A 136,301-nucleotide genomic window follows, 5' to 3' on the forward strand; every position below is an offset into this window, starting at 1 on the left:
AGACTACAACTCTCTGGCTTCTGTCCTTCAGCCAGTTTGCAGTCCATCTCACTACCTGATCATCCAGACCACACTTCCTCAGTTTAGCTATGAGGATGCTGTGGGAGACTGTGTCAAATGCTTTGCTGAAGTCAAGGTAGACCACATCCACCGCTCTGCCATCATCCATCCACAATGTTATTTCCTCATAAAAGGCTATGAGGTTGGTCAAGCATGACTTCCCCTTGGTAAAGCCATGTTGACTGCCCCTCATAACCCTCTTATCCTTGACATGCCTTAAGATGGCACCAAGGATAAGGTGTTCCATCACTTTCCCAGGGATGGAGGTGAGGCTGACCGGTCTATAGTTACCCGGGTCCTCCTTCTTGCCCTTTTTGAAGACTGAGTTATAGATAATTACCTAAAAGTCTGCAGCCTTCTGGGTGGCCCAGTGTGGGCAAGACTGAATGTCACTTGTTTGTTCTCCTTCCACACCCACCACTCCTCAAGGCACAGCTCTGCTTCCTTACACAGCTGTAAATCAGTTTTAGTGAGGTTAAAAAACCCAACCCACACTCATTTTTCTTTTGCTTCCTTCTCTTCTAATTCATCTTCCCCTCACTATTTATATAGTCTACCTTTACCGAAGTACCTGGCAAGGTACTGGCCCCACCACCCTGGCCCAGAGCTGCTGCTGCAGGCTATAGCCTGGACAGGCTCATCCCCAGGGCAGGCTTTGAAGGCACCCAGGAGCTATGCTTCTGTCTACATTGATTTCATTTTATTTCTGTGTCTTGTTAATTTTGTTGGCAAGGCAGTTATGGGGAGGGATTTCTTATCAGGAGAGGAATCAGTCAAGAAGCACCACAGAAACGTCTTTTGGCAGGTGGATGCTGCACACCACGAGGCAGAGAAAAGCTTGCCCCAATCTAATTAAGTCCAATGCATTTGTCTGCTTTTAGGAAACCCTTTGTTTATTGCTAAATTGGATCATTCTATTAACAAAGAGATCAGCTATGTCCAGGTCTTTGTGTGTGTTATGGTCTCATGGGCTACATGACTACGCTACACATGGACCGTCAACAAGAGGTCTGTAATGGTTTGACTTTGCCTTAGTTTGTGCTCTGCTAGCACAAGAAGCCACAGCTCCTCAGCTGCTGCTGTTGATCATGGCTGGAGCATTCAAGTACCTGTTCTTTGAAATACAGTTAAACCAAAACCTTGCTCCCTAAACAAACTCCTCTGTGCAGAGCCCCAGAGCCATGGTTTCCTCCCAGGGACTCCATGTAAAGTCAACCGGAGTGAATACGATGTGAGGCTCGGTTAGTAATGTACAAATGAACAGCCAGTGGTCGTCTGTCTTGGTTTAGGGTAACTATTTTATCAGCCGTATCCTGCAGACTCTGTGTTTCTCTCCCACTCTTTCCCATTCTCAGTGAAGAGTAAGGAGCTGCTCATCTGGGCTTGAGAGTGTCTTTTTGCACATCATACGTGTTGCGATGCTGAAATGACAAAGCTATTGCCTGCATCATGAGGGTGGGAAGCTGAGGACAGCGATGCATCTTTGCGATGCAAATTTCCCCTTCCTTCAGCATGATTTTTCATTGTCAGACGCATAAAAGCTAACCAGGGAGCAGGGAACAAACCTGGCATGTTGTGACAGGCACCTGCAAGCAGCAGATAAACTGCGCCGTTTCCAGCTTCAGCCAGGTGTGTCTGACTGCCACTCACGGAAGCTTTGAACATCGGATATTTTAATTATAAACTCTCAGTCAAGTCAATGTATTTCTCAGTGCAGGAGCAGCAACAGGCGGAAAGGATCTTCTCGAAATCCAGCATGCGCAGCGACAGCCCCAGAATTGTAAAGTGGGACAAGCACAGCTTTAAATAATGGTTTAAAACTCATATATGCAAACCAGGAACAACAAAATAGACCTTTGGGGACAATGCAGGTAAGCTTCAGCCCGAGTTTGGAAATGAACATCAGCTTTAGAAGTCTGGAAGGACTCCATGGTACGTGACTAGGTTACACTTTCACACTTTGAGCTAAAACACAGCTGTAGCTGTGCAACCTTTGTGCTACCCAGCACCTTCACGATGGAGGAGAATTTCACCAGGCAGGCAGGCAGGCATCTCTCCCACCGACAGTCTGGATGTGAGGTGTGAGATAGAGATGCTCTGCCCAAGCACAGATATCTGTCATGTTGATACCTAATGTTTATACCAGGGAGCATGGGCTCCCGGTCTCCTATTAAGGAGATCTAGGTCTCCTATTAAGAGAGAAATTGGCACTTTCGGGGGCTGTTCATCTCATCCTAATGTAGTTGTCTAAAATAAATCAGATGACTCACACTGTGGGCACAGCTTTTTTTCTCCTGTCTTGAAAGGGAGCAGCTGAGGTACCAGTTTTCACCGAGTAGTGTCTAAAGGCAGGTGAGATGAATCCTACCATAGACAGGAGGAGGAGTTTCACAAATAAGACAGATATAAAGCCCCTGAGAGACATTGGTTTTGAGAGCAGACAAGAAAATGTAGCTAGAGACTTCAGCTTCCCTCCTGGGATGCAGCGGCATCAGACAACATTGAGCACACATGGTAAATCACCCAAAGGAGGCCCAAGGGGTGAGGTACTCAGAGAGGTCCATGCCAGGGGAGCTATCACCTCCAGCCACCTCCTTAAGGTGCTCCTGGTTGGAAATGGTTCATCTCAGACAAAACCCAGCCCAGAACTTCTGGTCTGGGAGCTGTCAGGGAAACGTGACCACACTACAACATTGGTAACTCAGGAATGAGCCACCCCCTGCCACTGCCTGTGTTCTTGCTGGCTGCTTCCAGCGAATCCTATCTTGGAAATACTCCCAAGCTGTGGACATGGTCCTGGGCAACTGGCTGTGGGTGGCCCTGCTTGAGCAGGGAGTTGGACCAAACAGCCTCCATTGGTCCCTCCTCACCTCAATCCCTCTGTGATTCTGTGAAACCTAAAAATAATGTACAAATGGTACAGAAACAAAGACTCTTCTCAACGAAGCCTTTCTGAAAGGTGACCCTGGGATTTTATGAAACGGCAAATTGCAGAAGTACTTTCATCACTCAGGAGCACTTTCTCTTTGAAGCTTCATCAAAACACCCCACTCTGGTGGAAGCATTCTTGTTGTTCTGCTCACCAAGTGCTTTCCAGCAGAAAGGGAGTGCACACAGAGTCAATCCCCTTCCACCTGGCTGGGCAACACCAACACCATTCACCAGTGAAGCACCACCAGGGCATCCTCGCCCAGAGCAAAGCCCATCTCCCTCCTGGCCTGCCCTTGCTCCCCTGCCCCATGGTGGGGATGTGGCCATGGTGCAGGGCATCCCTCCACAGCCACCCCATGGCAGCCAGCCTCATGTCTCACTGCTTCTGCATGGGTTTGTGTGCATGCTACGTACATACTAGTGAGATACAGGCAGTGAACCTCATTCCCTTCCTCCCCATCCATTGCTCTGCATCTCTGCACCTGCAGGGGAAGAGGCTGCTGATGCTGGTTAGATACGAAAGTAAAAAGAAAGAAAAGGAGAAAAAGGCACCATAATTCTCCACCAATGAGAAGCTCTCCTGTTTGTTCAGATCATTACTGTATCAGCAAACCCACACAAAAGTACCATTAATTTTAATACTTTCCCAAGACTAATTAGGTTTAAATTGGGTAGAAAATATTACACAAATAACTAGCTATGCATAAAACCCTCAGTGAAGTTTAAACAGAAGTGGCAGAAAACAGGGAAAATAGTTTCTATTAATGCATTTACACCATCTTAGAATTTCCCTGAATTGTATTTTACCTTGGCTATAAAAATGAAAACATTTAAATTTCTTTAAAATTACATTTGACTTAATTACAGCCAATCCCTAATACCAGCAAACAAGCCATTTTGCCTACTTTGCAGCATAAATAGCCACCAGCCTCATCATTTCATAAAGAGTTGTTTTTCTACATGATGTTCTCTATGTGCAGAATGTTAATAGCTACCATAGCTGAATATGAATAGGCTTTGTAGCTCCACTTGAAATATAGAAAAATGGCCCAGACATTAAAAAAGATAAAAGGGAAAAGGGCAGTAATGAATTTAGAGGAAAATGAACATTAATGGTACTAGCATTACCTCATGTTCCACATAACAAATTATTGGAAATCTGTCAAGCACACCAAATTATCTACTCATCTGCTGTTGTGGGGCCCTTTGGAGCCATCCAAAACCAGCAAAAGCAAGACAATTTAAGCTAATTTTACTATTTATAACAATAGAACAGACCATTAAGATAAATTAATGTCATTATCAAGTTTCTATGAAAATGACAAATACCGCTATTTCAAGCAGCTTTAGAAGCTGTTGACTATAATGAAATCTGCTGTACAGGTACTAAAAAGAAACACTCCAAGTAATTATTTTCTAGTAGCTTGTTTGTTTCCTTCACATTCATTTACTTTCACCACAATTAGTTCTGTACACAATATATGGTAACTAAACAGTCAACACTACGCAGCATTAGGACTAATTGGGCAATTACGATGCAGTTTTCAGCCTTTTAGGTCCTAAAGAGAGCCAGGAGTAAACATTTTAGAGGAAACAATAGCAGCACCGCATGGATTTGCGGGCTTGGAGTTTGAAGGAATACAAAGCAATGCAGGAAATAAAGCCAGGTAAAATGCTTTACACAAAACAGCCTGAAATGAGATGGTTTATTAAATGATCTAATTGCTGAGGCTCCGAGCGTGAGGCTGGACATGGATGACAGAAGCCACCAAGGTGGGATTTGGAGCAGGGTGAGAGTGATGCCGGGTCAGTGCTGGCAGCCGCCAGCCACGGATGGGTGCATCCATCCAACCAACAGCCTGCGTGACACCAGGCAGGGGTGGAGAAACACTTGTCCTGGGAAGGTTTATGCATGTTCTTCCAGGACTCCTTGGCATTGTAACTCCATCTGTCTCATGTGTACTGTCTCATCCCTTCCAGATCCCAACACTGCTGTGTTACACAACAAATCCTGCAATAAACCAATCTTCTCTTACTGCCAGTCTTAACTTTGTGCTTTGGAGGGTAAAAAAAACAGAAATGTCTGGTTCCTCCCTCTCCCTCCTCTCACCATTTATTAGATGAGGCTGGGAAGAACACATGGGTACTGCAAACACCTGGATGTGGTTCGATATGTGAATAAATTCCAGCCAAAGCTTTGGATGAGGCCTTGGGTGACATGGTTTAGTGTGGGGTGTCCCTGCCCATGGCAGGGGGGTTGGAACTAGATGATCTCAAGGTCCTTTCCAACCCTAACTATTCTATGATTCTATGTTCAGCTGCATTAACTGAGCACAATGGAGGTAGCACAGAAAGCTAGGTGGAGATGTCACACTTTCCGAGGCCAGCCTGGAGGATTTTTTCCCCCCAGAACTTGCTCATGCAAGAGGGCAAGAGGGGGACAAGGGAGCTTAGCATCCCTCTTTGGATTCCTTTTTGCTTTCCCCATTTCTGTTGCTGCCAAGTTTTCATCCGCTCTGTGCCATTTCATGCCAGCACCATAATGATATAATCTGCATATTTGCACATAATTTTCATGCAACCAGCTCCAACTTTAAATCCCCTGTATGGCTGGGGTGTGGGATGCAGGCAGAGCTCACTGCTGTGATGCTGGGCAACCAGCAAAGCAAAGCTCTGCCCGTATCTCTGCCCAGAGCATGCGAGTTGGGTCAAGAGTCTCCTCCTTGAACACAGCTGAGGGGTTGAGTGGGGCTCCGCAGCTTGCCATGGTGGGAGCTAAAATCCTTATGCTCAGTTCCCTGCTGCAAGGGAAATGCTCTGCAGGGCAGAGGGCAGACAGTGCATGAGGACAACCTGGATCAGTGAATTCCCACAGGCCTGGGGCCACAAAGCCGTCTCCAGCCCAGGGACAGGGGAGGAAGGTACCAAACCCAGCCACTGACACCAAGACCCCTCTTTTCTCCTCTTCCTCCTGGCCAGTCCCTGTCCTGCATCTGGCAATGCCACCATGGCACAGCGGTATCTCTGCTGATCAGTTCTGCACTAATGATAATGAAAGGCAATTAGTCTCTAAAAGCATTATCACAACATTCATTGCATTTATGACATTTTATTAGTACTATCACTCAGGGATTTTATGAAGCAGAGGTTTTCTTTTTCCTTAATTAGACATTTATGAGAGAATATAAAATCTGGCAATCCATTTAGGAATTTATTACAGAATAAAGAGACTCCAGCTGAAATTCAGCTTTGGTTTATATGCTTGGGTTTGCATTGAATTCAACAGGAGCTGCATCTACTTGCACCAGTGCAAATTTGGCTCAGTGTCCTTGTAATGAACTATGCACCCATCGATTTAGGAAAGGCTGACCCTGCTTATAGCTGCTTCTGAAGGCTGGAGATGCTTAGGTTGTGGGGGGATCCACAGGCTGGAGGAAAGGTCTCAAGAGCTCTTGCACCAGGATGATTTTTAGTGGGTTTTTACAGTAACTTCCCAAGTGAGTGCTTTGGTGCTCAGAGCTGGGCCTGATGTATAAAATGCTGGAGCAGCTACCGCAGGCAATTAGTCAGGCCCCCAAGACAGATGTCAAACCCAACCAGGGGAGTGTGCCAGGACAGGTTACACCATCCCACCTGGACTGCAGCAGTTTTCTGATCCCACTGCTCATAGAAGGTGAGACATTGTGGTTGGGCTGGGCCTCCATCCCTGCTGGTGCCCATTGCCTCACCGCCACTGCCCAAAAGTGAAGCCAGCACACAGCAGGTGTTTGGTGAGCTCGGTCACTCAATTGTATGCCCAAAACTTTGGTTTCTGCCTCATTACTGCCTTTGGCTCTTGTGCTTTGTCCCACATTTTCCATTATCTGGTCAGACTCTTGCATTGTTCCATCTCTAAAAGGCACTAAAAGGAATTTCTTAGGGATTATGTTTAACATTCCCCCCTAAAAGGAATGAAGATGCTGACCCCTTGGCAAGCAGCCGTCACCAGCACTGAAGCACTCAGCGAGTGCATGCAGGATGGGGTGGTTTCACCAGGAGTCATCAGGGTCTGGTAGTCTCCTTGGTGGCTAGGAGAGCAGCACCTTTCCAGGTGGTCCAGGAGACAGTGGAAGGCACAAGACAGCGCCATAAGCTGGATTTCTCACGTCAAGAGACCTTCCACTAGACCAGGTTGCTCCAAGCTCTATCCAACCTGGCCTTGAACACTGCCAGGGATGGGGCAGCCACAGCTTCTCTGGGCAACCTGTGCCAGCGCCTCAGCACCCTCACAGGGAAGAATGTCCCCCTAATCCTAGTCTAAATCTCCCCTCTGTCAGTTTAAAACCATTCCCCCTTGTCCTGTCACTCTGTGCCCTTGTAAAAAGCCCTTCTTCAGATTTCTTGTAGCCCCTTTAGGCACTGAAAGCTGCTCCAAGGTCTCCCCAGAGCCTTCTCTTCTCCAGGCTGAACAAGCTGAGCCCAGCTCTCTCAGACTGTCTCCTTAGGACAGGTGCTCCAGCCCTCAGATTGTTTCTGTGGCCCTACTCTGAAGTCGCTCCAACAGTTTCATGTCCTACAAAACATGTCCCTTGTGTACCTAAAGGGCTGTTGTGATGCCTGCATATCCAAACAGGGCAGAAAGGGATATTTTAATTGAGCACTTCAATGATCCTTATACTGTATCCACTTCCAGCCTCTGTAGTTTTGGAAAGTGTTCAGTATTCAAGAAGTTACCAAAATGATCCCCACCTTTCAAGACTTGGAGGAAACGCTGCAGTGAGAAACCTGACCAGCTTATAAAGGATATTGAGAGCTGACCTAGCTGCAATTTGTACTAACTTGTTCTGAGACAAAACAGGGGTTGCGAAGGCACTGTATGATTTAGAGGAGAAAGTCATAGCAAGAACTGAGGAATGAAGCTGTAGCCACACAAATTCAGCTTGGCAGTGGAGTGCAGACCTCCACCAGCCAAGGTGCTAAGCATTAACTCTCAGTGCCAAGGGCAACAGCTATCACCAGCTCAAGGCCGGATGCCTGTATTCCCACACAAGTAATTGGGCTCCGGACAGGGGTAAGCAAACGAAATGTGATAGCCTGTGATAGACAGGCAGTCTGCCCAGGCGATTTCAGTTCCCTTCTGCCCTTAAATACTGCGGATTTATAAGAAGGATGCGCAGGGTGAAGAGCTACATCAGCAGGGAGCTCACCTGGGTGCCTAAGATAGATGTCAAAAAGGTCTGTGATGGAGAAAATGCTAAAATAGCACAGCTTTAGTGCATTTGCTGATTTTTGCAAGCTTTTAGCTCTGTAAATAAAATTTACCCTAGAAAATGTCTGAGAAAATGGGATTTTTTGTGAGGCCTTTTGCTTGCACAGGAGTGTGGTGGAGGCAGGAAGGGGGAGATTTATCATGAGAGCCAGTTACATCCTTTAACGCCAAATGTTCTTGTTCCACTGTAAACAGATGAAACTCCACAGATATCCCCACTCATCTTTGTCTCAGGTAAAGACAGCTCGAGGTCATCTCTGGCTCTGGCATTCATGGATGCTGTGTGGAACAGCAGACCCAGCCAGAAAGCGTCAGCCGCTCAATAGGCGACCAGCCCCATGTCTAGCACCTCAGCTGCTCTGCCACCAGCCTGGCTTCTGCCGCTTCCTCAGTGGAGGCTCTTTAGCATTTATTTTATGGAATAGGAATAAAAATTAACACTGGTTTTGCAAGAAGAAACTCAACTAGGGAGAGGAATGTGCTTTTCAAATCCTTCATCCTGGCTCTTGCCAAAAATGCTTTTATCTGTGCCTGTGTTAAGGAGAGACACACACACACACACACAGTGGAAAAGCTGCAGGCATGCTGGCGAGGGTACAGAGAAAGAACACAGCTTCTTCCCTTTTCTTCATGCTTCAGCAGGAGATGCAGGGCAGCAACATGGCCATGGCTGAGTCTTCCCTCCTGCCCCTGCTTCTGCCTGTGCAACCCCCATAAAGCCCCACCTCACCTGGCAGGTCCCTCCAACATGGCATATAGCACAGAAAATGATGGTCAGATTTCCTGTCAATCAAGCTGATGCTTTGCCACAAATCCCAGCCTGAATCATAGACTCACAGACTGGTTTGGGTTGGAAGGGACCCTAAAGCTCATCCAGTTCCAACCCCCTGCTGTAGGCAGAGACACCTTCCATTAGAGTAGGTTACTCCAAGCCCCAGTAACCCAGGAAATCACACGGCCACTGGTTTAAGTTGTTCTGGACTTCCCAGAGCTTGGGTTTAAATTCTCCCTCTACCCCCCAGAAGCACAACCTAAATCATAATGAAGAAATCCCTCTTCCCACCCCCATGAGTATCTTTCCTTCCCCCCTGCTTACAAAGAGCGTGTTAAGACCTGATGTAAGCATGATTAAGATGAGGGCAATGAGACTGCTTCAGAAGCCTGCAAGCAGCCTGGCACAAGCCACTCCGAGGTGTGGGCTAGCACGGTAATTTAAGCAGCAGCAAAACAAAATGCAGTGATCAATGTGCATCTTACTGGAAATGGAATTTTGTGAGCACAGAGACAGTGCATTACTGCACTAGCAAAGCAAACACCACCAAACTGATGCTATTACAGTTGTTGTCAGATTAATTCCATCAAATCTGTCCATTTTAAGAAATGGCTGCTTTTTCAAGGACTTTCCTCTCAAGGACTGCAGACAGCAGAAACCTTGTGCAGAGCTGACAATGAGCTCACTGCAGTGCTCAGCAACCTGCAGGCACTGTACTAATAGCTGCTTATTACATCTTTCTCCAGGCAGGATGAGAAGACACAGCATCTTTCCCAGAAAAACGATCCACAGCACAGGGTGTGCCAAGTTGTACTGATGGAAGAAGAGTTGTCGCCTCCTTAATTCTAAGCATCCCTCCTTCCCCCAGGAGAAATCCACCACCATTCCCTTCTGAGGATGGACAAAAGCGTGTTCACTTCCACAGCAGCAACTAAAAATAACAACTAGCACACACGGTTGCCCCCTAGATGAATGGATTACCTGCCAGCAATTACTGTACCTGCACTGATGGAGCTTTCTAATCCTAGCAATGCTTCCTGCTCTCTGCATAGCTTTCTCCAGAGGAGCTTCCTGAGAAGGCTGCAGAAGGGGCTCCAGAGGCTGCAGTCCACATTTGTTGTCCCAGTGAATAGGGGCAAAGCCTTGGAAAGGCTTTGCCATGAAGCATATTTCCTGCCTGATGGATGACAGTGGGCTGCTTTTTTCCTTTAACCCCATGCACACAGGCAGCAATGGTTGGTGTGAGGCCCTCTCTGGTGCCCTTGGTGGCCAAGCCATGCCCAGGATGTCCCAGCACTTCACTCACATTAGATGCCACTGGGTTCTGCTGCCCTCAGGGCTGGGAACACTTTCTGAAGGATGGTGCTTTGTTCAGCTGAGTGTTCTTTGCCTGATATGGATCTGGGGGAAGACACACTCAACCTGCGTGATTTACAGCCAGTTCAGAATAAACTGCCTTAAACTGAGAAATTACTTAAGAGAGTCTCAGAGCAGTGCTGGTAACATGGGGATATTATGACTTGTTAAGGAAAGGAGCTGGAGCAAGAGGGGTCTAGAGATCTAGATCTCTGATTCACCCGCATGTGGGGAGATGAGCAGCTCCTGCAGTGCCAGAGAGGACCCCGATCCACCTGCTCCAGGGGTGCAGGAAGGACCTGCTGGCCCCTACCCTGCAGAACCCTGGTGGCATGAGCAGAGGGGACAGCCACCTCACCAAGACAGAGGGCTCAGGGGCAGTCACAGTTTATCTGTCACATGTGCCTTGAGCTCACGGAGGGGGCTGGAGCATTGGCTTGTTTTGGCCCACAGGGAGGAGAGGAGCACACACAGTGGAAAATTGACATGGAAACCTGCTAAGCAACATTGACTTCATCTTGTGTCTCGTATCCTGGAAATGGCTTTTAGCTGGAGACCAGAGGGAAAGGTGTCATTATGAACACATCAGTGTGCCACCATGGTATTTGAACTGTGCATTTTAATGCGCAACAGCCATGGGGTCTATGAGGGGCACAACTACATGTGCGTGGGGGGTCTCAGATGTCAGGAGAAGCCACTGACTCTTCTGCCTGTGTGTTTGGACTCTTCCTTTGGCTCCAGGATGGTGATGGGGGCACACTGACACACTAGCAGTATCACAAGTCAAACCATTTGTCATATTGGACCCTCAAGCTATGGCAGTTTCAGCAGCACCTACCCAGGACACGTGTTCCTCTCAGGAGAGAGGCTCTGCTTTGTGCTGCTGCCTCCACCATTAGGTGCTGGGTCAGTCAGGCAACAAAGCAAGCTCTCTGCCCCCATCCACAGCCACCTGAAACACTTCTGCAACACCTTGGTGACACTGCTGTGGTACCAACGCATGGTTCTTGGTACTGCTGGAGTTTGACAGTGTCATCTATCCCACCACTGCAAAGTCATCACCACCACTGAGTGTGTTACCACCAGGCTGATCATGAATACCTGCCCATGCAAGGGCATTACCACAGTGATGGTGAGGAAGTGCTGTGTGAGGGATCCTGGTGTCTGGATGTGGGATATATGTGGTGGGCATGGAAGGCAAAGAGTCTGGTTGTTGGGCTGTATGCATTTCAAATGTATTTGTATGCGTACATTTCTGCACTGCCACTAACAAGACAGTCAATCTGTATTTCCTCCCAACTCCATCTTCAGCAGCTCCTTCTGCTTCTAGTCTGCCCACCAACTGTGCCAGCAGCCACTCGTGCCACACAGGGTGACCAGCACCACAGTACTTACTTGGATGAAAACCAACACAAACAACACCCCTTTCTGCAAAGTCATTTTTCACCTGTTTGGCTCAGCAGCCACAAGCTGCTTGTGTCAGTACAGCACAGGTGGCAGCATGGTGGGTGGGAAGGAAAGGGCAGGAGAAGGAGATGGCAGCCGCACTGGTGGAGAGCTGTCTCCGCATGAGGCTGTGGCTCTGCGGTGAGCAGCAACGCATTCGTGCCCCCTCGCTCCTGTACCACAGTCCTTTGCCCACCGTGTTACGTCTTGGCTGTGGAGCAGCCACGTTGTGAACTGAGTGAGGGCTCTTGGCCTCGCCTCTAGAAAACCTGCCAAACTTTTATTCTCAACCCAGATCGGGATTTCAGTCACAACTCACAGCACAGACATAGCTCCTGCACAGTTCAGTGGGTGGCATGACATAACATGGCTGGAACAAGAGAAATGCAATCTACAGCAGCTGCTGAGGCTGCTTCATACAGTAACACCACTGAGCAGTGTAAGTCAGGACCAAAGTGGGATGTGTATCCATAAAAGACTTCACAACAATAGCCACAACGTTTTTCAACTCCCCCTTTAAGCTTAGCTGGAGCAATCTGTTGAACTGCTGATGATGTAAGACTTCTTAAAAGAGTTGGGGTTTCTTTTAAGATTGGTATGATAACGACAAAGGAACTACGCTACATACATTGTTACACTTTCTTCTGGGATGAGGACTGAGGAGATAAACACGAAATACAAACAGCTTTGTGATGTCAGGGTCCGTGACCTTTATCTCCAAAATTAAGCTCTATAAATAAATAATAAAATGAGCACTGTAAATGAAATTCTGAAAATTATCACTTTAGCTATTTGGGGAACATAAGGAATACTTATATGGATATCTTTAACTCCTGAGACTGCAGGTCTTCGAAGCCTGAGCAACATTTTGAGCTTGGCAGAAAGTGGTGGGCCCCAAGCAGAGCAAGATGGGGGTGAACACAGTGTTCAGTGGCTCGAGCTTGGCTCAGGGTCTTGCACTGAGCCCACGGCAGTTGTTGCCAGGGTAGGTGCACGGAGAGCAGAGAGAATCAGAGAGGAGCCAACACATTACTCGTTGGGCCTCTCTGCTCACACTGCTGTGCCCTTTCAGTTGGGAAACAAATCAGTTTCTCCGTTACCAGGTGTATGGGGGTGATGAACAGAGCCCCAGAGCTCCAGTTCCACTGGGGATCTCATTGCACTCTCCAGACAGAGCAGTTCAGACATCACCTTTGCAGCTGGCCTGAAGGACACAGACAGGTCATGACTAAATCATGAAGTGGCGGCTTGAATTAAACAGTGATTCACTTTTTACAGCCCGTTAATAGCAAGCTGTGTCTAATTACAGTAATTTGTGGTAATAAGTGACAATTAATATCAGATTTGTCTGGGAGAAAGATAATTTGCTATCTAAAATGAGGGACGTGAAATGATTTCGTATGCAGGTGCTGCTCAAAGACATGATTTGGGTTGCACACAGGGACCATCGCAGAACAGTTATAGGAGAGCTTGACAAATAAAGTAGCCAGAGCTGCAACTCCTGTGGATGGAGGTTTAGGACTTTACACTGACTACAGAAAAACACGATTTAAACTGGAGCAGGTTTCTTAGGGCCTTCTACAGTCAAGGTTTGAAGCCCTGTGAGGACTGATTCCTTGGCTGCCTGGGAGAACACCCTTGGCTCAATGGAACATCTTTTCATCCAAAGAGTTGCCTCAGGTATTTCATTTCCCACTTGCTTGTATCTTACCTCCAGGTACAATGAGGAAAGTGGGAGCTTTGTTTCACCCACCTTCATAGGCACTTTTTCCTCTGTACTTTTACCTTTGAGGTGTTACTTTTTTCTTCTCCTTTTTTCCAAAAAGCTCTCACTCGGGTCCCTCATGAAGGCCCTTACAGAAATGGAGCTGTCATGAAAGATCCTCCTTTGAGGATTAATATCTAATCTGAAGTGGTTAAAGGATGTGAAACAGAAGGTGGAGAAGATGAGGCAGTTTTTCACAATGAAGGAGATAACCCCTGGGGAGCTGTGCTGGCCAACATTTTCATAAGTGATTTGGACAAGGGAGGTGACAAAGTTTGCTGAGGTTGCAAAATTGTCAGGGAGTAACAATGGCAACTGGCTATGAAAAGCTGCAGATGGATTTTATTCCGTGGAGTGACTTTGTGCATAAAATGGAAGATGAAACCCAACATTGATAAATCCTAAGTAATGTACATGGGAGAAAACAATCTCAGCTATGTATGCTCAGTGATGGGCTCTAAATTAGCTGTTATCTCCAGGGAAGAGATCTTTGAATAGCTCTCTGAAATACCAGCTCATTACTCAGTAGTGGTCAAGAAGGTAAATATGATGTCAGGAGTTATTAGGAAAAGAACAGAGCATGAAATATAAAACACCATTATGCTATAGCATACATGTACTCAGACCTTGAATACTGTGTACAGTTCTGGTCTCCCTAGCTTAAAAGAATGTGCTAGAAGTGACAAACCATGAGATAAGAATACTAAAAGTATAGAATGACTTTTGTGGGAAGTTACTGCAAATAAGACAGGTCTGAAAAAGGTAAACATGTAAAAAGATACCATATTTCCAAACTGTTGAGAAATGAATAATGCATTGGGAAACAAACATAATCATTATTTCTCTTCTAATCAGTGATGGGTTGACCCTGGCTGGATGCAAGGTGCCCACCAAAGCTGCTCTATCATTGCCCTCCTCAGCTGGACAGGGGAGAGAAAATATAATGAAAGGCACATGGGTTGAGATAAGGGTAGGGATTGATCACCCAGCAATTACTGTCATGGGCAAAATAGACTTGACTTGGGAAAATTAGTTTAATTTATTACCAATCAAATCAGAGTAGGAAAATGAAAATAAAACCAAATCTTATAACACCTTCCCTCCATCCCTCCCTTCTTCCCAGGCTTAACTTTACCATCAAATTCTCTTCTTCCTCCCCCTGAGCAGCACAGAGGTCAGGGAACAGGAGTTGCAGTCAGTTCATCACACATTGTCTCTGCTGCTCCTTCCTCCTCAGGGAAGGACTCCTCACACTTTTCCCTCACTCCAGCCTTGCGTCCCTCCCACAGGACTTAGTTCTCCATGAACTGCTCCAGTGTAGGTCCTCTGTGGGGTCACAAGTCCTGCAGCAAACCTGCTTCAGTGTGGGCTTCCCATGGGGTCACAGCCTCCTTTGGGCATCCTCCTGATCCAGCGTAGGGTCCTCCATGGATGGGAATAGGGTCCTCCATGGATGGGAATCTGCTCCACCATGGACCTCCATATGCTGCAGGGCATAGCTGCCTCACCATGAGCTGCACCACGGGCTACAGGGGAATGAATCTCAGCTCCAATGCCTGGAGCACCTCCTCCTCTCCTTCCTCACTGACCTTGGTGTCTGCAAAGCTGCTGCTCTCACATATAGAATCATAGAATCATAGAATAGTTAGGGTTGGAAAGGACCTTAAGATCATCTCGCTCCAAACCCCCTGCCATGGGCAGGGACACCCCACACTAAACCATGTCACCCAAGGCCTCATCCAACCTGGCCTTGAACACCGCCAGGGATGGAGCATTCACAACCTCCCTGGGCAACCCATTCCAGTGCCTCACCACCCTCTCAGTAAAGAATTTCTTCCTTATATCCAATCTAAACTTCCCCTGTTTAAGTTTGAACCCGTTACCCCTTGTCCTGTCACTACAGTCCCTGATGAATAGTCCCTGCCCAGCATCCTTGTAGGATGCTCACTCTCCTCTCTGTCTGCAACTGTGCAGATGGGTTCAGCCTTGGCCAGTGGTGGGTCTGTCTTGCAGCCAGCAGGTATTGTCTCTATCAGACCTGGGGGAAGCTTCCAGCAGCTGCTCACAGAAGCCACCCCTGTAGCCCCCCTGCTATCAAAACCTTGCCACGCAAACCCAATACAGTATCACGAAGCATACTGCAAATTAACCTCTTTCCCCAGACACTTACTGTATTAAGTAGCCCTAGGCTGAGCCCTGTCAGTGCGGACAGTGCCATCTGCATTTAAAAAATTGCCTATACAGTTATTAAAGTGAAACTCATCCGTTAATTAATCCTGTCAGTGTTTTCCCTGGAAACTCTCATTAGCACATTCAGTTAATTACTACACCTAGCAGCACTAGGAGGTTTGTGTATGTGCAGGGTGAGGAGGAGGGAAGGTTATTCTAACTTAATAACGGGAAGAATACCTCATTCTTACATTTACGTTAAAACCAAATTGCCAAAGTCAGAATAATTTTGGAAGGGCATAAAGCTGCCATTTTCTCTTCCTTCCATACTGGAATCTTTGCCATAGGAAGAAAAATATCACAAAATAAACTGGTTTGGGTTGGAAAGAACCTTAAAGCTCATCCAGTTCCAACGCCCTGCCATGGGAAGGGACACCTTCCACTAGACCAGGTTTTTCCAAGGTCTGTCCAGCCTGACCTTGAACACTGCCAGGGACAGAGCAGCCACAGCTTCTCTGGGAAACCTGTGCCTGGGCCTTTAAAGGTCTTGGAGTAGGAGTCAGATACTAAACCCAGGAATCTGAACTGCTCATTGAGTTGCCAGCATACACAGTTGCCACACTAAGCATCTTCTGATTTTTTCTTTTCTTTCCAAACTCACCATATGCTGCAAATTGATACAAAGGAAAGGGCATTGTTTTAACAACTCTCCTCCTTCATCACACACTTGTAACGTAAGTGCAAATATAGCCATTACTGTCAATACTGCCTACAGCTTTTCTACATGGGCAGTCCTCCACCTGCGAAATGGGAGCAGTTAGGGATGGGAATGGCAATACTCAGGTCATGTACAGCAGAGTGCAGCTGGCAGAAGAGCACATTATCCATCTGACAACCCCAGGACACACCTGGTGTGACTATCACAGCAATACCCACACGTGGCTTTCCAGAGTCACACAAGAAAGAGAATGGGATCTGAAGGCCTGTGCTGAAAGGGAGTATGGGGAATGTTAGGATAAATGTGAGCTGAAACTGAGATCAGACTCCAGGGGCCTGCATCTCCAAGGGAGAGGAATCAACTGCTGGTCATACTGCTCCTGCATATATTATACACGTATCAAAATTGACGGTCCCCTCTGTAAGCGAGAGACTTTACATGAGGTCATTGTAAAAAACCATTCCTCCCTAATTAAACTTGATTTGCTCTTAACAATTTTACTGTAGTACAATTCTTGTAACTATAATTACCTAAAGTTCTAGGAAAAGATAGATACACAGGTGCTTGCCAATGAGGCCATCAGCAGTCCCATTTCCTAAGCACTCTCCTGCATAGATAACTTTTCTCAAGCCTTTAATCCCTTCGAAGTCAGTAGAACAGTCCCTATGTGTAAAGCAGCTCCTATGCACACCTTCAAAACCAGAATTTAAGCAATGCTTTGTAACCCCAAAAGCCTTTTCTGATTAATAAAGAATAGGAAAAAGTGTTTCTTTTTCAAAAAGACAAAAATACATTTAATGAAATTGGGACTGGCCTCAAATACAGACCTGGATTATTTCAACTTGCTGGGGTTTCTACTCAGCCTTTTTATGATATCATTTCTTGCTTTCTAATCTTGATAGACTTCAGCTGTATTCCTCTAGCAACAAATGGATTTTCCTGTGGCTAAAATAATTGTACAAATAGTGAATCTAATGTACTCCCTTCTGCTGATTAGTATCAAGTTGTGGAGACAGTGAGTTCAGCTTGTACTTGTATTATAATTTCTATTAACTTCTGCCCCAACCTCTATGTAAAGACACTCTAGCAGAGAAGTCACATGAAATATGCACAAGGTGCAAAACAGTTTTGGTGCTGAAAAATGAAAAGAAGAAAAATCTGAAGAAGAACTTCATCTGTGTCATTCATGCCAGATGGCTGCTTATTTAAGCAATCAAGTTAAGCAAGATGCATTTAAAACTATCGTGTTTAATTTGATTATTTAAATGAATAAACTGCCTGTAAGGCAGTGGTTTTCTGCACATATAATCAGGTCACATTCAAGTCTAGTTCATATTTGCTGATTTTGATATGGTTAGATACAAAATGAATTAGTTCATCATTTCTCTGTGTAGCTAAACTGTTTTGCTTACATGAGGAATGTTTTGGATCAGATGAGAATTACCCCGATGCACCAACTGATATTATGTTAATGCCACGCAGATTAATGCTCTAGCAAATTTGCATATAATGAACAGGGATCATAACCCTTTGTTGAAGTGCACATCCCTGTGTGCCTGCACCAGATAATGGGCCTTTTCCTACCAACAGGGAACCAACAAGGGAGGACAGGCAGGTTCCATAATTCCTCTTTTATGCATTCAACAAAACTACCGCCATAACCATGGAGGTATCAAGTAGTTACTGGTACAGGAGCGATTATGCTAATGACATTAAGCAATTTGAGGGACTGAACTAAAATCACCCTGAGGCTCGACATTTGTTCAGTATACAGTGGATGTTTCCAGATCCTACAGACTCCAGCAAAGATTAAGTGCTTATATGGTCAATAAACAATGTTGTTCTGCCCTTTTTCCTGGCAGACTTTGGGAGTGGTTATTATTTAGGGCTTGTCCAAAAATTTTCCACTGAAACTGTTTTTAAGGAAAACTTTATTTTAAAACCCAACAGCTTTTCTTTTTTACTGAAAGAATGTCTTCTGTTTATGGAATATTCTGACCCTCCTGTTCCAGTGAGCTGTGTCCCAAACACTGCGCATTTTGATGGGGACACGCCATTCTGAATACTCAGAGGAACTCAAAGTGTAGATCCTTTGGGTTGGGTGGGTTGACCCACCAAGGTATGGTCAAACACAAATGAACAGGTTTCCTAGAGGCCTGGTTGATGCCCCAAACCTGTCAGTGTTTAAGAGGCATTTGAACAATGCCCTTAATAACATGCTTGAACTTTTGGTCGGTCGTGAAGCGGTCAGGCGGTTGGACTGGATGATCATTGTAGGTACCTCCCAACTGAAATTATTCTATCCTATCCTGTCCTGTCCTGTTCCAGGCTCAGCTTAACTGCTGAGGCACTATTTACTAAAACACATAATAGAACACCCAGCGTGGAAAGGCCAATGAAGAGATGAAGCACCTCAAGGCATTTCCATAACAAAGCATTAGGGTCCAAACAAAAGCTAATAATTGAATTTCATTGGAAGTACCCAAATTTGGAAATTTTGTATGCTTTTTCCATTTATCCTGCAGTCAGTTTGCACATGGCTGAGGAGGACTGTTTGGGAAATGTGGAAAACCAGGTTCACATATCTAGCCTGGGGTGAAGTGAACAACTTTGTTAGGAAGCTGATGCGGTGAAAGCTTGAACTGGTCTTTTCTCCCTTTTGAGCCAGGATCCCAGAGCAAAGCCTTTGGCTTCAATGAAATGCTACATTTTTTCCCACAAAAATTAATTTTATTGAAAATATTCCAAAGGATCTACAATTAATTCTTTTAGAATAGCAGAAGCAAAGAGTGGGGTAGCCTTTATATATTTACTCAGACATTTGTTATAGTTACTCTATAAAAATAATTTTGCTTGGCTTATAACTGGTTTTTAGACATAATTAGAAGAAACCATTTACCTTTTAGAGCATCAGTTAATTATATTTCAAGCTCACAAAGTACAGTTGTTTTTCATTACCCACATATGTAACTGTAAAAGCATAGCAAATGTTACTGTTATAACACAGCATTCCTCTCCAAAGTTTACAAAAGCAGGGTGAGCTAATGGAAAAAGAACTACTAAATAAAGCACCAACTGGCCTGGTATCTAGGCTTCCTTTTATTTTTTTCCCTTTTTTGGACATTGAAGAAAGATACTGTGATTTTCCCCCCTTTATTTTTACCCAGATATGAAATACCTAACAATAACACCTATCTTTTCCAGTGGCATGTTGAAACGTGTTGGTCCAGATGAATGAGATTTGAGTGTTAAAAGAAATAATTCCAGCTCTGTTCCTCTATTTCCTTGTAAACAAGCAGACAAACAAGAAACTTCAGTTTCTCTTTGTATGCTAATTTCCTGACTTGTTAGGACCAGATAAAAATTTGATACTAACTTGAACATTGAGAAACACCGCAAAGCTGCAGATTGGGAAATTCAGATTTTGAAAGGATCCCTTTATGGTTAATAATAGTTGTAGAGGTTCCCATTAGCACGTTTTGCAGAATGATTTCCTTTGACAAATTATTTCCTTTGACAAATATTTATTTACAGTATGAATAAATTCTGCTCAGTCCTTCTAGCACCATCTATGTTTGTGAGGGATTTGATCTTAGCTGAATACACGAATAATGCATTTGATTTCTGAGTACAATTCTGTGTTAATGCAGAGCTGGTTTCTGAATTTCTTATCGGAACAATTACCTCCTGCTGCTCTTTATAGAAAAAAAATTACTCATTTCTTGTGGCTCCATCATCCATATTTAATATATGTAAAACAAGTTATGGTCTGATATCATATAAGCCTCACTGGTGTATGAATCCAAATAAATACATATATCACTTGGAATGTAAAGATTTCTAAGCACAGTTAAAGTGGTTTAATAAACCACTTCTTTAAAAATAAACCACTTGATAAAATTATTATCAAATTCTCAACCTTCTACTCAAATACAGATTATTTCCTTACATTTTAAATGGACTGAGCTTGTAGGATTGCAATTGCTTCTCAGAAAATGTGTATCTAAGGGTCCCAATCCTTCATTAGAACATAAGAAGGCAGAATCTGAAAATCTCTTAGGTCCTGCTAATTCCTGAAGTGATTCATGGATAAATAAGAGCTTTTTTTCACCCAAGTTGAGGTCATAATCCAAAATTCTTGGTATGTCATTGGGGTAACTGACCCACTGAGGTCGCTTCCAACCTGAATTATTCTCCGATTCTATGCTTCTGTCATGATGTAGTAAATTGTCTTTGACAATCATTCCTCCTGGAGCCAAAAACTTGTTCCTATAACCCTACAGCATGTGGAGGGAGGGCAAAAGCGAATTAAACATGAGGTAGATAAAAGGCACTGTGGGGTCTGGAAGTCCCCAACGTACAAAGTCTGTGATCAGACAATTTACAAGGGACACTGAAAGCTGGCCTAGCTGTGACAGGTTTGTTGCAGATGCTCTCTGGGAGCACATCTGATATAAAGACAAAAGAAAGGGAAGGGGTGAAATGCAAAACTGTGGGTTATGAGTTTTTCTTATATATCTGCTGGAAGAATCCAGTCCTAATTCTGGTTGGAACAGAAGGAGCTGCAAAGGCAGGTACAGATGGATGTGAATGCTGTTACTGAAGGATGTAGATATTTTTTTCCAAGGGTGTAGTAATTATTTTTTAAAGATGTCATTTGGGACCAGGTAAAGGAGCATTACAGGGAAAGCTGATCTTAGAAAACATACCTGATGTCGTTAAGATCATATTGACAGTAATAAAGCCAGTAATCCTGACAGTGGTTGCCATACTTACATAGACAAAATAGATTTCAGAGGTAGTGCATTATTCATTATGGAGAAGGCTTTGTCCCTAATCTCAGACAGAGGAACTGCACCTACACAAAAGAGCAAAGTTAGGGAAAACCTAACAAAATTAATGAGATCTGTAGCAGTATGCTGGTTTATAATTCAGGTTGACAAGAATTTACCACAGTGAAGTACTGAAGCTACTGCTGAGATTTCAGGAAGAAAAGATATGTTACCAATAATCCAGGAAGCATGGAATACTATAAATCACCATTTTGTGACAACCCAGGGATCATAATTGATGTTTTTTCGTGTTCAAGATGCCACACAAAAAGCAAGCAATTGGGTAGTAGGGAGGAGTGCTCAGCCTTTTGGAGGACTTTTATTTGATTAAGGTGACTGGTGAAGCCTTGAGATAACAGAAGAGTCCTAGCGAAGCACTCAGTGCAGTGTTTCTTTATTGCTCATTCAGATTATCGCAGTGCCTAACTGAGAGCACAGCCCCATTCTGCTAGGTGTGGTCCAGATCTATAAACAGAGAAAGACCCCGAAAGGAAAAAGAGAGAGAGATTGCGTCTAAGGGGCTAAGAGATGAGAGGAGAAGCACAGATTTATCCAAGGTTACAGGGCACATCAGTGGCAGCAGTATGGTCAAAACTCGCATCTCCTGACTCCCAAGCCAAGAATCACAGCCAACACAAACATGAGGCAGAAGATACAGCTGAAATTAGTCTGTATGAATCCAGGGCTTTTTGGGCTGCTGCAATGCTCTTCTCTGCTACTCCATCATTAAAAGCAAGCCATGATCACTGACTTGCAATGAACAAATAACCTTGCTTTGGTGTGTCAGCAGCCATCACCCACACAACTTACTTTGCAATCCTCCTCCCCAAGCTTCCACTCAGCCTGGACTATTTGATGCCTGCTGCCTTTGAGAAGCTTTTGAAATGAATGCTTTAAAGCCTGTAAGAGCAGCTCAGACAGAAGAAGACCCCACCAGTTTTACATTTTTAAAATGATGCTCTTATTCTGCTCACAGCTGAGTTTTGGCAGCAGCTTGTGAGCAGAATAATAAGCAGGAGTATTTGTTGTGGTTTTCCAGGCCAGTTTTGTCTGGACTGTGGAAAGCCATACTTTTCCTCATTTCTTCTTTTGCTGCAGTTAGGCCACAGAAAGTTACCTCCTCAGCAGAGGCTGCCTCTGTGAGTGTTCAACCAAAGAGAGAAGATACACAGCCCTCATCTATTTGAGCCAATCGCGCCATTTCCTCCATCTCTGGGGACAGAGAAGGCCTTGTATTTCTCCAGTTCCCTACTCCCCTTCTCTAGTCTTTTGCCAGTCAAGTGTCTGTATGTATGTGTACACACCATGACAGCACAAATACTTCTATCTGAACAGACTTTCTCTATAGCTGTCCCTTAGGGTAGAAGTTATTCTACACCAACAAAAAAACTTCATACTAACTGATTTCAAACAGAACCCTCCCAGAAGTGTCAAAGTGACGACGTGCATCTCCAAGGATTAATCCAGCCCTCTGGAGAGCAAAATCAGCTCTCAGTCATACAGCTGGGAATCCAGTGCTAGCTTGAGTTAACACAACAGCAAGTGAATTTGAAGTTTGAAGCCTTGGTCACACAGACTGCAATGACACCATGAATCACACGAAATTTCTCCTGTCAGCAAACACAAATTGTCCCATGAGCATTGAAATAACCGATACTTAAACTGTCAAGGTTTGTGTGTCTCTCAGTTCCCACTGTAATCATTCCCGCTGTTGTTCCTATCTTCTGCAACAGACTTACAATATTAAATACCAAAATTAAAGGTATCAGCATCACCTCACCATATCCCCTACACCTCTCCATTTCCCTCAAAACATTCTAGCTCCTTCTCCCATCTCTAAACCCTCACTGCAGCACTCTCTCAGCCTTCTGTATCACCTACACAGCCCCTTGGGCAGAACAGGAGAAGCAAAAGACACCATGGACTGTAGCTGATGCAGTAATACCTGTGTGCTAACTGGGCAACCCACGCACATACACTGTCTTGGTCAATTGGACAAACTCTTTTGTCAGAACAAGACATTAATTTTACTGTTGCTCCACTGTTTAAGCACTGATTTTCACAGAACTTGTTAAGAATACATAAATATTTGTAGTTGTTAAAAAGGTACAATATCTTTGAGGCCCCAATCTCTTTGCCAAACTGGGCTGAAGTGTCCAAGAGATTAAAACTGTGCCAAGACAACTCACAGAAACACAGATGGATAGGAAGACAGGATGATCACGTTCCTTTTCGTTAGGAAAGCATGGTAAAAGAAAAAAGCAAACAATGAACCATTAAAATGTACTTATGAATTCTTATCAGTCTCAGTTAAATTCTGATTTCAGTTCTTTATTTTGTACCAGGTGTCCTGGGTTCAGCAATAGCAGTCATTTTTACTCCTTTTTAGCAGCTGGTGCAGTGCTGTGTTTTTGACTTTCAGCCTGGGAACAACATCAATAACACCGATGTGTTATGATAACACCGACACCAGGATAAAGCAAAAACAAAAAAATAGTAATTGTATTAATTAATTTTTAAGAAAAGACTGATTGGCAGAAGATGAGCTGCTGTAAACGGGAAAAATCCTACTGACCTATAATAATAATAAGAATAGTTTTTATTTTTATTAATTATTGTATAATTATATTTTAATTCATTTATAATTTATAAATTATAAAATTTATCATTTTATTAATTTTTTATTATTATCATTATTATTTCCACTCAATAACTTAACAAAAGATTCAACCTTTCCTCATCTCTGCATTCCAAGAAGCAGAATGGAAGCTTGACACTGGAGTTACCTACTGAGTGCATTTTGCAGTTTTTGCTTCTTCACTGAATTGGGATGAAAACTCCTCAGACAGCTAGCATGTTGCATTATATGCTAAAATTATCTTGAAGGGAGAGGATGAAGATTGTTGTTATGGGCATTTGACTTTGATCATCTTTAGAGGGAGATAAACAAGAAAACAAGATTACCTTGGGAAAAAACGCACACAAACACAGATTGTAAAGCCTCCGATAAAACACCGCTCTTGGCAAGTTACATTGGGGAAAAAGAAAAACCGAGCAGCTCCTCTGTCTGTAATGTGCATTTTTTTTAACATTTACAGTTTATTTTTGACTTAGCCGCACAGGGAGCCTACTTTCAACCCTCAATTTGAAAATCATGGAGGCTTTATAAAGTCTTCCACCTGCATCTCTTCTTTGCATCACAGTTCTTTATCCTCTAAAGGATGAAAACCCAGGCGTATAAAAACTTTGTTAAGCTGTCACCATCAATAGGGTAAAAAAAAATAATGGTTGACAAAGAAGAAACAAATTGCATCTTCGAATAAGTTTCCTTCATGCTCTTGTTAAAAGCTATAACCTCTGATGTTAACTAAATTTAACCCGTTCTGACCTTTGCGGTGGCCCTTAACCTCTTCTTTATTCTGCTTCCTGTGGCTGCTGAAGAAAACTGGCCCCGTCCTTGGAAAAGCACTCTCTGTTGCACACAAAGCCCCAGCCTCACTGCTAGTCTGTCAGGAGGGATAGAATAGACGGGGAGGTCAGCACCTGTGCTGAGAAGCAGGTGACAGGGAACTGCTTGGACCATTCTAGGGCAAGTTGTAATAGTTTCTACCCTTTAAATATCACACTGTAGTTTCGGGTATTCAAGGCAGCGAAGTTCACGTTTCCTTTGTGAATGCAGACTTTAAACAAATTAATCCATTGCTGTTCAACTGACTGTAAAATTAGTAGATTTACTGTTGCAAAAAAAAAAAAAAAAGGGAGGGGGGGAAAAGAGAGAGAGCTTTCACTTCCACTTTAATAAGGTCACGGATGTGTCCTCGGCTGCCAACAAAGGCAGCTTTTAAAATCTTCGCAGCTGAACCCAACAACTTGCAAAGGCTGTAGAACAATGTGGTCGATGTACAGTGGAAACTCCTCTCCCTACAGTCAAGATGTAAAACTAGACAGTTAAAACACTTTCTGCACTGGGAAGTTTTAACTCTAATTGTGTCTCACCCCAGGGCCCCACGGGCTTGCTTTATGATTAACATTTTAATAAATTCAGTCAGCCTTGCTTTTCAGGGAGCGAAACCAGTTCTGTGCCTGGATTCAGCAAATGAGCCCAAGCAATTCAATGGCAGAGCATGCATCTTCAAAAGGTTTGTTTTAATTCCTCTAACACAGCACAGCTCAGAAACCAAACAAAACTTTAGCTGTTTCAACTGCATTTGTATGTTCTGCACAGGGCAACAGTTAGCAGGGATTGTTTACCACGCAACAGAGTTTTCGGGTTTGCTTTGATATTCGTTGTCTCTTGCTAGAATTAAAATAGAGAAGTGTGCGTAGGCAGCAGCTTTCAAAAGCTGGGGATGGAAAAGGAGTAAAGGAGCTGCTTCAGAATCCAGCAATCTGGACCCACTACGTACCCAGAATTTCTGCATCCTTTAACTAGTGTTTACTCTGACATGTTCTCTGCCATAAGGCAATACTCAACTTGGCACAAGGGAGTTTTTCATCTTAGTTATGTGCAAAAGTCTTTTATAAACACTAAGGGAAAAAGGAATAATAAGGAGTGCTTAGGGGAGGCTCAGGCTCCTCTCTGAACCAGGGGACTTCATAACTGTGGTTATAACTAGCAGGAAGGTGGAAGTGAGCCATGGCAGCTGCTGCTAAACAGCAGAGGTAGGGAGGAGAAAGAGACTTTATCCAAGTCTTCCCCCCAAAGCTTCCCTGCTGAAATGCTCTGTGAAGGAAGGAATTACGCAGAAAAAGAGGAAAACGGAGGTGCAGAGGGTAAGTGGCCCTACAGATGCTCAGTACTTTCGCAAGCACAAGTGTGCAGAAGACTAATCACAGACTTTGTAAATAAGACCAAAAGAAACTGCTGTCCCACCTGCTGCTGGTGGTCCATGACCAGGAGCCCCAGGTATTGCATAAACCCAACAGTTTCAGCAATAAATTCTTGATTATCTTGTTTGGCACTTGAAATTTTTTGGAATGGATATTGAGAACTACAGCTCCAGTTTAGAAAGCACAAGGTTTTCACCAGGGACTGAAGTAAGACCTGTCCTCCACCCAGAGCCACCAGGTACGAGCCCCTTGCATGTGTAAGGCACTTCGGCAGCTTGCTTCTTCCTCCCACAAATACATGATAGAGTTTGAATGAAAGTAAACTAGAGCTTTGGGTCTCCAGGTGAGCCCTTTGTCTTCCAGCTACAGGCATTCTTGCTCTCTGTTGGGCATTACAAACAGCTTACTGTACAGAGAAGGCATTTTTATAAGAGCAGGTATTGACAGAAAAAGGGGGAATGGCTTTAAACTGTCAGAGGGTAGCTTAAGATTAGATTATGAGGGTGCTGAGGCGCTGGCACAGGTTGCCCAGAGAAGCTGAGGCTGCCCCATCCCTGGCAGTGTTCAAGGCCAGGTTGCCCAGGGCTTGGAGCAACCTGGCCTAGTGGAAGGTGTCCCTGCCCATGGCAGAGTTTGGAACTGGGTGAGCTTTAAGGTCCCTTCCCATCCAAACCAGTCTGGGATTTTATGAACAGCTTCAGGAGGAGATCGACCCCGAAAATTCGGAAGAACTGGAACCAGTTTCCAGCACCCTCAGGGGACAATCAAACCTCCCACAGACCGGTGAGAATGTGGAGGAAGCATCCCAGCAGCATCTTGAGTCTCACATTAATTAGTAACATTAATAACGATCACACTGGCAGATCACTACACTGCTCATGTATGAGGCAAGAAATCTCTCTATCCACCATCCTTTCTCCTTCTCATATATTTGCATTTTAAATTCTCTGGGGCATGAATTATCTACGGTTTGACATGAGGTCTAGCAGAACAGACCTTCATGTGGCAAAAAATAATAAAGTGAAAACAACAACTTTGCTAACCAGCTTGGGAAACTGAATCTCAAATGAAAAAAAGACCTAAAAGATGCAGATTGAGGAATTATAAAAACAAATAAATATCTGAGAGTATTGTCAGGGGTGGCAGGAGGATGATGCACATCATCAGGCAAAATAGAAGGGAGAAAGTTGTAGTTATTAACTGCATTTATTATGATAGTGTCTTTCAAATAATTAAGACTGCAGTCCCACTGTGACAGGCACATATAAAAACACAGCCCCTGGACAATCACAGTGTAAACAGGCATGAGACAGAGAACAAGGAGAAAGAGTACAATGAACCCCCAGAAACATCAAGTTAATTGAGGACAAACAGCAAGAGAAGGCTGCACTATTTCTTGGCATGCTAAACTTAATTAGAAAGGCACAAAGTAAGGCAAACATCAGGCTTAAACTTAACGGAATTGAACAAAGGGAAGAGAGAAGGAATGCAAGTTGCATGCTCCAAAGCACATAGCTTTCATGCAGGTAGTTTTTATCACAGTGAAGAGGATTATTAGCTTTATTGCTCCTGCTACCATTGCTGAAAATTATTGTTCTCATGGGGATGGTTCTCAGAGAGGCAATAGTAGCTAACTGCAAGCCGGGCTCTGACAAGCTCTCCTCTAATGCATACTGCAGAGCAAAGGATGAAAAAAAAGAAATCTCCCCAGCCTTCAGCTCTGCCAAAACTTCCCTTCACAGCCATTCAAATTCCACACTTCATTTCCAGACCATGAAAAGAGCAATAAAGCCCAGGTTTGCCTTGCCTTACTGTGCAATATTTCACCCTCCACAATGGGGTACTGTAGAATTTCAAAAATTTATATTTCAAAAGCATCAAACTGAGATCTGCTTTTCTTAGGCACTCTCCTGATGGAAGCAATGGCAATCCCTGTTCCCAGAGAGCTTAAACTTGCAAAGGCATAAAGCCTGAGCGAAATCAAGAAATGAACAAAAGAGCTGAATGGAAAAAACAGGCACTATTAGCATAGAATAGGTGAAGCTACAGTTGTCAGCTGGGCTGTTAGCACATCTCACCATCTACTTAGCTAATTCTGTTAATGGCATTTTTCCATACTCATTACTGCAGGCAAGGAGTTTTAATGAGGATAAGGTAATATGAATGAATTTCAGATTGAGAACTGATGTCGCCAAGTTTTCTGGTTTCACACACCATTACCATATGATGTCTTCTGTGAAGATGGAGAGCACAAAGCAGTGACAGACTTTTGCACGTGTGTGCGAAATGGCTGTACCAAAACCACCAGCATATGGAATTAAACCATTCCAAGACCATAGTTAAGAATAGAAAACTCTCAAACCAAAAAGATGAGGCTCGGATTTTCAATGCATTTCTTCTTCCTGGGCAGGAAGGGGGCAGAGGAAAGAGGGGTCACTTAAGTTGTGCCCCAAGGCAAATAAGCTAAAAATCCTGATTTTTTTTCAGCAGAAAGGATTGTAGACAGGGCTTCCCTTCCAGCTGCTTACCATGGCTTCATTTTGAATCAGATTCTGAACGCATTCAGCCTCAGCATCGCCCTCAGCTCCAGCCTGGCTGGTCAAACAGCATCCCTCAACAGACACAAACAGCTCCTGAAAAGGTATTTTCAGCACCCACTACTCCACACATGTTTTGCCCAACCAGAACAGAACAGCAAACTCTCACACTGGTTAGTGTTTTGCTCATAGTGCGTTACTTACAGCTGGGGACCTAGGGTTTGCACACAGATTTCAGCTTCTCTTTCAGAGGCAAGGCTTTCCATCGCCAAGGGGAGGAAGGAGCCTGCAAACCTAAGGCTGATCAGCCTACTAAGGAAGGTAACAAATCCAAACATCCAACAAGCTCTCTGAGTAAGTCGCACAGTGCCACAAAGGCACACGCTGCTGCTGACCCCTGCAGACACAGCTCTACCACACGCCAGGACACTTCGCACACGCACCACAGCACGCACCGCTGACTCCTGACAACCCTGGCACTGACACACGACCACAGCACCGCGTGTTCAGTCACACCAGCACTGCCTTATGGCTGGGAACAGAGGGGGTGATGCATTACAATGCGCAGACAGGTATAGCAGAGGCTCAGGTGTGCAGCCTCCATAAACACCACACAGGCAAAGCACTCAGCATGCACAGCCTCTTACTGTGTTCAGCTCTGTGTTCAGCTCCGGGGAGGGGCACTGATCGGCTTGACTGAGTCTAGAGGAAGCCATGAAGATGATCAGAGGGCACCTCTCCTATGGAAACAGGCTGAGGGAGCTGGCCTTGTTCAATCTGGAGAAGACTCCAGGGAGACCTTGTAACAGTCTCACAACGCCTAAAGGGGCCTACAAGGAATCTGGGAAGGGACTTTTTACAAGGACATACAGGGATGGAGCATGGATAATGGCTTTAAACTGTCAGAGGAAAAATTGAAATTAGATATAAGGAAGAAATTCATTCCTGTGAGGATGGTGAGGCTCTGGCTCAGGTTGCCCAGGGAAGTTTGGCTGCCCCATTCCTGGCAGTGTTCAAGGCCAGGTTGGATGGGGCTTGGAGCAACCTGGTCTACTGGAAAGTGTTCCTGCCCACAGCATGGGTTTGGAACTGGATGAGCTTTAAGGTTCCTTCCAACCCAAGCCATTCTGTGATTCTACGATCCTTCCCACTCACAGCCACAAACCACTGTCCTGGGAAGGCCAAGGGGTACAGCAAGAACCATCGCCTTGCAGTGGTCCTTATACCGATATGCAACAACCCCAGTGTGGCAAATACACACAGAATCAACAAAACTAAACCAAAATAACGGTGGTGGTACACCGAGGAAAACCACCCAACCCAACAACCACACGCAGAATCAGACACACACACCACACATACATCAACACTTAAATGCACAGACACAAGAGGAATACTCAGATACACAGAGAAGTGCACAGTGCAAGGAGACACAAACTCCCCGTATGTACAGACCTCCCCATGCAGAAATCCATCTCCATATACCCACTATAGGTGTGCCCAGCGTGCAGACACGTGTGCAGACAGACGGGTGGGCAGCCCTGCACACACAGCGCACACACATGCACAGACACACGCACCTCCAGTCACACACATACAGCAACCGCACGTACGAGGTCCGCACACGCGTGTGCACGGCCGCGGGAACACCGGCGCTGCGCAGGAGCGCGCCCGGCTACCGCGGACACGCGCACGCACAGGCACACGGGGCGGTGGCAGGAGGCGGAAGAGGAAGGGAGAGCGGTGGCACAGTCTCCCCGCTTCCGGCGGCCCAGGCCGGTCGCTCAGCTCGGTACGACGTGCCGGGGCCGGCGGCTCGGCTCGGCCCGGCCGGCAGGTAAGAGCCGCCCGGCGCGGGAGGTGGGGGGGACGCGGGCCGGGGAGGCCCATTGAGCTCCGGGCCTGCACCGACACACCGCTGGGCCCAAGTGACAGGGTCACACGCACACACTTGGTGACCTCCCCGGCGTGCACTCACGGGCACATCCACGCAGAGCCCCGCACAGATCCACGCGCAAAGTTAAAAGAGCCTCTCCACAGCGCGCGTTTACTCGAGACAGCGCAGGAAAGCCCAGCAGCGGCTCCTGCAAGGTACTTACCTGTAGCAGCTGCACGTAGCACTTGTGTGTGCAGCAAAACACGTCCCGTGAGTACGGAACGGCGGCTCTTCCACAACTGCTGGTATGCGTGCAGCCTGCCTGCGCACTAGAACCCCCGACACAGCTGTACTCACTGACCACAGAACCATGGAATGGTTTGTGTTGGAAGGGACCTTAAAGCTCATCCAGTTCCAACCCCCTGACACGGGCAGGGACACCTTCCATCAGACTATGTTGCTCCAAGCTCCGACCCACCTGGTCTTGAACATTGCCAGGAATGGGACAGCCACAGCTTCTCTGGGCAACCTGTGCCAGTGCCTCACCACCCTCAGCTTTGTATTGACTGCTAAAGGTTAGTCTGCCCGGGCTTCAACCTATCCCCATGCTCAGACTGTTTATTCACAGGTCATTTTACTTGCTCCTGGGACAGGACTCCTTAGAATCATAAGTAGTTCCTCATCCTTGCTGAAGAAAGAGCTTGCAAACCCAAGGCTGAGCAGCCTCCTCCATGTATATATACACACATGAATGTGTGTTTACGGTGTCACGCATGTAGAGTGGAGTCACATTCTTCCCTAGGCAAAAGAGGTCACATTCCTGCCAGTTCCTGTAATATCACGTTTGGTTTCCTGTATCATCTTTGGCTTTCCCTGTACTTGCTGCCTTTTAAACATGGAATACCAAAACTGCAGATACCCCACAATTTGCTCTTTAAAGTTTTCACAGATGTTAAAACCCAGCTGATTTCCTAAGCTTTGAATGAAATGCAAATAATGGTCAGGTGCACCAAAATTGTCATGGGGAATCCATGAACCAGTCAAAAATAGGGGAAAAATATAATGGAAGAAATGCCTCAAAGATTAGTCTTTGGTTTCAAGCACTGGGGTATGTTGAGACTTGTTTTGAATGTTTTGACGGTGCTTTAAGCAGCCTGGTCTAGTGGAAGGTGTCTCTGCCCATGGCAGGGGGGTTGGAACTGGACGAGCTTCCAACCCAAACCAGTCTGTGAGTCTATAGCTGCATGAGCACCATGCCAGGACAGATGCCTGTAACAGTTTATTTAAATTTCAATTTGCATGTGGGGATCTTAGGCCTATGAATCTGTTGCTTATTTTACAGTTCATGTGTTGCAGGCAAGTCTTATCTGTGTCTCTCCTTTTCTCTTTTTCCCCACTAGATTTTTTCATCATTCAAGAAGGGAAGTATCATTATTGATGTTTTTATTGAATGGTCCTAGTGAAATGGCACTTAGGTGCATGCTTTCTGCATGTAAGAAATTCAAATAGTTCTGGTAACTGGAAAAAATCAGCTCACTATAAATAGGAAGATGCCACCCTAAATTTAATGTTTGTGAAAAACTGGTAGAGTCAATTGATACTTTAAATGTCTGATAAAATACATCTAAAATTAAGGCACTGTTTTCACTTTGGAGCATGTCTGAATCAGTAGAACTTGCGCTTACATGACAGTGAAGAAACTTTAAAAATTAAAATAATTAAGGTTACTGACATAATATCAGTGAATCCATTTAAGAGCAATTAGCAGCTGGGCTGCTTCCCCAGTGACACTTGGAAAACAGAGAAATACATCATTCGGGGCCAGTGCTATGAGAAGCAAGTTGCATGCTGGCTATGGAGGAGTTTTCAACCCTGGGAGATAAACCATATTTTCAAGTATAGTAATGGTTAATTTGTGAAGTTATAATGCCAAGGTGAAGACTTTGCATGGCAGTCTTACACTGTATGGTGAAGGCTTTGGAATTCCAAAACCTGCATTGAAGAGTCAGGCTGCAGATGTTGGAATGGCAGCTGAGAGACACTGCACAAATTGCCACTTCATTCACTACATGATTAAGGTGGTTCTGAATTCATGTGGTTTAAATGAAACACTTTCCAAAGATGGTTACTGGAACCAGGAAGAAAGTCCTATTGTTAGATACCTCCTGAAAAAAAAAATCTGGACAGAACATTAGAAGTGTGACATGCCTTTTTATTTGACAGCACGTTCTCCCTCTTAACTATTGGCTTATCTTTCTGTACACAAAAAAACTTGTGTAAGAGTGGATACTTCTGTGAGGAGGAATGAAATACAAGTATGGGATTCTTTAAAGGAGTCCAGGCTCTAATTTTAAATTACTGAAGATAACATCAACGCTTCATAAATTTTGCTGTCAGATTTTCTCTCCAGGTTAAAGCCGTCTGTTACTGTAAAATTACTGTTGGTTGCTCATTCTGTATAGTAACACCACTGCATCTTTTTGAAAGAGTAGTTTTAGGGGCTAGGGTTTACTGAACTGGAGTCAAGTCTTTCTAATGTAACTAGAAGTATCTGGCTGATAGGGGTAACTTGTTTTGTCTTCTTCACTGCCTCCTCAGAATGACTGCCTTTTGTGTAATGAAACTTCTGTGTCAAGCAACCAGAAACGAGCAGAGATATGCGAAAAGATTCTGTGGTACTCTTCTGACACAAACACAACAGAAGAGGGTCTTTTCTCCATTCTGGATGGTGGTGTCTGACCCTAAAAAGTCAACAGTGTTCGGACTTACACAACCATTTTGTACAGCTAAAAAATCTCCCAAGGAGCCAAAAACAGCATTTGGAAGCGTTGGGCGAAGAATTCCCTATCGGATATTGCACGTCATCAACCAGGATGGAGAGAGCTTAGGAAATATGCACCGAGCTGAGGCACTCAAACTTATGGATCAATATGACCTGAAACTAGTTCTTCTGCGTGAGAATGTAGAACCTCCTGTATATAGACTAATGACTGGGCAGCAGATTCATGAAGAACAGCTGAAACGTGCAGAGAAGAAAAAATCAAGTGCAAAATCAGGTATGTGCATTATCGACACTGCAACACTGACCACTTTGGCAAATGCTGCATTAGAAGTGGTTTCAGCAGATGAAATTCTCTTACTTGCATTTGTGTAAATCCAAAGCCATGTCACTGCGGTCCACGCTATTAAGGATTTGCAGTGGTGAAGATAACATTTTGGCTTAGACTAGTTTTCCATAGAGAAGCCTTCTGTTGCCTTCTCAGGATTTACTATTTTGGCACCTTCTGGCTTTTAAAAAAAATATTTATGTTTAAGTGAATATAACTGGACTCTGGTTCCATGAGCCTCACTGAATTCCTGTTCCTTTGAGGCAGAAAGTGACAGGCAGTTTTTACAAACTGAGCACCAGATACAGCTATATAATTACAAAGTTTTGTCACCAGTAGGCACAAAACATTCTTTCCCTAGCTTGCTGTGAGGAAGATAAAGTCTGGAGCCCTTTCTTGTACAGAGGAAGAGAACAACTTTTATATTGAACGCTTCTCAGGTCTCAGCTGTTTTTAAGTCAGCCTGCTTCAGCAGTTTAAAAAACTGAGTTTGGCAAGTAGGTTTTAGAAAGGGCATCTGACCTTATATCCTCTTCTCTTATCCTCAGGCTGACAAAGGTATCAGTGCTGTGGGTAGAGGTCAGCTTTTAGAGGAAAGCACTATTATGGTAGTGACTTTTTTCTGTTCAAGAAGCTACAAAAAGATTATTCACATGGTAACTACTTCAGAGAAATCTTTAAGGAGGACGAGAGCACAAATCAAATGTAATTCAAGGCATCACACTTTCAGTTGAATATTGTGCTTCACCGTTCAAGAAAATGGGTTTCAGATTAGGAGGGCTGTAACTTCAGAGCTTTTACATTCAACTATACTATGTGCAGAATGTAGAGTTTGCACACTAGGTCTTTAAATCCAGATCCAGCACATAGCTGTTTATCTGTTAGGCCTGCATTGTGGGTAGTATGAACAAAACTGTAATTAAAATAAAAAATACTTAAAGCCTTCTGATGCTGAAGAAACTTCCCTATATGCTTCAAACATGCACTCAGCCTCCCAATTACAGCAGTAACCACCTACCAAGGTGGGAGTGATGCCTGCTGAGACAATGAAATGTATATGCTCTGTGTATGAGAAAGCAGCACAGGGCAGGGGAGTTAAGCAGACCAAGCACCATAAGCTGTTGAAAGACAGCAAAGGTTTGTCAGATGTTAAGCCAATACAGTTTTAGTTCTGTTTTAAACAGAGATGGTTCGGAAGGAGTTGTCCTTTTCTTCAGCTATTGCCAAGAACGACTTAGACACCAAGACTAAACAGATAGCCCAGTGGATTGAAAAGAAATACCAAGTTAAAATTACCATCCGGCAAGCGAAAGATAGCAATACAGACATGGTAAGTGCACTTCTGAAAGCTGGACCAACCAGTTTCATTACATAACTGTACTTGTATTAATTTTCCCTATTCAGTACTGTTTTAATACATCATGTACTGCTAAAAATAAGTGAAGGTCTGTGTCCCATTAAAGGAATGGCTGTCCCACCTTCAGCTGCTTCTGTTCACACACTGCAGTTCCAGGAAACTGTGTGAAAAACTACTGCAATGGTGTTCCAAGACTGGCAAAGTAAACATCTATAAATAAGTTGGGGAGCTGGTGGCAACTTAGTCACTAGTATAACTGCAGGGCCTTGAGATTTGTTTCCACTGTCATTTGCACAAGTGGCTTTTTCTGTAAAGCTTCCATGTAAAAATTTGTTTTCTTTTTTCCTTTTAATATGTGCAGTGAATTAGGTTTCCCTGATGATCTTTTCATTAAGAGGAAAGCCCTGTAATAATATGCCCAAATCTAGTGGAAGAGGATGGTGGGGATGAGTCAGATGCAGTCCACTTTCATGGGCATCTTCAAACAGCAAAAACAGGATGAGTCAGGAATTCAGCCTAAGTGTTAGGAAATGGCTTAATTCCTCTGGTAACCTTCCTAAACCTGGTAACCTTCCTAAACCTGCTAACAAGTGAAGAACAGATTAGGAAAGGACAAGCTTAACTGCTCAAACCAGGACTAGCAACTAGCTCATTTCAGCTAACAGCTAAACCACAAGCAGTAGATTGCGTCATTACAGACAGCCTGAAATATTTTTCTACCTGTGTTTGTGCACTTAATCCTGGTTTTCTCCTTCTTTTTAGTTCATGCTTTTTGATCAGATTTTGGAGACTGTGTCTGAGAAAGCCACTTACCTTTCCAAGCCAAAAATTACTACAGAAGGAGTGAGTATCTGTATTTTGAGACACAAGTCTGACAAAGAGCTGAAAGTGTGCCAGAAGACAGAAAAACAGAAAAACAGTACAGAAAAGAAAAATGAAGATCTGAAATCAAATGAGTTGCATCAGTGACTTTATAAAAAGGTATAAACAATCTCTTACTTAAAAACAAACACAACCCTATACATATAATAAAATTATTGTTGAACTTTACATTGATTATTCCATGAAGATTATCCCATGAAGAATGTAATCTCAGTCCACCTTTACTGCAGAGTCAGAATTTCAACAGTTGGTATTTCACTTTCCTTGGGCTTATCCATTGTCTTGCTTTGTGTCACAACAGCATCCTTCCCTGGCTGTGTTTTAGGAGGAATGTAGCCGCTCAGACGAGAGGCTAAGCTCCTCTTAGGACGAGAACGCTTTGTCTGGCAGAAATAAATGCACAATTAGCAACTTGACATATCCGTGGAACAAAGTCTACTAATGTGGTGGGGAAAGAAGAAAATGCCAGCACTGCATCATTTAAAGGAGCTTCAGAATTAAGAATCTCCCAAATTAAGTAGGCAGCTTGGCCTGCTTTCCTGCTTGAAGTCATTCTGAAACCTGTAATATTTATTCTCCTCTGAAGTGACAGGGTATGGTTGAGAGTACTTTTTTCAAGAGTACAACTTACTTTCAAGTTCAGCTTTTTCTTTTCAGGATCATGTACAACTGCGTGCCTTGCTAGGCTCTGCTACAGTTATAAGGAATAGGAAAAAACCGTTAGGTTTATCATTTCAGATTATGTGATTCAGATTAGAACAGTGTAAAAAAAAAAATACATACCTTCATTGCAAATGTTCTTCCACAGCCTGGATGATCACAAGAGAACGGTTTTTGCTCCTCATGAAAAGAGAGGATATGGCTTTGAAGGTTAAATACAGTTGTGTAAGTTCTCCCACATCCTTCTTTTGGACATCTGCAGACCTCCCTCTCGGCAGCATGTACTTTTTGATGCTGCTTAAGGTAATCTTTCCTTTTAAAAGTTTTGTTACACTCACTGCAAATGATTGTGTCTGAGTGGGAGAGAGACAGGCAAAGTATAAATTAATAGCTTCTTACAGAAGCTCAGAATCAAACCTTAGTAGTCCTCTAAACCAATGCTAAAATCCACAAAAATTGCGAGGAGCTCAGATTGGAAGAGAATAATACAGTATGAATTATCCAGATGCAAAATCCTACATTGCTTTTTAATCAAGTTAATGAGAACTTGCACAAAATTAGTACACTGAGCAGCATTCCATCAGTTAAAGGTCTAGCCAGAGCAACAACCATTTTACCAATAAAGCATTAGTATACAAGTTCATCTGGACACAGTGACAAGTTAATGAAATTTCAGCACAAACTCCTCAAATTAGCAGTTTGTTTCCTGTTTGTATCAAAAGTTCAGTTCTGTTGCGTAATCATTTTGAGTTTACCTGCATGACTTTCTTTATTATGTTTCAGAAGCTCTGACCAAGTTTTTCCAGTATATGAGCAGTTTTCTTTCTTGCACGCATAGCCTGTTGGACAGGACAGATGTTTACAATCACAAAAGTTTTGGCAGAGTCCAGTTTTTCAAGGGGGAACTCCACTTCCAGCATTTGAAAATTAAAGGCCAGTATTTCTCCTCCCATACTGCAACCAACACAAATTAACACAAGAACACAGTACAAATCACAGCTTTTTGCATACTCTACCTAGTCCCCTGGGTTTATTGGGGTTTTTTCTAGCACTGGAAAGCAGGTTAGCTGTCAATCGTACTGAAAGAACAGACAGGAGTGTAGCAGGATTAGCTGAAACATACATGACCAGCTCCTGACAATTCCAGTTAAATACCTTTCACATAGTTATATTAATAACTTCAAACAATGCAAGTCTACATGGTTTTGCCAAGGCTCCATAGGAAATCTGTTGCGGAACTGGCAACTGATCCTAACCTCTGGAAGTCTAGGCTAGCGTCTTTAACCATCAGCCCATCTCCAGAAGATGGATTACTGACAAGGAGGAACATTAGGAAAATAAATTACTGAAGGCATCCCAAGCCCTGTTCAGCCTGACACAAGTAATTGAACACTGCAACACCTTGCAACTGTATCCCACCTGACTACTCAAAACCAGTGTTCTTGTTTTGTCTGACTGGATCACTAGGCCCAGAACACTTTCATGCCTGTTGTACATCCCTGCCTATTCTCTGTACTGAAGAAGTCCTTTTTCCTTTGCTAAAACGTAACTGAAGCAAGAAGAAAAACTCTATTACCTTCATGTATCTTTTCGTGCCGCTTTAGATGACTTGGGGTAGAAAAGCACTTTCCACATCCTTCATTATTACATCTAGGTATAAAATAACACTGGTTTAATTTCTTTCACTGCATCCAGTATTTTTTGCTCTTTAAGTCAAGAACAATTAAAGTGGACAAATTAAAACAAGTTTCCCTTTGCCTAAAGATCTATTCTCTGTGTCCTCCCCTGCCTTGTAAAAGTAAATTCCATAATAAAGGACTCTGATGCCCTCAAGACTGAAATTATAGTACAGTTTCCATATATACAGCAAGTTAAGCTGTATATGTGGAAGTAGGCTCTTCAAAGATAAAAGAGAAATAGAAAGTGGAGAGTTTAAGTGGTTTGTACTGATCTAGCAGAGCAGCAGCAGAGCACCGACAGTATTTCTGTGCCTGTCACACAGCCAAACTAGTGAACGTCACTTAAGTGGAACACTCCTGTTCAGTGTGTTTCACCTAAAAGAAACACAAGACTAAACTTTGGTTTCATCAGATCTATACCGATGTGTCCTGTAAAGAATGAAATCATAGACTCACAGCTTCTCAGATTGTGTCCAAGCCTTTCACCTTTTTTAAGCTACTACTCACTTCATGTTAGCCACATCACTTCTTTTTACTGAAAAATAGTAGTGGCTGCATTTTTCATTACTCTGCAAGCTCTTATGCTTGTGTGAACTAGAAGCTGGGGGTCTTTTTGTTTATTTTTCCTGTGAACCTGTAGTAAGCCCATAGAAAATATCTGGAATGCTAAGTTACAGAGCACCAAGAAACAAAAAACAGACTACTGAGCAAAGCACTTGCACAAGAAATGTACTTGCAGCCATGCCTACAAATCCATTTCAGTTTTGGTTTTGCTGCTTTTTTAAATGCTACATTAATGAAATGGTAGAGGAAAGGCTCCTGTTTTCATCTACAGTGTTTATGGAATTGTTAAAGTTCATTATTAAAATTATCCACCTACTTGAAGGGAGGGTCATTGGTGTGGTAACACTGATGAACTTTAAGTTGTTGATGCTTCCTGAAAGACTCGTTACAGCCCTCAAAGTCGCACTATTTAGGAAATTAAGTTGTCATTAGAGACCAAATAATGAAAGCCCAGTCCACATGTGTTTGCTGAAATCCCAGTCACAGTATCTGAACTCATACAAGTACTGCATAATAACAAGTTGAAGTATTTCACTAGATACACGACAAGGAGCTTGTTTAGCCTCCACTTTGCAGTATTAAAGGTAATTACTCACCACATATTGCCTTTTCTGATTCTGGTGCTTGCGCTCAATGTGCTTCTTTAAGTTTGACTTTGTTCTGAATCTCTCATTGCAGCCATCAGCTGTGCACCTACAAATGAACTACATTATCATCACTCCCAAACACTGATTTGTTTCATAGGCAGATACAGAAATTGCTGGACAAGAAGAATACACAAAGAATAACTGAAACTCAACCCAAACATAAAAATTTGCCTTAACAACACAAAAAGACAGGCTAAGTTACAACCGAAAGCCACAGGAAGATATATCAGAAGAGGTATTTAATAAAGCATGCAAGAATTTCTAGCTCCTAATCCATGACATACAGCTGTTAAAAGCTTAGTAATAAGAAATAACTATCCTTCCTTCTTTTAATTCTACATTCTAAGGAGAGATCTGCCCGTTCCTATTACGGATCACAGCCAGATAGGAGGCTTTAGGTTGCTGTTTCCCACACCTCTCACCCTGTGCGTGCACTGTTACGGCAGCCCTCATGGTACCAAAGCTAGGCGTGCATAGCACCCACACATCAGTTTCAACTCCACTTCCGTAAGGACTAGCGTAATCCGGTTTAAGATGTAAAAAGCGCGGCCTTACTCGAACGGCTTTTCCCCGGTGTGCATAAGAATGTGTCGAGCGCGGTGGAAGTCTCTGGTGAAGCCTTTACCGCAGCCATCGTAAGGGCAGATATACGGCCTCTGAGATGGGACCGGGAGACGAGGGAGGGCCGGTTAGAGGCGGCACACCATTTCTACAGGGACTGGGCTGCTTCCGGGAGGCTCCTTCAGCAGCACACGCCCCGCCCATGGGGTTTCGGGTACCCCAGGCGGTGAACCGGGCTGCCCGGCCCCGACCCGCGCCCGCCCGCCGGGCCCCAGTGCGGCGCCCTTCACCTCACCCGCGCTAACCCTTCCTTTCCCAGTTCACCTCGCCCGTGTGCCGGCAGAGGTGCGCGTCCAACTTCCAGCCCTTGTTAAAGGAAGCGTCGCAGTCCGGGAACGAGCAGATGAAGGGGCGGGCGTGGAGCACACTCCCGCTGCCCTCCAGCGCACTCCCCGCCACCCCCTCTCCGGCCATGCAGCACGGTCCGTGACGGCTCCCGGCCGCGGGGCGGTGCGCGGCGGTGGCGCATGCGCTGCCGGTCGGTCGGGCTCGAAGGCCGTGGCGGTAGTACAGCGAGGCGGTCAGTGGGGTGATGCCGGCGCGGTGCTGCGTGGCTCGGGGCCGCCTCACCCGAGAGCTCGATCCGAGCAGCCTGGAGCCGGAGTGCCCTCTTTTATCTCATGCGCGGGGCACAGCCCCCGCTGCTACCCGGTGTGGGGTCCTCTCACACGCCGGAGTACAGCTCATGGTGCAGGGGTCCTAAAGGCCCGACTCAGGGCCCTTCCACCCGACAGCCGTACAGGGGTTTAGGGATGTACGGCCCTGCTGTCTCCCAGAGAAGCACTGGAGGTGCCAGGTTAGATCCTTGCCAGTTGTGGTTTGAGTCCCTGCTGTGCCAGGGAAGAGGATGAGTTTGCATCATGTTGGTTAGCCCCTGATCCAGACTGGGGGAGTATCATGGAGCCAGGTGTCAGCCTCAGCTGTGCACTCTCTACCATCAGCACCCAAATTCAGGGGTTTGCAGCACAGGCCGTGTCTCAGCTGTCTAGGATCCTGTGGCAGAGGTGGCCTGTCACCCTGGCCTGTGGTCATGCTATATCCCCAAGGTGCCTGAGGTCCTACTGTGAGGACTCGCTGAGCTGAAGGGCCCTGATACCTTGTGCAGCACCTCTGTGGTACCTGACTTGCTGGGCTGGGGTGTCATATCATGTGCTCTGCTTTGCATTGTTTGAGTCTTCACCTGAGCTTCATTTTAGGAGGCATTTCCCTGTCTTCTGCAATTCTTCCCACAGGGTGAGTGTGAGGGACAAGGGGAGAAAGCTGGAATAGGACTGTGACAAGGGAACCATCCCAAGGAAAAAACCTCGTATCCCTCCTTCTCGATTTGTGTCCTGAGTGGTGGGAAAGCCTGAAGAGATGATGATGCTTCAGCAGCCTAGGGAAACAGGGCAGGAAGGCTGGGGAGAATAAGGAGCATGAATCAAGTGTATGGGGAGTGGATGGGAGAAGGGACACATGAAGTGAGGTGGCAGGAGTGCTGACGGATGGGGCACAGTGCGCTGCCTGCAGGGAAGCTGCTGGCACAGTGAGGAGTTCATGCCTGTGGCCCTAGGGGAAGTCTCATCTTGCTCATCCATAGCAGGAGTGAGGGGAGGGCTGAATCAGTCAGTGAGACCCTCACAAAGCAATGGCAACAAGTCACCTTATTTTTGGGAGAGAAGTCAGTCTGAAAGAATATCCACTTTTAACCAAAAAGAAGAAAAAGTTGCTACATTTTTTTGTCTCAGAATTGCAATAAAGAATACCTGAAATTTAAAAAATAAGCTGACAGTCTTTCTTATTGAGACTTTGCCTGTGAAAACATGATATTGCCTCAGGCCTCTCTAACACAAGTGAGGAAATAGCTTGCAAGGGATAAAACTTTGGAAAATGTCACTACTGGCTACACAGAGGACAGATACTCATCACACAGGGTTAGCTCTATGTGATGCCAGTTAGATGTTACAGCAGGGTCCTCTGGGAATTTTAATCTTAGTTTGGAAATACATAAATAGAGGCTGACTCCAGGCCCGAGTGATTCTCACTGGGGTGTGCTGCTGGTGTCTTCTCGGAGGGAGAATTCTGATGAGTCCCCTAGTAGAGCTGGAAAGAGCAGTGGGTTCTCTTCCAGATTTGATCTTACCGATTTCCAGTGTGGAAGGTAAACCTAAGAAGCAAACACATGCAATGGAGAAGAGTTAAGTCTGAAGATGTACATTCCCAACACAAGGCCCTCACTACTACTGACAAATTTTAATAATGTGTAATCTGAAAGGGAGGAAAAAACCCAGAAAGCTGAGGTAGTTCATTCCCTCAAGAAAAAAACCACAGAACTCCCTCACACACACATAAAACCCCCCAGGGTAGTAAATCCCTCAGACTCTGATTAAAACTATTCCTTTAAGCTGGCAGGATCTACCCAGAATTAAATACCAATCCAGCAAAGACTGTACATAATGCCATGAATACTCGTTTTCCTCTGAAGAATTGCCAAGTGAATGGGCCATGTATCTTTTTTGACCAAAAGCTGTTTCATTCTCCCATCCCATTATTCTGCTGTAAAGCAAAGTCATATTTACGTTGCCTCCAAGAAAAGTAGTTTCTCTATATGTAGCACTTTATTGAAGTCCCCAGATCTTACGTTTATGAACATTACACAGACATTGAACACACATGTCTTAAAAAGAAATTAAAGGCTTTCTTCTTTACAGAGTCAATGGAGAAATGGTGTCGAGTAGCTCAATAAAGCTAGCAATAGTTGTCAGGAAACTTCCTGCAGCTTGTGGAGGAGTTCCTTGGTTATGGAGAGTGAACTATCACACAGAAAGTAAGATGGAAGTGGAGTAATGCAAAGAAGTAATTCTAGCATTTCTTATAAAGATGAAACTTGGAGCTTCTTTTAGTAGAAATAGGTGGTGTGTGCTGGAAACCTGTGCTGGTATGGTACATAATAACTCCAGTGATTACTTGACTGTGAAAGCAGTAGTGTAATTTTCCACTTACAGTGAGACAACTCATCTTTCTAGGAAGAGACCTTTTTTTGTATACCACCAGTGTACTAGATCCTCTCTCACTAAGAAAGCAAACATTTAGCTGAAAATGGCTTCTTTCCTTCTTGTCAACAGATACCTCGAAGCACAAAACTGAGAAAGGTTTGGTTTTTTTTTTTTGGTAGTTGTTCATTTTTATACAGTTGAAAATGGGATAGACTGTTGTCTGTTTGCCTGTTTCCAAGACTGTAAGGAAGCTGCAGTAGCAATATTTGAAAAGATAAAAAACAATGTACCGTAGTCAGATGTTTTGACCTTGACAGTGTATTGATGTTTGCAGCCGGTGATGCTAATGTGAACTCGAGGCGTGATTTTGCCTGGAAGTTCATGGTAAATCAGAACAAGTATTTCCTTCCAGATATTTGTTCAGCCCATACAGCATACTGTAGGAAATGGTGTTGCAGATAATGTGTTATTTGGCTATAAAAGCCATGCAAGGTTTCAGGATTGCAGTTGATACTCCATTTTGGTAATATTGAATATGTAGGAATGTTTATGCATGTACCCACAGGATGATTATTTTAATTGCTTTCCGTTGAAAGGATGTCAAGATATTATGCACATATTGGGATTCCTGGAAGACATGTATCCTGGAAGACACTTAGTGTGGATGCCTTCTTGGAACTGCTGTGTCCTTCAAGGCTGACAAATGGGTGCATCTCCTCAGTTTTATGCCAATGCATTATTTTAAGGATAGCTTACACAAAATGTAAGTGTTCTCAGAGTTTTAGACTTGACTGGATACATCTTGTGTCCCCTTGAATTAGAGGACAAATACTGTACGGTAAGTGGTCAGTAAAGCTCACACTTAAGGAGCCTGGTATTGGGAAATTCTCTACATCCTAACTTAAATTATAGTCTCTGAAAATTCTTAAAAATTGTGGAATTAACTACTTTTGTGGGTCCAAAATGCAGCAGGGAAAATAACATATCTTTGGGTAAACAGCTTTGGGGATATTGAAGAAACTTGAGAAACTTATTAAATGTTATGTTAACCTGAGCTCTAAAATTCAGTTATTTTTACTTTTTAATTTTAAAAATTGTTGTAAATTTTAAAAATATTATTTGATTAAAATGCATTACAAGGCATCCAAGTTGCTTAGTACCTTTTGAAATAGTAAATTTTAAGTTGTTCTGAATTATGCATTTGTGTACTGCAGAAATATACCACTCAGGGGGCAAAAATAGGCATGCTACATGATAGGAAATGCGTATTTCCCTAACACAGTCCTTAAAATGACATGTTGCATTTGTTTACTGAGCAGTCATCCCTTCTTCCCACCAAGAAGGCAGTCTCCCTCGTGCTGTCTCACATGCTGGAGACAAAAGTGTTGCATGATACCAGACTTGAAGTCCTAGATCATAGAACAGCCAGGGTTGGATGGCACCTAAAAAGATCATAAGAGTCCAAGCTGCCATGGGAAAGGGAGCCTGGGTAAGATTATCTACCACCATGTTCAGTTGTGTCTTGTAAAATATCAGTGCAGGGGAGAGGATAGAAAAGACTGTTCCTCTTAAGCATTCTCATCCCAGGGGATTACTATAAACAGAAATGACAGAAGACCAAAATGTGAGAAGTAATCGAGAGGAAGCTAGCTGCTTTCCTTGTTACGGTGAATGTGGATGGAAGAGAAGGGCCCTGGTGGTTGTTTTGAGAAGGATCAGCCCCGCTACACTGGAAGTGCTTCCTGCATCTACTGACTGTATTACTGCTCTGTTTTCTACTTTTCCCCAGCTCCAGCCTACTTGCAACTTTTCCTCTTCACACCAGCTTTATGCTTTCCTTCATCAGAGCATGGGCTCTTCCTCTTTTCCTAAATCAGAAGCTTGTCCCACAGCTAAGGGAGACTAAATGAAGCATGTGTGAATTACGCAAACTGGATGCCAGAGGTGAACTGCAGTTAGGATAATGTTTCCTTTATCTCTCTGTTTACAGAATTATAGCTGGCTTGTAATAGTGCCAGTGTCCTCAGGAGCCCTTTCTAGGGATTTCTGGGAACCACATAAACATGTTAGGAAGAGGATGGAGTTAATCAGTTGGGCTTTCCTGCTGCTATATTCAGCCTAGCAAGCCGCCTCCAACAGATGTTTCTGCTTTTAGGCCACAAGGAACATTATTGACTGGCTTTTTGTGTGTTCAAGAAGCCTGTAAAGCTATCAAAGACTTGTTTTCCGTAACAGCATTTTCTTGTCAGGTGATGTTTTTCCATCTTGGGCATAGTGAGTTTTAATGAGTCTCTCAACAGACTGGTCCCCCAAGAGAAGAAAGAGGAAATCTGCATTACCTGATTTTCTCTCGGGTCTGTGGAAGGCACAGGCTGTAAGTGGTGGTAAAATTGCACAACAGAGCTGTGTGGAGCAGCACCCAGAGCCCTCTGCTCCCCATGATCCCTCCCATCAGCTATTCTGACTGCCTGTTTTGAGTAAAATCTCCTTCATGTCATACAAACCAGGTAAGAGCTGAGTCCCAGGTGTTCCTTACACAGTTTAGAGGCCAGTCAGTTAATATCACTGTCGTGGTATTATATCCCTACCTGTCTCCTGTGGCCTGCATAAAAAGAAGGGAAAAACCTGCCTGTGGGCTGGTTCCCATGAGCTCTCTCTGGGTGGGATGGGGGAGAGGAGGGCTTGGGCACAGCCCCTCCATGGGCTGTGGGGTGATGGAGGAGCCTTATTCTGGAAAGCACTTCCTCCCCATCCGGTTCTTGCTCTTGCCTCAGTGCATTCACCCTGGAGGATTTGACAACCCTAGCATCCAGCTCTCCCAGCCGTTAGACAGAATCAGACAAGACCAGGTTAAACCAAAATGCCCCCAATTCTCCATTTCACCATTGTAGTGCCTGAAGTGAGCAAAGTTATTTCTTCACGATTCTGGGAAGGAGCTGCCTGCCTGCAGGATGTTGATGGGATTATAGGTCCTCTGTGGCTCATGGCAATTTTCAGAAGGAGCACAACCAGCATTATGTCTGCCCTGTAAATGATGCCTTTCCTAATCAGTCACAAGTATTTGTGCTCACAGCACTGGCCTCTCAAGGCATCGCATTACATGGGTCAGTAAGGACAGCAGTTACCTATCCATCCAAAATTGCAGGTGCAAAATAATGCCTGCAGCTATCTGGGGCCATAAAACCAAGGCATCCTCCTAAGGTGGGTTGCGACAGAAGCTGCCACACAGTAGTTGTAGGAGTCTTTCCTCTCCCGCGGGGTGCTTCTCCAGCACGTAGTCTGTTCATGTGGAAGGAGGAGAAATGCAATTTCACCCATCCCCTCCCAGCAGCAGTGGCTAGGAGGGATGGTTATTTTAGTGACTGTAACATTACTGTAATAATTGCTGCTTCATCAGACAGAGTTATTAGTCTGTCAGTGATGCATTAGACAGCAACACTTGTCTCAAATGCCTGTTAATTCTCTAAACAAGTAAATTTGCTTCCTTTCCCACCATGGTCACTAGTGTCTTATTCATGCAGCTGAAGCTGTGATCTTGCAAATACCTCTGCAAGTAGTTGTCATTACAAGAGTTGTCACCTGGAAGCACAGAGGCTGATGATGTGAGAAAGAGATGCTGGACTAGTTCCCCAGGGCCTGATTCAAATCCTTTTGAAATCAGTAGAGATGCTCCCAGTCTTTCATGGCTTTGGATTATGTCTTCAGATAGCAACTTTTTTCCAGGCAGGAATTTTGCTTCAAATGTCTCTTGAATATACTTGAGAGATCTGGCAGCTGATAAAATACTCAGCCTTAAGCCAGTACAGCCAGTGGAGCCCCTGAATGTATTGTATTTCTTTTGAACATACAGTTTTTCTCCTGGGGAAAGCAACAATATGCATTCTTGTGCAGAGTCAGACCTGCAGTAGCTTTTTAGTTAGTTGGAGACAACCAAAACCTGAAAATGTGGCTTTCAGTGTAAAGCACTGAGGCTGCAGGCACCCACAGGGCTTCAGTGCATGCCCTCTGCCCACTGCACTGCCAGGGTTTGCCCTACTGTCCACCTCCCCTGCACTCATCCTGTGCTTCCTCAGGTACCAGCATCCTCTCCTTTGAACACCAGTGCTGGCAGAGCCGCGGACTGTTGGTGCACAAGGAATCTGGAAAGCATCGTCCCACCAATCTGAGTCATCTCAGGGGTGTGCTGGAAGCTAGCCCTTCTTTTTCTCCCACCTAATGAAGGTGCAAAGAAAAGGAAGTTCCTGGCTCTCCACCAGCCTGTACCTGAGTTAAATGCTCGGCAGCCTTCCAAATTCCTCTTTTTGGTTCATATCTGCACAGAGGCTGGAATGCAATGGCTGCTGGAGGAGTCTGAGACAAGAAAATCAGAACTTCTCCCCGAGGTCACCATTTCACACCAATCTCAGACCATGAGGTTTCTCACAACACTGTTCATTCTACTAAGGGAAGTTAGCAAGAACATAATGAAAGCCATCATCAAAACCCAGATGAATTTTTCGCCTCCTGAAGATTTAACTTTCTGGCTGCAGATGGTGACCCTACAAGCTGCTGCTCATTTGGGGCCGTAAAAAGAAAGCTGTGAGCATTTAGTGAAAGCAGATAGAGCCATCTAGTGACAAGAGAAATGCGTTCTTTGTTTCATGCTGTGAAAGACCTTCACAAGCCTCCAGAAAGCTGTGCTGACCACCAGGCATGGGCAGCCCCTTTCCCAGTGGTGAGCCTCATGAGGCTCACACCGCCAGAGCTTTGTATGGTCCTTACAAAGCTTTCTGGAGCAGGGATGGCAGCATTGGTGGGTGGTCGTTGACAAGGTCTGGGTTTGGGAAAAGCCCGTGGTGCCTCAAAGGTAGCTCGGGGGGGGCAGGCATTGGCAGACCTTCTTGTGTTTGTTGGGATACTGTTTTCCTCAGGCTGGTTTTGAGCTGCTTTAGCCAAACAGAGAAAAATGCAGGACAAGGGGGATGCTTCACAGAAACAAACAAACGAACAAATAATTTGTTTCAGAATATGCATTAATTTTATATATATATAAAACCCAATTATTAATGGATTCTAGAAACTGTGTCCTTTTAAGTAAGGAAATACTTCTGCATGACAAAAAACCCGTCAAAAACTCCCAAACTTCCATAATTTTATATCACTAGCATGTTGAAAAACATTTAATTTCTTGGCAAATGAAGCATTATTTTCTTCTTCCTTTTCTTTCTCTCTAGCACATTCCTTCTCTCCTCTGAAGAATTCACACAACTCAGCTGTTATCAGTCTAGCTAATTACATTACTGCACTTCCCAGCAAATTAAGATCCAAAGCCTGCCTTTTTACAGTAAACTTGCCAAAGAAAAGGATGATGAGGTTACTTAGCAGGTTTTGTTCCTTGGGTAATTTCCATGCACTCCTTAGCTTATAAAGTGGGAGATAAGGTAGCCACCATAGCTTTTATGTTTGCCTTCCCAAGCATCATCCAGGTTTCCTAGGACTTCTGAGAAAGAAGGGATTCTCCTGCTGGAAGCCCAGAGGTGAACCCATTAGCTCCAGGGTGGAGAGAGACCAAAGGCAGCTCTGGCCCTACCTGTGCTGCAAGCAAAGCCAAGACACAGACCATTTGGGTGTTTTAGATTGTACCCACACTGCTCAGGACGGACACCCAGGGCAAAGTAATAAGTAATTGTGTTCCAACCACAGAGCTCTGAAGCTTAGATCTTGTTCTTGCCATGTGAGGTTTCACCATGGCCCAAAAAGACAGGATTGCCACCCTGTTCCAGGAACTGAAACCACTTCAAAGCACCTGAAATGGGGTTGGGCTGCATGGTAGTCCATTGGTAGCCCTCATAGCACAGGGGTGAAGGTAGCAGTGGGAGTGTGGCATGAGGCTGTCTGAAGATGTAAGGCTAGGACCACCACTTCAGATCTGGAGTGAGCAGGATGGTTGCTGTCAGCATCACCCTGGCTTGGGGCAAGCACAGACAGACTAAACCCTACCAAGCTGTGCTGGGAGTGAGAAGGACTTGAACTGCAGTTCTGTGGCAAAATTCCAGCTGCAAAGTTTGGTTTGACTCAGAATGGAAACAAACCCAACACTGTCTGTACCACAAAACACACAAAAGCATAACAAATCTGTTTGTCTGGATTTGCCTCTAACTTCTGTGTTTCTTGTGGAAATAAAGGCCAAAATTTTCCTTTCGTTGTTCCGACAGGAAGGTTTTCTTTCTCTCAGATGGCATAGCTCTTTAGACATTTTCTACTTGATGATTTGCTCATATCTGCAGTCTCGGCCAGGAACTCAGCATTAGCATCCTGGTTGTTTCGCACATCCCTAATTAAACCAAGGTGAATTGAGTGAATGTAATGAGCTACCAGAGGAAAAGGGCTTGGAAGGAGAACAAGGACAATGCAGTCATCAAAGGAACAAAAATGCTTTTGTGTAGGCTTATAATTTAAACCAAGAATTCCCTGCAACTCTTACCTGATTATGGTCGATCTCTACCACGCTTACCTTTGTTCATTTTGCTATACATTCTTCTTCCCAGATCCTCTCAGCTCCCCTTGGCCATTTGTGGGTGAAAAATTGACCCACATTTTGTGCCTATCCATAAATCTGGATGCTAAGATCTGGGGCAAGAGACTGTGCTACATGCTTGTCCAGCACTTAGCACAGTACAGCTTCCAGTCTTTCACTGGGCTCTTACCCAGTGCAAGTGCCTCAACAGCATATGGTTCTCCCTTACCCTCTCATCTGAAGGTGTTGCTCTGGTCATGGTTAATCAAGTATAAACCTGAGACTGACAAATTAGTTCACTCAAGTCACTTTAATCACTTTCCAGTTGGGTCCAAAGCCTGTAGCTGGCTCACAGTGCTGGCTGTGGCATATAGCCAGGGTCAACCTTTAATTTAATGGCCTAGTTCTGAGTGTATTTAAACAGAAAGCACTCTGTCAAAACCTAGTCCACCAGCCCTTCCAAGTGCTGGAAGCTGGACAAACATATGCTGTGCTTTCTGCAAAGGACTCCAAGCTAAACAGCTTTCTGTTTAATTTGAAAAGCTTCCATCTCTCCAACACAGGAAAGAGAAAAAATGAAGCCCTTCCTCAACGGTGCTTCAGGCTGATGAACCAAACATTTTCCACAGTTCTACCTCAAATCTATTAATAAGTCTGTGACTACAACTAACTTGCATGGTAAGTCATGGGGTTCTCTGCCGCTCCTCTCTGTTCCATCTTTTCTGCTCACTCGCAAGTTGTTGCTCTGTCCCATGGGGAGCAGCAGCCACCCTTGTGATGGGGTCATGCCAACTCTTAAATATACCTTGTCTGCCTCAGAGGATGCTGCTTCAGCCTGCTGTGGCAGATTTTCTATATAGAGATGTATGGGGCGGAGTCATTCAACTCTTCTTTCCTCATTAAGAGAACTAACTGTCTTTATAGCTTTCAATTGTAATTAGCACATCTGGACCACCTCCTTTCTTTCATCTCGCCTTTTGGCCATGCTGCCCCTCATTCTGCCTGCTGCCTTTGCTTGTGCCATCTGAAAATGCACTTCTCTGTGCCAGCTCAGTGCCCATCAGAATGGACCAATGCTCTCTGCAGCTCCAATGGAAAGTGTCAGACACTCATCTAGCTGTGTGCTGTGATCAGATTTGCAGGCATAAGAAGAGATTGCACCAATTAGCTAATGATATGCAGGGGGAGTCAGTTAAATCATTAAGCATTCAGTTAAAGGTACGTTTATGTATCTGCCATACTCTGAAAGCACCGTGCCACTATACGTGTGCACAGAGATGTGTTGGGACTGTTTGCAATCGCCCTTGTCAACCTGCCTGTCAGATGAGTGCATTTGTTCGTTTTCTGGGGTTTGGTAAGTTGGCTGGCCAGCAGCTTGCAGCTCTACCTCACACTTGAAACAGTCCTGTGAAATAGGTGCCTGATCCGTAATTAAGGGTATGAAAGAGCAAGATTTTGGAGCCCAGCACAAACTCCTTTGTTCAGAAACTCTCTTAGCAGAGTCATCTGTTTTCAAGGAATAAGTTATGATTAACTGATTCTTGGGATCTGACTTGCTGACCATCCCACTGAACCCAGCACAAGCCAGCTTAAACAGAAGAGGCTCTATAGGCTGTAACAATGGGCTCTTACGTATACCCCATCCCCCATGCAGCTTCTGAAGCTTGTAGGTGGTTTCACTGAAGTTTTATGACATCAGCAAGGGAAAACAACTTTGGAAACTCGCATTGCCCAGCAAGACACAACCTGCAGCATGTTTTTTATGGCCAAGAACACACACTGCTCCTGGCTTCATTTCCTCACTGCTCACAGCAGTCCCCCTTTATGGCAGGGCTGTGCCCCACAGCGTGCAGCACAGCATCATGGGCTCAGACGTGGTGAAGCAAATGACTGGGGCAGCAGAGAGCTGGGATTTGAAAATCTACATGAATTAAAACAAGGGTAATCTGGGCTAGGTAATAACTGCTGGCTTGCTCTTGCAGCCAGCATCATTGAGGCACATACCCATTGCCTGGGCAGGGCACCATCAGTGTGAGGCTTTAACCATGGGCAAGCACAGAGAAACACCATGGTTTTACAGCCTCCAGTGCTTAAGCTAATGTGCTCAGGGCCAGCTTGGTAATCTCTGCCCAGCGCTGCCCTTTGTGGTCCTCTCCTTGGGGCCATTGCAAAAGTCACAGTCTGCAGAGGCAGGAAAAGCTGCTGTCACTGATATCACTAATGTCAGGGTTCCTGGGCTGCTAGCCAGGGGTTCTCCTTGTTAGCAGGTACTTTCTAATGTAGCACTCCTGCTTGCACCAAAAAGAAGAGAAATACGTTTTCAAAGAAAGGGATTCATTTCTAAAAAGTCAGTGAGATTGGTACAGGACCTAATGGCAGGATCTGGTGTGCAAAGCATGCAGTGAGGACGATTGGTATCAAAACCACAACATTCTGGAGGAGAAGGTAAGACCCTACTGTTCTGGAAATAATGCAAGAGCCTCAGAAACCAGAAACACGTGTCAGAGCTTATGTTCTCCCTAGGTGGTTGAACATTAACAAAGCCTATGTTAGTGGCAGTGCTGTGTTGCTGGCAGGAGCAGGTCTGGTGCTTACTGTAGTGGTCCTTCCCCTTCTTCCAGCCTCCACTGGTGTCTCACTTTAGCTTGCCATGGCAGGTAGGCTGCAAACCTCTGCTCTTGCCCTCACTAATCAGGATGCTTCCATCAGGTAAATCCCAGGCCAGCGCAGATGCCCACCATCCATGTCAGACGAAATCTGTATGGAGCACACCTGATCTCTCCTGAAAGAGGAGATTGCTGTGGCTGAGTTCAGCTTCCCTGAGCAGGGATTTCTGTGAGCTATAATATTTTTTTTGCCTCCAGCCTTTACTGAAATTGGCTGTTTCCCAAGCATTTTAGCCCAGGTTTTTCTAGCAAATGAAGTTTGGTTTTGCAGATATGCTGTCTATCCCATGAGGTTTTTGCCTTGCTTGTTCACAGGCAAAGAAGGAACTGTTTGTTGTATGAGACAAGCAGCAGCTTGTAGTTTCATTATTAATTATTTACCAGAGAAAGAAAACTTCCCCATCTGGGAACATTTTATTTTCTTTGTGGACAGGAGATGCTGGGTAATGAATGGACATGAGAACGCAGGAGCGATGATGGCTGGACAAAGATGCATCCATTGATACAAAATCATCAGAAATCACTTGTCCATGCAGGGAACCTGACCACTACCCTTCCAGCGATCAGAATCACACACTGCAGAGAGAGCCTGGCAGCTACTGATGGCACTGCCCAAGTAATGTCAGTTTAGCTCTTAATTATAACAAGCTTGATTAATCTGGATATTCAATAGTTTTCTATCCACTGCCATCTTGAACTTGCCCTGCCTGGGCTCTAAGTTCATAGGTAACTTGGTAAAAGCTTGAGGTAGTCCCAGTGAAACCCTCCTTAGCTCCATTACACTGCAAAACCCCAGGCACAGAGGGAGGTGCACAAGGTCCTTGGTGATCTCATGCTGCTCATCTCTCCCATTTCTTCTGTGTGTCAAGACAGGAGGACTTTGTCCTCAGTCAACATTAAATTTGGTCCCTTGGTGACAGTGGGAGGATGCTGGGTGCAGCTGGGACCAGCTTCATTTCTCTGCAGGCACCTTAGCACACAGCCACTTTTTGCACAACATTTTTGGCATAGGAACTCTTGGGAAATGGCTTTCCTTCTGTCACAAGAGCACAGAGGGACTGCAGTACGTGGCTTTGGCCAGATCTTCCACTGCTGTAAACGGTCACAAGCTCATTGCACCACCTGAGATACATACTTCGTTCCGCACACTCACCTCAAACTTCTTGTCATATGGTGGGAGCTCACATCAGAGAGTAAAACCAGCCAGCCCCAGGCAGAAGCATCATGTATCCAAGCATCCTCTGGCTCCTGTTAGGATAACACAGCAATTTGCCATCTTCCTTTTCTTCTCTTGCCTGTAATTATGCTTTAGTCAGTGGTCATCTGTTCTCTTCAGACCTATAATCCAGCAACCTTTCCGGTCCTGTCACCTACAAGTACTTATTTGTTTGCACAGTCAGGAAGACTTAAACTTCTTTTTTTGCTCTTCTGGAAGACACAAACTTCAGGCAATTTAGCTGGCCACATAACACTGATAATGTGCCTTGCTTGGAAAAGAATCCATAGGTGCTTTAAGTGTTAACCATCTGGGCATGACAGTAAACATGCACTAACAGCCTCAGGAAATGTTACATGAAAGCAGAGCTGTAGTGGTGAAAGCAGAAAGGCAGCCATGGCTTGGTGCAGGCAGAGATTCCCCTTCATGTTGTATATGTAACAATGCCCATCTCTGACATATTTAACAAGATATAAAGTTGTAGTGTCCTAAATGGTCACTAAATTGTCTTCTGTAAGCAGCTATCTGTATTTGACTTTGGCACCTTTCTAGCAGTGTGGAAAGCATTTGTAAGGAACCATAAAAAGTCATTACATATGCAGAACAATTGAACCTCCTCAGCATCTGTGGTAGGAAACACATCTGTCTTCTGTCCCTTTCTTTCCTAAATGTCTCCCTGAATCAACTTTTATGGGAGGGTCGTAAATATCCCTTTCTATTTGAATCCAGGAGTTAACAATACCCCCTGTGACCATAAACACAAGATGTTTCACTGAGGAAAGAGGTGCACTCAAGTAAGCAGAGATCTTTGTGACAGTTGCTGCCAGTATGGTCCCCATGCACCGCTAATCACATTAGTGGGAGAGCACGGAGGTGGCCAGCAGACAGCAAAAGAAAGAGGGAGAGAAAAGCAAGACTAATCTTGTTAAAAGAGAAGCAAAGATAGACGCTACTTTTACACAGAAGCTTATAACGTCCCCAGTTTCCCAGGACTGGAATCACCTGGATGCTCTGTGAGCAGCATGGCTGTCATGGAAGCAAAAAGCCCCACATCTCACTTGTGTTTACTGAGGGCTGGTGTTTCTTACGTCTCCTTGCTATCCATGTTCTCTTGGTTTCTGCACAGGCAACCCCAAATCTTTCCTGAAGCAGAGGTTTACTTGTCTCCAGATGAGAGCAGGACTGTTTTTAATCCCCTGTGTGATCGTTTTCCAACAGAGGAAGACCCACAGTTTTTAACAGATGACACAAGTGCCAGATCTAAAATATCCCTGTTTCATCACCCTCCCTTGGGGAAGCAATGTCAGATGTTGAAGGTGCCTCCTCCCTGAATTAAGTCTTTTACTCTTCAGCTGCACATGAGGATGATGTGCAGATCTGAGACGTGTGGCTGCAGCATGTTTTTCTTTCTTGGGAAGGCTCAAAACACCCCCAAGGCTGCGAGCTAAGGATCAGCCGAGCAGTCACTGTGCGGCCTCTGACAGTCCCCATGGGAGGGTTTCATCCTCTAGTCAGGGCTCACACTGAGCCATGCTGCAGAGGCATTGCTCCAGGGCTGCGGTCCCCTCTGCACACTCCCTCCTCCCATGCTTGGTGAGATGGGGCAAGGGAAAGGGATGCAGGAGGCAAGGTGCTCCTAACCTGCCACTCACTGAGCCACAGGTCCCACCATGTGCTCTAACCCACTCCCACAGTTCTGTGTGCTGGATGCTGTGATGTAGTGCTGAGGCTCTGCAGCCAGGGGGGCAGGCAGCCCCCAAATCAGTGAGCTTCAGTTCAACAAGACAAGACTTGATTTGGGGTAAAACTTTCCCCTTTTAGGCATCCAGAGCCTGGAGAGGCAGCTCCACGTGCCCAAGCCCAAGCCAGTGCTGGAGAGTTGATAGACACAGCTTTTCTGAGTACTTTTCCAGCACCTTGAAAGTACCCATTGCTGTGGACCTCCCAGAGCTGTGTTAATGGGCCCCCTCCCACAGGGTGTAATGTTGGAAGGGAAAGCAGCATCTTGTTATCTGAAAGGAGCCTTAACCCAGCTTTATACCCAGGACAGTTTGATCAGTATCATACTACAGTGCTGAGCATGAAAAAACAAAATACTTGCATCAGTAGATGGGGTGTCTGCCACGGTGTGTGCTGGTGCATTGTCAATAATCAAATGGGGCAGAGGAGGGAGGACCAGATGTATGAGCAGGAGAAATCCCTGATGGAAAATCTCACTGTTATCACATGGGATGGCAGGCCTCACAGAAAGTGAAGCAGCAGCTGGAAGTCTGGGAGCAAGGACAGCAGTGATCGCTCCATAGGTGAGTCTGTGTCCAACCAGGCGGGGAGAGGATCAGCCACTTGTTGCCTTGATATTTCATCAAGTTCTTAAACATGAAATGCAAAGCCCTCTTGGCATTAAAATGATGATTTCAGTATGGTTTGTTGGTGGCTAAATGAGATGGGAAGTGGCTGTTGTCAGTGTCCTGAGGCACTCATGCTCCCCTTGTCATCAGGAATGGGGCTTTCCAGTGGGAGACAGTAGAGCCAGGCAGGAGCTCCTGAGGAGTAGAGGGACTGGCAGGAGGAGGAGAGACTAAGAAGGAAAAGCTCTAGAGATGCTTTTAGTAATGTTTGGGAAAGGTGTTGGGCTGAGGACACCACACTGGGGAGCAGACCCTGTGTAAGGCAGAGGCACCTGAGATGAAGAGTAGCCCAGATAAACCCAGTGTTTCTGAGCACTGTAGAGCAGAGCTGCTTGCTGCCTGGCTAACCAAGAGGTGAGCCTGAAATTCACCCAAGCAAAGTGCTTTGTTTCCCAGGATTTGACTGATGAGACCAGGACCCTCCAACCCTGCTGCTCTGCTCTTGTTTCTGTCACCTTCTCTCCCTGTAGCGACAGCCCTGCACCCCAAACTGGGTAGCATCAGGGATACCTTCACTGGCCCCTGCAGCCTGTACCACCTCAAATGGTATTGACATTGACCATTCAGTCACAGATGGGTTTAGTGGCTGTTAGGGGAGGGCCTGGGACCCAGTGAGGGCAAGGAGTTGGGAGCTGGGAGGGGAAGGAAAGGCAGCAAAAGGTATAAAGAGGAGGGGCTACAAAGGCTGGGAACAGGCAAAGGGGGACATGAAAGGAGGAGAAAGAAAAGCCAGAAACAGCTGACACACGAGCCTGTTTTCTTACCAATGATGCCTGTGATGAGAAGGAAACAGATGAAGAAATGTGCAATTTGTGTAATGCAGAAGGTCAGTGTTATACCTGTGCAAGCCCTTGAAGGCTGTAGAAGACATCTCTGGTGCACAGGTCCCCATACACATGCTGCATTTCAACTCCAAAGGCAACAGGCAGCCCAAGTCCTCACCTTGCTTACCTCTTCTGTAGGTGCACAGGCTGGATTACTATCATTGCCATCATTATTATTAGTTGTAGCAGTAGTACTGCTATAATATTATTACGATTATGATTAATTCCTGAATTTCCCAAGGGTCTGGACTTTGTCTCATACAAGCAAAAAAATAATCTGTGGTTTCTCTTAAAGAAAGAAAGCACCTTGCTTTTTCTCTTGAGCACGTCTATGTAGCCCTCAGATGCAGTTTGTTCATCTCCTCAGCTAAGCCAACATATTGATTCTTCCCCTGGGCTCTGACCCCTCCATGCCTTCTCTGTTTGCAGAGTTATCTTTAGCATTCCTGCCTCCTCACCACTGCAAACATTTCAGGTAAAATTGATCCGTTGGATACAAGGAAGGACGTCATGAAGACACCCAGGGCACGAGGCCATGTGCAAGTCTCTCTGCCATCACGTAAGCTGGCTGAGGATTGGTTCCGTGTTAACTGGCTCCCAAGGCTGGTTCTCATAGTGAGCAATGCTGAGCACCTCTGAGCATCACTCATTAAGTGCAAACTGGGGTGTTAGTACAATTATCACCATCACTGGTTTTGTGTAATGAATCGGAGAAACTCTGATTCCACCTTTCTGCTTGAACACACTCACTGGTGTTGAAGGCCAGACAAATGATGCGGACAACCCATCCTGACCTGCATGGTACAGCCCAGAGCCTCTTAAATTTAGTTTCAGCTTCAGTCCCATGGTTTTGTACAAGTACATGAATGTCTGACAGGGGAACATGAGTCTTCTCAGTGTTTGTCCAGAGCTCCATCAGGGCTGCCGCCAGCTTTGCAAGGGCTACTGGGAACAAATGACCTCTTCTTGGAGACAAGCTGTATCCTCTCTATTTTTAAGTATAGATAGGGTACACAAAGAATATATTAAAGTACTACGTGCAGGCTCCATCCCTCTTCTTTGTTCTCTGGTCCTACAGACCAGTGAACAGCTGAACCTGCCAGACCACTGTAAACCTGTAAATTGGCAAACACTGAGTAAAAAACCCCACTTCTAAAACTCATGTTCGGGCTAGGTGAGGGCAGCTTCAAGCATCATTAAGTAAGGACTCCATTTCAAGCAGCTGTGGACAGCTATTTCCTCTGCAGGTCTCAATCAGCATTGGCACTTGAGTGGTGCACAGCTACCGCAGGTAGGGCTGACGGCAGAGTTGCTGAGTGGCATGAGGTCCACTTGAGCCACTCAAGGGCTGCTGTTGTCCTGGGCAAGCTCATCTGACTGACCTTCTCTTTTGCAAAGAATAAAATCCACCTGAAGAAGTTGGGTATATAGGAGTCTTTCCTTCATCCTAGTCCTATGTGGCTTATATAGTCTAGGGGGTTGGAACTAGATTATCTTAAGGTCCTTTCCAACCCAAACCATTCTATGATTCTATGCATGTCTCTTCTGATGTACAGTAATGACGGTATTTTCTATAGTGGTTTGTATCAGAGGAAACCTGTTTTCTCAGGTGGTGGTGTGGGTGGGAAAGCCTATGAAAGGCATTTGTGACTTCTCCCAAGGAAAGGCCAGAGCAGTTTGAAAAGTGGCTTTGTGAGGCCTATTGACTTGACATACCCCACAGAAACGTCCAGCTTCTGAGTATTTTTGGAGCCCTGGTAATAAAAAGTAGAGGAGCACTGTTACTGGGGAGATTGGAAAGCAGTAAAGCTGATGCTCTGGCTGATATGGAGACCCATCCAGATCAGTTTGATTGGGGATATAAGTGATTGGGTATTATCTGATCAACATACCAAACTAAAGTACACTGGCTCCAAAGCGTTATGGTCCCTGATAAAGTGATGTCTTTGAGCTACATCACTTAAACCATTTTGCTTGTCCATAACTTCTCAAGTGAGCGTGCCAAGTGCAGCCTGAAACAGGATGCCACCTCTGACCTGACCCATGATGTTCATAGGGCACCGGGGTGCCTGAGGCAACAGGATCTGTGTTGGTGTTCTTCATGACAGGCACTTTGTCCAGCCTGCAATCTACACTCTTTTCCCCAGTTCCTGCTTTTTTAGCACTTCTGGGATTTCTCTCTGCTTATTTGGTGTTTCTGGTTGTATCTGTACACACACATCCATCAAAATAACAACTTCTTCTTTGTGTGTGCAATCAGAGCTAATCAAAACACTCTGTTTACACAGCTGGGTTCCTGAGCAGCTTCTCAATTCATGCATTTTCAGAATTAGCTTCTATTTTTGAGCTCTCTTGCTCTTACACAGCAGCTTAACTCCATCTGCTATGTATTGTGAAGGGAAGGCCACTGTCAAATTGGCCATCTTCAACAAGTCTCCATTTTAGCCTGCCTTACTGGGCAGATCAACATACTCCAACAAGATTTTCCAATGTCCCATTCCAGTCTGAAACACTGCTGGCCTTTGACTTGAATGGCTCTGCAAGGTTTGAGGCTAATATAAAAAACAGTTCAGGAGGGCTGGGTGCTTTTTTGAGGCGACTGTATTTACCCCTATGCTGTTCTAATGTGTTATAGGATAATGATGTGTGTCTGCATGGTCTGCTCCATGGCAGAGAGGGTGGCCTGCAGAGTGCTGCTCAGGTCTCCAGACATCTGCCACTGCAGACGTCTGCTGAATTTAGTGCTGAAGTGTTTCAGTTGCTCCTGGATTGCAAGAAAACAGCTTTATGTTTTGCCTTATAGACAAGAGTGCTGAGAGCTAGGGCAGTTTGGCTGGGCCAAAGGAGGTGATGGGCTGGGCACTGAGGGACACTGGTGATGCCATGCTGTATCCCAGCACAGAGAAAACAGGATATGATGGGTACAGTAAAGGTCTTCAACCACCAGGCTGCTGGGAGACTCATCATAAGTAGAGCTCACATAACTTACCCCTGCAGTCTTAAATGAAGTGTATCTGTATTGTCCATGTGGGTTTGATTCACTCACTGCATTACCCCAGAGTGATGCTGGTGTTTCTCAGCAGATCACTCCTGCAGTGAAAAGGAGCAGTGAATCAGGCAGGACGTGCTTATTTTCTTCTTTAAATGATATAACATGAGCTGCTTTTGGAATTGCTCAAAAATGCTTCTGAGAGGAGGAAAAAGGAAGGATCAATATGTTTCAAGAGACCATTCAACACTGAATCATATGGCATTCCCCAAATGGCCCATGGCACATTAGCTGGTGAGAGGTTTAGACTGTGATCTTCCTGCAGTCTTACAGTAGTTGAAAATGGAAAGTTTAATTCACAATGTGTAATTTATTGCTCTCTTTGAGCCAATATTTACCAAAGTTTATTAGTTGTCTGGAAGCAAATTAATTGCACGAAAGATATGTTACCTTTCAGACCCTAATGTGCCTTAGGCAAGTGACTTATCTTTTTCATGATCCTTCAATGCATCAAGCATCTGACACAGCAAACAGGAAACAAAACTGTTACATATCAGAGGCAAAGCTCACCATGGACCCAGCTCCTTGGGCTGCCATGTGCCTTCACTTCCCAGAGAAGCTGTCTGATGCTCTGTGAAAGACATTGGGACCGTGTCAGGAGGTATGTGAGGGTTTCCGCAATATCTAGAAGAGCCTGATTTCAAACTTAAGTGTAGATCCATGGGCTGTTAATAGATAGTAAACACTTGAAAAAACCTGAGCACATCAGTGCCAGAGCTCAAGTACAGGTGAGAAAACACAGAATAACAAAAATATGAATAAAGAGATATTTGAAATATTTCAAATCACAGGCAAAAGGGTGACAAGGAAAAAGGAATCTTTTGTGTATTTTCAGCTCCAATCAACTCAGAGATCTGTGTGTGTCGTTACATGGAGCGCAAGTGAGACTGTAGCAGTCCTCAGTTCTGGAGGAGAATGTTGTTCTCTCCAGCACCATCTCTGCAGTGTAGTCATGTCTCTGCATTGCCACTGGTTGTCATCTGTACCACATTTTCCACACATTTTTACCACAGGGAAAAGCCATCAGCTGCGGAACTGTTCATGGTGACTTAAGGCACAGACATGTGGATCCATAACTCCTGTCACCCAAGATCCTTCCCTGTGAGTGTGGGGATTACTCCTTGACCTAAAGCTGAGGGTGTCTTGTGTGAAAATCACAGTGTGTGACCTCCTATTCATGCTTTGGAGCAGGCTTTGACTGCCACCTGCCATGCGTCAAAGCTCCCTTTCCCATGCTGCGGGGTTGGTTTTAAATGGGGGATGTCCCGACTGTCAGGACCAAAAGTGGGTTCCCAGCACACTCCATGTGCTGGGACATGTGCACTCCATGTGCTGGGACATGTAAGCATGGAGGGAAGTCATGCTGAGTGTCAGTGGCTGACTGTGCAATGTGACCTGCTCAGCCCTGCTTGCAGCTCATGGCCTGTGTGAAGCAACTCCCAAGACGAATCCTGCTCTGCTCTGTGGAGGACACGGCCAGAGAGAGGGCTTTCCTTACAGCTCCTATGGACAGATAGATTGCCACGAGCCTGGGAATAAGTGCATGGACACTGCTAAATGTCTAGCATATCATCTGAGCTGGATTTTTAGATGGTACAGGAAGGCGCTTTGTTTGATTTCAGGGTGTCTAATGGATCACCCTGAAGGGAAATCAATGCCATTAATAGCGGACCACTGGTCTGTTTTTCCACTGAGCACTGCTCACCCTGTGCTCCCCAGGGCTTGGTACTGGGGCCAGTTCTGTTTAATATTTTTATCAGCAATCTGGACAAGGGGATCAGTTCACCCTCAGTAGATTTGCAGATGACACTAAGCTGGGTGGGAGTGTTGATCTGCTGGAGGGTAGGAAGGCTCTGCAGAGGGATCTGGACAGGCTGGACCGATGGGCTGTGGCCAATGGTTTAACAAGACAAAGTACCGGGTCCTGCACTTGGGTCACAATAACCCCATGCAATGCTCTTCACAACTACCTGAAAGGAGGTTGTAGCGAGGTGAGTGTTGGCCTCTTATCCCAAGTAATAAGTGATAGGAGGAGATGAAACAGCTGTAAGTTGCTGGTTTAAGGGTGGGTTTAGATTGGATATTAGGAAAACTTTCTTCACCAAAGGGTTGTCAAGCACTGGAACAGGCTTTCCAGGGAAGTGATGGAGCCACCATCCCTGGAGGTATTAAAAAGATGTGTAGATATGGCACTTAGAGACATGGTTTAGTGGTGGACTTGGTAGTGCTAGGCTAATGGTTGACTCTGATCTTAAAGGTCTTTTCCAGCCTAAGTAATTCTATGATAATCAGTGGGAGCTGCCACCATCTCATTCACCATCCAGATGGCAATATCCAGCACCTACATTTTTTAAGCTCTTGTTTAAAAGAGAGAAAGCAGGCTCTTCCCAGCCATAAACAGCACATCTATATCTGCTTGGTAGCAATCATACACAAACCCCTTGGTATTCCATCATCTGGCTCCCTCTCTTACAATGCATCTTCCTTAGACTGTCTTCAGAGGATCGCCAAAGAAGTGCTTTATTTCTTCTGTTACACAGGAAAACAAATAGACAGCCCTGTATTTAGAAGGGCTTTTAAACCTATTCTTGCATTCAGATTGGCCTTTTTCTCTTTAAAGCAGCAGATCTGAGAATGGTGCAGTTTGCTCTGTGGAGGTGTCAGATTCTGGAAGGAGCAGTGTGTTAAATGTGAAGTTTCTTGATTTTTAACCTTAGTCCTGAAGACTCAAACCCTTCAGTTGTGTCTTTACCTCATTTTGGTACCAACTGTAATATTTTAGGTGAAGACGACTTTGGAAGCTTGAAAACTCTGTTGGGTGAGATTGGACAAACCTATGTATAGTGTAGCAGCTACAACTCTTCACCTACTGAAAACCCAGGAAAACTGTTCCCACTTTCGGAAAGCCACATAATAAATATGTAACCACACTTGTTTGCTGTTACAGATCAACAGATGAGCTTACGTATTGCCCTTGTGATATTTCTGAAACATCCTTTGATAGCCATTGACTTCAAATGATATTCCTTGAACCAAAGCAAGAAAATAATCATAAATAGTAATATTTCCAATACTTTTTGTCTTTACACTAACATTTTAAAAATTAACTGGTGTTTCTGTAGTCATCAGTCCTTTACGGGGCTTAAAGTGTTCAGTGTTGACATTCACAATGCAGAGCTACCAAACTTCCATTTACTAGAAAAGAAGAAATCTTTCTTTTTCAAAAATGAGCAAAAAGATTGCTTTCCATCATAGAGGTGGGTCCCTTTCCTTTTTAAATTGAAAGCTTGTAGTACACATTTAATTTTTTTCCAGTAATGCTGTAAGTTAACACCAATGTTCTACAGTTTCCATTTATTCTTTTGCATGCTGTCTGCATCCTTGTGAATAATAAGCTTAAAACTTTGCCGGTTGCTATTGTGAAGGATTTATCGCACAAAGACCTCATCTTCCATTGCTTTCATGCTTGTGGTTATTAATAGAAGATTATTGTCAATTGTATTTGTGCTATTAGCCAACTGCTGCTCAGACACATAATAAGAGACATGCCCTGTCCATGTGCATTAGATAACCAAAATTACTCAGTAAATATAATTCTTCTAAAGACTACGCAAACAGTTCATGTTCCAGGTTGCACTTCCCTAGTTCTCCATTCTCCTTTTCTGGATTCACTGGTTCATTTTAACACCTTTCCAGGCTAATGTGACAGTCCCCACGTTCCCCAGCTTTCTTCACCACTGATTATTGTGATGAATTGGGCTGTTGCATCAAAGTAAATCCCAGTCTGACAAGAAGCGATAACATAGTAAGCAGGTTTTGTGCTTCTGTTAGAGATTGCTCAATTCAGCTGATATAGCCTTAAATTACAATTGACTCCATTTCCCTGACATGGTCATTTGGTTAGTGTCTCTCTGGTACTCTGTCAGCTTCACAGGCCTGCATAGTCAGAAGACCGTGTTCCTTGAAAAGGCACCAACATGTGTTGAAAATAAGACTACATCTAATGGAATGTTGCATCTATTGCACAGAAGTGAATTAATTGGAAATGTACCAAGTCAGAGCTTTCCAGCTGAAATAACCTTTCAGTAAAGCAAGAGATGCCATATGACCTTTATGCAGTCTCACTGTGCTGCTTCTAAAGCATCCTTTGTTGACAGATTTAGATATGTGAAACAGAGTAAATCCTTGCTAAAATGCTCCAGCCCTGAGGGGGTCCCAGGGGAGTTAGAGCTCCAAGCTGCAAGCCTCTACGAGTAATCGACCTTTGTTGAGAGCCAGCTGGATTACCTGCAGATGTTAGCCCAAAGGGATCTCAATTGAAGTTATGCAGCTTTTATCAGATAGCAAAAATTACCCCTCTCTATTGATCCAGTTGCTTTGAGCCATGACTGTCCAATGAGAAATGTCTCTGTGTTCCGGCTGCATCAGACCTATCTGGCTCAGCCACTTCATTTAATAGGGTCAAAGTCACCATGGTTTCTTTCTGGCATTGGATGACCAGTGCAAAAAAAAGCCTTTATTATTTTGCCCTCAGCACTCGTACTCTTGAGCTCAGCCAGACCCTTAAGCGCCACAGCCCACAGTCCTCACCTGAGAACTTCCTATATCCAAGTCTGTAATAGACACCACATCCAATTGATGGATCATGGTCAGAGGAGGCCTCTGAGATAACATGGGCCAGTTAAAAGCAACTTGGATTGATAGTCTTGGACCTGGACATGACTGTGGAGTTGGCTGAGGGCATGAATCACTAATGTGACATCTTCGTGCTTGACTGCTGTCAAGGAGATGGGGACGTGTCCCTTGACCACGATAAGCAGGAACAACAGCTCAAGCCACTGGAGGTAAAATACCATTACTGTCTTTCAGTGTGTGGTTGATGTATAACATTCTTTACCCATGCAATGTCTGCTTAAATGCTTGCAGATAGCATCAAGCCAGCTCATAGGGTGCGGTTGCTGCAGGCACTTTCCCGGAAGAGAACCGTGTCTTGCCTTGCCTTCGTCCCCTCTGAAGTTTAAAGGCAGCCGTGGCCAGCCCTCTCCAACTGAAAGGCAGCAGAGATCTCCTGTGACAGGAATCTCAGAGCAAGGAAAATAACGTGTTCTGGGAAGATTCAGTGGTACTGACTGTACAGGATGGCAGACTTCCTGCATCTGCCTGAGAGCTGGACCTGCCCTTGAGCATCTCCCCCAAGCACTCATCTGTCAGGGCATCTGGTTTTGCTCTCTGAGGAACCTGGGGCAACTGAATTAGTTACAACAGGCATGAACCATGAGCACTATAATAAACTGCATTCTTATTTTAGGCAATAACCTGACTTTGATGAAAACTAGGCTTTTAAATACATTTCAAAGAAACACCGCAAGCTGGCCTGAGCACCTGGAAACCCTGGTTCGGGTCAGAAGAGCACAAGGGTGTGTGTTTTTAGGTATACCTGCCCCTGAGAGCAGGAGAAGCAGTAAGTATGGACTTCCTCAGGACTAGGAAAAAGAGAGCCAGGTCCCCAGCTGTGGCCAGATGAGGTAGGCTGACCACAGTCAGCAGCTTCACTTGATCTCACCACATGAGGAAGGTGTTTCTCCTCAATACTGTCCCACCAGGGTCGGTCACCAGCAGCACACTGTGATGGGCTTTCAGGTAAATCACATATTGCTCTTCCCAGGGGGTCATCCCAGCACACACACCTCAGGCCCCTGATCCCTCAGCCCTCACTGCAGTGAAACTGAGCCACGCGACTGTGTTAGTCTTGTTCCAGTCCACACCTCACCTCCTCTCTCAGATGGTTTCATTCACACTGCTCAGACATCAGGCACAGCTATTTGTGAGGAATGATGGTCCTCAAGTGACAGCATAGATGGGGACTTAAGAGATAAGCGTGCCGGTCGCTGGCTCTGCTCCAGATTCTGACACTTTGAGCAGGTCCTTTATAGTGGTGTTTGCTGCTTACTGTCATGTGTGAATGCACGAGCGCTGTGGGTGAGCCTGACCACCTACTCTGCAGAGCTGTGAGACTCCCTGCAGTCAGTATAGGGACAAAGATGTATGAAGACAGGCTGAGGAAGTTGGGGCTGTTCAGCCTGGAGAAGAGAAGGCTGCATGGAGACCTCCTAGCAGCCTTCCACTATCTGAAGGGGGCCTACAAGGATGCTGGGGATGGACTATTCATCAGGGACTGTAGTGACAGGACAAGGGGTAACGGGTTCAAACTGAAACAGGGGAAGTTTAGATTGGATATAAGGAAGAAATTCTTTACTGAGAGGGTGGTGAGGCACTGGAATGGGTTGCCCAGGGAGGTTGTGAATGCTCCATCCCTGGCGGTGTTCAAGGCCAGGTTGGATGAGGCCTTGGGTGACATGGTTTAGTGTGGGGTGTCCCTGCCCATGGCAGGGGGGTTGGAACTAGATGATCTTAAGGTCCTTTCCAACCCTAACTATTCTATGATTCTATGGTTCTATTGGCATCTTTAGTAAGCAGTCTGGAGAAACTTCTTGCCATGGGTGACGATCAATGCCCTGATTAACCCCTCTCAGATCCATCTATTCCCCAGGCTTTGCAAGAAAGAGGTTCCAACAGATGCTCTGAATTTCAGTTTAATAGGATGTCCACAGGAGATGACATGAAGCCCCTTCTGGTATTCTAGCTTTGTCCACCTCTAAATGGAAATATTCTGTGGCAAAACAGAGAGGTGGATTGAGAAATGGGGGAAACCAGTGGGTGGACACTTAACTTGTCAGCAACCTTAGAATGGTTCTTTCCACAGGTGTTGAGAACAGCATTTCTTGAAGTTGAGCTTGAAGGGAGGAGAAGGCCCTTTCTAGGGGCCCCAGTGTGTATTTTGGGGTCATATATGTCACATAGTGAAAGATGGAAGTGAAAAGTCCCTGATGTCTCTGCCCTCTTCACTTTTTTGTATCTTCCTCCCCACACACATGTATTAATGGAATTCTCTTCAGGAGCTGTATCAAGAAGACAATGCCTGTCTGGAGCTAGTGACACCCTTTTGTGACCCATCCCTTCTCTTACTATTGGATCCCAGTGATCGACACGTTCCACAAAGGCTGAATCTCAATCCAAAGTCCTGGCAAACTTGAGTGAGACTGGAAAGAGAGTTTTGGATCCAAGAGAGCAGGTTCCTGTGTGCATAGCAAGAAGTGTGGGAGCAACGAGGACTCCAGCACACACCAACACACCAGCACTTCCATACCTCCCACAGTGACACTAACACCTCCACATGAAAGATCCATACTCAAGGTGCTTTCTGCTGGACATCAGAGCTCTTGTCTCCCCCATAGTCTGAGCTCCATCTCACAGCTTTGCAGCAGACATCCACAAGCCCTGGAAGCCACCAAGTCCCCAGTGTGCCATGGATAGCCCTGGCTCAGCTGCCCCACTGCCTGCAAGACAAGTTGTCAGCATCTCACAGTCACATCTGATGGACATGTGCCCATACGTTGCTGAAATCAGGTGATTTTGCAGGATGCCCTGACTCCTGTGGATTGGTGTTTAAGCCTGGTCACCTCTTTCATTGCAGGGCTTGCAGACAGCCCTTGATCTGCCCTCAGCCCTGCTTGCTGGGTATCAGGGCAACCCCCTGCCTCCACCATCACAGCAGGCACCACTGCTTTGGTGTTTTACAGACTGTGATTCCATCTGAGCTGCAGTAAACACTGTCATGCATGTGGGGAGTCATGGGAGAGATGTTTTGGGTACTGACTTGGGAGCTGGCAACCTTTGTGTTTGTGCTGTGGAGTACGTGGCAAGTGTCAGCACTGTGTGATTGAAGAGCTCTCACTGAAGGAAGAATTAATAACGTCTGCTTCTTTCTTTCACACTTCTGCAAGGGTTGGTCAAACCATGATTGATGGCGAGAGCAGAGCCTTGTTGGCGCCGTCTCGAAGGCAGGTCCCTGTTAATGAATCAAGAAGACAAGGATGAAGGTGTCTTGCAGGGCTCACAACTCTCCTATCAATGCTGGAAAGTCGAAGTGAGTGGCTTGTTCAGGGGGGTGTATTTGCTGACAAAAGTCTGTGCAAACAAGGACCTTGCGAAAACGGACAGGGAACAGCTGCTCTGTATATGGGAAAGGTAAATGTAGTTTGCAGAGCAAACTCACTCTAATTCAGGCAAATACTGTTACAAGCAGTGTAGCTGAAAAGAAAACACGTTTACTGGGAGGTTAACATGGCTTGCATCAAGTGCAGGGAGATGGGGAAAATCCCCGTGTCTGTGAGACTGATGCCTGAAGTGAACCATTCCTGCTAAGAAAACCTTTTTGCAGGAAGCATCTTGCCTTGACCTAGCATCCTTGGTTACTGGGGTAGAAAGGTGCTCAGTGCGTGGCAGGATTTGGCCTCCACAGGCCCCTTCCAAGCATCAGCTCAGTGCTTTTATTCACAGAAATGCTGTGGTTGCCGATTTGAGCTGCCCCTGGGGCTGTGCTGCACAGGCACTTGCAGGGCATCGGTGCCTCTCAGGAGGATGATGCTGAGCAACCCAAATCCCATCAAAATGTCATCCTGTGTTTCTCCCTTCCTCTCTCCAGGACCACTGCCACTGCCCTCAGAGCCCCAGAGGGAGAAGCTGGAGATGCTTTAGGAGAGGAGGAAGATCTGCAAAATTTGGGGACAGAGCCCCACCTCGTGGAAGTGACTTCTGCTTGCCAGAGGCAGGGTAGTTTATTAGCCCCGCATTGTACCTGCTGCCACATTAATTGGTCTAATAAAAGGTTTTATGTCAATGTCAGTCACAGCACAACATCATCCCCGCAGGCACGCAGCACAGGCGTGGAATGGTGCCTGGGTGTTCCTCTTCCACAGCTCGAGATAATCTGTGCAGCACATATGAATGGTAGTAACGTTTGTGTTGCTATTGAAAAGGAAAAGGATTTATTCATTACAGCAGGTTTCTGATTTAAGGACAGTTGGGGAGCTGGTTGAAGGCCAGGACAAGCATCTTTCCTCTGAAACAGAGAGCAATTAGATGGCCTTTTATGTGTCAGACCAGGCAGCAATAGGAAGGCTCCAGGCAGAACAGACCTGAGGACCAAGGGGTTACCCAGAGCTGGGAGCACTGGCTGGGGGGAGCTGCTCAGTAAGCAAGAAGGATTTGTCCCAGGAAAGGCTGCAGCTGCTTGAGCCCAGGTATTTGCTGTTTTTCTCTATCTAGAAATAGCCCTCTCCTCTTTTTCCCACCTGTACTCAGGGAAGATGATTTCTACCCGCTTTGTTCATACAGAAAGTGGGATGATAACAATGGATCATTGTCTTCCTTCTCCTGGAAACCCCTCCAGAAGGCCCTGTGGCACCGAACTGAGCTGGGCAATGCCAGATCAGAAAGGTAAGATGCTTTGAAAATCATTAACCAGTGCCACTCACAGAAATCACCATCAGTCAGGAGCTCCTGTGCCCATGCAAGGAGGTGCAGGACTGAATCTGCTCCATCAGATTAATTTGATTTCTGTTGATACTTTGTTGTTCATGTCAGGAAAACACAGTGATCTTGTCCCCTTCCAAAGCTTCTGGTTAGCGACATGAAGCCTGGGTCTACCATATGGATCAGAAAAGCAATACATATTTTTTTCCAAACCCTGTTATCCTGTCTAGGGAAAACATTTAGCAATCTGTTGCAGCCAGCATGTAACTGTGGTGCTACCTTCAACATATGTGATCAGGGATCCTGGAGGGATTATTTAGCTAGAGTCAGCATGGTAGAAGATCTTCTTTCTATTTGGTTGGCATGAAAAAGTCCTAGAAACATTAGTGATGCCCTTTGATCCATTTGATATAATCAGGCATGATCACATCTCTGCGAGATGGTTGATTTGCTTTCTTAAATACCAATTTTTGCATACAGATTTTTTCTATGTTTCAATCCCTGAATTCCTGTAAACCACAGAGGTGACTCAAAAGCCCATGATTTTGCTCAGAGCTCCACAGAGGCTTTGGGGAGCTCCTGCTTCCGCTTCTGCTCAGCACACGTAACCCAAAGAGACAGCCGAAGCTGCCTGTATTGCCAACCGACATTTCCACTTCTTCAGGTTTGAAGCTCCCAGCGCTCTGCTCAGGAGTCACAATGAGTTGGTAAAAATGAGGGTTGATTAGACAGCCGAGCTCCCCAGCAGCACCAGACTCTGGGGTGAGGTAGGAGGTGCTCAGCCAAAGCAGTGGCCTTCTGCCACACCAGAGCAGCAGCAAAACCCTGGCCAAGCCGAAACAACCTTGTGATAAGCAGAGCAGGGTGAAAGCTTAACTATATCTAAACCTCTTGCACTAAAAACATTGGGGCTGAGCAGTGTGGTTTTGTTTGGGATTAATGAGACTGTTGGGAACTGGGTTTGGGGGAGATCGTGGGGTTTTAGTTTTAAATGTTTTATGGAAAGCCTGAACAAACACCATTAGCCAGCTCGGCACTTATTAATAATTAAGCTGGATAGCACCTAGCAGCTTTCAATTGATTTTTAGAGGGGAAAAGCAAGCTGGAAGGTTCATGTCCATAAGATGTGCATGTAAAGAGCAGCAGCAGGGTCTAGCTCAAGTTAGTCTCAAGCTGTCACATTGAGGAACTCAAGTGCACAGGGCTGCAGAGGCTGACATCCTCAGCCCCGTCTCCACCACCCCATTGGTAGGAGGGACAGAAGACAGGGTGATGGTGGAGCTCCTTGGGGCTGCTCTCCCTGTGCAGAAGCAGCACCCTCTCCTTTTCAGGCTCATCCCTTGCACAGGTGCCAGCAGTGGAGGCAAAAGTTTGGGCACTTTCCCCATGTCCAACATGGGCCACAGGCGTTTTCCCCACTGGGAATGCCCACGGCTCACCCAAGAACTCGGTCAGAGGATGCGCAGGGGCTGCCGGTGCCACCGTGCACGGCCACCACGGGGATTGCCCTCTGAACATCCCTGCACTATCCATGGGCTGCTTTTGAAGTGAACCCTCTCAAGCCTCCCTACCTGCCCTCGGCCTCTACCTGCAGTTTGGGTGGCTATGGGTAAAGGTTGCATGCTTGGTTCCTGGTGCATGGGTGACATCTACCGACCATGTCTGCAGTTTCATTTTATGCTTTTATGACTCAACACCGTGCCAAGAAACTGATACTTGAGTCCGTGCTGTTGTAACTGCTCCTTTAACTGTCCCAGAGTAAAAGGCAATAAATCACATTTATAGTTGCATGAAGGCTCTGTGCCCCATGGCACGGCCCTTCTCTACTATTTGACATGAGGCCAAGACTTGGTTTTCAATGGAGTAGTGCAAAGCTGTGGGAAATCTTTAAACATGAATGGAGGTTATTCCCCTGTAGTTTATTCCATTGAGATTTATTCCCCTGTAATTAAGATTAGATTTTGGATCTCTTTCTTTAATTGAAAATTCACAACCATCCTGGAGCAGAACTAAATGTGAAGTAAAACCAGTGAAGTTTTCTTCATGGAAAAATGCTGCTACTGGTCCTAGGATTTGATTTCAAATGGAAAACTAATGGTAATTTCTCAAATGTTTTTTACTTTTTGAAGAGTAGGAGGCAATATTAATGCAATATTAGTAATATCTGTCCTGTCATAAATGCTTCCAAAAACCATAATAAGAATAATTTTATTATATATATTATATATAAATATATATTTTGTATTTATAATAATTCCTTTTTGCAAAAAGGAAATAACCTGGGTTCTTTTTAACGAAGTAGTTCCTAGCTGGCAGCTTCTGGTGTTATGCAATGTTATAATTAAGCTTTAGGTAACAACACTTGAACTCACCCTCAACAAATTGCCCTGTCTGTATACAACTCATCCTATCGATAGGCACAGCCCAGCCATAAGGCTGTAACTGGAGCAGTATTGCTTCATGTCTTGGTTCTTGCATGAGACTGAAGCTTGCTTTGCTTACTTGCAAACTCATGCAGCCGCAAAGGAAAGGAATTGTAAATATGTTACTTCAAGGCTCAAATTCAAAGGTGAACAGAAAGTAAACTTGTTCTTTCAAATATCATGATTTTAAAGCCTTTTATTACTTTGGCACCTAGCATATAGTTCGTGAGTGTTTAGGCAGGCTGAGGTTGCTGTAGAGACTGTACGAGCAGCACTTGGCATTCACACAGTGTAACAGCACTCTCAGCCACTGCAGTATCTTCCATGTCATAAATGTTCATCCAGCTCATCCTCTTTTCATGTATTACCTCTTTACACATATAGGCAGCTCCTAAAGCACAAGGCAGGATGTGTCCTGCTGGGGACCAGTAAGAATAATGTGCCCAGCTGTAATATGGACTAGTATGTGAGCTGGGAGTGGGATTGCAGGCTCGTGCTGGGAGATGGCAGCTTCAGGATCATCCCTAAACATGAATATGTCTTCTTCACTGTTTCTCGTTCCCTAAAGACGAGCGCTCAATTACTATGAATTTCTTAGCACCTCTTCCCAGGACTGTGACTTCCCATCCAATACAGTTGAGTGCCCTCTCAGTGCTGCTGGTCTAGGCTCCAAGGCCACCAGCTCTTCCCCTCCTATGCACTGACCAAGCATCTCCGGATACCATCCCAGGGGCCTGCTGTTCACCGAGGGAACTCTGTCCAAGACCAGTTTCTGAAAAATGCTGCAGGTTATCTGCTGCTGCCCGAAGCCTGGACTTACACATGTGCCATGCTGGATCACTTTTGCTACAGGCTGTCTAATAATTTCTTCTAGCACATCCCATGAGATGCTTTCCATATACCCACAGAGACTAAATACTGCTTTTCCCCTGTGAAAAAAGGTGGGGGGTTTACCTGTTGTGACCTATCTTCTATAGATCCATGCTCTTTTTTGTTCCTGTTTTATGCCCACTTCCTCGGCTTTCATTATTCAGCCCTTTATGGCCATTCAATCAAATGGGTCCATAGTTTTTTCAGTCTCTCATACTCCTTCTGAGTAATCTCAGCTCAGTCCTCCTTGATTCTCTATCTTCTGCAGATTTATAGGTCTTGACTGCTGCTGCTAAGGCCAGTTAGATTTGTTTTACTACTTCTTTTGTATTTTTTCTAATCCAGATCTCTCCAGATTACCTCCATCTGATCACCAAGCAGAGTGTTAGTTCATCCATTGATCACTGCTCCCCACAGTTAACAGTTGGTGTTAAATTTGGAACACTATAAGCAAGCCCAGTGTATTCTACATGTGACACAGATGAGTAATGTTGTGCTTCATCTTTTGATTATAAAATAAACTCCTTCTGGAGCTACAAGACTGGAAATCATGCAGAAAATCAGTTGTTCACATTGTCAACCATGTGGAAGAAGAGTGTTTTGCAGCTTTAATGTCTGATCTCAAATGCTAGACTGTCTTAAATTTAACACAGCTTTTTTTGTAGTACTTTTTTTGGATCAGCTCCCGTAAGGAAAGCTTCTGCATTTTAAGGTGCTGTACTTTGGGGTTTGTTTTTTTACACCATGGTTTAGCTTAGATGGCATTTGGCAAAGTTCTCACTTTTCCCATCAGGCATTCTGCTCATCTACCCCCAGCTGACATCTTCCAGCCCAGAGACAATTTAATGGTGCCTTATAATTGTTGCTTCTAAAGTCCCTGGGAATTTACAGCTGTATAAATGTCAGTGGCATTCTGTCAAATACCAGTTACGTGAAAATCCTGGAAATCTGGCCAGGTATGATACCACCAGGAATTCGGGTTATAAGTGCAACGTGTCTGGTTTGGATAAGGAAGAGATTAGTACAAGTTTCTTTGATTGATAGTTCCTAATAATGACACTCTGAGGGCTGGAATAGAGTTTGTTCTGGTTTTGCTTTATCCAGTCCTGCAGCGGAAGCAGTTGCTGGGCATTGGCTTCCCGATAAATAGTGTTGTTTGGGATGCCACAAGATGGTGCCAGCAGTCAGGGGAAACCCGGGCAGGACGGACTGACATCGATCGGTGTGATTTGAGGTACGGAGGATTAGTTAAACACGGCTCCCGGGACCTTTTCTCTCTGTTTCTAGTGAAGAACTTCAATCCCAGGCTCTTCCAACAGCTCTTAAAACATTTTTCGCGGTTCTGCACCACACACTTCCATGGCCTATTTTAGGATTCAGCTCAGGATGCTGTAGGGCAATTGGCAGTCCCTCAAACATTTTGTTTTTATAAAACCCCAAATACTTCTGTTGCTTCCCCTCATTCCTAAAAACTATTTAAAATCAAGTGACACGGAAAATCTAGGGATCTCTATGTCCTAATCCTTCATGCATCCTTTCTTTTGGATTAATGTTTGGCTCTGACTGCTTTTGTTACTCAGTCATTGCAGAATCAAACCAAATCCCAGTGTTTCTTTCAAGAAATCAGTTATTCTGCATTATCCTGAAGGGTTTCTTTAGGGAAAATTTTGGGACCTTCCTGACAAGGTGGACCAGAGTCTTTCTGCTAGCAGGTATTGCTCACATCCTAGTAAACTCTGTCCAGATATTTACCATCATTGAGGCTGGATGTAAAATTAAGTCCTGCTTCAATTTAAACATTAAAACTCATCTGCACTTCTGTGGGGCGCGGAGCAGAGCTGTAGCATTGCTCTTGCCAAGGGGTGGAAATGGGGCCAGGGAAATACCCTATAGCCCCATCCCTTCATACAGGCTGGGCAGAAGGATGAGGCACAGCTCAGCTTTTGCTCATACAGACTGAAATAAGGAGCGTTGCAATGGATCGACGGAAGGGATTATCCCCTCTAATCAGTACTCACTAAACCACATCTTCATACTGCATCCAGTTTTGGGTTTCCCAACACAGGAAAAGCATTCAGCCAGACAGGGCAAGTTCAGCAGAGTCCACCAAGACGTATTCCTGGAGGTGATGAGGATGAATTATCCCTGAAGTGCCTTCTCTCTCCATTGATTACAGAGGGAGCCTGAATACCTAAAGTTAGGTGATGCAAATCTGGTATGAGGTGAATTGCTGAAGGTCACAGGGGGATCTGGAAAACCAGGACTGAACGCTTAAGTTTCTTGGGTGTTTAGCAGCTATTCAAACAACTAACTTGGACTTGGTTTTAAGCTTGCCCTCATGAGTGACAAGTTTGCCAGGCCTTTTACGTTGGTTTCCACGCAATGCAGATGTTAAACTTTACCCAAGCTTTCATCATAGGTTACTCACTTGATGGATGTAACAACCCCATGAATCTGCATCACCTTCTTTCAAGTGATCCAGTCATCATTTCAACAGTAACTTTTACACTGACCCTAGAAGAATAAGTTAACATTCTCAGTTGGGTCAGCTTTTGTGGGAAACAGACTCCATAGACCAGTAGCATCCTATAGAGTTATGTGTAGCTCTGAAAAAGAAATGGGTGTAATCAGCAGTTCCTGCTCTCTGATTTGCATTTGAGTGTCTTGCCAATTGATGCTGTGATGCTGAGGTAGCCATGGAAGTCAGTATTTCCTGCTTTCGGTATTCAGCCCCACTAATCTATGCTTGTTTTCAAAGGTGGAAGCTGAAGATGCTTGGTAGTACAGAAAATTAGGCTTCTTGTGCAAGTCTATAAATACAGCTATAGATGCCAAGCTGAAGGAAAGAAGAAAACAGATACAGCTGTCTCTAACATAGCTGCTGTCTCATAGACTCCTGAAAGCACCATTACACACAGCTCTTATTTGCCACGATTTAAACAGCAACAACTGTACAAGAAAAAAGCATCCTAGCAACTTCCTCACTGTACCTGCAAGCCTGGGGAGGGAGAATAAAGATTTTAAATACGACTTTTATCTCATAGACACCAAATATGCACTGGCACTTTAGCTTTACTTTTCCAAGAAGCCAGTATTCCTGGCAGTCCAAATGGGTGGAAAGCTGTTTACATTATGGAGTCATCTCAAGAGGATTCCAAATTTTTAAAATAATGTTAAGAAATTATACTTTTTTATTTTATTCTGCTTAGTTTGCTATGCCTGCAGTAGCTCTGTACCAGCTGTATCAGCTCCTCCCTGAACAGTGACATTTAGGCACAGCTATTTAAGAACTCAGTGTAAGAGGCTCTGCTAAGGGTTATATTTGATAACAGAAGAGATGCCTGGGAGTCTGTGACCTTTAGTGCAATAAAACAGAGGGATAACAAGGATCAAAATTTAAATCCTGAGGACCTGCAACCAGCATGGCTGGTGCTAGGCCCTGGAGGAAAGGCATCTTGGGCTGACTGTCATAGCCTTCTTGATATACCACATTAGCATCTTTTCCAGGCTGACCCCACTGAAATGTCACAACACGTTTCTTTCAGTCCAAGCGCCAGTGCCAATGGCAGTGGCACAAGTTTGCATTAGCTCTGAAAGATTTTGGGTGCACTGGCCTGAAGGCAGAAGATAAATAGGGGTGCTCTCTGCTCCAGCTCAGGCAGTCAGATTGCCCTTTCAGAGAATCATAGTCATAGAATTAACCAGGTTGGAAAAGACCTTTAAGATCATGAAGTCCAACCATTACCCCAGGACTGCCAAGACCACCACTAAGCCGTGTCACTGAGGACCTCATCTAAACAGGTTTTGAACACTTCCAGGGATGGTGACTCTACCACTGCCCTGGGCAGCCTGTTCCAATGCCTGAGCACCCTTTTGGTGCTGATTTTTTTCCTAATATCCAATCTAAACCTTTTCTGGTGCCGCTTGAGGCCATTTCCTCTTGAACTATCACTTGTTATTACCAGGGAGAAGAGACCAGCCACCTCCTCACTTCATCCTCCTTTCAGGTACTCGTAGAGAGCAGTAAGGTCCCCCCTGAGCCTTCTCTTCTCCACAGTCAGCCATTCCTCATCACACTTGTGCTCCAGACCATTCACCAGCTTCACTGTCTTTCTCTGGACCCACTCCAGCACCTCAATATCTCTCTTGTAGTGAGGGACCCAGAACTGAACACAGGATCCAAGGAGCAGTCTCACCAGTGCTGAGTACAGGGGGCACAATCAGTGCCCTGGTCCTGCTGGCCACACTATGTCTGATACAGGTCAGGATGCCATTTGCCTTCTTGGCTGCCTGGGCACAAGCTGGCTCATGTTCAGTGGCTGTCAATCAGCACCACCAAGTCCTTTTCCGCTGAGCAGCTTTCCAGTCACTCTTCCCCAAACCTGTAGCTTTGCATGGGGTTGTTGTGGCCCAAGTGCAGGACCCAGCACTTTGCCTCGTTGAACCTCAAATGCCTCACATGGATTTATTCCAGGTTTTCAACACTATAATGTGAGGGAAGTTTTGCACTTGTGTTGCAGAGTAGCAGGCTCTCCTCCAAGAGGCCTGGCAGCAACGTGTGTCTGAAGCACCCCTGGCTTGTTCCTGCAGGAGAAGGAGCTCCTTCCCTTACAGACAAGGAGAGTGGGAATGCTCATAGCTATGAAGGGAGCTCTGGGAAATACCATCACCTTTTTTATGGGTTGTAGGACCTGTCTCTTAGATCTCGCCTCTAGCATAAACACTTGTGCATGTGCTTGCATGTGTCAGTGTTTATCTGAAACAGGGCTTCCCAACAGTCACCTCCAGAGGAGATGAGAGAAGAGACCGGCTCCAGAAGACAGGTACATGGCTGAACACACTCCTCACTGGTGGTCAATGCTAATTCATGAGCATGGTGTAAGAGCCTACATAGAATAGAGTAAAGCTTTTCCAGATCTTAGATTAACCTACTTTTCTGGTGGAAAAAAGAAAAAAAAGAATAGTAATTTTAAAAAGGATTCTTTAGATGCAGTTAAGATGTGTATAAACAAACAGCCAGATTACCTCTGTAAACCTTGGTCTGCAGTTTTCCATACAGGGCAATAAAACCTCCTGGAAAACAGGAGCTCAGTGTCCTTCAGCAAAGACCAAACCAAACCTCCCTGAGCTATTTTAGAAACGTGAATAGCACTGCATAAATATATTTTCCTCCTCTAAAAGGCAGGGCACAGCAGCCTTAATTATCAGAGGCCAGGATGGAAACAACATAAAAAGAAAAGCTTCCAAAGTTTGCTCTCATTACGACATTTGGCATATTTAAACATAAACACCATCTGTGTTTATCATGGCACACAACGATAACTGCCGTCCCATCTCACGGTGACACTGGTGTTTATGCAGTGTTACAGTCAGGGGCGCAGGCAATGCTTCCTCAGAAACGGACTCCCCTGAAACCGTTTGCTGAGCCACCAGCTGCTTATGCAGACAGGAGGCACTTCTGCCAAGAAAAGGATTATTGTGGAACTAAAACAAAGCCTCCAACCTTGCTCTCAGGGCAGCTTCTTCCAGCAGCCCAGAGGTGGCAAATAGCAGGGAAAATTACTGACAGCAATGAACCAAGCCACAAAACACACTTTGTGCCTTTAACATTTCAACTCCCACCAGGGGAGGAGGAGCATATGCAGAGCTGTAGGGTAACCCTGCTGCTCTGCACCCTCGCTGTTAGAGCAGGGACCTGGGGACACTGGGTGACTGCATGCATGGGCTGGGCTTGTCTCTCTCCTTGCTCCCAGGTAGGACAGCGTGGCCTGTGACTGGACTGGGCACTATGTCCCTGTCACCCAAGTCTTGTGCAAGAACTCCAAGAGATCCATTGGACATCTGTACACAAACAGGAGCCGATGGTGCCAGTGGGAATGGTTCCTCTGTAGCTGCTATGGGAGCACATCGCAAGAAGAGCTGGCTCCTCCAGCCATATGTGCCCATGGGTCTGGGATCTGGGTGATGTTTATTTGGGCTCCCCATGATCCTACAGCACAGGCTACTTCTGTGCAGAAGCAAAAGCAGAATTAAAAGACAAGGATGGGAACATAAGCAGGATATGCCCTACTTAAAGAAGGGATGCAATGCTGCCAAAGGGCGAGGGCTTTATCACAAACCCTTCTAGCCACCATCATCTAGCTTAACACAGGCATTTGGAGTTCTCCCACTGGGACCAAATTGTCCTATAGATGTAGGATCCTGGGGCCTATCAACCAGCAACACATCCTTTGTGAAGGCAAAGCCATCAGCCGTCTGAAACACAAACCCACAGGTGATGGCAGGCCTGACTCCACTGCAGGCTCTCCTCTGATGACACACAAGATCTGGGCAGACCACTCCTGTTAAAGTCACAGTGTATGGTTTGCTTCACCATGCGAAGGAGCTGTATGAATGATTCAGCAAAATATAAATCACTTTTAGATGATGAAAGCAATTAAGTGAAGATGTAACAAGCTCTTTGACACTGGAAGATTTAAAAAGGATGATGTAGACATCCAGAATGTTTCACATCACCTAAACCTGGAACAGCGTCTGATCTCCATTGCTCTAACACCACTTGCACAAAACCAGTGAAGGCAAATAAGAATGATACTGGTGTCATTCGGAGCATAATTTGTGTCATTATCTCCCTTCTTGTAGATGTAGCATTGAGTGGTCTGATGTGTAACAGAATACACTGAACCATGCAAGGACATTTCAATTAAAACTAAAAGAGATGAAAAATCCACAGTATTAATGTTGATTTGTTCAGTTCCAGCCTGATGACTTTCTGAGGAGCAGAAGTTAGCAAAGCTGTTGACAGCAGCTTCACAGTACAAACTCATCAGTAATATGTTCATAGTGTTTAATTTGAATTTTCCTGTTCTTAATTTCCCCTCATTTACCCTAATTACCCTGCCAGTGTGTTTGCCTAAGCAATTTTTCTCTATCAACGGTGTTTACTCTCCTCAGATATCTACAGACTGTTTTCACATCTGCCCACACACTGTGTTATATTTTAGACAAACCCTATTTAGCTTTATGATTTTCCCTTGTCAGTTGATCCCTCTGTCCTCTCCTGACATTGTCCCTTTACTCTGGACTCTCTCATCCCACCAAGACGGTGGTCTCGGGGCCCAGTGTACCTCCCAAAAGCTGTGAAGGCAGCAAGGATGACCCACATGCTAAGCAAGCTGGCCCACAGCCACAGAAGCAATTTTCAACCTGTGCTTAACTTGGAGCACACGAGTAATCCTACTTGCTTTACGGAGATTACATGTGCCTTTAACATAAAACCTTGCTGAGCTGCTGTGCTGCAGTGGGACCAGAGGGTTCTGTCTATTCTGCATCAAGACCATTAAAAAAGGACTTTTCACCCATTTCTCCATGACAAAACACACGTGTGAATAGAGTTCAGGGTTTGTTTTCTTGCAAGTAGCTGCCCACTATCACTTCAGTGTCTCCAGACTTGCTCTTGTATCTGCACTTCTCCCTACAGACGTTTGGGACTTCGGTAGCTTTCCAGAACAAGCTCATGTTCTCCAAGCTAAGTCACATTCTTGTTATCTTCTGTCCAGCTTAAAAAGAGAACTTGGACAAGTGGGAGGATGAAGGTAGCTCTGGCAGTGGGTTTACACTGAGAAAATACGACTTACGGTGGGAATGCAAGTGAAGAGGCTAACAGGCAGTGTAGGACTGCTTTCCTGGAGAATTTCTGCTGGGTCACTGCATTGTTTTATGCCAACTCCAAGACTTCTTCCAGTGGCTGAGGTAGTTCTCATGTGCCTCTCCTGTAGAGCTTCCCTTCTATCTGAGAAGCCATTGGTCCTTGTCTCCTGCATCCCCACAGAGACATCCACAAAGGCTCTTTTTCTTCTGTACATAGACTTTTACTTTTATCAGACTTGTAAAAACTGAGTTGTGGGACACACCAGCTCACATCAATCACAGCTTGATAGTGTGGTAATAAGGAGGAACACTTGCACACATGCTATTCTGCCTAAGCCACAGTATCACAGGAGCTTCACTTCTGTAGCAAACTAGGCTAAAAGGAGACTTGCTTGAAGAAACAAGGAGTTATCCTAGATGAGTTATGAAAAGTTGTACTGTGCTAATCACATTCCCATTCCTTTTCAGTGAACAGCTGACAAAATCAGGGAGATCTGCAACACTGAGTGCCTTTAAAGACTGTTCTGCTTTAGTTAGATTTCCAAGTCTTGGGAAACGGGAGAGGTGCCTGAGGACTGGAGGAAAGCAAATGTCACTCCAGTCTTCAAAAAGGGCAAGAAGGAGGACCCGGGTAACTATAGACCGGTCAGCCTCACCTCCATCCCTGGGAAAGTGATGGAACACCTTATCCTTGGTGCCATCTTAAGGCATGTCAAGGATAAGAGGGTTATGAGGGGCAGTCAACATGGCTTTACCAAGGGGAAGTCATGCTTGACCAACCTCATAGCCTTTTATGAGGAAATAACATTGTGGATGGATGATGGCAGAGCGGTAGATGTGGTCTACCTTGACTTCAGCAAAGCATTTGACACAGTCTCCCACAGCATCCTCATAGCTAAATTGAGGAAGTGTGGTCTGGATGATCAGGTAGTGAGATGGACTGCAAACTGGCTGAAGGACAGAAGCCAGAGAGTTGTAGTCTATGGGGCGGAGTCTAGTTGGAGGCCTGTATCTAGTGGAGTGCCTCAAGGGTCAGTACTGGGACCAGTATCATTTAATATATTCATCAATGATTTAGATGAGGGAATTGAGTGTACTGTCAGAAAGTTTGCTGATGACACCAAGCTGGGAGGAGTAGCTGACACGCCAGAAGGTTGTGCTGCCATCCAGCGAGACCTGGACAGGCTGGAGAGTTGGGCAGGGAGAAACTTGATGAAATATAACAAGGGAAAGTGTAGAGTCCTGCATCTGGGCAGGAACAACCCCAGGTTCCAATATAGGTTGGGGAACGACCTGTTAGAGAGTAGTGTAGGGGAGAGGGACCTGGGGGTCCTAGTGGATGGCAGGATGACCATGAGCCAACACTGTGCCCTTGTGGCCAAGAAGGCCAATGGCATCCTGGGGTGTATTAGGAGGGGGGTGGTCAGTAGGTCGAGGGAGGTCCTCCTCCCCCTCTACTCTGCCCTGGTGAGACCGCATCTGGAATATTGTGTCCAGTTCTGGGCCCCTCAGTTCAAGAAGGACAGGGACCTGCTGGAGAGAGTCCAGCGCAGGGCAACTAAGATGATTAAGGGAGTGGAGCATCTCCCTTATGAGGAAAGGCTGAGGGAGCTGGGTCTCTATAGTTTGGAGAAGAGGAGACTGCGGGGGGACCTTATTAGTGTATATAAATATATAAAGGGGGAGTGTCATGAGGGTGGAGTCAGGCTCTTCTCAGTGGCAAACAATGATAGGACAAGGGGTAATGGGTACAAACTGGAACACAGAAGTTCCACTTAAACTTGAGAAGAAACTTCTTCTCAGTGAGGGTGACAGAACACTGGAACAGGCTGCCCAGGGAGGTTGTGGAGTCTCCTTCTCTGGAGACATTCAAAACCCGCCTGGACACATTCCTATGTAACCTTATCTAGGTGTTCCTGCTCTGGCAGGGGGATTGGACTAGATGATCTTTTGAGGTCCCTTCCAATCTCTAACATACTGTGACACTGTGATACTGTGAAGTATGGACTGAGGAGTGCAGTGCTAGTTTTACAGATGGCTTGGGCCATGATTTCTTATGAAAGGTGGCCTACAAAAAAGAGCTGAGGCTCTTCATATCTGGTTGTACAGCACTGGTAAGGCAGTTGGTGACTCCTTCAAATAGCATGAGCTTGAATATGTGATATGTGTGGTGTGAGGGAAAAGCAGTATCAGTATGTTTGAATTCCAGGAGACCACACAAGCAGCTGCAACACTCACCAAAGGCGTCATCTGCACTATGAAGTCAGATAGTGAAGTGGCCACAACCACAGCTCAGGGAGCAGCAGGATGCCTGGGGGAAGAGTGGAGAACACCCAGCAGTCCCATGGTGAAAATGGTGTGTGCTGAGAGAGCTGCCATCCTGCCCCAGCTGCAGATGTGTCTTGGTTTAAGCCAGTTGGCAAGTCAGCCACACAGTTTCTACTTCCCGCCCCCCCCCCTCCTGGAGGGATGAGGATGAGAATCGAAAGCATGTAACTCCCATGGGTTGAGATAAGAACAGTCCAGTAACTAAGGTATAACACAAATCACTACTGCTACCACCAATAATAATAATAATGATAAGGGAAATAACAAGGGAAGAGAATACAATACCACTCACCGAAAATGAGCCCGACTGAGCAGAGCGTGCCCTTCCGGGAAACTCCCAGTTACATCCCCGGGCATGACGTGCTGTGGTATGGAATACCTCTTTGGCTAGTTTGGGTCAGGTGTCCTGTCCCTGCTTCCTCCCGACTTCCCCTACTCCCTGGCAGAGCATGAGACTCACAAAGTCCTTGGTCAGAGTAAACATTCTGACCAGCAACTGAAAACATCGGTGTTATCAGTGTTATCCCCAGGCCAAAAGTCAAAACCACAGCACTGCACCAGCTACTAAGAAGGAGAAAAACTGACTGCTGCTGCTGAACCCAGGACAGTATCCACCCCTTATTCCATACCATTCACGTCACGCTCAGATCCCACATTTTCAATATACCCTCACTCTCACCTCAGTGCACTGTTATATTAGTGCATGGATCAATCCCTATAAAGCTGCTGAGTCCATCTGGTCCATGATGTTGGGCTCCATCTCTTGTAACAGTCTTTCAGGGCAGGAGAGGCTGTGTGCAGTGTTGGATCATTGCCTGCTGATGCTGATCGTTCCTTTACTATAAAACTCATCTGGTTCTATCAAAGTTAATTCTCTTTTGGGATGATGGTTGGAGGGAAGTCAGGGCCAGTCACTGGTGCCCTGCAGACTTCTAATTGATGAGCTATAAAAGTATTACATAGCAGGCAACAGCATATAATTGAATTCATTGGCTGTTTTCCCCTAAAATCAAATCCCCTTGAGGTGTACATCGGACTTCCCCATCTTCCTGCATTACCCACCAAGTATATCCAGGTCCCTGAGCAAAAGCAATCCCACGAGTGGGTTTGCCTTTACCTGAAGCAGGAATAACCCAGACTGTCTTCCCCAGCAAATTCCTCATGTGCACCACAGGAACTTTGTCCCCCTCTACAATATGTAAAAGTTCTGACTGGGCTGGGCCAGCCCTGTTGGCAGATCCTCTGGTGTTGACCAACCAGGTGGCCTTTGGTAAGTGTGTATCCCAATGCTTGAAAGTTCCCCCACCCATTGCTCTCAATGTAGTTTTTAACAGCCCATTGTACCGTTCGATTTTCCCAGAGGCTGGTGCATGGTAGGGGATGTGATATACCCACTCAATCCCATGCTCTTTGGCCCAAGTGTCTATAAGGTTATTCCGGAAATGAGTCCCATTGTCTGATTCAATTCTTTCTGGGGTGCCATGTCGCCACAAAATCTGGTTCTCAAGGCCCAGGATAGTGTTCCGGGCAGTGGCATGGGGCACAGCGTATGTTTCCAGCCATCCGGTGGTTGCTTCCACCATGGTAAGCACATGGCGCTTGCCTTGGCGGGTTGGTGGGAGTGTGATATAATCAATTTGCCAGGCCTCCCCATATTTATACTTCAGCCATCGTCCTCCATACCAAAGAGGCTTTAACCGTTTGGCTTGTTTAATTGCAGCACATGTTTCACACTCATGAATAACCTGGGCAATGGTGTCCATTGTTAAGTCCACCCCTCGATCACGGGCCCATCTATGTGTTGAATCTCTGCCCTGATGACCTGAAGTGTCATGGGCCCACCGGGCCAAAAATAATTCACCTTTATGTTGCCAATCTAAGTCCATCCGAGCCACTTCAATCTTAGCAGCTTTATCCACCTGTTGGTTGTTCTGGTGTTCCTCAGTGGCCCGACTCTTGGGTACATGGGCGTCTACATGGCGTACCTTCACCACCAGGTTCTGCACCCGGGCAGCGATATCTTGCCACAGTGCAGCAGCCCAGATGGGTTTACCTCTGCGTTGCCAGTTGCTCTGCTTCCGTTGCTGCAACCACCCCCACAGGGCATTTGCCACCATCCATGAGTCAGTATAGAGATAAAGTACTGGCCACTTTTCTCGTTCAGCAATGTCCAGGGCCAGCTGGATGGCTTTCACCTCGGCAAACTGACTCGATTCACCCTCTCCTTCAGCAATTTCTGCAGCTGGTCATTGAGGACTCCATACGGCTGCCTCCCATCTCTGATGCTTCCTCACAATACGGCAGGACCCATCAGTAAACAAGGCATACTGCTTTTCACTTTCTGACAGTTTATTATATGGTGGGGCCTCTTCAGCACGCATCACCTCCTCCTCTGGTGACATTCCAAAATCTTTGCCCTCTGGCCAGTCCATGATGACTTCTAGAATGCCTGGACGACTGGGATTTCCTATTCGAGCTCGTTGTGTAATTAGTGCAGCCCATTTACTCCATGTCGCATCGGTTGCATGATGTGTAGAGGAGACCCTGCCTTTGAACATCCAGCCCAGCACGGGCAACCGGGGTGCCAGGAGGAGCTGTGCTTCAGTGCCAATCACCTCCGAAGCAGCTCGAACCCCTTCATAGGCTGCCAGTATCTCTTTCTCAGTTGGGGTATAGCTGGCCTCAGATCCTTTGTACCCGACTCCAAAAGCCGAGAGGTCGACCTCGAGTCTCCCCTGGAGCTTTCTGCCAGAGGCTCCAGGTAGGACCATTCTCCCCGGCTGCAATGTACAGTACATTTTTTACATCTGGCCCAGTTCGGACTGGTCCAAGGGCCACTGCATGAACTATCTCACGTTTAATTTGCTCAAAGGCTTGTTGTTGCTCAGGGCCCCATTTAAAATCATTCTTCTTCCGGGTTACATGATAGAGAGGGCTTACAATCGAACTGTAATTCGGGATGTGCATTCTCCAGAACCCCACAGCACCCAAGAAAGCTTGTGTTTCTTTCTTATTAGTTGGTGGAGACATTGCTGTTATTTTGTTGATCACCTCTGTGGGGATCTGGCAATGTCCATCTTGCCATTTGATTCCCAAAAATTGGATCTCCTGTGCAGGTCCCTTGACCTTACTCCGTTTTATGGCAAAACCAGCTTTCAGCAGGATTTGGATTATTTTCCTCCCTTTCTCAAAGACTTCTTCCGCTGTATCACCCCACACAATTATGTCATCAATGTATTGCAGGTGTTCTGGAGCTTGCCCCTGTTCCAGTGCATTCTGGATCAGTCCATGGCAAATGGTAGAGCTGTGTTTCCACCCCTGGGGCAGTTGGTTCCAAGTGAACTGGATGCCCCTCCAAGTAAAAGCAAACTGTGGCCTGCACTCTGCTGCCAAAGGAATTGAGAAGACTGCATTGGCAATATCAATCGTGGCATACCACTTGGCTGCCTTTGACTCCAGTTCATACTGAAGTTCTAGCATGTCCGGTACGGCAGAACTCAGTGGTGGTGTGACTTCATTCAGGCCACAATAGTCTACTGTTAGTCTCCACTCTCCATTAGACTTTCGCACTGGCCACATGGGGCTATTAAAGGGTGAGCAGGTCCTGCTGATCACTCCCTGACTCTCCAGTCTACGGATCAGCTTATGGATGGGAATCAGGGAGTCTCAGTTGGTGCGATACTGCCGCCGGTGCACTGTTGTGGTTGCGATTGGCACTTGTTGTTCTTTGACCTTCAGCAACCCCACAACAGAAGGATCCTCTGAGAGACCAGGCAAGGTGGACAGCTGCTCAATTTCCTCAGTCTCCAAAGCAGCAATACCAAAAGCCCATCGGTACCCTTTTGGGTCTTTGAAGTACCCTCTCCTGAGGTAATCTATGCCGAGAATGCATGGAGCCTCTGGACCAGTCACAATGGGGTGCTTTTACCATTTCCTCCCAGTCAGGCTGATCTCAGCCTCCAGTACAGTCAACTCTTGGGATCCTCCTGTCACTCCAGAGATATAGATGGGTTCCACCCCTTGACAGCTTGACGGCATCAGGGTACACTGTGCACCGGTATCTACTAGAGCTTTATACTTCTGTGGGACTGATGTGCCAGGCCATCTGATCAGCACAGTCCAGTAAATCCGATTGTCCCCTACCTCCACCTGGCTGGAGGCAGGGCCCCTCTAACAGTCATCACAACGTTGGACACCTAAGTCATGTTGAAAGGGATTATTCTTCGTTATCACAGGAGCTGGAGTAAAATCAGCTGTTCTGCTCCATCTGGGAACCTGCTCAACTTTGACAGCCAATAAATCAGCATTGTGATGAGTGACTATTAATCCAAAACACTGAATACTTATCACAAATACGATTAGACACACTCCGGTCAGATCTGTCATTATCTCAACCCTTCATGCTCCACGTTGGGTGCCAAAAAGAACTGTCATGGTTTAAGCTAGTTGGCAAGTCAGCCACACAGTTTCTACTCCCCCCTCTCCCCTCCCCGAAGGGATGGGGAGGAGAATCAAAAGAATGTAACTCCCACGGGTTGAGATAAGAACAGTTTAATAACTAAGGTATAACACAAACCACTACTGCTACCACCAATAATAATAATGATAAGAGAAATAACAAGGGAAGAGAATACAATACCACTCGCCGAAAATTAGCCCGACTGAGCAGAGCGTGCCCTTCCGGGAAACTCCCAGTTACATCCCCGGGCATGACGTGCTGTGGTATGGAATACCTCTTTGGCTAGTTTGGGTCAGGTGTCCTGTCCCTGCTTCCTCCCAGCTTCCCCTCCCCCCTGGCAGAGCATGAGACTCACAAAGTCCTTGGTCAGAGTAAACATTCTGACCAGCAACTGAAAACATCGGTGTTATCAGTGTTATCCCCAGGCCAAAAGTCAAAACCACAGCGCTGCACCAGCTACTAAGAAGGAGAAAAACTGACTGCTGCTGCTGAACCCAGGACAAGATGGCACAGGGATTCACTGAACCAGAGCAGCCATAGCTCTGCTCATGGTGAGGAGACACACACTTGCTGCTGGCAGCACTGGTGGAGGCATTTACTGGGATACTTGAAACACCCATACATAGCAGAAGGGCAGCCTCACCTGCAAGGTGATGGTAGATCTGGGCTCTTCCATCTGTCAACTTTATCATGACTTGAGGTCTCACAAGTCTTGTGTTACTAAGCCCAAGAGGCCAAAGAAGTTTTCTTCTGGGATGCCTCATTGCTTCTTTTGACTGCTCTGTACCAGAATGGATTACCTCTGCTTGTCTTAAGAGCAGCCAAGGGTGAGGGGAGTGCAGAAGGATATGAGCCACACTGGCTGCACCTGTATGTGTGAAGTGAATGTGTCCACGGCCTCTTCTCTAGCCTTTGAGGGCAAGTGGCACAGCACAGATTGCATTTGCTTGGCTAACCTGCCTACACCAACAGCAGTACAGATCCATACAGTCCATTGGGTCTACATGTATATTGGGTCTACTGGGAGCTGAACTGTGCCCAGGCATTTGGGGTAGCTGCCAAGACCCAAAACCATGCCAGGGATTGTGCTGCTAAGTATCTCATCAGGACAGCTGCAGGCCGGTGGTGAATGCACATGTCCTGCCCCTTTATAGTTTAGTTGCATAGGCATAGCCACAGACCAAAAGGAGGCCCAGCAAAAGACAGGCTATGCTGGAAACCAGCTGATAAAGAGCAGGGCAAGAACAACCTTTGGCAGAGGGGACAGCATTAGAGCTAAGCCATAGCTGGAGTAACCAAGTCACTTGTCCCATCCATTCCAGTTGAGCTGCCAAGGGAGGTGAGCCCTGCAGAGCGAGCAGGAGGTGTCAGGGCAGAGGGGGAGTGACTGTGCACACCAGGCTGGATGCACCCACATGCACAGGGGGTCTGGATGGACCATTTCTGTAAGAGAAGTCATCCTCTGGCTCTGAGCCCAGGCTCTCGGATCTGCTGTGAAGCCAGCTGCCCTCTTTCAGCACTGCACATACCTTTCATACTTCTTTCCCTCAAGGAAGTGTTTTGCAATGATTAATGAATTATGAAGGGCACCTTTTGGGTCTTCAGCTCTCATTGAACTCCAAAGCAAACGAAATTCAGAAGAGTTCCAGCTACAAGTGTCACAGCAAATGCATCCGGTTTATTTGTGATTATGCTCACAATGGATTTATTAAGTACATTTTTTTAAATAAACAGAGATTGAGACTGTTTGTGAAATGCTGGAGTTTTCTGTCTTAGAACATCTGTTGCCTGTTTCTTAAGGACCATTTAGGTAACACCAGAGCATGTCCAGATATGCATCGATTTCCTGGAAACTGGTTAAACATTCTTCAAAAATGTGGAAATCTGTGCCTTTACCACCCGAGGAACCCTAAAACTAAAACAAATGAGGCTGCTAGCGGAGAGAAATTCAGTAAATCTACCCTGCACATGAACTGTGTTGGTATGTAAGACTGGGAAGCTTGCTGGCAGGAGATAGAGAAGTTGACTGTAAGTCTGTATAACTCAGACTAACAATGCATGATGTTGCATGAAGCAATCCAGATATTCCAGCAGTGTGCTTTTTCTAATGATGTGCCTATTGAATAAACGTCTGGACTCCTATCTTCTTCCACAATTAAGATGCTCTGGAAGGGAATTTCCTTTTGAGATTCTGTCTCATTGGATGCTTAATAATCAATATTGTTGGGAAATCTTTTTCTACATGCCAAGTATGAAGTTATCTGCAGGATAACTTTTCCAGGAGATGTTACCCTTGCCAAATATTTCCATGATGTTTGATTTCTCACTGCCTCTCTGTCAATAAAAGTCCAACTGCACTCTGACATCCAGTGGTCCTATGGCCTTGATGTCCCTCTGAATAATGGCAAACCATGCCTCAGTTTGCTTAAGCCACACTGAACTGACTGGAAGGATGCAGCTGAGATTGTAAGAAGTCCTTCTGAACCTTTCCTAAGCTGCTGTCGTGTGGGATGTAGATATCCCATCCCATTCATTTATAGTGCCTGTTACTGTTCTTTTCTAGAAGGAAACAAAAGCGTAGTGGTCCCAAGTGCATGCTGAAAATAAGGCTAGACTTCGCAAGGACCTGCCTGTAACAGAAAGCATGATAAAACTCATTGTCTGTGTCTGCTTAGCTGATTATATCTCCATTAGATGAACAGAGCCCGAGTCTTGGATTAAAGCTGCCCTCGACTACAATTTCCCTCTTACAGAATTACCACACCTCATTGGAGACTAATCTTGTTTTAGACCTGGGGAAAAGACAAGAAGAAAGAAGCACAGGAGCTCTAATGTAATGTGATGCATCAAATCTGGCTTGCAAGAAATGCTTGAGAAGCACACATAAGGACTTTTTATAAGACCAAGATGGAAAAACCTTTTCTGGTTTTAAATGGTAACCATGTGATCCCAGCAATGAACAACTATTCTGACAAAGATTCTTCAGGACGTGTGACCTTAAACTACCTTCAGACCCACAGATCACCTTCATGGCAGAAGGATGGGTTGGTACCCAGCTGCTCACATCTGTGCCCACCACTCAGCTTGTGAGCTGTCCCAGAGGACTTACTTTCTGGAGCCTTTGCATGGGGTTCTTGACGGTTTTGCAAAGCATGCAATGGCTAAACTGAGAGCCAGATTGTTTTATATTTAGCTGGAGAAATAAAAAACATCAAAACCCCTGAAGTATCATCTTAATTATTTACAAATGCGCAAATTCAAAGCACCTGGAATCTGAACTGTCTTTGTGCTTAATGGGTTTGATCTCAGGTCCATTGCTCCCTTGGCCTTATCCTGCACTGAGCCAATTAACTGAGACACATCAGACTTCTTCCTTGACATGTAAAAGAAGCAGCTGTATGCCAAACTTTCTTATTCCTGCAGATAAAGGATTTGTCACTTGATCAGCCATCTAGCTACAAATGTAAGCTCACACATCTGGCTTTACACTGGTGATTGACAGCACATATATTTCTTACTAACTAGCATTGTCTCCATAGTCATCATATCAGCTGTATCTGCCAAGATGGTGCACACTGCACACCCTCACTGCTTCTGAGCTGCGTCAGAGTGTAGGCACCTTGACCTCTCAGCATCACTCCACTTCAGAACCTGGGAACAGTTGCAGTGACTTGCACCTGCCTCTTGAGAGAGCATCAGTCTGGATCCTGCATTGTCTGGGTTTGCTATCTATGTAAAGGCACTGACCCTATCAAAGTTTCTTTTCTCCAGTTCTTGTATGGTTAACCAGGAAGCTAAATCTGGGCACGACAGCATGCGTGATTCCTAGTATTAGTTATGATGCCTCCAGGCCCTGGAGCTCCTGTGCTATTCAGGAAGGTTATTAAATTCTCCACCAAAACATCTGAAGAGTATTCTTAGTTCTAATAGAAGAAGGGGATCAGCCTCATGCAGAGAAGATTTAGTGATTCCTCTTCCCTTACTACATGGCATGGCAGAAGGAAGGATAAACCTCGCAGGAGCTTTGCCTGCCTTGGCTTGCTGAGAGCAAAAAGAAGTTGTGATCTAGTATATGGAGAGAGTCTTCCTGGTCAGAGCCTCAGGAAGTGAAGCAATGGTCCTTCCTCAGATTAATCTAGTTTTAGCACACATTAGAGAGACCTTAATGCAATTCTCACATAAACTGCAGGCTAGCAGGTAAGAGGGGTTGCTGTGTCATCCAGGAGTCATTAGAAGAAAGAAAACGTCACTGTTTGAGGGACTTCAGCAGCCTCCCGGCTAGGAGACTCGTGTTTTCCTGGCAGCAGCAACTGCCTGCTGGTATGACATCTGTCTCATCTGTGAAAAGAAAGTGTTAGCCCTCTTTTGGTGTATGTTTGTGGTGGAAGTTGTGGTGAAGAACAAAATTGAAGCTGGGATGCCGGAATCTTGGCATTTCTCAGATGCAGAGCATCTTCTGCTGCTGCATATGCCAGCAGTGGGATGGGCAATGGTGCCCTTCTCGGACAGGGATTAGCCCATGGTCTCACTCCCTGGGCTGACATCACCAAAATGGCAGCTCTGAGGCACGCGCTCGTGACAAAGTGCACATAGTGTTGGGGATAGCTGGACAGGTGAGAAAGCAGGCTCGGCACAAACACTGACCCTGCCATGAAACACCCTCAAACAAAACCTCAAATGAAGAGAATGTAATCTCTTCATAATAAAATCTCCCAGGAATTAATCAGTTTCATCTGGATTTATGGGTAGGAAGCATATGCTCTGATTCAGTTAAATAATGATCTGTACCAGCTGCTGTAAACTGGGTGAGTTCACTTCTTTGATTCAGTTATGCCTACGCACTTTGGAGTCAGCATCCTTCTCCTGCACAGAGCTATCTTCAGACAGTTTCTCACTCCCATGGGGCTGGGGGAGCTTGCCTGCTGGCAGCGTGCTGCCCCACAGTCCACCCTTCACACGGGCACTGCCTCACACCCTGCTCACTGTGCATGGATAAAGCACAAATACCCACAGGCAATAGCCATAGCTTGCAGTGAAGTTCCCTTTAAAGCTGCCTTTTTTCTGATGGCTTCAACCTCCTCGCCTGTGTTTGAGGTTGTCCGAGTGTCTCCCTCAACTCTTCACCTTGCCGAGGGATCTGCCATCTCCCACCATGTCCTGGGGCATGGAGCACCTTGAAGGATGGGACTGTGTCTCTGCATCACCAGCAAAACAGGGGCCATGGCTAGAGCTCACTGTGGGTGATTGACTGAGGCTTGTGTAGGCTGAGCTCTTCCTTACACCACCACTGCATTAACCCATTGACTAGGGATCAATCGCTGTCTGCACTGTCAGGGTTGGCAGGGGGGTGGGTGGTTGGTTTTAGCCCCTGTCACTGAAATGTCTCTTTTCAAGATTTCATTCTGTTCTGTTTTTGTAGCCACTTAGCTGTGGTCTCAGTCTTCCTCCGGTCTGCGGGGCTGATGGATAGTCCCCTCCTTCAAGAGTGACACGTACTTTCCTGAGGCATCTTCCACCTTTCGTAACTCTCCTCCTTGTTTCTAGAGAGACCCCTTTAGAGGAAGGTCTATTTTAATAGATATTGCACAGCCCGGATGCAGAGGAGACAGAACAGCCACAGACACAGGTCATTTCAATTTGCTAGGTAGGCTTGACCATCCAGGCAGGGTAATGAAGTTATTGCTGTCAAGACCTGTCAATTTTGGGTCTTTATACTAGGTCCCTGTGACATGTACCACAAGTAAATTTTGCACTTCACAGACATTTCTGCCAAACTCACTGACACTGCAGCAGTTAGAAGGGGCACTGATGATTTGTATGGTGCTTTCTGGTTAGGTCTTAGGGCATCTTTCATAAGCCTTCAAGGAGAAGAAGTGTAGCAGTAAACAGCTTCAGGTTCTGGTTTTCTTTTGTTCTTGATTTTAACAGCTCTTGTCCTAATTATAATTTGCCATGTGATTTTAAGTAATTATGAACTGACTGTAATGTATGCAGAGTACTGATCTCTTTGTCATGCACAAAATTCATTCACTCTGACAGCGATTTCAGACGCGGAACTTGAGCCTGTGACTCACAGCTTTGCGTAAATGATTCCACAGCAAAATCTGGGAAATAGTAAACCTTCAATAAACAGTTTTCCTTAACAGAATCTTCACTGTTACTGTTCCTTATAAGGACTCTTTGCCAGCGGAGAAGAAAACACTCCCACACAAACACGGGCAATTTACACAGAGGCCTTTCATGAGGTAGGTGATTGTTTTATACCTGAGCAGATATTTATGGCGATTACGCTGAATTACAGCACAAAAAGCCTCATGCTGGCAGAGATGCACCAGGGAGGCTAAAGCAAAACCTTGCCATGTTCCTTGTCCAGGAGTCACTGGGTCATCCCCTTAGGTGCTGTGCACAAACTGGTGTAGATCTGGTCATAGTGGCTGGAGGACACAGCCCAGGAGGGGAAGCTATGAAACACACAGCATTCCTCAAAAACTAGAGGCCCATCCAAAACCACATGCTGCTCATGAGCCAGGCCAAGTTGGTTAAAACGATGCAATCAGTAAAGCAGACTGATGAAATAATTGAAAACTTCATGGAAATCCAGGTGTTCGTCCAAAAATGTGGTCAGCTTTACTAGATTATTCAAAACAATTGCAGATAAGACTGCCAGGGTCTCCTCTCAGATCATTCAATATGCCAGCACTGACACAATTGCTCTCCAATGTCAGGGAAGCAGCAGATCCACTATACATCTACAAAGACCATTCACATGGAATTTATGGACATTGAGGAGCCTGGGAAGCCAGACTAGAAACTCAGGAGATCACTGCCCAAAGCAGGATTGATAACTTGGTATAGGAACATCACAGCTGGTGACACCGTCAGGAGGGGAAACCAACCCCAAAACCACCAGCTGCAGTTAAAGTTATTCCGTGCACTTTGGTTGCAGAATTAGACTGGACAATTCCTCTGGCATTGTCATCACCTGCCCAATACTCCGTTCAGCAGGGCTGTGGTGATAAATTTACTACAGTTTCATAATGTATCAGATACAATTGGTTGCTCATGAATCTCATTGTGGCTCACCTGGGCTGGTTTCCAGTAGGGAAAACGTGCTAATGAATATCATCATTTCTGGGAGAGCAACCCACGGCTGGGAACATCAAGATCAGCCCCACTGACCAGAGCGCCCAATACCCAGTGCTGAAGCAATTGTGCTTCTGTCTATCATAGACAATACTTCTGAAAGCTGGATTTGTTCTTTTTGTATTTGCTGATACCAGTCTCATCATCTGAGGCTTATGTCACATGAAAACAAAGTCCTACTGGCTCCAGAGAGGGCCAAGCCAGGCCCGCAATGATGGGAATTCTTTATTTTATGAGGGTAAGTGTGCAGCTGCCTCACAAATGCGGGAGTTGTTAGCAAACAATGGATCAGTTTTATTTTAGCTCCCCATAATGAAGATCTTGCAGCGGCACAGTAAGGGAGAGGAAACATAAGAGCCACTTGGAAGAGAACAGCAGCACTACAAACTGAATGAAGCCTTTATCACACAGCAGTCCAACAAAGACAGGACTCCATGACTGTGGCAGAGGAGCCCCAGGTCGGTAGCATGCAGCCCTACAGCTATACCTTTAGGCAATTACACGAGCTAAGGTGACAGTGGATCCGGTGTGGTTAATTGAAGGGCACCATTGTGGACACAAAGCCTAGGTTGCCTCTTTGTTCCACAGATTTGCAAACACTTCCCAACAGCAAACAAGTCGAAGATGCTGCACTCCCTGTCAGGCAGTGCAAGAGCAAGGGCTCAGCAGGGAACACTGCCAGGCACAGGCCTGCAGTGGAGCTTTGACAGGGACAATGGGAAAGGTCCTGAGCCTAAATACAGTCCTCGAGCAAAGGTGAGGTGATACTCAAGGTCCTCATGCTCACCCCACAGATGTCCCCAGAATAAAGCAGAATCTGTTCTAGCAAAGGTACAATCCTCATGCCTTGTTCATGGAGAGAGGGTGTCTGGAAAAAAGAGGGAGGTGAAACATTGGAAACACTGGATGCATGAGATGATACTGCCACGGACAGCAGTTAATGATTTTACAGAGGCAAATAGAATTTGGTGGGACTTGCCCACAAGACAAAAAGTACTGGAGACTAGATCCAGGCATTACTATATTCATACTGTGTATACGGTGACATCCCTTTCAACCTCAAAGGCAGCTGTGACTAACATGACCATGACTTGACATTATCTTAGCTCTCCCCTTTTTATGCTATGTTTCTGACAGCTCTAGCTCAGTTTTTCTGCTGCTCTATTTTAAAGATTTGCCAAGGACAGAAAGCAGTTTAGGGAACAGAGCAGTTCAGGCAATTAACACATCAGACATTGTCTGTCTACCCGTCTATCCATCTGTCCATCCATCCAGTCTTAAAGGATGAACCTACACCACTGAGTAAAGACAGCCAGGAAGAGAATTCAAGCACTGGATCACCCATGCAGTTGCCCACACTCTGGGCTCACTCCCTGGCTCCAGCTTGGATCTCTTCAACTATCTTTTTTCCAAGAGAAATCTCTTACAGAAGGACTTGTCCTGAGCAGTGTGAACATGCAGAGCAGTGTGGCATTGAGCCTGGGGTCTGTCTCCAGCAGTATTTATCTTGCAGAAATACTAGTCTAGTCACCACTGTATTTAGCCGTGTGACCAAGCCTTGTAGGCTTTGCATATTCACTACCTGGGTAGCAGGTCTATCCTTAAGCCATAAGCATATTCTTAGACTTCCAGACCCAAAAAGGGGTTCATGATCACGTGAAGTAGGATCTAAAGTTGCTTATGATCTTGGAAGTAGTAGAGGTTTGAGAGTCCACAAATTAATCAAGAAGTACAAATTAGAGGTGAAGTTATGTGCATAAAAGTTTGAGAAGCAGTGATTCAGTCCTAATTAGGACTCACCAGGTTTTCTGGGCTGAAAGCAAATATATTGCTTTTTAAGGAGATGTGTGCAGCCTTTCCCATCCCTGACCCCTGAGTGTATTTTTATCAAGTCAAAGGCAATTCGAATTCATCCCTTCTCCACTTAGAACAAAACATGAGATGAGAATTTGTTGATGGCAACTTTTTTCCAACATCACTGAACAGACCTTAAGCAGTCTTCATATAACATTTCCTTCTGTCCAGGAGACAGTCTTCAGCAGCTGGTTGATTTGGTCATGCTCCATTGTTCAAAACGTCAAGCTGGAAATGACAAACCCCAACTCTTCTTTGGTGCCTCAGGCAGTACTTTGAGTGACTTCCCCCCGAAGTGGGAGTTAGAGGATTCTAGAAAGTTCAGCTGCAAGCAGCTGGTAAAACCCAGAGAAGCATCTCTCGTACACGTAAAAGCCTCCTTCTTCTTTGTATCTGCTTAGGTTTTTTTCTCTCATTGTTTTACTATCTCCCCTATAAAGAGGAACATAGCGATGCTTTACCCACATCTGTGGCATCCTTTGGATGACTAAGAAGCACTATGTGTCATTTTATGATTGAAAAGGTAAAGAGGGAGGGGCAAAGTTCTATCACTTGCTGCTGTACTTACAGCTGTAATTGTGTGTGAGTACTTGCAAATATCAAGGCCACCTTTGGCAACAACGATGCGTAATGTCTCTTCTTGCCATATTCTGTTTGTCCAGTAGAATATAATGGCTAAATCAATGTAAAGTGCCATGCCTTTTTTTCCTACTCTCCCTGGGGCTATTCTTTCTAGTTACGTATGTTCAGCTTTGATCTCCAGAAAAATCGATGGAGATTTAGTTGTTCTCAAAAAAAACCCAAGCTAAACATTTTAAGTATTTTTCTACCATCTTGGTGTGGGATATGTAATCCCTCTCCCCCTCAGGTTGCCAGAAAGAGCACCCAACTCATCAAGCTTTTGTGAAATGAGCAGTAGCATAAAAACAGGTTTATACTTAAAGGTTATTTTTCTTGGGTCTCGTTCTTAAACGTAATCAGTGAAATTGTTTTTATTTGTACTCACATAAAAAGAAACTGCCTGAAAAATAAAGGCAGTTTTCATTAAAGAAAAAAAGAAAAAGAAATGACCTATGTATCCGTCCTCTGACATTCTCTTTGTATCAACCCCTGACTTTTCAGTTCACTGCTACACATGGCTGTGAACACAACAGAGATGCTCATGATGCAGTCAGCCAGTGACTGCAGTAAGACACAGCATAGCTATCAAGCTGTATGTGGGAGTAATCTGAAAGGAATAAAAAGTGAGAAAGCACATTAAAAGCAAACTGAAATCTATGTCTATACAAAAATAAATGTTTACAGAATAACTAGGGATATATTTGTAATAAAACCTTCATTCTGGCACTTAGGTCTTCACGGTGGCTGCTGCCTCCAGTACAACCTTCTGTGCTTTCTAAAGGTCAGATACCACAGTCAGTAAACTAATGCCTTACCTCTCAAACCATTTTGAGAAGTGGTGAGATTTCATGCTCTAAGATGTAATTCTGCTCTTACTACGGAGAAAATTTTCGGGAATGATGCCACACCATCAGAATATAGAATCCTAGAACAGTTTGGGTTGGAAGGGACTTTCAAAGGTCCGGCTCCCCTGCAATGAGCAGGGACATTTTCAACTAGAGCAGGTTGCCCAGAACCACATCCAGTCTGGCCTTGAATGTCGCCAGGGTTGTGGCTTCTATCACTTCTAACACTGGCAACCTGTGCCAGTGTTTCAACATCCTCATTGTAAAAAACATTTTCTTCACATCCAGCCTGAATCTCTCTTCTTTTAGTTCAAAACCATCACCCCTCATCCTATCGCAAAAGGCCCTCCTAAAATGTCTCTCCCCATCTTTCTTACAGGCCCCTTTAAAGTTCTGAAAGGATGCAAAAAGGTCTCGCCAGAGTCTTCCCTTCTCCAAGCTGAACAACCCCAATTCTTTCAGCCTTCTCTCTGCTAAGCATAGGAGGTGTCTTAAGGATTAAAGGCGTTGCACCCAGGAAGGTTTGGCATCGCAGCTTATGGTCTGGCTGCTCACAAAGCAGGCAGCGAAGCTGAACAATCTGGAGCAACAGAGGCAGTTCACTACTATTTTGTAAAGTACTTAGCTCTGATTTTAGCAGCTCAAATACCAAAGTTGCTGGATGTCGGGAAGGTAAAACCTCCACTTAGGAGCATCAAAGTCTCTGATGTTGATGTTACCTTCAACATGTAGAAGGTAAAAGCTTTGAAAAGTACCCCCTTGAGGGCCCCTTGACCCATTCCTTTCAATTATTCTTCCTCTGGGTTGTGTGGAGGTTTGAGAGGTTTTGCTTTGCAAACAAGCAGACAGAAGCAGATTTGACAGTCCAGTTCAACCAGTTGCTCATGTATCTTATGAGGAGGAAGGAAAGAAGCCAGATTCTCCTGCAGCCTGTGGGTGTATCGGCATATGCCTTGTGTCATTACCTACATGGCACAGCCATGCCAGCGCTGATCACACCTCAGTGCCACAAGCACCCTTGGCTTCCCTGGCACTGAGCGCAGTGTCGGTGTGGGGTACGCTTGGGTCTGGTGGGTGGAAAACAACAAGTAGCCCTGGTTTTGGAAATAAAAGACAGAAAGTGCTCTGTTTATCTGCAGCTGCTTGGCAAATGAAGTCATCAAGACTCTGCTTCATGGCTGCAAGCGGAAAATGTTTGTGCCAAACATCTTACCCAATGCTTGTGTAAGGACACAGTGCATGGGGTGGAGAGTGCTGGGGACCAACACACACCCCACTACATCTGTGGTCACTGGTGCCATCATCACCACTTGCTCTTGGCAGCAGCTCAGCCACTGGTGCACAGCAGAGGACTGGAGAAGTTTCTCCTAATGCCATCATCAAACATAACATCCTTGCAGGTGGGTTACAGTGGGCAGGTGAGCTAGGAAAGGAGGTTGGAGGATATACGGTGTTTACCCCCTCAAGGAAGCGATGGTGGAGTAGCCCATGGCAGCACTTCCCCTTTGTGTCACTGTCTCCCCCAGCATCAGCAGCCACACTGCAGAAATCTCCGAGCACCTTTCTCAAAAGCCACAAGCCAGCTGTGACTTGACTGGTGTCTTCAGAGCAATCTGTGGGAAATTAAACTGCCAAATTGCACTCTCTCCTCATCTGACCAGCGGAAATGCCTGGAGCAGCCCAGGAGCATGGGCTACCATGTTCTACTGACAGAATGAGGCAAGTATGGGCTCCACGGACATTTAAGACCAGCCCTGCCAAAACCAGGCAGCACCTACACATAAGAGGTGGCTCTGGAGGAGGGTTCAAGCACACAGGAGTTGGAAACCTGGTGTTGGAGATTGTCTGACACAACTGAAGCTTCTGAAGGGAAAAATAAATGTCAGGCAGCACTTTGAGACTGTACTGGAGCTGTGCAGGGGCAGAGCGCAAGGGTCTGAGTAAACCTGGTGCTTTCCAAGACTCTGTGTCCCAACGGAGCAGATGTGGAGGATATCCCCATGGATGTGTGCAAACACTTCTCCCTTCCAGAAGGCTCCCGGAGGCCTTGCCCTTGAGACCTGTTTCCTTAGAAAGAGAGCAAGAGGTGTGACAGCAGAGGATGGCAGCACCTTTTCCCCACCTGGCTGAACCATCCATCACCCATTTATGACACTGCAGCAGAGACAAACCTAATTACTTGCTGACCCATCAGCTCCTCTGTTTGTGTCCTTCTCCAGACAAAATATACCCCCAAACACACCAACATATGCAGCGAGCACCCCACCACCCCGACAGCTCACAGCTGGGAATGATGGAAGGACAAGGCTCCTATCCCTGCCTGGGCTGGAGGAGTGCTGCCCATCCTGTTGGCACAAACAGGAGGCATCACCCCCAGCTAAGGCTTGTGTCCACAAGGTTTCTGCTTCCTGCAGGTTTCCTTTCTCAGCTTGGCTCTCCCAGCAGAACACAACCCTCTGCCTGCTATCAACTGATAGCAACACGGGCCTGGTTCAAATTAGAGCTGTTGCCAGTAACAACTCGCTCAAGCCCCCAGGCACAGCCCCGGGAAGATTAAACAAAGCTGCCCTAGTCCCCAGCGAGCAGCGTTTTCTCTGAACATAACAATGAATCAATGGTTCAGCAATCCAGCAGGAAGAAAAGGGCAGCAGGACAGCAAGGAGATGATGTGCGGTCACCAGAGCTTCCTTTCCCAACGCTCAGCCAGCCCCTGCCCTCTCAAGAGCCGCAGCTCCCAGGTTCCCATGAGCCAATGACTTCTGGCACTGCTTTCCCCAGGTCACTCCCATGGTTTGCGTGGCCATTCCCTGGACATACAGAAAAAGTGGAGAAGGGGGAAAAAATCCCTGTGAGCTGTCCTCCCTCCTCCCTCCTTCCTCCTTCTGTCTTGGCATCAGTAGGTTGACTTAAAAATCATGCAATTTGAAAAATAAGCTTTGGAGCTCAGGATGCCTTCTCATTTTCTGAGCCTTTGGGATGCATTAGATCATAGCCCATCACTTTTCTTTTCATGTGTGAAAGCTAGGAATTTGCCTGGGATGACAGTAGAGATTCATCTCCCGAAGCCAAGGGTTTTAAGTAAAAGTCACACCATGGGACTTGTGCTGTGAATGCAGAAGTATATAACATTAGAAATAACTTAGAAAAATGAATAAAAAAAGAAGTCTGGGTTGCCTTTAATTTCTGGTGAGGAAAGCTGCATTTTCTGGGGAACAGCAGCAATGGCTACGCAAATGTGTCTTTATTCAGGCAGGAGAAACGCTCTCAGTGCTCGTCAGTAACAAATCTTTTCTCAGTCTACCTGCTTGTGGAGAGATCATACAGAATTTATGGTGAGGAACAGAAAGGAAATATAAGATATATAAAAACTATAAGAAATATATATAAGAAATATAAGAACTATAAGAAATATAAGAAACATAAGTCTTCTGAATTTCCATTTCCTTTGGGAAATCTTTCATAAAGGAGTTTGCTGTTCCAAAGTGTCCCTATGACAATAATTGGTATTGACAAGCTGCAAATCTCCTGAAGTTTCCACATTTTAAATTTACTTAAACACTATAAACCATTGCAGCAGTTGTGTTGTAGGGTCCATGATTTCCTTGCTTGAGCACATGCTGTTATACATACAATGCTTGCCCCAAAAATCCTTTGCCTCACTTTTGCCAATGTGCAAAACACAATCCCCAAACTAGATCTTACCTTGATCTCAATTTTGCAGCAAATCCTGAGTGTTCATAGGGAACTAAACCAAAGCAGCGAACACCCATGGGTTAATATTTTTATAAACCATTTTTGAATAGCTGTGAACCTGCAGATTGCACAAACTCACCAAGGAATAGGTTGGTTTCATTAGGAAATGTGGAGATTTGGGGTTGGGTTTGCTTTTACCTGGCCTTAGCTAATGGGGGCAGAGATACTGATTTGTGACTTGGGATGGCTGTGAGTGTCCTCAACTGTGGCTCCTGTGGGGTAACCCTGACCTGCGGGAGGGCTGGGGAAGGGTGAATGTGGTTAGAACACATTAAAGTGAAGATCTTCAGCCCAGCCTTGTCTGAAGCTTTTGGGAAACAGGAGAGTGCTCAGCGCTGGTGGGGGCAGCTCGTCCCCTCACAGGGATAGCAGCCCTTGGAGCCTGCCCTGGGCAACTGAGCTTTCCTGTGCCCCAGGGCTTTCCTCTCCAGCAAGCACAGAGCCCCACATCCCACATCTCATAGTGACTGATGAGGTGGCTCAATGTTTCCATAGCACACTGCTGAAATGGAGATGCAGAAAGTGTCCTGCCCACAGGAGCACAGACCACAGCTCTGTTGCTTTTCAACATGGGGAGAGGAAAGAGGAGTCACTGTACATGGTCTAGTGTGAGGTGTCCCTGCCCATGGTAGGGGAGTTGGAACAAGATGATCATAATGTCCTTTTCAACCCTAACTATTCTATGATTCTATGATTCTCCTGACAGTGGAAATTGTGACAATTATACCAAATTTATGCTGGCATAACCCCACTGCCTTCTTTCTTCTTTTCTATATATACACCTAAACTGTTCTTACAAATCCTGAAGGGTGAGGTTTTATGGGATCGCTGTGCTCCTTTTCCAGAACTAACTGTCCAGACCCTTAGAAATTACTTCCAAATTTCTGGCCTAAATCCCTGTGCTGCAGCTTAAACCCATTATTTGCTGTCTTCTCTACAGCTGGCATGGAGAAGACAAGCCCCGCAAAGAAAGAGCTGACCTGTGGAAATGCCTGAGGGCAGGAGGGCTCCCCAGCACTAACCCTGTGGTTCCCAGAAATTATATGAGACCTGAGCCAGCGTCATGGGCCCAAAGTGCAAACAGTTGGGGAGTGCAGTCTGGAGGTGGGATACCAGGGAGAAATGTTTGTGACCTGCTAACCTAAGATCAACTGAAGGCCTGGGATTCCAGAGGAGAGTAACACCGGCCCAGGGGATCTGAAAATGATAGCTCAGGAGCAAACCATCCCCTTGTGCAGAAAGATCAGGAGTTTGTCTAAGCAAGTATCTTCTCAACTGGCATGCTAAATAAGAGATAACCACAACTGGAAACTTGGGCAAGCAAGCAAATGGAGGATGCAAGCATTGTTCATTCACTCTGGGGTGAAATCAGAAAGGACAAAACCCAGCTGGAGCTTAGTTTTGACTGAGGACAAAGAGAAACATGAAGGATGCTACACTATGTTAGCAGCAAAAGGAAACATAGAGAAATTGTGGGTCCATCAATAAATGGGGGGGGACAACCCGCTGACAGATGGTAAGCAAAAGACCAAAGCATTTAATGCCTTTTTTGCATAGGTTTTCATTGGCAAAGCTTACTTCTGCACCTTCACATGTCCGGCATGATTTGGGAAGCAGGTGAACAACCGATGGGAGGAGCAACAAATGAAGGTCTGCCTAGAGAAGGTGTCAGTATTCAGATCCAGGTGAGCAGATGACAGTGTTGATGTGACTTTATGGCTGCGGTCCATCATCAGAAACTCACAGTGATTGGGGACAGCTCAGACAACTTAAAGTCTCCTTCAACATTTTCATGCAAAACGTGAGTTGCATGAACAAACTGCTGGATGGACTGAAAATTAGCTGACCATTAGGTCAAAGAACAGTAATTGATGTTATGATGGGCCATCTGGCAGCCAGTCATGAACAGAGGGCCACAGGGGATGACATGGAGCTGATATTGTTCAATATTTTCACCAGTCACCAGGCTGATGGCACAGAGGGCACTTTCAGCACATTTATGGATGGTAATAGATTAGAAACAATGACATCCATCTCTGTTTGGCAGAGGTGGTAGAACTTACAGTCCAGAGGGACCTTGAGAAACTTGGACCTGTGTCTATAGAAACTCCACAGAGTTCAACAGGAGTGCAAACCTTGTGCTTTGGTGCAGGCTGGCATCCTACTGCCTACAAAAGGGCCATGCAGGAAAGGACATGGGATTCAGTGAGAATTCAGTGCAAATCAGGCAAACCATGTACTGGGGATGTGTTAGGAGCAATGTGACTGGCAGTGAGAGGGTAGTTACTACTCCCTTTCTGCCCACTGTTGGTAAGATTGCCCCAGAAATGTTGTCCCATGTTGGGACCCCCATTTCAAGAAATCATTGAGAAACTGGAGGAAGTCCATTGGAGGGCTATCAAGATGGTCCATGGCCTAGAGAGCATGATCTGCAAGGAGATGCTGAGGGACATGGGTTTGGGTAGTCTGGCAAGGCAATGTCTTATGAGAGGTTTGTTATAAAACCACCAATTCTGTGGGCTCAAACTCAGCTCTCAAGCAATTTTGGATATTTTGAACTGCAGGGAACAACAGAAAACTAAAAAGGTGAAAAATTGTCATTAGGATGTCTGAATATTCCAGAAGGCCCAGAAGATACCCAGGGCTGAATGCTATTTCATGTAGACCTGGATAATCTAGGGACAATTAGCAGGCAGTAAGAGACCTCATTTCCCACATGAAAATAACTCAGTTCTGCTTCAGATCTTGCTTATATTTTATCAGCTTCGTATGTCAACGTCTCATTAACAAAGACAAATGGATTATAATATCTTCTAAGCAAGCTTCCTCAGAAATCCCTAAAACAACCAAAAGCCAGGAAAAACAATTCATTGCACCTGATGCATCAGTTCTTAGAATTTCAGCTATATTAGGCACTACCTCTTTGTTCACTCAAATTAAACTAATTGCATGCATATTTATCATGCACTGTGTTTTACTAGCTAGGCAGAATCAAAGTAGGCTGTTTCACTACTGAGAGGGCAATTTTGCATAACAAATATGGACAGTTTTACATCAGACTAATAACACTATTCCATTATTCAAAACCAGAGCTAAAATTGGCAGTCACCTCAACAATCAGATGCATATTTGATCATCAAGGTACGAGCCTGAATTAGCACAGAACTCTTGCTCCTATCAATAGCCCTTCATTCTAGGTAGGTTCTCTTCTATGCCAAGATGATTGGCATGAGATAAGCATGTGAGGCTCAGACTACCTCTTACATTTATATCTTCTTATTTAAACACTAAAGGGACTTCAGAAATCACGCTCCATGTGCATCCATTTGCTATGTGCCTGAAAACTACATAAACCTCCAGATACGACATTTTATATACCTTTTTAATAACAAATAACTTGCTGTTGAAAGGAAAATGGAATCAAACCCACCTGCTTGTGCTCACTCCAGAAGCACCAATGCTTTCTTGAGGGTCTCCTTAACATGATACGGCTTCTTTCCCCACTGTGGGTGGCCAGGGGATGGGGAGCCCCTATTACGGAGCAGGTGATGTAGCTCATCTGCACATTGTAAATAACAGACAAAGCCTTGTTGTGCAACAGCCACAAAATGGTCCATTAGGAGGTGTTTTAACAGGCAGCACTTGGACACATGGAAAATTTCCTCTTGACCAATGCTGTGTTTTAAGCACCCTTAATCTGCAGGGACATTGCCACTCAAATGGGATACTGGACACCTTGAAGAATGCAATAAACCCAAACAAAGCTCTCTGTACATTGTCTGAGACATGAAGGGGTGAAAGAAAGCTAAAAAACCCCATAGCTCTGATATAAAATCCTCAAATGTCCCCCCTGCCTGTACTGATGTGAGTGGTTACTTCATGTTGAAAGCCTGGGTCAGCTTTCTCCCAACTCACTTTAGGGGCAGGTAGAGGAGATTTGGCTGCTTGAGGATGGTGATGAATGACAGAATACTGTAAATCTGGGCCATGGATTTGTCCCCTCATTGCTGGGGTGCACAGACTGGGGGGGGGGCTGCCTGAGATGGGGCTTCATGCGGGGTGGTTCTTCCCTGTGGAGGAGCAAAAAGGTTGATGTGCCTCCTGCCCTTCATGTGCTGTAGAGGACGCTTTGCTCAGGGGCTGCTGAGATGTCTCAGTTCTGGTGAGGAGACTGGGCAGGATCCAGGGCTAACCCCTGGAGGCAGCTGCCCTTCCCTGGCACTGGGCATGGTGGGTGACAGCCAGGCTTTTTCCTACCCAGCAGCTCAGTGCAACCCATTTATTTTCACCCAAATCAGCCTAATGGCATCTATATTTATTGGCTGCTGTTGCATTGCAGGCAGGTAACACCTCTTTAGTTGCTTCAGATCCTAAGGGGCTGCCAACACCATGCTGCTGTCACTGTGGTTTCTCCATGACGTCTGCACTCCTCGGGATTCTTCCAGTTCTCTCTCCAAGGATTAAAGGGACCTTTGGACTTCTTAATATCAAAAGAAACTGCAGCAGTGGGAGGCTGGCTTGCTGAGCATGGTTATGTTCTGAAAGGGTCCTGGGAAGGTCAGGCTGTGAGCCCCAGACAACAGGCACACCACTTTGCCTGCACTGGGGTTTGTTTGCAGGACGGAAGGAAGCATCAGCTGCAGGAGCTGAGTATGTGATTCACCTTGCTGCTCCAGCCAGGGGGGGTTCAGTCCCCTCTTCCCAGAGCTGCTCCCAGAAACAACATTTGCTGATATTGGCTTACTGTCCCGAGGGGGGAATTACTACGAAATGTTTACAAGGCCCGTTTGGAACCTGAGGAGAGGATGTTTTTAGTGATGGGGACAGAGCCAAATGCCTTAGAAGAAAAATATCCCAGCTTTAAGAATTAATTACTGCTTCCCAGTAACGCAGGTTGACAAATACACTTGCGCAATTTCCTGCACAGATACGTTTTAATAGCGATGTTGTGCACAGATCAAGAGCAAAATACAGTGTGCTGAACCATGACCCGCGAGCCCGGGCACATGGGCAGATGCCTTTGCCCAAGCACTGATCCAGCAAAGCCCGAAGGACGAAGCATGGGGCAAACGCAGCCCCCTATACACAGCAGTTCACATCATGAGGGCCTCTGAGCAAGGATTTCTCCTGTGGGTGGTTATTTTCAGGCAAGAAAGGAAAACGGATAGCAACAACCAAGTGCATTTTTTAAAATGGCAGCTGTAACATCTATGGAGCTCTATAATCCTTATGCAAACTCTACTACACAGCTTTTCAGTTGTAAATCACACAGTAAATCACAGGCCAGTGAAATGGATGCTCATTTTCTATACCCTAATTTTTCTTTTGGTAGTGTGGGAAGATAGCATATAACTGGTTAGATTCCACAGTATACATAATCAGGCGTAATAAGTCACAATATGTATTTATGCTTCTTTCAGTCAGGAGAATCAGCAATGAACGTAGTAGGAAAACTTCATAAACCAACTATCTCAGAAGCATTTCCAATAAAGAGGCATTGCTTTCTCCTTCTTTTCAGACAGGTGGAAAGAGGGGGGTGGTGAAAGAGCAAGTCTGAGAATCAGTGGAGTTTTGCTGAACGTCTGAATTGTGACTAATTACCCAGCATCCAAGCTGAGATACTGTTTGGTGAGCCACGCTCTAACTCACAATAAGGTTTTCAGGAGCATCACTCTGGAGGTTCCTCAGGAAGACAGCTCTTTGGAGGATCTCATGTGATGCAAAGACAGCATCATCCCTGGAGATACTGTTTCTAGAAGGACAACTGGCTTTGGATCCTGACTTCAGGAGCAACTGAAGAGATCCTGCTGTCTTACCAGTGTGAATGATCAGCGGTCATGCACCAAGTGCAACAGCTGCTGCAGAAGGTCAGCTTTCCCGAAAGGAATTATTCTGAACCTTCCTAAATACACAGCAGCTTCACCAAAAGCTATTCAAGTCTGCCAAGACTAAAACTGTCTTATAGAAGGTCCAGGCATGAGATGAAGATTTGTTTCTAGTTGTCTATCCATCCAAGCCTCCACCACTTTTGCTCCTTGTCTGAAGCTGGAACCAAGCTCTTGCCCATGGTGTGAATGCGGTGCTTCTTGTCCATGGTCTGTCTTACCCAAGGTCCTTCATCCAAACAAACCACACAAATACAGCATGGATCTGCATCACTGACCAACACACGTGCTGATAGCCAAGTCCAGGCCAAGAGGCAGCAAGGAAGCAGCCTAGGTCCAGGCTGCTTGAGCAGGGCAGAAAGCAAGACATCAGAAATGCCTTTTAAAGAAAAATCCCTATCTCTGTCAAGGGATCTGCTGCTCCTGAAGTGAAGAGCAGAATAAGTTGATGGCAGCTGCTACTTTAAAATTCATGAAGTCTTAAAGCACTACTGCATGATCTCAGCAGAGACAGCTAGACAAAATAGCCCAAAAGGGGGGAGATGCTGATGTAGGAGCAGCCACAATAGTGCATGATGCTGCACACGTCCCTGCTTCTGAGAACCCACTCACCCGTCTTGTCAGGGCAAATTGCTGCCATTCTGTTTCACAGCAGAGGTGGTGGGAGGAAGGAGGCAGACACATATTTTCCTCTGATCAAGGAGAAAACCCAGACCGTGCCCTACTTACTTTCCTGAAGCCACCCTTGCCTCTGGGTGAAGGACTTGGAGAGTGGTGGTGGCAAGGGTACAATAGGGAGGGTATGAGAGGCCATGGCCCAAGAGAAACAAGGCTTTGGAGCTCCTCTGCTAGCACTGGAGAGATGCTTTTCCCTTCCTACCTCGGTGTGCTTCTCTTTGTCTGCTCGCCCAGGACCGAAGAAGGTGCTTGGGCAAAAGGAGCTGGGAGCCAGCAGGCTCCTCCTGTTCTTTGCCCATCAGCTCAGGGTTTTATGGGCTGAAAACTTCTGGGCAAGGTAAATCTGTGATACTGGGTCAAATTCTGACAGACAGCTTAGATTTATGTATCTGTGCCCAATGTGTTATCCAGAATGATCCAGCTCAGCTGCTGCCTTAGACTGGAAGCAGGTCAGAGCAACCCTCCCTTCCTGCCATGGGCATCCTTTAGACAGCAAGATTCTTCATTACATCCCCAAGAGGCCTCATCCTGCTCCCACATGTAGCCGAACCAGCCCAACAGCGTGGGAAGTGTGGGAAGGGAATGGGAGGGTTTTTGTGCCTCCACCTAAATGTGGGTGCCTACATAACGAGAGGCATCTCTTTAAGTTCTTCCCATAGCAGAGATGAGGCAAATTACCGTATTTACCCTCTTGCTCCTGCTCAACCTCTTCCCCTCTACCACAGCAGGGCCCTGAGCTCCTGCTTTGCCAGAGGTTGGTGCCTAATGCTGTCTTTCACCTGGCCTTTAAGGACCATGGGGGGATGCAGACAGGTCCAGTGTACCATTACCTGTCTTTTTAGCATATTTTGTGCCCATGTATGCCCTAGATACCTTTAGCAACTTGCTTGGTGAAACTCTGTACTGAATACATGAGTAAGGAATTGAGATTTATTATTTCCAAAGACAAAGGCTACAGTTTAAAAAAGAATCAAAACCCTATCACAGCAGCAATTTCTCTTGTTATCCGTGATTTCAGGACAGTGAAATGCTGCATAAATATCCCACTTGTGATTTTTCAGCTCCCCTTCAGATTTCCTGTGAATTTATGACCAGTGTGGTGAGTTCAAGTTTGTGCTCATTCCCACCAACCCCCTCTCCCTGCCCAGAATCCTGGGCCTGACAGAGCATCTCTCACAGAAAAGAATTATTTAAAATGTGTTTTAAGCAGTCATTTGTTTTGTCCCAGACATCACCATGTTTTGGCGCTTCCATGAATAAAAGTTTTGGTCCCAGTTTCGATTCCTGCAGGTCTGGAACTGCCTCCCATCAGTTTTCCCATTCCCTTTGGTAGGGCAGGACAAGGCTTTCATATAAAGGAGGTACACAGGTATCATGCCTGACTGATGTTAATGCACATGGCCCTGGATGGGGAACAGTCCTGCTAGCATCCCACACCCCTACCCAATACTAACACGGGCCTCTGATGCTTCCTTGCAGAGCATCACCTTTAACCTGCTCGGTCACTCTTCCCTCAGTTATCTCCATCAGGGAGACTTTCATCTGCAGATCAAGAATGGAGCTGTTCCAGAAAGCTTCAAGCTCCAGGGATCAGAAACACCCCTCTAACTGCAAAGCACAGCAGCATCCCTGCAGCACAGGGACTTACACAGCAGCTACCTGCCTTTCCCAGCAAAAGGAAAGAAGAAAATGATCTTTTTTTTTAACCTCATAGCTTAAGACCAAAGTAAAACCTTACTGGAGTTGTGCTTGAATGGGAACAGCGAGGTTCCTCCAGTACAGATTACTCCACTTCCACACCTTTTACCCAGCACGAAGCACAGCTTTATTTTCTTACCAACACTGCACGTACTTCAGAGGCACATTTGAAGTGCAAACCCCACATGCCATGCTCAAACACCCAGCAAACAGTTAACAAAAATCATTCTAGTATGGTTTAGAGCTTCTGTAAAATGAGAGTAAAACATCTGACCTGTTTCTAATGGCTACAAAATTGATCTGGGGAACACAGAGATGCGATTCCTTTTTAAAGTAGCTATTTTCTGCTATTTTCTGTTAAGGGAGCCTACGCATCTGTCCTTCCTACCACACATCTCCAGAGAAAGCAACAGCCATCCCACACCCTCCTCTGCTGCGGATTGCTCAGCACTTTGTCCCGTGGTAATCTGTAGGAGGAACTCAACACTCCTGTTAAACGCTGAGGGCTCAAGAGATTAATTCTGTGGCATTGATTACTCCAAAGCACATCAGAAATCGGAGCTTATTCCCAACAGCTTATTATCATTCAGGCAGTTACGGGTGCAGGCAAAACAGCAGTTTTGAGGGAGGAAAGAGATCCCGTGATAGTCAGAACTCTTACAGACAGTTTTGTTTTCATGTTTAATAGAGCTTTTTTTTCCCTTTCTCCATATCAAGCTTTCCATCAAAGGCTTTCAAACATGCTATAAAGGCAGCTGAGTGTTACATCATTATCACTCCCATTTTGGAAATGGGAAACTGAGGCCCCCCAAAAGTAATTTGAGCAGTGTCAAACAGCAAACCCCAGTCCAAACCAGAAATGGAATCAAACCCTCCTGGCAAAAATCCCCTTCTCCAACTACCTCTATTTACTTGCTATGCAGCTTTTTTTCTTAATGTAAAAATAACCCAACCAGTCAAATAAGAGAGAATGGCAAGGAAATCACAACCTTTGACATACTTACTTCCATACTGCCGGTGTTAGTACAAAAATAAAGATTTTTATTAACTAGATTACAAAAATAAGGTCTATTGGATCACACAGGATCTCACCACAGGGGTTTTATTTGACTTTGGAAGATAAAGCCTGTTTGAAACGTCTCTTTAGATCTTGCATGTTGGGAGATTTGGGCCGAGGGATGATGGATGCCCGCCTCCTGTCCGTGCTGCCGGCATGCTGCAGTTTGCTGAGCTCCTTGCACAGGTACTGGAACACATCGCAGACGCCCTGGGAGTCGTCACTTGTGGAGATCTCTAAGAACAGGCTGCCCAGTTCATTCGCCAGCTGTAGCCCCTCCTTTGCCTGCACTTGCCTGGCATGGAGGAGGTCAGCTTTGTTCCCCACGATAATGATGGGGGTCCTGGCGTCTGGGTGGATCTTGCGTATGTGCTGATAGAGGGGCCGAACCACCTGGTAGCTGCTGTAGTCTGTGATGGAGTAGACCAGGAGGAAGCCCTCTGCCCATTTCACGCACCGGGACAGGGCGTCCAGCACCTGCACACAGTCCTCCTGCACCTGTGGTACAACAGACAGCACAAATTTGGCATCAGGCAGTGAAAGCATAAAGCCTGTATCATAGGTGGCACCGTTAAACAGGCCTAAAGGGAAGCCTGAGCTCTGTCTTATGAGACCAAGCCTGGCCTTGGAGGAAACTAAGGCTCAAAACCTGAGCCTTCAGGTGGCAGAGAAAAGCGGCTCGTACCTGGATGCACCCCGGCGTGTCCTGGATCTGCACGGCAACGTGGTCACCCTCCAGACGGACCAGCCGGGAGTAGAGGCTGCCTGAGGAACACAGAGCGTCAAGACATCACCCGCGGCACCGGGACCCCGCACCCGCCGCCCGCCGCCGCCTCACCTGTGTTGGGCTCGTAGTCCCCGATGAACCGCTTCGTCAGGAACCGCACGATCATCGCTGAAACACAGAGGGGCCGCGTTAGGCGGGACGGATGGGCGGGCACGGGAAGGGAGAGGGGGCACTGACGGGCAGCCCCCGGCACTCACCGCTCTTGCCGACGCCGCGGGCACCCAGTACTGCCAGGCGGACCTGGGGGCCGGGCAGCCCCGGCGCGCATTCGGCGATAGGCGCCAGTAGGAAGGGCTGGGACATACTCGGCAGGCGCATCGGAGGGGCGGCCCGGCGGCTCCGCTCGGCCCCTGTCGGCTCGGCCCGCTTCCACTCGGTCCCTGTCGGCTCAACTCGTCAGGCAGCGCTCGGCACAGGCGGCCCTTAAAGGCTCCGGCGGCAGCGCCGTGCGAGGGGCCGCCCCTCGGCGGTACCGCCCCCCGCCGCACCTCCCACCCCCCGCAGCCCTCCCCAGCTGTAGCCCCGCTCGCTGCCCACGCTGTGGCACCCCGCTGCCCCTTCCTCCCCACATCTCCCCTGTCCCTCAGCGCGGGGACAGCCCGGGCGGGCCGTGCGACCTGCGCCCCGCTTCGGGGCGGGCACCGCAGCACCCCGCCCCGCACCGCCCTCCTGCGGGGCAGGCGGGAGGCAGCACCAGCCTCGCGTGTTGGGGAGGGTGCACCTCCACCACTGCAACAGGCTGCGGCTTCTTGCACCCTCCCTGCAGCGGGGGATGTGAGTCAGGATCGAGAGGAAGTGATTTATTCTTGTACTCCAGATTATTCTGTTGCCCACACCTGGACACATCCCTCCATAGCCAATGTTGAAATCCCAGGCTCTGGATCAAGCAAAAGCCAGTCCTGAAAAAGAGCAGTCCACAGGGCCCTGAGGTCTGCATTAGGCCCTTCAGGTTTTTAAAAGTGGAAGAAAGTTTCAGAGAAGAGAGGTGCTCCACCACCAGCCTCAAACCTGCCAGCAGCAGCATGGATGCTTCCGTCTCTGCAAACTGTTGCCCTGGCTCCTGCAAAACAGCTTCTGCAGCACACTGCTGCTTTGCAAATGTGTGTTTACAAAATAATCCATTCAGGGGCTGCTTTATCAGGCAGATATGTAACACAAGCCAGCAGGAAACAACACGGAGGGTAGCAGACTGGCACTGGAAAGGAGCCGGATGGATGTGAGGCTTCACAGCCTGTAACCACACAGGGATGGAGCCACCATGGGAGCTGCAGGGCTGATGCCCAGGGCAGCACTGGTCCCGGATACCCACGGGCAGCCAAGCTGAACCTCAGCAGAGCTGTGCACTGGGGCCGCACACAGTCACCTTCCCCTCCCCTTCAGCAGAGCTCCTGAAGATCCATGCAGTGACAAGTCATGGTTTTCCTCACTTTTCTCTTGTCCTCCCTCTTACTTTCTCCCTACAACCATGAAAGTCCAGGTACTGACCTGCTGTGTGCTTCTTCAGACACCCTCACTCCAGTGCCTCCAGTGACATGAAAATTCACAACAAGGAACACTGCCAGCTCTGCTCTACCAGTGAAGGTATTCCTGAGAGAAGAATCCTTGATGCCGTTGGGACAAGGATGGGGAGGAGCTGCTCCCTGCAGGTAACATCAAGGCCACTTTTAACCTGAAAAACTGATTGCCTCTAGAATTTCTACTTCCCATCATACCAACAAGCCCTTTTATTTTCGTAAACAAGATTTCTCTTTTATCCCTAAAAGCTTTTGGCTTTCAGAGGTTGGTGCTGTTGCCACCTGCTCCCATTGCCATGGAATCTTGCTTTGGCCTTGCTCACGGTGCCAACAGACTGTTTTTATACATTTCTTTACAAAGGAGCTATTGGAGTACATTTAAAACTTGCCCTTGGAAGAATGCCACCAAAATGAGTCTGTTCCAGGCAGCTGATTCCCAGGTGCCGAGTTGTGAATGCAGCAGTATTAAACCACCAACCCCAAAAGTCAAGGAGCTCCCCACTTCTGGGCATGCTGCCTCGCCTGCTGCTGAGAGCATCCCCAAAGGGCAAACAGTGATGGTCAAGCAGAGAGATGACAGCACAGAAACACAGTCAGGACACCCAGCAAACAAAGTGATTTCCAGGGACCAATGGGCTCTCTGTTTCTCCATCACCACCTAACTCTGGTGCAGCATGAACAGCTCAGTAGGTTGAAGCAACTGGGGCTCAGATTAGCTGTCCTCAAGACTGTTTCCCCGATCTGATACACACAACAGATTACAAAAGCAGTTGTTTGTATATCCTCTTACAGCTTCTTACCTGCCTTCTCCCTCAAGGAATGGGGCTGAAGGCGTCTGAACATCCCCCACCCTGTTCAGGCACGCACACTTCAACTGCTTCCTCCCAGGGTCCTCAGACTGCAGCCCCTCTGCACAGGCACGGTGTCTCCTCCCCAGTCCTTTCTGCCCTCTCGCTGACCTTCCTGGCCAAGCACAGCATTAGCACTAACTGCCTACACAGCCCTCAGGGAGCCTCAGGTCTTGGTGTCAGTGACAGGCTAAAACAGATGAAGCTGACAGTTCAGAAGGCTTCCTTGCTTCTTCTCCAAGAGGCAACAGGAGATACTTGGCAGGGTCTTTGGCAGGGAACCAGCTGCAAAGTCTAAGACAGTAAAACCAGGATAGGAGCCGAAAGCTCAGCCCCCACCTCGTAATTGGTCTCCGAGGAACAGAATCAAAGCACTACACTGAAGCATAACAGTTTGTGCTAATCCATAAGCACTTTATCCTTTCACATGTTGTTTAGGGACAGGCTGTGCACCAGCTCCGGGATAATGAAGTCTCTGTACCAGAAGAGGACTGGAAGACAGACAACATTAATACTGAACTTCAGCAAAACTGACTTTTGAATTGATTCCTGAATCCTCGCAGCTCAAGGTGTGTCCAGTTACATGAGAAACCTACAGCTTTGCACATTTCACAACAGTTCTCCACAATTCAAAGTATCACGGAATGAAACAATTCAACTGTCACAGTGTAAAAACACCTTCCCTGTAGCTGGCAGGCTCACTGCAAGGCTTTGCTTTCCAGGCACAGCCTCAGAACAGGGGTGTAGACAACCGGTTACAGCTAATGGGTTTAAGTGTGTACAACCCCTTCCAGAGCAAGGCAAAGGGGAGAGGAACCCACAACTCCAAACACCCTAAGAAAACATGCTTCCTCCACCCAAGGGAACAGAGGCTGAACTGCCAAAATCACTCACTCCCCTCACAAATCTTCTGCAAGTACTGCACACAATTAAAACTATTCTACCAAGACAGACACTTTTCAATGTAGACACTAGTTTCATGACTGGAAGTGTCCTGACAGGCAGTTCTTCCACAACTTTTCTCAGCTCACGGATCTCTACCTTCTGTCACAACTGTGCTGAACACATGGGAAGCAAACTTCAATAACAGGTACTAAGACTGGTAAATACCTGGGCTGTGCTGCTGCAAACTTGAGACTACCAGGAAAACTAACACTGCACCAAGAGCCTGTTGGTTAACAGGCAGCGTCTATAAACCCAAGACAGGTTAAGCTGTAGCTAACTTGTCCTGCTTTCAAACACTCATCCCCGCTCAAAAGGCTACCCTCTTCCTGTACAAACCAGCTTCATTTTCAGTCATTTCTGGGAATCCTGACCAAGGAAAGCATTCCCTCCTTCTCCTCCCAGCCCACACACAACTTCCAAACACATTTTTGAGTATCTACTGTCGGCATAGTGACTTTAAAAACACTGACAGTAAATGGATTGAGAAGTTTATTACTCCCTACCATTTACAGTTACTGGTAACCATCCCATCAGAATGCTATGGCTAATTCACTGCAATCCTGACAGTTAAGTACAAATCAAACAGGGAACCAGAGTAACTTACACAAGCATGTGAAGAAAATGTAAAAACACCATCACTGAAGACTGTACCCAATGAAGCCTCCCACTTAATTCCTCCTCTCCTAATGGAAAAAGATGCTTATCTTGTGAGCCAAATAGGGATTTTAAATTGCTGTGGAAACTGGCAAGCCAAAGATGATGATAAAGGTCTAAGGCTCAGCATACAGATGTAGCTGCTCCAACAAAACCCCGCCTGGTCATAAAAAGCTAAGTGCATAAACTGTGACAATGGAAGTTAAGATTCAACAACCCTCCTTCTGGAGATGGTGGTGCACCCTATGTCCAATACATATGGTGTCAAAAGACTATTAGCATCACTTATCAGTCTGCTAACAGAGAAGCTTTGTTCCATCTTCTTCAAGGCATTTCCAAAGTCATTCCAACAATATAGCCTGTTCTATCTTCTGAGATGGAAGCTTGGAGAAACTTCAAACATAGCATCGGCTCACTGGTTCTTTGAGCATTCAGTACCTAAAGCCTGTCACCCTTAAATACCAGGCCAAGCCACACAATGAATTCAGCGTCCAAAAGCTGCATTCCATGAGAATGGGAGCACTCACAATTAAGTGGTAGGTAAGAGCAAGCAGCCATTAATCCCTTAATCGATAAACAACCTCTACAGTTTGACACTTATGCTTAAGGTACCTCAGAATTAAGGGCAAAAGCAAACCTCATTCTCTCCCAAACTTACTAGCTGTCCTGCAACTACATATTCAACATTTTTTAACAGTCAATACCTACAAATAGCTTGAGGTCACTAGCTTCTCTAATGTTACTCTACATGTAGACATTACTGGCAGCTAAGCAATGCCGTACACCACACTTAAAAAGGTAAAATATTACTTATCCATATCTTCAACACAGTTAAGATAGAGTTTATGCACTTTCAAAGGACTACCCTCAGCAGTTTCCTTAGCACTCCTCACAGTCCCAAACAACACTCACAAAAATAGCACTGGTTAGTTAGTAGTCAGCTGAAGATTTCTTCCACTTAAACGCTGGGTTTTGTGAAGGAAGTATCAATAGATCAGTGGGATGAGAGGAGTGAGTTAGAACATCCAGGGAAAAGTTTAGATTCAACAGACATGAAATAAACATATAAAAGGCAATGCTCAGCTATGACAGCCAATTAAAATGATAAAAATCAAATCACAAAGGCTGGCAGTTTTGGAATTAAAGCCTTATTTCTAAACCACTATTATTTCATAAGAATGCTTATTGGCCTGAGGTGTTCTAAAAACCCTTTCTTCACAGGTTCCAATGGCAAAACACCAAAATCTGCCTGCAGGCATTTCTTAAGAGGCTGCTTTCAAAAACTGTTTCCACAATTCTTTGGTATTAATCTGAGGCCCCTTGACCAAAAGCTTCTATCAATGGAATCTGAAGTTTGTTATCCCTTTTCCCACAAAAAAAAAAAAAAAAAAAAAAACAACCTTCAAGTGACACTGTACAATTCTTCACACATGTCCTCAGTTTACTGGTGAAATATTCCACATTTTCTCATATTGCCTCATGATCATCACTAAGCTTTAGCAAGTTTCAGTGTTCCCACAATTTATGGTGTCTATGAATGACTAAACTGATAAGCAAAAGCTGCAAATGATGTAAATGACCAAGCACAATGTAAGGCAAGTTGAATAAACAAACGTCAGTAAAACAGAAGGTTTCTAAAGCACGTGTTAAAAAACAAAACAAAAAACCACAAAAACCAGCCCTGAAGGAATCAGCCACAATCACATACACTTGTCCAAAACCAGATCTTTAATTTACTTCTTTTAAACGTGCCTTATGCCATGAATTCATAAGGAATTGGCTCCAGAAGCTCTGGGTCCTTGCCATTAGTTCTCACAAAGTGTGCTTCCCTTGGTGGAGCAGGCTGTAAACAAAGAAAAAAAACTCATGGCACTAAAACTCAAAAGCAACCTTATAGAAAATTAACTTTGACAACCACTTAACACCTTGTTTTATTGACATTACAGCAATTTCACAGTTAATAGTTTCTTGGCACTTTGATTCAAAGAACAGCAGCAAAAAAATTATCTGCTAGGAACTGTGCCTGACTTTGCTGAATGCAAAATCCCTACACTTTACCCTCCGTAATTTACTAATCTAAATTAACACAAACTGATGTACCCTTCAGTTTCAGAAGCAACAACTGTTATCTCACTCTCTGAAGTCTAGCTAATTAATTGTTTTCTTCAGGGTTACAACAGAAATTGTTGTAACAATCCTAGAGATCAGTCAAAGCTGCTGCAGGTCAGCAGCAGAACAGCTGTGAACTTTGTTCACAGCCAAGGCTGCCATCTCCACCCAGGAACACCACAGGTCTGTTCAGGCACTAAACACACTGGACAGCTCAGAGGCAGACACACTGCATGCTGCCACTCTACTCTGAAAGAAAAACCACCAAAAGTAACTTGGGTTCACAGTCCTTCTGCAGGAAGTGAGGGTGGAAGCAACAAACACTTCCACACAATCTGCCATAGACGTGGGGTTTTCAGAATAGGTGGGTTTTTGGGGGAGGGTTTGTCTTTGAAAGACACAAAAAGAGCTCAGAAGCAGTGCAGCATTGTTATTTTGGCAGAACACAACATTTTACTCAACTGGTTTGGTTTTAGCTGTTTGGGGGTGTTTTCTGCGAACTGAATCAACCATGTGTCAACTACAATAAAAATATTACCTGGCGTTTCAGTTGAACCCAAATGCCTTTTTCTTTTGCTTCCTTTTTCTTCCTTTCATTCTCCTTCACACGCTGCAGAAAGCTGTCTCTGCTCTTGGAATGTTTAATATGCTCAATGCGCACATTGATTCTCTTGGCAAGAATCTTGCCCCTAACAAAAGAAATCAGTTTTAATCTACTGCACTTGAAAAAAGGGCCACTTCAAAGCTAGTTTTATGGCCCTTAGAGGAGTAACTCCACAAGCAAAATCACAGATAATTTTTCTTTAAAGAGCAATCACTCAAAATATACTGCTGCAGATGCAAACCATATATAACTTTGGTAACTGAAAGCTTATTAATATATAATAATGTGCTGACAATTTCGGATTAAGATTGTGGAGAACACGCACATCTTAACCTTGTAGCATACAAAGAACTGTGTTACTATTGTATTCCAGTTCCTGGAAAAAAAGACAACCAGTTGTCCTTTTCTGTCCAAGCTGTACAAAAATCCAGTAAACAGAGCTACAAGCTAATACTTAAAAGGGCTTCAGTACCAAAGTGAGATTTGGCTGAAAAACCCCGTTAGGTAATGTCACTTTATGTGCTGCTCAATAAAAACTGTTTCCTCTGACAGGATCCAAGTCAAATGAGCATCATTTGCCTGGGTTATAAAAAGGATATACACTTTACCCACCTTGAATGACCAATCAAGACAATAGCTGTCTAACTGGCAAAGTGAAAGGAGGGTGCAATTACAGATCAACTTGCCTAAACACTAAGTTTCAGGAAGTGGAATTTCAGTACTTACTTGACCTGTTTGTTAACAATAATGCCCACAGCGTGCTGAGTAACATTATACACCCTTCCAGTCTTGCCATGGTAACACTTGTGGGGCATACCTTTTTGAACAGTACCCATACCCTGTTAAGAGGTAAAACAAGAATAAAGTGTAAACTTTAACTTGGGGAAGGGGAAAAAACCAAAAAGTATCACCAATGACTTTTCTTTCAGAAGCTATTTAAAGTACAGATTTCAAGTTACTTGAGATTCATTTAAAAATACTCACATTTTATTTGTACATTAGAATTTATAGCCATGCATTTGTATCTGAAGACTACCAAACTTTGCTGTGACAATTCTGGTTGCTTTCAGTGTCGGTGAAATGACTGATCACTTTGCTTTCAGCAAGCAATCACATGAGACAATCATCATCAAGCTCCAGTGTATTGAGAAGTATTAATTTTGAACAGTGCAGTTCTCAAAAAGTAAAACAAAAAGCATGCAAATTACACACCATCTCCTGTGTGATGGTTAAAAACTCTGTATTTCAAATGAAATGAAAGGATTCAACAAAGTAGGAATCCTTGGTGAATGACTTTCAGATTCACTACAACTTAATTTTGAAAGTACAGTGGATTTTAAAGGACAAGTTATAGAAAATACCAAGTGATGGAAAATGCTGCTTCACTTTTCTCCTGTATTAATATATACAATGTATCCTTACATTTACTTCCTAGCTTCTAGTTTTAATACGGCTTAGCAATGCCGATCCCTGTACATTCTTATTTTAAGTATAGTCCTACAGTGATACAGGGTCACAAGACATAACTATCAGCTACACCACCATAACAGCTCTTCTGACTAGCAGCTACAAGTCAGGCAAGACAGAAAATCTACTGAAATGACAGGGGAGGTTCCTTTCAAAACAGCAGCAGCACCTGCCGTACAGCAATCCCAGTATTAGACATGGCACCTGTCACTCATGTTTTTCAGCTGCACATGGGAGTAACAAAGCACAGCCAAATATTTATATATACATATATACACATATATATATAAAAATAAAACCCTACATAAACCAGTGTGACACTGAAGTGTTACTCCTGGTTCAGGAGCGCTGCTGTGCCAGTATTGCTTCAAAAGTGAGTAGCAAGTAATTTTATATGACCCAAGTAACAACAACAAAAAAGACCACCTCAAGAAATTGGAGACTGAAAAGAATTACACTGCTTTAGCTTTTAACTACATAGCATTATAGAAAGTACCTTGATATCAACTATATCACCCTTCTTGTAGATGCGCATATAGGTAGCCAGAGGGACAACTCCTGTTAAAAGACACAAATTTGGATACTTATGAAGGCCCTGATTTCACACACACACAAAAAGGGGTGGGAGACAATATTTCAAATATAAATTCAATTTCAAAAACCTAACACTGAGAAATCAAACCATTTTTTAAAAGCAGTAATTACCTCTTCACATACTCCTAATTTAAAAAAAAAAAGTCCAACTAACTCAGGAAAAAAAATACAGCTTTCCTCTCACCTCCAATGCAGAAGCTGGAAAGGCACTAAACTATAGACCACTTCGTTGTGAACACAGCTGTTCTCACTGCACATTGCTAAGAAGCAAAAAACTGTACATTTTTTAACTCTTGAAATATTTTCTTCACCTTCAAATTAATTCTCAAGCACTGACACAATCAGTGTTGTTACTGTCAAGCAATCAGAATCCAACGCATAAGCTGCAAAAGCTGACAGTTTACTTGTGTATCATGCAGCAGTTTTTAGCCCAAATTGTCAGAAATCATTTGCCACAAGCCATTGTTTTACAACTGCTACCTAGGGACTGTTAACATCCAACAGGCAGTGTTCTTACTGTAAGGTATACTCACCATGTTTGCGAAACGGCCTTGAGAACATGTAACGTGTCCCCCTCCTCTTTCCTTTTGTGTTCGTCATTTTGGCTTATTACTGTAAAAATGAATGCAAATTATTCAGAACCAGGAGCTGACTAAAAATCCAACTGACAGCATTTTCAAACCCTTCAGAAAAATCAAGACTTCAAGCTTATTCAGAGTGACACCACTTCCAAATTGCTGGGTCTATTCACACAGTGCCATTAGCTTAGAAATCTACAGAAAGAGGTATTTTTTAAAAAAGGATCACATGGTAACTCAGGTTAGAATGCATGTTAGCAAGCTACCTAACTCAACCTTCTACTTAAAACAAGGTCTACTATGACCAGACCAGGCTGTGCAGGGCTTTGTCCAGTCAAGTCTTGGAACTCTTCAAGGATGGAAAGACTACTGCACAACTTCCCCTCTGGGCAGCCTCTTTGGAGGCCCTTCTCATTATTTAAAACTTTCCCCTTATACCCAGTGTGAGCTTCTCATTTTACCTCAAGCCATTTGTCTCATGCTTCTGTTTCATGCCCCTGTTAACCACCATGCCTGTGACACATGTGGCTCCTGCCACATGTCCCTACCTTGCTCACGGGGCTATCAGGTGCCCCCCAAAGAAACTTCTGTTCCTGGTGGACTAAATCTAGTTGCCTTAGCCTCTCCTCACATAGCATCCACAAGGCATGAGTCCTGCCCGTGGCAAGGGAGCTGGAACTGATTTTAAGGTCTTTTTCAACCCAAACCAGCCTAAGATTCTGTGATTTACGGGTCGCTATGTAATCTGGCACAAGGTGCGCACATGCTCAAGCAGACCGGACGCCAACCACAAGGTCCGTCAGCGAAGGCCGAGCCCCGCTGCTCCTCATTTCGAGGCCTACCTTGGGAGGCTGCCACAGCCGCCCAGGCTATGCAAGGCCGGGCTGATCGGGCCTGCCGCCACGTGTGCCGCCGGCCCGGCGGAGCCGCACAGCTGCACCGCCGCTGGCCCCAGCGGCTCCTCCATCCCTCAGCGGCCTCCCGGCCCGGCGCCCCTACCCGCAACCTACAGGCCGCGACCGCCTCACTCCCTCAGGCCCCTACCACAGCAAGGCCTCGCCGCCCCAGCCGGAGCCAGCGGCCACTCGGCCCCGCCACCAGCGCAGCGGGACGGGGCCCAGCCGCCTTCCCAGGCCGCGGAGGCACCTGAGGCCAGCAAGAAGGGCTCAGCGAACCTCACCGTGCGTCCTACAAAATGGCGTCCCAGGACGAAAAGAAAGAGGCGGTGCCGCGGCCGCACTTAACAGCGGGGCCTTGGCGGGGCTGCCCGAGCCGCGCCTGAGAGAAACTCCGGGGAGGCGCCTGCCGCCTGCCTGCGTGCGGTAAACCCGCTGCAGGCAGCTGTGGGGCGTGGATCCTGATGGACAAAGACGGGTCTGTCAAGCTGTGGTTTCACCCGTTTTCTAGAGCAGGGACAGATACCGGTTTTGTCATGGCCGTGAGACGGGGCTGAGGGAGGCTGGCAGCGGGGTGGCAGGGAAGCGTTGTCTGTCAGAGACCCCAAGGAGTGAGTGCTGTGTTGGGGTGGCTGGCCTGCTGTCCACAGGGAATTAAGTTTGGTCGTGTTAACTATAAGAAGCCAACAACATTAAAGAAGCACACATTAAAGAGTCCAGAGTGAAAATGATCAGAGGGCTGGAGCACCTCTCCTGTGCTGACAGGCTGAGAGATTTTGGCTTGTTCAGCCTGGAGAAGAGAAGGCTCTGGGGAGACCTTAGAACAGCTTCCAGCACCTAATGGGGCTGAAAGAAGGCTGGAGAGGGACTTTTTACAAGGGCAGGTAGTGATAGGACAAGGAGGAATAGCTTCAAACTGAAAGGATGTAGACTTAGATTAGGTGTAAGGAAAAAGTTCTCTACTGTGAGGGTGATGAGACATGCCACACTGTCCAGAGGAGTTGTGGATGCCCCATCCCTGGCAGTGCTCAACCCAAAGCTGTCTGTAGGTCTGTGAGAGCCTTTTGCTGCTGTGTGTCTGTTACAGCTGCCTGACTGGAGACCACGTAGTCCTGGACAGGAAAGCATGGTAGGAGAAGCAAGCCAAAAGGCAGAAGCCAAAAGGCTGCTCAGGTTTAGGCTTTCTTATTGTTATGGGGTTTCTTCTTATTATAATGCCATCATCTCCAATTGGTGTGGCAGATGTTCCACAAAGATAAATTAGGCATGGATTCTCAACAAAGAGCCTTTATACAGCCACAGGTTGCATCAGCTGTGTGGTGCCTGAAGATGGAGCAGGCTGATGGGCAGCTTTCAGAGCTGCGGGCGTGATTCACTGTGTTTGTGCATCGTCAATATTGGAGCAGACAGGATCATCATGGGAAGCTGATTGCAGGGAGTGAGTCAAAAGAGGGCCTCCTTCCCCTGAGCTAAACACGCAGGGACAGTTCAAAACTTGTCTCGGCAAGAAGCTACCCTGCTACAGGAATTTCTGTTTTGAGTGAAAGCAGCACTTATTTAATTTAGAGGAGGGATGATTACTTAAAGCTGCATATAAAAACATATTTGATCTTCTGACTAACTTCACAGTTATTTTAATGTTGTCTTGCAAAACTTAAGCCCTTTCTATCGTCATTTTAAAGGTAGTTTAATATTTATGGATTGCAAGAATGGATATGGAGGACTAAATACACTATCAGGTTCTGCCTGCAAAGCTAGCTGGTAGGGCATGTTATGACAGACAGAGGCCCTGTCTCCACATGAGACCTCTTGGAGTAAAGTGTTAAATTTAGAAACACATGTCTGTATTCCAGCTCCGTACCATGAAAATTCTAGATTTTGGAGCACCTGATATCTACACATTGAAAATCTGTATCATTTAATATGCATTCAGCCTAGGAACCATGAAACTTCTCCAAGCGTGAAGATAATTATGAGCCTGAACAGCTCTTAAGCAGGGAAGCATATTGGCAACAGATAGAGAGATGTCAGGGAGGATATCAAGCAAAGTAAAGACAGGAAGCCAAATCCTAAAAGGCATTATTGAATAAAGGGAGATAGGCGTTTTCAGTGAGCTGAACACCTTACTCTTGCCAAGGGTTGACATAGAGGGCATATCTCCACATGGAGCAGGAAGGAGAGGGCAAGAAACTCCACATGTTGAAACTCCTGTCCACGTATACAGCATGTAAGTGCAACTTGTAAGGGAGCAGTAGCTGTGAACTTAACTGAACTCTCCTTTATTTGGGGCTAAGGAAGACATTCAGGATTTGCTACTTTTTTTTTTTCCTGAATAATTGCATGATGGGCATATTCAAAATTTCAGTAATGTTTTTATTCATAAAATTGACCTTGATTAGTACTTTCTGGGATCCTTGTTCGGCTCCACATTTCAAAGAAACAATCATGTTTCAATGTTTATTGGCACTGGGCAAGCTGTCTGGGTCTGATCCAAAAGTCCATCAGTCTGTCCTAGCTACCAACATTTCATACATGCTTTCCCCAAACTGTGGCCTCCTGAGCGCTTAAAGGCTGCAGAGCCTTTGTATGTTGCTCACAAAAGGATTTCTTAATAACAGCTGTCTCCAACAGATAAAGGTGCACAAATTGTGGGGTGAGCTGTTGTCTGGAAACTGGAGCTAGCAGCCAAGCAGACATGGGGGAGACCTGCAGCTCTACATTCCAGACTTCAGGTGCTCCCCTTACTGCCCTGCCTCATTCCCTCAGAAACCCTGGCTAAACTGCTCTTCCTTCATCAAACTGCAGTTGTAAGATCCAGATTCCAATTTTTCTTAGGCTGTAGAGAAAATACCTTTGGTTCTGTTTCAGAAACACATCCTCAAGACTGGGGTGAATGCGACTGGCAACGCCCATCTTAATACGAAGATCTAAAACCCCATGAAGGTCCTAGGTAAGTGCTCCACCCATTAATGTGCTCTGGAAATCTACTACACCATGGTAGACTTCCTCCCATTCTCTCTGGCTTGGAGGTACAGCAAGACAGGGAAAGCAGCTTCAGTGAGAGCCAATTCAAAGTTGCTGGGGAAAGGCGCTTGAAAGGGAGGGCTCATTAGAAGTCAGAGGAGTGGGGACTAGATAAACATCACTTTGTTTTTCAGAGTGGAAAGTACCATGCCAAAAAAATAAATAAACCCCAAACATTTCCTGTCCCCAGGCTCCCACATTCAGGATTCTGGTATCTTTGCTGGAAGAGCCCCATTTTTTTTCTGACACTTCTGTGCAGCATCTGGCCAACAGCTCTCTCTAAAGAATAAACGTGGTATGGTGATTCTGCACATGGGGTTGTCAGGAATCCTTCACTGAAATTTTAATGCACAGTGGGATCTGGCTCGCTCCTGCGCTCAGAGGACCAAGTGATACACAGAGAGATCTGGAGTGTGACATTCCATTTGTGTTAGGTTATGCAGCAGGGGTGTGGAAGGAATTCAGATTAATGAGAGTTTGTAAAGGGCTCTGAGGTGAAAAATGAAAAATATTCTCCTTCAGTAGGGTGTAGGTCTCCTGTGTCTCACATGATGCATTCATTGCACGAAAAAAGATAGCTAATTACGACTGGAGCAAAATTTTAACAGAAATAACTGAGAATAGGTGTTAAATAAAGAGGATTGAAATCTGCAGTTCCTCTTGTGATAACACTGCAAAACAAGGAGTCTAAATTGAAAATCAAGATTGTGAAGTTAATTGGCTACCCCATCCATTTAAGCACTTTTGATCAGAAAGTTACTGACCAAAGTCATCTGTGTCACCTCTTGAGTTGACCGTTTTGTTCTGCTCTTTGCTCTTTCCAAAGGAATGGAGTTATGTGGCATCTTAAAGTCATGCTTCTGCTCCCTTTCATGAACTCTTTAGCTCCCTGATGATTCTATCTCTAACAACATTTTATTTCTGGTTGCCCAACTCCTCATCCACAAAACCCACTCTGTAAATATAAGCCTGAGCCTAGTTTCATGGGAATTAAAATCAATAAAAGTTGAGTCTAAGCAACAATTCACCTTCCAAAAATGGCTGCACAAACTCCTTCAATGGTTCTGCTGTGGAATTGCAGAGGTGCCTCTACAAGTGGCTGTACTGAGCTGCATTGCCAGTGAGGCATTCCATGGACAGAGGAATGGGAAATTCCTTTCTCAAAGACACAGCATGTCTTTGAGAGAAATACAAAGGCAAAAACTGTATAGACCAAGAATTGTGATGGGGCCCACCACATCACACACGGGGGAAAGTTTTTGTTACACCAAGGTTACATATATGTTAATTCAAAACCTTACTAGATGCAGGTAGATTGATACTGAAGCCAAACAAATGGCCTTTTTTTCCATCATCTTGAGTACAGAAAATCTGAAATATGAACAAGTTCTGTCATTCAGCTGCTTATTTGAGTAACATGGCATTCTACTTGTATGTGTACGTCAGTGAATACTGCATTACTGACCACGCAGAAGTCATCAGGATCTTCCAACTACTCTGTTGTGTAACTGACCAGCTTCTCATGGGTACCAAATAATACAATCAATTTATCAAACTTCATTTTAAAAGCAGTTAACGTCCCTTTCCTACCTTACTAATGGAGTGGCTTCTCAGGAAGCCAGTTTCCTCAATGCAGCATTTTCTGAAACTCCTTATGGTACCACGTTTTTGAGGTCACCTGTCCCTGTGGAACTTCCCCTGAGTCCAACCCATCAAGCTAGGTACAAGCAACTCCTCACATTGTCAGCATCAGCTCACTGTTTATTTAGCTGTTTTCACTACATGCAATTAGCCACGTTGGCTGACACAGCTGGTAATTACAGATACCTTTTTCTCCTTTTTCATGGTGGAACTGAGCTGCTGCAAGCAGTAAATCTGCATGAGATGGGGATTTTTGTGGGGCTTTTCTTTTGATAACATATTGAATACAAATATAGAATTAGCATTAAACTATATTTTTGAAAATTTGTTTTTTCACAATCCCCCTTAAGCTCTTTGCTGGCCCTCTTGGGAGCTGTTCACTACAGTTGAAGAAACACCTGGCTTAATGATTAGGAACATACTGCTATTTTCTCTTTATTTGTTCATGTCTGATCTTACATGTACTTCTAGCTGGAAGAACAACGCTTGCCCTTTTTCTGTGATTATTTACACAGAAGAATATCCCCTTTACACCTTCATTGTACTAAACTAAATAATCCAGGCTCTTGGAGCCTCCAGACACATGGCAGGCTCTGTGCATTTGCTCCCATTCCCACACATCTCTCTTGAGTATCAGTGACTAGATTTGTACACAATAGTCCCAGTTAGCTTACTTATTACTGCACTCATTATTTCTGAGATGCTTCCTGTTATTACTGAAATTATCACAATCCACAAAACATAAAGCTCCTGGGGTTGATATTTTATTTGTTTGGTTTTTTTGCTGGCTGTAGATGTTTTAGTGCTTGGTCTTAATCTGCTAGCGGGAACTAGGAGACAACGTTTTAATCTTAAACACTCAGCAATGGCAGGCCTCAGTGATTTTGTTGGCACAAGGTCAGTTCTCACATATTGATGATTTTGCTCAGGTAAAACCTGAAGTGTCTTTGAAGAACTTTTGTCTATAAGGAATAAACAGGACAGAATTGGCCTTTAATCACTTTAAAATAGATTGGCCAAACCAAAACAAATACACTGTAAGAAAAGCTGCAGGCTGGCAAGGGCCAGATTTAGTTGACCTTTTCCTCATCTGATTTCTAGCATGTGACTATTTTATTCACTATAAAGTATAATTTTAACAGAAGCTTTACCTGTGCCAATTAGTCTTTCAAGACAGGCTTAACTTCGGAGGGCAAAGTGATTCAGCTTTAAGTAGATCTCAATATAAGCTTTGCTGCTGAAATGTGATACCTGATCTAAAGTGTCACATGTAAGAACAGTTTATTGTAATGGCACACTGAGTTTGAACTGATGAAATCTCACTGAAACTATATTACAAAACATTTTTTTTTGGTGCTAATTCTCAGGTGAATTTGCAGATGACACCTAATTGTTGGGAGCGGTCAAATCCTTGGAGGGCAGGGCTGCTATTGAGAGGGACTGGGACAGGCTGGAGAAATGCGCTGCAGGAACCTTGAAGTTTGGGACAGGCAAGCACAAAGTCCTACACATGGGTTGGAATAACTCCACACAACAGGACAGGCTGAGAGCTGGCTGTACAGGAGAGGGCTTTGCTGAAAAGGACCTGAGGGTGCTGGTGGATGACAGCAATATGCCATTGCTGCAAAGTCAGCTACATCCAGGACTGCATTAGCAAGAGGTTAGCCAGCAGGGCAAGGGATTCTTCTTCTTCATTTGTCACTTGTGAGACTATACCCAGAGTATAAATCCTGATCTGGGCTCCTCAGGACACAGAAGACATTAATTTACTGAAGCAAGCCCAGTTGAGAGCCATCGATGTGGTCACGGGACTGAAGCACAGGGACATACAAGAAGGTGGAAGAGTTGGATTTGCTCAACTGGCAGAGAAGGAAATCTCTCTTCCACTGTTTCATGGGAGGGTGAGGAGAAGATGGAGGCACACACCTCTTGGGTGCACAGCAGAAGGACAAGAAGCAATGGACAGAAGTTAGAACATGGTAAATTTCTGACTCAAAATAATAAAAATGTTTTTAATGTAGAAGTGGTCAAAACTTCAATTGGGTTGCTCAGAGAGAACGTGGAATTCACATACTTGGAGCTATTTAAAGCTCAACATGGCAGCCTGATCTAGCTGAACCTGCTTTGGGCAGGGGATTGGATTAAAGGCCCCCATATGCACCAGAGATAGTCTTGAGTCTATGATGATTCCAACTTCTCAGCATCAGGTGCTGTAGTTTAGAAAGGCAGTATGCCTGATGGATGCAACAACATAAAGTAAAAATGTGGGTGGAATCATTCTCTACTTTATAAACACTCCATGGCATTGTATTACTGTATAGGCATCTGAGGTAGCCATTTGCATTTCTTATTAATTATTCTAATCAGAGCCATTAACATAATTTTTTTTAATTGCTTATGAAATGGCAAAGAACCTTGCTGAAAGGAAAGGGCTATATAAAATATTGCTAGTTTTATTTCAAGGAATGTTTTCTACTTAGTGTTAGCTGAATTCCAGTAAGCGCAAATTTAAATTTATCTCCAAACTATGCCAAATTGAATTTGTTTTTCTGTATGAATACATAAAGACAAAGTAGAATGTTTATGATTTTAATAGTGCTACAAAATGATCTTTTTAATAATGCATGAAGCAACCAGAGTTATTGCAAACTCAAGTACTGAGCAGATTGTAACAACCTTTCAGTAAACATTATTGTCTTACTCAAGTTCTGCAGATCTTCTGGATGCTAAAAGAAAAATCCTATACTGCCTCCATGGCCTCTTTGTGAAAGAAAAGGAAAGAAGAATCAAATACAGAAACCACAGGAGGAAAAAGCACACTGTTTCCTGCACCAAAGCACTTCACATGTGATTATAATTCAAATTATATATTCTTTCCTTAGGGCTTTAGCAGAGTTTGAGTTTGTGGTCAGAAAATGTCAGCCTTAACCGAGTAATGTGCTTTTTGCAGGCCAGCCAGCTTTCCAAAATGGGAAAGCCTGTAGCTCCTGCAGTCTTACCCATAAGAGTATCTTAAATGATGAACCTGAGGTACAGATGCTTTAAAACAGTTGTATTAAGAAAACAAAACAAAAAACCAAACGTGTGCTTTTATTTTCACCCTGTTTTGAACATTTTCAGTCTTGCCATCATGTTTTTCAGTTTTCTAGCTTATTGAGCCATAAACTTGTTATAATAAGCAAAAGGTGAATTTTTCGAGTAATCCTCATCACCTGAACCATGGAACTGTGGTTGCAAGGGAACTATCAAATGTCACAAGGCTTGCAATGAGAGAGAGTTGGCTACGCTCTGACAACCCCTATCAGTGAGACAACAACAGCTGCTCTGAACAATCACTACAGCCACAAAAGAAAAAATTAATGGTCAGTCAAGGAGAAGCAAAATGGAGAACAAAGGATAAACTTGACCAAGCTATGCCCAACCAAGGGTAAACTAAACCAACTTTCCCATATGTTTAATAGGAATAATAGCACTTATTTATGGAGCAGGGTTCTTTTCAGTTATCAATTCATTAATATTTGTGAAATGCTGTGGAGTCCTTCATGGAATATGCAAAATAATGCAAAATGTGTGCTAATTAGCATATGTGCTGCTCCAAGGCAACTATAGCTTATCCAAGGGAGGGAGGCTGTGTAGGTGAAGGGGCAAAACAGGGAAAAACAAACACAGGGCAAATGGCAATAAGATGTGTCGCAGGGGAAGAAGAGGAAATTAAATCGTAGGGGACATGTAAGGAGGAAATGAGGCCACATGGAACAAAGAGGTGATGCCTGGGTTACTGCAGTATAGAGACACAGGCACAAATCTATATGTAACTGAGCTTTATTACTACTGCTGCTCATGCAGTAACCTGTTGTTTGTTGTCTGTTTTGGGTTTTGTTTGGTCTTTTTGGGTTTTGTTTTGTTTTTAAGAAAAAAATAAGTATAACCAGAGAAAAAGAAGTATAACCAGATGGGAGTATTTGACCATCTGCAAGTACAGAGGGTAACTGTGCATTTTTCAGGGTATAAATCTTCCAAGAGAAGAAATCAAAAGCATTATACTTCTGTATTGCTGACAGAGTGAGCATTGTTTGCGAACTGATTGCAACATGCACTTGAACAATAGCTTTAGATCAGCGGAAGCACAAAATAAGGCTGTGACATGTTTCAATTAAAACAAAAATAATTAACCACCCATAAGTGTCATGAAAAGCAGAGGCTATTAACAGTAAATGCTCTTTAGCAATTGTGTTATCTTTACAAAGCTGTTTCCAGTGTTTTTTCTACCCCTTATTGATAATTTTTTCCACTGTGTAGCTATCTGCCTGCTGTTTTACATATTCCTCCTCAGCTTCCTTTATATCTTGGTACTGTAGGAAACTGATTAGTGGGGGAGACTGTAATGATACAAAGGCTTTTTACCTGGAGGCTGCCTGTTGTCATATTGTGCGTCAGTGTTGTTATTACATGACAGCTAATTTTACTTCTGGAGAACTGCTGCGTAGATCACAGAAATACTGTCTTGCTGACTGCAGTGGGAAGCTTTGATGGTATTCTGGTAGAGAACACAGAGACTGAGTGCCTTGCACTTCTCACCTCTAGTAATGGATTTTCCAAGTCAGTGTTAGAGCACTGTGACTGACTCCTGAGATTTTCATACTAAGGAGAAACTGGAGTTACTGAGATGATGGTTTTGCTTGTGCCTGTGTCAAGGATCAAAGCCGTTAATTTTTAAAGAAAAGTTTCTACTATTGAAAGTATTTATTTCACTATTGAAAAAAACCTTATTTCTAAATGTACCTGTGGCCCTATTTCTCCAAAAGATTCTGTTCAGAACAATGTCAAAAAGCACCCAGTTACTATTCTCATACCTAGCTCATGTCCTTTAATATTGAGATAACTGAGACCCAAACTATACACATTTCTTTTGCAGTATAAAATGGTATCTTTCAAAAGAGTTATTACCTTTTTATAAATGGACTCTTTTTCTAAGAACTGTAACTTTATTTTAAGTTAGAATTCCACCTGCTTTTAGGAGTCTAGAGACTCACACAGTTTAGAATTCTGCTGTTATTTTCAACACAATTCTTATTTAACATAATCCTTAATTCAACACAATTTTTATTCTTTACAGTCTCATTGGACATCTCAGCTGATGTATATATTAAGTGCTGTTGGTAGAAATTTGTATTCAGTTCAGTAGCATTAAATTTTGTATTTTCTCTTTTAACTTTTCAGATGCTGGTAATCCTTTGTGTAATAACAGGTTCGTTGTTTGCTAGCTATATATGTATGGCAAGATGCCTGGTATCAGCTGAGCTGTGAAAATGAAAGTATCAGAATATCCCTGTGTGTGAACTCCGCAAGAAACAAATACTACCCTCTGCTTAAAAAAAAAGGCACAAACCAACAAAACCCAACACCCTTGCTGAAGAAAGCTTTGGTCTGAAATGAGTGTAAGGGAAAAGTCATATGTAAATTCTACCCTGTCAGAGAACTCTCACCCCATTTATTCTGTTTACAGATTTGGTCTAATAATGATTATTTCTCACATCCCTGAGTGTCAGATTTACTGATGAAATGTGCTAGGGAATGAAATAATATTCAACTATTTTACAGTTGAATTCAACTATTGTACAGTTACAGTATCATAATTTTAAGTTTTATAGTTTGATGATAATTTATTAATGTCTTGCTTATGATACAATTAAGACTGAATTTTTTATTTTGAACCCATGAATAAAGCATGCAACTCATTTAACTACTTGCTCAGATCCTCCCGTATCCAGTTAGTCCACCATCACCCCCCTGTCACAGCACCCAGACAGCATGTACGACTCTTCTGAAAATGTATCCTCGGCATAATTTACAAAGATTAATCTACTAATACAGATGTTTATCTGTGAATCGGTACAGATAGTTTGATATAACATGAATTTCCAACTATATTTTCTGTTTGTCTCTTCTGTTGCCCATAAATGTGTTAAGATTCCAGTTCTGGATAGTCTGATGCAGCTTCAGGTTTCCTTGGAATTATGAAATACAAGTTCAGGAAAATTTCTTTTATGTCTTACTATATATTACCGCATAGCACAAATCCTGCAACACCTGCTGCCCACAAAGTAAGGTGCATATCCGTAGCTAGGCTGGTTAATCTATTGTGAGAATGGTGGATGACCTTCACTGGGTTATGCGTCAATAAAAATAGATGGGGAATTCAGATAGTTTTCTTGCAAGAACCAATAGCCCTCCTCTCCTTCCCCAGCCCTCCACTCCTCCATCCCCTGATATTTTATGTCTAGATCCAAATTTAAGAATTTCCAGGACAAGTAACAAGGTATATATACACAAAGCAACTTGTTCTGACCTCAGACCTGACTCTGCTATGAGCAGAAGGTTGGACTAGAGACATCCAGAGGTCCTGTCCAGCTCAAATTACCCTGTGGTCCTATGATCCTGCAGTCAGGCTGTATACTAATCCAGCCAGATATGATATGTCTGCATTCAGATCCTGCAGCAATAGTCCAACCAGTGGGTGGTTGGACTGGTTAGTGGAGGGGTAAACAGATTCACAGGACCCATTCTGTCATCAAGCAACATTAATAAAAACCTGACATGCTCTAGACTCAGCAAAACCATCTGTAGTCACAGATAGATGATACAGGCACAAACACACCTGTACCATGCCTACTCCTCGATTTCTAAAGCCAGCCTACCCACACACCCTAGAGTAAACTGGGCGCCCGCCAAACCACAAGATTATGAAACAAGGAGAGTCACAGGGTGAGCAGCAGCAGCTTACACTTACTGTATTTTCCTTTTTGCTCCTCTGTGTCTATTAATACCTCTGTATATTTGGAGTATAAGTTCTTCGGAAGATAGAATGGGGTTTTCTCCTAAAGTCTTATGTAGTGACTAAGGAGGTGAAGTGTTTTGGACTCTTGATTTGTGTTTCTAGGTGTTATGGTAATTCAAATACTGCGTAATAACAACTACACAACTCTAAGAGACTTTCAGGGCAGGGAATTAATTCTGTCTGTTCAACTAACGTACTTCTGAGAGAAAAGCATCTATTATTTATCCAAAGTCCTCAGGAGATACAGGATGGTCCATTTCTCATGGAGGCATATTCCAGCCATTAATGTCTTCCACTGTGAAAAGTTGTGCAGAATTTCTAATTTGAATTTGTCTGATTTCAGTTTATAGGTATTTTTCTTGTTATGCCTCTTACTATGAAAGATTAGAAATCACTGTAGCCACCTTCCAGTCGTCTTTTTGAAAAGCCAAACAGATTGTGAACTTTAAGTATTCCCATGCAAAGAATCTTCTCTAGTTTCAAATAACTTCTCAGCATTCTTTTGACAACAAAGGCACTAGAGGCTAGTGCAGTATTACCACAAGAATCTCCCCAGTGCCACATGTAGAAGGAAAATAATGTCTCTTTCTACTTGCCACATCGGTGGTTACATAGTCAAGGATTCCATTATTTGCTCATATTGTAGCACTAGACTGGAAATTAATTTTTGCTGTCATCCCCATCTCTGCAGACATGACCTGCTCATTCTATTTTTAAGTAACTCTACTGATGCCTATATTAAAATACACTGTGTCTGAATGGGATTAATTTACTAAACAATACAGATCTTTTGATAACCCCAGCTTGCAATTAATTTCCCATTTAACCACTCTTTCTCTTCATAGTACATGAGTTTTGCTTTCTCATTGCTGAAAATACTAATACCTCTATTTCTTTTTCTCTGTATTAAGAGGCTTGCGCTCTCCTGCCAGCTTTCCTGAGCAACTATACCCTTTGGAGCTGCTGTTCAGTGGATACCACCTACCAGTTTCCTGAATAAACTGGTCTGTTCCCCTAAAACCAGGTTCTGTATTCTGCTGCTCTCTTTCTGCCCCCACAGGATCATAAACTCCATTCCTCACTCACTTCAGGCCAGGCTCTGATAGCCAAGCCATCGATTACATCTCCCAGTTCTTCCTTGCTGGTGAAGAACAGATCCAGCTGTGAATCACCCCTGGCTGGCTCAGCCAGTATCAAGAAGTTATCCATGATGTTTTTCAAAATCTCCTTGACTGCTTGCATTCCAATGTGCTGTGTTGTAGCAGATGTCAGGCAGGCTGAAACTCACTCAAAACCTGGGGTCTGTGATCAAGAGATTTCCTTGTTCCTAGTTAAAGTTCTCACCAGGTTGGCTGGCCAGCAGGTAAAGATACTCTTGTGGCATTTTGTCAAGTGGATCTTGTCTCTTCCCAGTGACACAAGATCTCACTGATATGTCTTCTCAGACAGGGTTAGCTACCATGCTGATCTATATGCATTACAGTCACTGTTTTCAAAGCTCTGTCTCTTCAAGCATATACAAACACATGCACAATCCTGGCCTACCCACTCAGTTTTTCCTTAACTCATCAAATACCTGGCATACTTAATTGTGAATCATTCCAATCACCATAAGGGTCTTAATGATGATGATTAAGTGATAATTTCCAATTCTGTTACTCATTTGCTGATATTTTACCTTAGTTTTACAGTCAGTAGTATAGAAAGTGATTCTGCCTTTCCCCTTGTTCTATGCGGTGATAGTTCAGTTTGCTCCTAACACAGCACCTCAGTTTACATGGCATTGCAGAAAAAAATCAGCCTCACTCTACGTTACTAATTTAGCATCTTCCAGCTGCTCTGCTTAGTCTCCAGCCATGATTAACCCACACCTGGCAGATAGAGGCCAGCATAGCCCTACATCCCCCACTATCTTTGAAATGTGTCTGATACCCCACAATACCTAATTTTTCTCTTGGAACTACAGACAGGAAGAGCACTTCACACCAAGTATATTTTGCCTTCCTTCTCTAATCTGTGGGCAGGAAGAAACTTGAAGGCAATCTCTGACTTTCCTTTTGAGTGCCTTTCAAGGTTCCTGCCGTTGTCTATGGCCTGCGCAGTTCTACTTGATGCCACGTAATTGGTTCCAAACTGAATTATCTCCCCAATAACAGTGTAAGCTTCTGCTGTAGTGCAATTGCATTTTGTGGTTTTGCTTTGGGGAGACAACATGCTGTCGTATTTTCCTGGTGTCATTTTCTGACAACTTTGTCCACTCTGGATTATACAGGAGTTGCATGTTTACTTAATACTTAAGGAATACTTAAGTATTTTACTTAATAAAGTGTTTACTTAATACTTAAGGAATCGTGCTGTAGATGTATTTGGCAGCATCGTATTTCAGTAGACGAACTGCTGGATATCTGAAGGTTTGACACTTTTAGCTGGCCAAATACCCATTCTTGGTTTTCTTGCACAAAAAAGTGTCCAATCCAGTTCTTTTGTTTCTATTCTCATTTCCCTGATGCTGTCCTCCCCCATGGTTTCTGTGGCAACAGTTTCTGAATGTAGTCATCCAAGAGGCATTCGTTTTCTGAAATACTATACTTTTGAAATACACACTTCTAGACCACAGATATTATGTAAAGGAACTGCTTGAGGATACTTCAGGTTGCAATAGAGTTCAGTTATAAGACTCCTGAAGTCATGTTCTTTATGTTTCAGCTGAAGTAACGTTTACTATTTCCATTAGTTCAGTTGCTAAAAACTGTTTACTTCTGAATATGACAGAAAGTATCATGATTTGACATTACACACATTAAAATATCTTTTTTACAGTGAAAGGATGCATTTATGATCCAAGGCCTTATGTGCATTAACATTATTCTTACTAATAATGCATTTTCATCTGCTAAATGTATCCCATATGTGAAAACAGGCAGGGGGGATGTATCTTAGCTAGCTTTATGCTTCTTTAATGCAGGTAGGAACATCTAGAACGACTCACCCGGATTTGTTAGTCTGCACAGACAAACAGGCATATCTGGATGATTCACCTCCTTCCCAAATAGACACCTCCAGTGACTGATACAAATGATAACTCTACAGATCAGCTTTATTATCTAAGATGTCTGAGACTGGAGTATGCAAATCCCAGACCACAGAAACCAAACAGTTGGTCATCTGGAGAGGAACTGAGAAAAAGAATTCACAGGTGCTGTGTGCCTCTTCATGTACCCCTTTTGCTGGGAGGGACCCCAGGGCTTTGACAAGCATGCATCTTCGGATGCATGAAGTCTGACGTGAGCTTGCCATTATTAGTAGGTAAAAGTTTTCTACTTCTGAATTTGCCTTATTCTTCAGTTGCAAGTTAAGCCTGTTCACTCTCCTCACCTGTCCAGGCCACAAGGGAACTCTTTCCCTGGAAGAGGCTCAGCACTTGCATTGAGTAGCACCCACCAAAACCAGGCCCCACGCTCTCTCTCTTCCA

At 45.0% G+C, this 136,301-nt stretch overlaps 4 protein-coding genes and 1 long non-coding RNA gene across 11 annotated transcripts; 2 read left to right on the forward strand and 3 right to left on the reverse strand.

Annotated features, from left to right (window-relative positions):
• The first annotated feature begins 30,369 nt into the window (after positions 1 to 30,369).
• Positions 30,370 to 36,053, forward strand: MTIF3 (mitochondrial translational initiation factor 3). Of its 3 annotated transcripts, none has more exons than XM_080613629.1 (4): positions 30,370 to 30,501; positions 33,139 to 33,596; positions 34,832 to 34,977; positions 35,767 to 36,053. In XM_080613629.1, the coding sequence occupies exons 2-4, from the start codon at positions 33,140 to 33,142 to the stop codon at positions 35,971 to 35,973; spliced, it is 810 nt and encodes a 269-aa protein (XP_080469755.1). In that variant the 5' UTR covers positions 30,370 to 30,501; position 33,139; the 3' UTR covers positions 35,974 to 36,053. The 3 variants fall into 3 exon arrangements, with proteins under 3 accessions (XP_080469755.1, XP_080469756.1, XP_080469757.1); XM_080613630.1 differs by lacking the exon at positions 30,370 to 30,501 and adding an exon at positions 30,644 to 30,755; XM_080613631.1 differs by lacking the exon at positions 30,370 to 30,501 and adding an exon at positions 30,975 to 31,115.
• On the reverse strand, positions 35,976 to 105,001 carry GTF3A (general transcription factor IIIA; the record flags this gene model as incomplete). The annotated part of the gene is made up of 10 exons (XM_080613559.1): positions 35,976 to 36,269; positions 36,518 to 36,577; positions 36,670 to 36,899; positions 37,302 to 37,385; positions 38,123 to 38,196; positions 39,106 to 39,194; positions 39,386 to 39,482; positions 39,992 to 40,092; positions 40,322 to 40,649; positions 104,928 to 105,001. The coding sequence occupies 10 exons, from the start codon at positions 104,999 to 105,001 to the stop codon at positions 36,108 to 36,110; spliced, it is 1,299 nt and encodes a 432-aa protein (XP_080469685.1). The 3' UTR covers positions 35,976 to 36,107.
• Positions 105,002 to 110,048: 5,047 nt separating this feature from the next.
• On the reverse strand, positions 110,049 to 115,396 carry RASL11A (RAS like family 11 member A). Its single transcript, XM_080612418.1, has 5 exons — positions 113,432 to 115,396; positions 111,315 to 111,497; positions 111,169 to 111,225; positions 111,016 to 111,095; positions 110,049 to 110,828 (listed from the first exon to the last, which is right to left on the reverse strand). Exons 1-5 carry the CDS (start codon positions 113,472 to 113,474, stop codon positions 110,376 to 110,378), a joined length of 816 nt encoding a protein of 271 aa, XP_080468544.1. The 5' UTR covers positions 113,475 to 115,396; the 3' UTR covers positions 110,049 to 110,375.
• Positions 115,397 to 116,783: 1,387 nt separating this feature from the next.
• RPL21 (ribosomal protein L21) lies at positions 116,784 to 121,686 on the reverse strand. 4 transcript variants are annotated; one of them, XM_080612419.1, is made up of 6 exons: positions 121,611 to 121,686; positions 120,386 to 120,464; positions 119,755 to 119,816; positions 118,518 to 118,630; positions 117,726 to 117,876; positions 116,784 to 116,921 (listed from the first exon to the last, which is right to left on the reverse strand). In XM_080612419.1, exons 2-6 carry the CDS (start codon positions 120,450 to 120,452, stop codon positions 116,832 to 116,834), a joined length of 483 nt encoding a protein of 160 aa, XP_080468545.1. In that variant the 5' UTR covers positions 120,453 to 120,464; positions 121,611 to 121,686; the 3' UTR covers positions 116,784 to 116,831. The 4 variants fall into 4 exon arrangements, with proteins under 4 accessions (XP_080468545.1, XP_080468548.1, XP_080468547.1 ...); XM_080612422.1 differs by having other exon boundaries at positions 121,606 to 121,629; XM_080612421.1 differs by lacking the exon at positions 121,611 to 121,686 and adding an exon at positions 121,475 to 121,601.
• A 1,731-nt stretch (positions 121,687 to 123,417) lies between these two features.
• LOC308218384 lies at positions 123,418 to 127,411 on the forward strand. 2 transcript variants are annotated; one of them, XR_013956368.1, is made up of 3 exons: positions 123,418 to 123,553; positions 124,195 to 124,276; positions 127,359 to 127,411. It is a non-coding gene; the product is annotated as an uncharacterized lncRNA (long non-coding RNA). The 2 variants fall into 2 exon arrangements; XR_013956369.1 differs by lacking the exon at positions 127,359 to 127,411 and adding an exon at positions 124,541 to 124,619.
• The last annotated feature ends 8,890 nt before the right edge of the window (positions 127,412 to 136,301 follow it).

Source organism: Psittacula echo, assembly GCF_963264785.1.
Source record: "Psittacula echo genome assembly, chromosome: 3".
Taxonomy (NCBI): domain Eukaryota; kingdom Metazoa; phylum Chordata; class Aves; order Psittaciformes; family Psittacidae; genus Psittacula; species Psittacula echo.

Excerpts from the sequence above, each read along its gene's own strand:
- RASL11A (XM_080612418.1), bottom strand. The coding sequence starts at position 113,474 with ATGTTCAGACGCCTTCAGCCCCATTCCTTGAGGGAGAAGGCAG. Across the intron at positions 111,498-113,431 it reads TTCCTTGAGGGAGAAGGCAG|GGACCGAGTGGAAGCGGGCC; the intron begins GTAAGAAGCTGT and ends TTGAGCCGACAG. Across the intron at positions 110,829-111,015 it reads ACACGCCGGGGTGCATCCAG|GTGCAGGAGGACTGTGTGCA; the intron begins GTACGAGCCGCT and ends GTTGTACCACAG.
- MTIF3 (XM_080613629.1), top strand. The coding sequence starts at position 33,140 with ATGACTGCCTTTTGTGTAATGAAACTTCTGTGTCAAGCAACCAGAAAC. Across the intron at positions 33,597-34,831 it reads AAAATCAAGTGCAAAATCAG|AGATGGTTCGGAAGGAGTTG; the intron begins GTATGTGCATTA and ends TGTTTTAAACAG. Across the intron at positions 34,978-35,766 it reads AAGATAGCAATACAGACATG|TTCATGCTTTTTGATCAGAT; the intron begins GTAAGTGCACTT and ends CCTTCTTTTTAG.
- RPL21 (XM_080612419.1), bottom strand. The coding sequence starts at position 120,452 with ATGACGAACACAAAAGGAAAGAGGAGGGGGACACGTTACATGTTCTCA. Across the intron at positions 117,877-118,517 it reads ATTGTTAACAAACAGGTCAA|GGGCAAGATTCTTGCCAAGA; the intron begins GTAAGTACTGAA and ends TTCTTTTGTTAG. Across the intron at positions 116,922-117,725 it reads GGGTTCAACTGAAACGCCAG|CCTGCTCCACCAAGGGAAGC; the intron begins GTAATATTTTTA and ends CTTTGTTTACAG.